This window comes from Mustela erminea, chromosome X, assembly GCF_009829155.1.
Source record: "Mustela erminea isolate mMusErm1 chromosome X, mMusErm1.Pri, whole genome shotgun sequence".
In the NCBI taxonomy this organism is placed as follows: Eukaryota; Metazoa; Chordata; class Mammalia; order Carnivora; family Mustelidae; genus Mustela; species Mustela erminea.
In genome coordinates, this window is record NC_045635.1 from 127,607,713 (window position 1) to 127,749,656 (window position 141,944).

The window sequence follows — 141,944 nt, forward strand, 5'->3', positions numbered from 1 at the left end:
AAACATTACTGTTGGTACAATATCATCCTTCAGGGCACCAACCCCTAACTAAGGCCCATTTGCCTTCTTAGGACTATCTGCAACGCAACAAGACTTCAGGCATTAATGGATGAGTTTCTCCGCACCCCCTACCCACATCACATGCTCCTGAAGGCTTCTCTCCCTTCATCCAACAGCTAGACATGAGTCACCCTCTAAATAATCAGAAACAAAAGCTTCAAATACAAAATACACTATTTTTAATAGACTATCAAGGAGAAAAAAATAGCAGTCTTGGGTGCAAGCACCAGACGGAATGATTTAAATGCATACTTCCCACTTTGAATGTAAAGACACTCAGCACTAAGGAGAGGAAGAAATAAGATTAAGAAACCAAGACACTCAGTTAGAAGGTGCAGAGCCTCCGATCTGTGTGGAATAGTAATTGTCCCAACCCTCTCACACTCGCAATCTTGCCTGACTTTCCCCTATCTCCTGCCAAGTATGCAATCCTCACTCCCTATGGTGCTTGTAAAGTAAACCCTAGAGGATGAACTTGAGACTTTGAGGAATGATGAGGATTAAAGGGAGAGTCAGGCCTTGATTACAGTAGACTATAAAGAACCAGTAAAATCACTCCCTGAGAAAATAGCAATCTTGTTGTTTTTTGTTTTTTGTTTTTTTAAACAGGAAGGAAAGGGAGGGAGGAAAGAAGAAAGGGAGGTAAGGAGGAAGGAGAAAAGGGAGGAAGGAAGAAATGGAAGGAAAATAAATTACTTATAAATTCACAAAGCAAATAATTGACAGGACTTATTGTGGGGGCGGCAGTTGTTGGTGGACAGAAAAGAAGGGGAAACAGAAGAAAGTAAGGTTGATGAATAACTGTCCAGTGACAGAGGCCTTAGACAAGGGGTTAGGAAATTCACATTCTAGTCACTGCTCTGCCACTGACTTACTAAATTACAAGTGCAATCCCTTCTCTGTGTCTCAGTCTCTTCACCTGTGTGTGCCCTGGGGGTAAATGGAGACAGAGCTGCCACCAAGGTTCCTGCTTGCTTTGTCAGACATGGGAGAAAGGTAGACCTGCTAACATAGAACTCGGCTATCAAAGGGGATATGTAACATTTACTCAAATTAGCAATGGATTCAGTAAACACAAATTTCAGCTGTTTATGAAAGGTTTCTAATATTCCCAGCCATCCACTACATTACAAAAATCTCATCATATTGCTCATAACTACGCTTCTACTTGCCCTTTTATAAAAAACAGCTTTATTGAGATATAATTTACATACTATAAAATTCCCCCTTTTAAATTATACAGTTTAGTGGTTTTTAGCACGCTCACAATTATACAACTATCACTACAGTCAACTTCAGAACATTCCCATCAACCCAATAGAAACCCTGTATCCATTAGTATTCACTCCTCATTTCTTCTCCCAATCCCACACCCCCAGCCACAGACACTTAACGAGTCTACTTTCTGTTTCTATTTTGCCTATTACAGACCTTCCAGATAAATGGAATCATACAGTATGTGATCTTTCATGTCTGTATTCTTTCACTTAGCATGTTTTCAAGAGCTTTGTCCATGTTATAGCTTGTATCATCACTTCATTTTGTATGGTCAAGTAATACTCCATTGTATAGATATGCCACATAGTGTTTATCTATTCACCCACTGATGAGTATTTAGGTTGATTCCAACTTCCAGGTATTGTGAATAATGCTACTGAAAGTACGCACATTCAGCTTTTTATGTGAACATTTATTTTCAGTTCCCTTGGTTATATACCCAGGAGTAGAATTGTTGGGTCAAACAATGACTCAATGTTTACCTATTTGAACAACTGCCAAACTGTTTTCCACAGTGGCTGCACCCTTTCATATTCCCATCAGCAGGGCATGAGTGTCCCCATTTCTCCACACCCCTGCCAACAATTGTCATTACCTGCCTTTTCGATTCTAGTCATCCTAGTGGGTGTGAAGCGGTATCTAATTGTAGTTTTGATTTGCATTTTACTAATAATCAACCATCGAGCTTTTCTTCATGTCGCTATTAGTCATCCCTACATATTCTTTGGAGAAATATCTATTTAAATATTTCGCCCATGTTTTATTCTTTTTTTAAAAAATATTTTTATTTATTTCTTTGACAGACAGAGATCACAAGTAGGCAGAGAGGCCGGCAGAGAGAGAGAGGAGGAAGCAGGCTCCCCGCTGAGCAGAGAGCCCGATGTGGGACTCGATCTCAGGACTCTGGGATCATGACCTGAGCTGAAGGCAGAGGCTTTAACCCACTGAGCCACCCAGGCGCCCCTTGCCCATGTTTTAAATGGGAGTGTTTTTCCTTCTATTTTTGAGTTGTAAGATTTCTTTTTTATGTATTTTTCTTTTTCTTTTGTTCTGTTTATTTAGAGAGAGAGAGTGAGAGCACACATAAGTCGGGGAGGGGCAGAAGAAGAGAGAGAAGCAGGCTCTCGACTGAGCGAGGAGTCCAATGCAGGGCTCAATCCCAGGATGCTGGGATCATGATCTGAGCTGAAGGCGGATGCCTAATGGACTCAGCCACCCAGGTCCCCCAAACTCTTTATGTACTCTGGGTACCAGTACCTTATAAAATATATAATTTAAAAATACAATTTTTCAAGATACAAGTTTTTCCACTACCCATTGCCAAAGCAGCAAGTATATTTCCTTACCATTCTATATCTCTGACAGACATATTACTGTTTATCCTTTTATTGATACTGTAGTGAGTTCCTAAGCAGGGGACCTACTATTAAGCCTCCTATTAATCTCCCACTAAACATCCTACTTTGAGCAGGCTCTAGACTTTATCTCCCATCCTATGCACTTTCCATCTTATGTGCTTCTATCAAGATAGAAGCTCCAGGCTTCCAAGATTTTTCCAGAAACCCCAGGGATGAAAGCTGACTTTGAAACTCTCTCACTTCCCAGTTTCCCACTACCATTTCATTTATGGCTTCTGTCAATTCCATACTTGAATGCCAAAAATTGTTGCATTAAGAAGCTTTGATTTACTAGAGTACCTGGATGGCTGAGTTGGCTGACTCTTGATTTTGGCCTGGGATCTCAAGGTCCTGGGATCAAGCTCTGCATTGAGCTCCACACTCAGCAAAGAGTCCGCTTGAGGATTCTCTCTCACTCACCTTCTGCCCCTCCCATCCCTCTCGCTCCCAAAAATAAATAAATATTTCTTTTTTTAAAAAAGAAGCTTTGGTTTACTTACTTGGCACTTTAGTTGTTTTCATGAGGAAAGTTTTCAGAATATTAAGAAAATATATGTTGTACACGATACTCTCAATAGATGCAGAAAAAGCATTTGACAAAGTACAGCATCTGTTCTTGATCAAAACTCTTCAAAGCATAGGGATAGAGGGCACATACGTCAATATCATCAAAGCCATCTATGAAAAACCCACAGTGAATATCATTCTCAATGGGGAAAAACTGAGAGCTTTTCCTCCAAGGTGAGGAATACAGCAGGGATGTCCACTATCACCACTGCTATTCAACATAGTACTAAAAGTCCTAGACTCAGCAATCAGACAACAAAAAATAAATAAATAAATAAATAAAAATAAAGGCATCTGAATCGGCAAAGAAGAAACCAAACTCTCACTCTTTGCAGATAACATGATACTTTATGTGGAAAACCCAAAAGACTTCACCCCAAAACTGTAGAACTCATACAGGAATTCAGTAAAGTGTCAGGATATAAAATCAATGCACAGAAATCAACAGAAAGTTGCATTTCTATACACCAACAATAAGACAGAAGAAAAAGAAATTAAGGAGTCAATCCCCTTTACAATTGCACCTAAAACCATAAGATACCTAGGAATAAACCTAACCAAAGAGGCCAAGAATCTATACTCAGAAAACTATAAAGTAGTCATGAAAGAAATTGAGGAAGACACAAAGAAATGGAAAAATGTTCCATGCTCATGGATTGGAAGAACAAATATTGTGAAAATGTCTATGTTACCTAGAGCAATGTACTCACTTAATGCAATCCCTATCAAAATACCATCGGCTTTTTTCAAAGAAATGGAACAAATAATTCTAAAATTTGTATGGAACAGAAAAGTCCCTGAATAGCCAGAGGAATGTTGAAAAAGAAAACCCAAACTGGTGGCATCACAATTCCAGACTTCAAACTCTATTACAAAGCTATAATCATCAAGACAGTATGGTACTGGCACAAAAACAGACACACAGATCAACGGAACAGAATAGAAATCGCCGAAATGGCCCTTAAACACTATGGTCAACTAATCTTCAACAAATCAGGGAAGAATATCCAATGTGAAAAAAAGACAGTCTCTTCAACAAATGGTGTTGGGAAAATTGGACAGACACAGGCAGAAGAATGAAACTGAGCCATTTCCTTACACCACACACAAAAATAGACTGAAAATGGATGAAAGACTTCAATGTGAGACAGGAATCCATCAAAATCCTTGAGGAGAACACAGACAACAACCTCTTTGACCTCAGCCACAGCAACTTCTTCCTAGAAATATTACTGAAGTTAAGGGAAACAAAGGCAAAAATGAACTATTGGGATTCCATCAAGATCAAAAGCTTTTGCACAGCAAAGGAAACAGTCAACAAAACCAAAAGACAACTGACAGAATGGGAGAAGATATTTGCAAATGACATATCAGATAAAGGGCTAATATCCAACATCTCTAAAGAACTTGTGAAATTTCCCCAAACCAAAAAATCCATTCAAGAAATGGGCAGAAGACATGAACAGACATTTTTGCAAAGAAGACATCCAGATGGCCAACAGACACATGAAAAAGTGCTCCACATCACTCAGCATCAGGGAAATACAAATGAAAACCACAATGAAATATCACCTCACACCAGTCAGAATGGCTAAAATTAACAAGTCAGGAAATGACAGATGGTGGCGAGGATGCGGAGAAAGGGGAACCCTCCTACACTGCTGGTGGGAATGCAAGCTGGTTAAACCACTCTGGAAAACAGCTTGGAGGTTTCTCAAAGTGTTGAAAATAGAACTGCCCTATGACCCAGCAATTGCACTATTGGGTATTTACCCTAAGGATACAAACATAGTGATCCGAAGGGGCACGTGCACCCGAATGTTTATAGCAGCAATGTCCACAATAGCCAAACTATGGAAAGAACCTAGATGTCCATCAACAGATGAATGGATAAAGAAGATGTGGTATATATATATATATATATATATATATATATATATATATATATACACAATGAAATACTATGCAGCCATCAAAAGAAATGAAATCTTACCGTTTGCAACACTGTGGATGGAACTAGAGGGTATTATGCTTAGTGAAATAAGTCAATCAGAGAAAGACAACTATCATGTGATCTCCCTGATATAAGGAAGTGGAGATGCAATGTAGGGGGTTTGGGGGGTAGGAAAAGAATAAAAACAGACACATGAAAAAGTGCTCCACATCACTTGGCATCAGGGAAATACAAATCAAAACCACAATGAGATACCACCTCACACCAGTCAGAATGGCTAAAATTAACAAGTCAGGAAATGACAGATGCTGGCGAGGATGCGGAGAAAGGGGAACCCTCCTACACTGTTGGTGGGGATGCAAGCGGGTGCAACCACTCTGGAAAACAGTATGGAGGTTCCTCAAAATGTTGAAAATAGAACTGCCCTATGACCTAGCAATTGCACTACTGGGTATTTACCCTAAAGATACAAACCTAGTGATCCGAAGGGGCAAGTGCACCTGAATGTTTATAGCAGCAATGTCCACAATAGCCAAACTATGGAAAGAACCTAGATGTCCATCAACAGATGAATGGATAAAGAAGATGTGGTATATATACACAATGGAATACTATGCAGCCATCAAAAGAAATGAAATCTTGCCATTTGCGACAACACGGATGGAACTAGAGCGTATCATGCTTAGCGAAATAAGTCAATCAGAGAAAGACAACTATCATGTGATCTCCCTGATGTAAGGAAGTGGAGATGCAATGTAGGGGGTTTGGGGGGTAGGAAAAGAATAAAAACAGACACATGAAAAAGTGCTCCACATCACTTGGCATCAGGGAAATACAAATCAAAACCAGAGTGAGATACCACCTCACACCAGTCAGAAAAGCCAAAATTAACAAGCCAGGAAACGACAGATGCTGGCGAGGATGTGGAGAAAGGGGAATCCTCCTACACTGTTGCCGGTAATGCAAGCTGGTGCAGCCACTCTGGAAAGCAGTATAGAGGTTCCTTAAAAAGTTGAAAATAGGGGCACCTGGGTGGCTCAGTGGGTTAAAGCCTCTGCCTTTGCCTCAGGTCATGATCCCAGGGTCCCGGGATCGAGCCCACCATCAGGATCTCTGCTCAACAGGGAGCCTGCTCCTCCCACCCCCCGCTTGCCTCTCTGCCTACTTGAGATCTCTGTCTGTCAAATAAATAAATAAAATCTTTTTTAAAAAGTTGAAAATAGAGCTACCTTATGACACAGCGATTGCACTATTGGGTATTTACCCTAAAGATTCAAATGTAGCAATCCAAAGGGACAAGTGCACCCGAATGTTTATAGCAGCAATGTCCACAATAACCAAACTATGGAAAGAGCCTAGATGTCCATCAACAGATGAATGGATAAAGAAGATGTGAGATATATATATATATATATCTCCATCCAAAAAATGAAGTCATGCCATTTGCAACGACATGGATGGAACTGGAGGGTGTTATGCTGAGTGAAATAAGTCAGTCAGAGAAAGGCAATTCTCATATGAACTCACTGACATGAGGAATTTGAGAAACAAGACAAAGGATAATAGGGGAGGGGAGGGAAACATGAAACAAAACCAAACCGCAGAGGGAGACAAACCATAAGAGACTCAATCTCAGGAAACAAGGGAAGGGAGTGGCAGGGTTGAGGCGGCCGGGATGGGGTGGTTGTGTGATGGACATTGGGAAGGTATGTGCTTTGGTGAGTGCTGTGAATTGTGTAAGGCTGGTGAATCACAGACCTGTACCCTCGAAACAAATAATACATTATATGTTAATTTAAAATGTTAATAGAAATTTTTAAAAATGATTTTTTAAAATGGAAGTCTACATTCACCTATTAGGTTTTTTTTTTTTTTTGAAGTAATTATAGGTTCAAGGAAACTGCAAAGATAGTACAGAGAGGTCCTATGTGCCCCTTATCCAGTTTTACCCAGGGGTTCAAAATCAAGAAACTGACACTGATACAATGTATTAGTATTGTTCTGTCAATATATCACAACCATAGATTTCTGCATCCACCACCACAATCAGGATACAGAATTATTCCGTCATTACAAAGACCTCACTAGTGCTATGGGGTCTGATCTCTGAAGCTGCCTCAAATCCTACCCACACTCCTGCCAGCAATAGGAGGTAGGAGAACATCCCTTCACCCAACTCCTGTCTCAGTCTGCTGGGGCCCATGGTCTCCTAGGGTCCTGCCACCTGGCCAGGCGAACCAGTAAAAAAGTTTATAGATTGGATCACCCGGGCCTGTTGGTAGAGTTCGTGGCCACCAGAGTCTTTTTTAGGAATTGAGAAGGCAGAAGGGACACAGGTTTGGTGCTGGACTTTCTCTTTTCTTTGAAACCTGGATCCTTCCTGGTTTGTTGTTGTTGTTGTTGTCATTGTTGTTTATTTTCTGTTTCCCTTAACACAGTATCTGTAACATAGCTGATGTTCAGTAGATTTAGTTGAATAAATGAATGAATGTAACCTCAGTCTCCACTGTCTCTGTGTTACTAAATACAGCAGGTATTTTGCGTCTTTTCCTCATTGGGTAACTCTGCATAATGTAACAACATTGATGCTCAGAAAACAAAATCACCAAATTTGGCAGTGGTGGAGGTAGGAAGCAGATTTCTGGCCATGGAACCTCAGAAGATACATGAGATAAAAGTCCTAGGAAGAGGGAGACTTTGCCTGAGAGTGAAGCCAGTTTAAACAGAGGGAATTTCCCCCACTGCCACTTCCACACTTTTAGAGTCCTGACTGCCTCCTGCAGTCTAGCCAAGGAGGGAACCCCAAAGAGAAGCCCTTGCTGACTGCTTTCCCAACCAACCCTCCATCTGTCCCTACTTTCCCAAGCCCAGTTGGGGCCCCCTCATCCTCATTAAATTTACTAGTTTGTACCTGTTGTTTGGACCCAAAGTCTCAACTTCCAAATCAAAAACCACTAACAAAACCAATATAGGAAAGGGACAGCAGGCCCCAGCCTCTCACCACTGTGCTTCAGCAGTTTCAAGCAAAGGCCACTGGGCTGGAGCCTTGGCTCTTTGAAGTGCCACTAGTGGGGAGGGCTCTCAGAGCCCAGTACTTGCAGACTGCATCACTATGTGCTGGCCAACACAGTTATCAAAAAGATCTTAACTAAAAAGTAAATTAGATCATATTTCTCCCCTGCTTAAATCCTCCAGTGGCTCCCTACTTTCCTCAGAATAAAGTCTCAACTCCTTTCCATGGCCCACAGCGTCCTGCACAACAAGGATGCTAGCCCCTTATCCAGTCTTGCCTCCTGCCACTCTCTCCACTTGGCTGCAATCTCGGGCCTTGTGTCTCCACACTCCTCAAATGGAGATCTTATCTGCTATGCTGGGGCCCCCAATGGACACTGCCTTTGTGCCCTTGAGCCTCTATGGCCTATGAGGGCCACCCTGTGCAGGATTCAGACTTACCGGTACCCACCCCACTGATGACACAATAATGGGATTGCGGAGCAACACCTCCTTTGGCTTTGCTTCCCCAGGTGTTTGGCTAAGAAGCCACTATAGCTGCTTGGGTTTCCAGGAGATGGAAAGTGAGAGGGCTGGGAGGCCTGAGAGCTGAGAGCTATTAGTACCTCCCACAGGGCCCCCCGGAGAGTCCTTGTTACGAATTCCTTGAAACAGGCATCCTTCTCCAACATCCTGCAAAGCAGTTGGATTGGGCCATTCATTTATCCCAAACACTAGCTCGGTCATTCTCTGGTTGCAGGACCATGCATGAAGGTTGTTGATTGCCTGCTAGTCCCCTGCCAGGATCCATGGGCAGCTTTTTCCCACACAAAGCATTTTGAAACCAAGAGGCTGCCTCCTCTTTTCCCTCAGATCTTTTTAATCATCATGGTAAAATACACATAACATAAAATTTCCCATCTTAATCATCTTTGAGTGTGCAGTTGAGTGGCATTAAGTGCATTTGCATTGTTGTGCAGCCATCACCACCATTCATCTTCAAAACTAAAATTTTATTCCATTAAACACTAATTCCCCATCTCCCTCTCCTCCTCCAGCCCCTGGAAACTACCAGTCTATTTTGTGTCTCAATAAATTTGACTCCTGTCCTGCATCGGTCTTCCTGCCCAGCGGGGAGCCAGCTTCTCCCCCCAGCATGTGCTCTCTCACCCTCTCTCTCTCTAAGTCTCTCTCTCTCTCTCTCTCTGACAAATAAATAAAGAAAATCTTTTTTAAAAAAATTCTTTAAAAATAAACAAATGAATAAATTTGACTTCTCATGTAAGTGGAATCATACAGTATTTGTCTTCCTATGACTGATTTATTTCACTTACCATAATGTCCTGACGTCGTAGTATGTCTCAAAATTTCCTTCTTTTTTGAGACTGAATAATATTCCATTGCATATGTATATATCACATTCTGTTTATCCATTCATCCATCAATGAACATTTGCTTTGTTTTCACCTCTTGGCTATTGTGAAGAATGTTAAGAACATGAGTGAACAAATATCTCTTCAAAACCATACTTTCAGGGACACCTGGGTGGCGTGGTGGGTTAAGCGTCCGCCTTCAGCTCAGGTCATGATCTCAGGGTCCTGGGATCGAGCCCCGCATTGGGCTCTTTGCTCGGCAGGGAACCTGCTTCCCTCTCTCTCTGTGACTGTCTCTCTGCCTACTTGTGATCTCTCTCTCTCTCTCTCTCTCTCTCTCTGTCAAATAAATAAATAACATCTTTAAAAAAAAACCTACTTTCAGTTCTTTGGGGTATATACTTGAAGTGTAATTGCTGGATGAATGTGATAGTTCTCCACATTATTGCTGACACTTGTTATTTGTTGTTGGTGGTGGTGGTTTTTAGAGAAGCCATCCTAATAGGTATGAAGTGGTATTCATTGTGGTTTTGATTTGCAATTTCCTAATCATTAGTGATTTTGAGCACCTTTTCATGTGTTTATTGTCATTTCCATATCTGCCTTGGAGAAATGTCTATTCAAGTCTTTTGCCCGTTTTTATTTTTTTTGAAAAAAGATTTTATTTATTTATTTGACAGAGAGAGATCACACGTAGGCAGAGAGGCAGGCAGAGATAGAGAGGAGGAAGCAGCCTCCCTGCTGAGCAGAGAGCCTGATGATGCGGGACTCGATCCCAGGACCCTGAGATCATGACCTGAGCCGAAGGCAGCGGCTTAACCCACTGAGCCACCCAGGCGCCCCCCTTTGCCCATTTTTAACCAAGCTGTTTGTTTTGTTGTTGTTTGGTTATAAAAATTCTTTATGTATTCTGAACATTAACCCTCAATCACACATATGATTTGCAAATACGTTCTCCCCATTGAATGTGTTGCTTTTTCAGTCTGTTCGTTGTGTCTTTTGATGCACAGAAGTTTTTAATTTTGATGTGGTCCAATTTGTCTACTTGTTCTTTTGTTGCCTATGCTTTTAGTGTCATATCCAAGAAATCATTTTCACATACAGTATCATGAAGTTTCTCCACTGTTTTCTTCAAAAAGTTTTATGCTCTAAGCATATATGTTTAGGTCTTTGATCCATTTTGAGTTAATTTTTGCATATGGTATCAGATGACGGTCCAATTTCATTCTTCTTCATATAGATACCCACTTGTTACAAGATCACTTATTGAAATTCCTCAGCTCTTAAAGAAAGAAGCAACAAGGGATAGGGTGACTGAACAAGGCCCTTCCTCTTGAGATACTTTCTCAAAGAACATGGCAAGTTATTCAGCTAGTATTCTTTCATCATTCATTCATTCATTTATTGCCCATTCATTCATAGAGTGTGCAATGTCCAAACACAGAGCCACAACCTACAAAGAACTTAGAAGGAGGAAGAAAGTTCTTTATTTTCACTAACTTCTTTTTTTTATTTATTTTTTATTTTTTTATTAACATATAGTGTATTATTAGCCCCAGGGGTACAGGTCTGTGAATCACCAGGTTTACACACTTCACATCATAATTTTCACTAACTTTTCAGTAAAATTTAGCACTATGGATAATGAATGTAAGCAACCAATGACAGGAAGATAAGCAGTACCTCTAACTTTGTCACCAAGAGAAATCCGTGATATTTTCATATCATGTTACTGTGGAAGCAGGTCTCTTCAAATATCCTTTACACTTGTTACTACTTTTAAATTACAGGAATTATTAGACCTGCCATTCAATCTTATCATTCAATGCATCAATAAAGATACATATATATTTTATAATATTAAGACTATGATTTAAAAGATGTGTTTATAACCGTATTTCAATAAAACTTCTTTCCTTTGTAATCCTACCTGTTTTGTTTCATGCATTCAAAAACATTCTGAGAAGAGCCCCCACAGACTTCCCCAGATGAGCAAGGAGGTTAGGAAACCCTGCCCTGTGTTGGCCACTGGGGACAGAGCAACCCATGACACAGCCTTGGAAAGATCTCAGATGTTGGGATTAGGAGAGCACACAAATGTATAGATGCAAAATAGTATGGTTAGTTCTGTGCCAGGGGCACCAGACGATGTGGAAGCCCAGGAAACTGCACAACTCTACACAGAAAAGTTCCCCAGCCATTTCTCAGAAGTCTATTTGTAGTGGGAGAGACCATCCACTTGTCAGCCTTGAGGAGGTCCTACACACTGTGACCTGTTTGCCCCCCTTCGTGCAGATAATGAAATTCAGAGGAACGAGTCCTGCCTTCCCTGGCAGCAAAACATTAACTCCCCTTCCCCCTCTTCTGCTGACACCGGATATATTCAGCTGTGGAAGCAGAGATGCTCACTGTGCTCTTGGTAGCTATGGAAATCCCAGGGTTTCCCTAGCAACAGCTCTGGTTCGGTCTTGTTGCTAAGGAACGCTGGGATTTCCTAGGCTGCCCCATAAGGAAGACTTCTCTAGACTGAGGGCAGAGATGTGAGAACATCTGTGGATCTTAGTCCTAAGGAATGGATGCTCTCCCTTGATTCTAATCATTTTAGGTCATCCTGGCCCATAGCCAAGTGAATGGGGGATGCACACTGGGTGAGAGGTCTTAAGAGGAGAATAAGGAAAGAGTGCTGTGCAGTAAGCAAACCAATTAGCAAAGTCCAAATGAGCCCAGCAGATTTCAGGAAGTGGAAGATGCTGGGCTTTGGGAAGATTTACAGTCTTCAAGTCCAGCACTTGGCTGTTTGTAAAGGACTTTCCCTAAGATTATCATGCAGCACACACCTGTCTGGTTTCAAGAGAAAGCCCAAGGTTAGAACTAACACCAGCCTCCCTCACGGGTCTGTAACCTTGGCAATCCCACATAGCCCATGCTTAGAAGAGCACTGAATGGTTGATATAATGCTCTGTTGTAACCTTGAAATTCAACTGTTGAACAAGAAACCCTGGATTTTTATCTTGTACTGGGGTCCACAAATTATGTAGCCAGTCATAGTTATAATTTACAAGGCAGAAAATTGACCAATAGGGAGCAGATATAATGAGCCTAAGTTCATGTGTCAGAAAGCACCCGTTAGGGGCCACTGTATTTGCCCTTAGCTGTTTTCAGACACCAGCAGCTGGAGGGACTTAACCCAAAAATGCCTTCAGTATGGGAAGGCATTTCTGATATCCACTTGGCAGGAAAATAGGAATGGCCAGAGTCACGGTCCCCTCAGTTGTTCTGGGGGTTGAATAGAGAACTGGAGAAAACAGAGCTTTGGGGAGCTCCAGTCTAGTAGAGAAGACTGTCAGCATTAAAAAGACACAACTGGAATAAGGGTTGATGTGGTGGCAAGTCTGTGGCAGGGTTCGGGGAGAGGTGGTAGCAGTACTGATTCTGTCCATGTCTTAGAAAGCCCTGAAGAGTACGTCTGCTTCCTATTGCCCTGGATTCTTTGGAGAGTGGACTTGTCCCATCTCTTTGTTTCTTAGGCTCTAATCGTACAGCAACCAGAAAATCCCCACGCAAAATTATACACATATTTAGTGAGACTTCCTGCACACCAGACTCTGGGGTGATACCTGTTCTCTGCTGAGTTGTATCCTCCTAAAATTTCTATGTTGAACTCTCAACAACAGCACCTCAAATGTGACTATATTTAGATACAGGGATTTTAAAGGGGTAATTAAAGTTAAATGAGGTCCTATAGGTACGCTCTAATCAAATCTGGTGTCCTTATAAGAAAAGGAGATTAAGACACAAATATAGAAGGAAGAGCATGTGAGGACACAGAGAGAAGATGACCATCTACAAGCCATGGAGAAAGCCTTCAGAAGGAACCAACCCTGCTGACATTTGGACCTCAGATTTCCAACCTCCAAAACTGGGAGACAATATGTTTCTGTTGTTTAAGCACCCAATCTGTGGTACGTGGTTATGACAGCCCAAGTAGACTAATACAACATCCTTCAGTGCTTCCAGTCCTGTGAGGTAAAGACTGTGAATATTTTATAGAGAAGAGACTCAAAACTCGAAGTTTAAGTATCTTTCTCTGGGTCACACATGCTACCTGGCAGCTATGCCAGGGCTCCAGTATAGTTTAGTACCCCCCACCCACCCACTCACAAGCCTGGATTTACAACTCAGCCAGCCTGGATGAACTGCACCCCAGCTCACCCAATTCTGAACATCTAGAGCATTTTCCAGGGCATACCTGTCCCTCTGTTATATCTGTGGGCTCAAGAACTTCTGGCACAGTTCTCCTGCCCTGGGACCCATGACCAGCATATTTCTGCCTAGGGTTCCAATATCTCAAAGCTTCTCGATGATTGGCACCCATGCCCCAGTCTGAGATGATCAGCCTGGTTGGTTTATTTCAAAAGAAAGACTCTGAAGACATATTGACATTGGTCCTGAGGACCAAACAAAAGAGTAGATACACAAGGCCTTTCATAGATGTCAAGAAACAGTCCCTAAGCCCTTCAGCACTAGGGGGACAACTTTCTTTAGTGTTAAAGTGGCTGCACTAGGAAATCCCAGAGTCTGCTGCCTTCATGTGGAGAGCAATTGAGTTCTCTCTTTGACTTTCTCCTTTCATCCCCAAGGCAGTCAAGTATCTCCCTAAGCAAAGAACTATCTACTCAGAGAAAAGTGTGTCATTCCGCTGGAAAGGAAAAACAACTGCAAGTAGTTAAGGAAATTTTTCTTCTTTTTTATTAAAACAAATTCTGGGGGCGCCTGGGTGGCTCAGTCGGTAAAGCATCTGCTTTCAGCTCAGGTCATGATCCCAGGGTCCTGGGATGGAGTCCCACATTGGGCTCCCTGCTCAGCGGGGAGTCTGCTTCCCCCCTCTGCCTCTGCCTGTTGCTCCCGCTGCTTGTGCTCACATGTGCTCTCTCTTTCTCCCTCTTTCTCTCTCCCTCTCTCTCTCTCTGTCAAATAAATAAATACAATCTTTAAACATTTTTTCTAGGTTAAAAGTGCTTTATCAAGGTATACTTTATATTCGGTAAACTGCACAGATACTAAGTATAAAGCTTGAGTCCTGCATCAGGCTCCTAGCTCAGTGGGGGAGTCTGCTTCTCCTTCTGCCTCTGCCTGTAGCTCCCCCTGCTTGTGCTTACACTATCTCCCTCTGACAAATAAAAAAATACAGTGTTTAATTTTTGTTCTAGGTTAACAGCATTTTGTCAAGGTATAATTTACATCTAGTAAACTGCGCAGATTGTAAGTGTAAATCTTGATGAGAAATATGACAAGGGTACACACCCATGTAAGTATCACCAAGGTCAAAATGGTAGTTGTGATTTTAATAGAAATCCTTACCTCTCTGCTACAATGTCTTTCCACATATGGTATGCCAGCTCTGACCATGCTAGGTATGGGGCCCAAACGATGCAGAGTTGAAGCACAAAGTCAGTGGAGTGGTGATCTCGTTAATCTAGCAAGACCCGGGCTATGATGGAGAGGACAGGGGTTGGGGGAGCACAGATCCAGTCCAGGCCAGTCACGAAAAAAATCTCCTAAAGCATGTGACAAGTAAACTAGATCTTGTAGGCTCAGAATGAGTCTGCTGTGGGGAGAGGAGAAATAAGAGGACATTGTAGACAAAGGGATGTGTGAAGCCTTAGCAGTATCCAAACAGCTTGGGAGAAAGAGTTCAGAGTAAATGGGATGGCTTATAGGGTGCCACTGGGATCAGGAACAAGATATGATTATAGAGAAATGAAAATGAGCTTCTTGTCTGACTTTGAAGCTGTTTCTGAGGCCAGAACAGTCAGTGCCTGTCTAACGTTCATGTCAGGTTTTATTGCTTGTGGTCAAAGACTGTTGCACAATACACGGGGCAAAGAGCAGGGACTGCGTGATTCTCCTAGCAACATCCAGAATAAATTTAAGTCTCTGCCTGAAAAGTGACATTGCAGAGCAAGTTACATAAATGGAATTATCTAATGGTTCACAGCACAAATTGATCAAGTCATCTCAGATCAGTTCAGCACTGATATTTAAAGCAGTCAGTGTTAAAAAGATGTCCACTTATAAAACCTAAATGCATGTTTCAGGTCATCGTCCCACCACGTCATTTTCTTCCCTCCTTAAAAATTTATTTTGCCACCAGAATGTATCTTTTCAAGCTGCCTTAGTCCTTTCTTGAAAAAATAAAAGTATACACACGGATGACCACATTCACAGGTGCATCAGAGACAGCCTGTCACTTTACACCTTTCCTGACATAAACCAAATCACCATATACACTCAAGTCTGATTTGAAACCATTTCTTCTGTTCTAGTAGTCATGTATTTGTTCTTTGCCTCATACCACTCTGTCTTTATTTACTGTGGTTCCTTGCCTTTAAACATTCAAACATTTTCAAGTCTCTCCCACTAAAAAACAAAACAAAGCAAAACAACCCCCCCATGCCACTTCTGCATGAGCACCAGCTACTACCCTTCTCTCTTACTCTTCTACAATAGTCTACTTTCTCACCCACATTGCACCCTTAAGCCACCACAGTCTGATTTCCACAGACATTGCTCTTTCTAAGATCTGTCTCTTGACATACCTTCCCCTTGCTTGGTGACATCCTTGTAGTCACTTTCCTTATTTTCAGTCTTTTTGCTTTGCCTCCCCTCCTCTTCCCATCCCCTAAACACTGAAGCTCCTGGGTCTCTGGTCCTGGGCAAATTTCCCTCAGCATGCTTGATATGCAGTTACCACAGGAGTGCTTTCCACATTTATATTATTTATGACATAGGTGATGCTACATGTTCATCAAACACCATTTCATTTTCCTCCTTTACTTGGAGCTAGAGCACATTTTCCAGAATCCCTTGTGTTCAGTGCAGTCATGTGACTGAGTTCTGACCAAAGGGTATAGGAAAAAGAGATATATGACATTTTCTGATCTGGCCACTCAAACCTCACACATGGTCCTCTGAGATCTCCGTCTTCACTCATCTGCCAACCAGGTGCAAAGAAGCCAGTGGAGGTCTTGTAGTGCCTAGGGTCTGTGGAGCTACTACACAGAAGGAAACTGGGTCCCTAATAGTCTGTGTGGAGTTGAGCCCAACCCCCACTCTAACCCACCCTTACTGATTTTGTAGTACAACCCTAGTGAAAAATAATCCTTTCTTGAGTCAGCCCATTGAGATACAGAGATTGTTTGATATAGCAGTTAACCTCCCCCAAGTAATATACTATTTCTATGCTAATGACAATCAAGCATGTGAATTCCAGGCTTGTACTTCTCATTGCGGATCAAATAATTGACTATGGTACCCAAAATTATAGTATAGAAACTGTTTTTTAAAGTAGATTATTAGCAAGACACAGAAATTCATTCATTTATTCAACACATATTTATTGAGTATCTATGGTACACCAACCCTGTGCTAGGTTCTAAGATTGCATTAAATCTTAATAGATGATTAGGTGATAGTGAATTCTCACATCTCCTTATTATATTCCAATGGTGAGAAACTTGTTCGGCACTTGCTGCTTCACTCAAATACATCATCCATAAAACTGAGGCCACCCCTCTGCACTCTCTAGAAGCCACTCATAAGTGTACAATTCAGTGACATTAAATATAACCAACCTAGCCACCCAGGAGCCCCAGCACATATAAAAACTTACCTTTTCTTTATAACTGAATAATATTCCATTGTGTATATACCACATTGTGTTTATCAATTTGCATATGGACTCTTGTCCAGGAGCCCCAGCACATATAAAAACTTACCTTTTCTTTATAACTGAATAATATTCCATTGTGTATATACCACATTGTGTTTATCAATCTGCACATGGACTCTTGAGTTTCCACCTTTTGACCATGAATAATGTTATTATGAACATGGGTGTGCAAATATCTTTCCAAGTCCCTTCTTTTAATTATTTTGGTAATATATCTAAGAGTGAAATTGTTGGGTTATATGATAGTTCAGTGTTGATCCTGAGAAACCACCAAACGGATTCTCAAAGTGTTGCACCATGTTACATTCCCACCAACAATGTGTCAGGGTTCCCACGCCTCTACATCCTCACCAACACTTATTCTATGGCTTTTTTTTAGTATGGCCACCCTAATATGTGTGAAGTGTTATTTAATAACATCTTAAAAATATAATTCATACATCAATACAATCTTGAAGAGATTCAAACCCAGCAGAAAATAAAAGGAAGAAATCCACTTCACTCTAGCCCCTTCCAAGCACCTTTCTCTTTCCAGAGAAAACCAGTATTAAAAGTCTGGTGTGCCTCCTTCCAGACCTTGTTTTCTGAATTTACATTCTTACGGAGGTACAAAAGTAAGAGTATACATATTGTATACACATAAACTATGTCAGTAAGGTCAGTCTCCATCCTTCTTCCTACTCATTCCATTGTTCTTTCTGTTAGAGAACTTCAACCTGTGAAATCTTGCCCTATAGCTTATCCCCCTGATTATAATTACAATTATAATTTCCAGCAGAACTTTGGTGTCTATTTCATGCAGAATGCATTTCCCAGGAGGCCTCAGACCTGTTCTGGGAATGACCTTTTCCTATGACATATACCAACGGTTCTTTATGCTCCTTTCACTCTCTGAAGTTACCTTCTTTCGTCTGGAGGGGGGAAAAAAGAATTATAAAGATTTTCTCCCCTTGGAAGAGAACAATTGTCTGAGTTTCAAACAGGAAACAGGCAGTGTTTGATAGGAGATTGCCCTCTGCTGGTTATATTAGTTGGGGTTCTCCAGAGAAACAGAATCAATACATTATACTTGTACATATACATATAATTCTATCTATTTTTCTATACATCTATCTATCTGTCTATCTAGAGACATAGATGGATGGATGGATGGATGGATGGATGGATGGATGGATAGTTTCATGGATGGATAGATTATAAAGAATTGGCTCACACGATTATAGAGCTTTTCAGGATAAATCATCAAGTTGGAGGCCCAAGAAAGACAATGATGTAAGTTTCAATCTGAGTGTAAAGGTCTAAGAACCAGAAGAAACAATGGTGCAGTTCCAGTCTGAAGGTCGGCAGGCTCAAGAGCCAAGAAGAGCTGAAGTTTCAGTTTGAGTTCCAAGGCAAGAAAAAGCCAATGTTGCAGTTCGAAGGAGGAAGTCTTTCTCTGTTACTGGGGTAAGGGTCAACCTTTTTGTTAAATTCATACCTTCTACGAATTAGATGAGGCCTACCCACATTAGAAAGCAATTAGAAAGCAATCTTCTTTCCTCAGTCTATAGATTTAAATGTTACTCTCAGCCAAAACACCTCAGAGAAACGCCTAATGTTTGATACCCCATAACTCAGTCAGGTTGATACAGAAACTTAATCATTGCACTGGTCATGTGAACCTCTTTGGGGGTCTAAATCTATACCAGGAAGCTGTGGCGCATTTAAGTAATTATCCTATGGCTTAGGGTTAGACAATCAAAATACCAAGGGAGAAATTAAGATAGAAATGATGTAAGCCAATCCAGAGAGAAAGAGAATAGAATAAACCAACCAGTTTCTGCTTGAAAGTGTTTAAACTCATTGAAATAAGAAGCAAGTTTTCTTAAAGAGAAGAGTGCTAGAGTAGAAAGAACATGAGTTTGAGTCAGAAACTCTGAGTTTGAGTCTTGGCTTTCACGTTTGACCTTCCTGAATCTCAGTTGCTTTATATGTAAAATGGGGTAATAATTATCCATGCCCATCAAGGATCAAGGAGCTTGAGAACTCCTAGGTCTGGGAGTTAATAAGCCACAGTCCCTAGAATGATCTATTAAACCTGACCAGCTAGAAAGGATTGGCTGTGGGGCGAGAAAATAACCAAAACGTGGGAGAAAATAATAATGACATTTTGAGGACCTGGCAAAAAGACAGGAAGCAAAATAGCACAGAGCATAATTTGTGATCCCACTGTTAGAGACTTTAGAAGGGAATGTGGCTGCTGCAAGTTGGGAATTCTAAAAAGGAAAAATCTGACTTCATCGCTTCACATTTCAGAGCAAAATTTGTCCCAGAAATTTCTCAATCTCAAATAATCCAAATTTTTAAAAAATACTACGTCATGGGATGTCTGGGTGACTCAGTGAAGCATCTGCCTTTGGCTCATGTCAGGATCCCAGGGTCTTGGGATCAAGTCCTGAATTGGGCTCCTTACTTAGAAGGGAGCCTGCTTCTCCTGCCTCTGCTCCTCCCCCTGTCTGTGCTCTCTTTCTCTCTCTTTGACAAATAAATAAATAAAATTATTTTTTAAAGTTTTAAGTCAGAGCGCCTGGGTGGCTCAGTGGGTTAAAGCCTCTGCCTTCGGCTCAGGTCATGATCTCAGGGTCCTGGGATGGAGCCCCGCATCGGGTGTTCTGCCTGCCTCTCTGCCTACTTGTGATCTCTGTCTGTCAAATAAAAAAAAAAATCTAAAAATAAAAAGGTGCAGTCAGCCATGTAGCTATGCAGGGAGACCTCTAAATGGGTTCATACTGTGAAAAGATATATACTCCCCATCACCCACACAACATAACCCTTACTTTTGGGGTTTACAAGACCTTGACTTACCCAACCCCTGCCTCCTTCTGCAATTTGCCATTATTTTGCTGCAGCTGCATGAGCCTCCTCATTCGTTTCTTATTCACACTAAGCTTGTTGCTACCTCAGGGACTTTGCACTTGGTATTTTCTCTGCCTGGTAGTCTTTATCCAGATTTCCACATGGCTTCAGGTCTTTGCTAGAAAGTCATCTCCACAGAGAGATCTTCCCTCACCACCCTGTCTAAAAAAGCACCCCCTCAATCATTCACTAGAATATAAATCCTATGAAGCTAGCAACTGTATTTGTTTCACTTCAGGACCTGGGTCAAGGGCTGGGTGCTTCTTAAGTATTGGCTAAATGAATGAATAAATAAATAAATGTAAAAGATAGAAGGAGAGAACACATCTAATAATGCACTCAAAAAAAAAAAAAATGATGTGGATCCCAAAGAAAATCTCAGGGAGGCTAAAGCCGAAAACGTATTGAAGCTTTCAAAAACTGCTGGAAACAGTTAAGTAAAAAGCCTTTTAGTCAGTGCAAGGAAGGAAAAGAGCAACTTTCTGGAAGAAAATAAATCCTCTTTTGTTGGCATATTCCTTCAAGACGATTGATTTCTCAAGCTCAAAAAGGCTGGAGGGAAGAGGGGCGAGATGACAGGAAATACAGGCGAGTGGTGAGGTTATTGTATCCCAGGGACTCCAAGGAATGAATGGTTGTGAGGAAGTCTAGACAGCGGCAGGCGCGGCATTGCAGAGATCCCAGGCCCGTGACAGCAAGGAAAGAAGCTCGCGACAGCAGTCCAGATTTCGGTTGAGGTGGTAGCTTCCGAACTGAAGACGGAAGGAGTGGGTCAGTAGTGTTACTAGGGCACAGCTGTGATCAATGCAGACTGACTACTTCTGCTGCACATGAACATGTGCAACGGTCCAGTGACCTCTAGACGTTGAGCTGAGCGGGTCCTGACACATGGAGCGAAGAGGGAGCCACTTGCTACAAGAGACTTATCACAGCGGCCATGGAGGCCTCAAAAAAAGCTAGTACCAGTGGAGGAAGTGGCTTTGTGAGAGAGTGAGCAGTTCTAGTCAAAGGGACACCTCAGTGTGTAGTGAGATGACTGTGCAGGTGTGGCAGAGCTGTAATCCTTGGTAAAGTGCTGCTCTGAGTGTGTTTTTCCCTCTGAGCGGGCTGCCAAAACTCTTAGTATTTGAAAGTGTGACAAAAACAAGCATTTAAAATCTGACAGAAGGGGCACCCGAGTGGCTTGGTCAGTTAAGCCTCTGCCTTCAGTTCAGGTCATGATCCCAGGATCCTGGGATGGAGCCCTGCATCGGGCTCTCTGCTCATCGGAGAGTCTGCTTCTCCCTCTGCTTTTCCCCCTGCTTGTGTTCCCTCTCGCGCGCTCTCTCTCTGTCAAATAAATAAATAAAATCTTTAATAAATAAAATAATAAAATAAAATAAAATCTGATAAAAGATGAACAGACCCCAAGAGGTGCCCCCAGGGCAGCTAATGTAGGTCTCTGCCTTTTAATGCCCTGTCCGCCTCCTGGCTCCAGCATCAATTCCATGTCTGAAAGACGGATGGAGCTACCTCCTTTCTTTAAACAACTTTCTGAGACAGCTTTTACTTACATCGAGCCTGACTACGGCTGTCAGTTAAAGCAGCTGTTCCTAGCAGTTGGAACAAAGAAAAGTTGGAGCAAAGAAAAGACTATTCCAGCAGAGGGTCCTTTCAAGAAAGTTCACTTTATCCCTGAGTTACGAGGGAGGCCCACGAGGCCCAACCGGAACTGCCTGCTCCTTTTCCGTCCCTCCCCGGAAGCGCCCATTCCCACCAGCTCCCTGGATCTCGCTGCTGCATCGCCATAGGAAGTGACCCAGCTCCCTCGCCATCCTCACCCCTACGCCCCTACACCTCTCGGTCCCGGCATAGCCACATCCCTGCCACCTCCCGAAGACTCCCTGGTCAGTCGTACATCAACCAACTTCAGCTGCCTGTCCTTGCTGAGACCCAGCGCCACATGAAATGCTGTCTCTTGCCCTCCATCCCGCCACACTCCTACACTTCTCTCCACCCTCACGTGGACTAACCTCTGCTCTCCTTCTCCTTAACTCCACAGGAGGGAATTTCTTCCCCCCCCCCCCCCACTCTCATGAGCCAATCGCTGTGCTCTGTCCTCTCCCACCCGCACTCCCCCGCAGCTTCCTCCTCCAGCCCCACAGGAATGGACGTCTGCTCCCCCACCTCCCCATCACCCCCCGCCCCAAGCCTCTGGAGGGCTGGGCTATCTATATAGAAACTAGCCCTTGCTCCCTCTCTCTCCCCCCCCAACCTGAATCACTCTTTCCTGACCTCATGGCCTGGCTGTGGTCCCGCCACTCCCCAACCCCTTCTCACTCTCCGCGATCTTTCCAATTCTTCCCCAGCTGAACTGATCTCTCCCACGCCCCTCTCTCCATACATCTCTCCAGTAGACTCCTGCTCCCTTTCTCCGTTCCCAACGTCCTCCATTCCACCCCAGCTCTGTACACCCTCCCTGTGAACTGCGCAGGCGCAGTAGGCGGACTCTCCCGCCCTGTCCACCCTCCACACCTTACCTAAGTACTCCGACCTTTCCCTACTCTGGCCTCACAGAAACTTCTTCTGACTTCTCTGTCCCCACCCCCTGCCACCTCCCTTACACTTCTTGGTCCAACCCCACCTGAGCTGACTCCGCCCCCTCCCTCCCCATTATCCTACACCTGCTCTACATCATCTGCACCTGCACCGACCTCCCCTACCATTTCTTCCCTATCCCCTCCAGTCCCTTCAACGATCTGGCCCAGCCCTTCATAAGCTGACCCCAGCCCTCTCTCCACCCACATTCCCCTGGCCCCTTGCGGCTCTATCCTCTGCCTCCACACGAAGCAGTCCCAGCCGACCCTCTCCCCATATTCTTGACCCCCATGTGACTCTCTGTTCCAGTCCCACAGCCACTGATCTGTGCTGCTCCCTCTGTCCCAAACCCTTCCACTGAGCAATGGCAAACCTATTTTAAATTGGCTGGCAGGCACCAATATGAGTCCCTTATGCTTGTTTTCAACCTTAAGGATAACAGATTACTTATCACTCTCCCTTCCCCCAATATCCCACACTCTATTTCATTTATGAGAACATTAAGGAGCAGGAGATAAGAATGTTCCCAGGGAGACAGTTAACAGTAAAATGGGAAATAGGGCCCAGTCTTCTCACTCCTTTCCAATATTGTACATCTTTTATCAGATCATGTGCCTCTTATTAGAAAACAGCAATATGGAAAAGGTCAAACCCTCCCGGTAAATGCTGTCAACTCCGCTCTGGGGAACAATAAACAATAAAGCCTCACAGACCTAACCCTAACCCACACCTAACAAAGCCATGTGACAATGACACCAAGGAAATGAGACTGAAAACAAACACTTTTGAAATGCCTTCTTGGCCCTTTGTGTGAGTCTGCCTTGGGTCCTCAGTGACTCTGACTTAAGCACAACCCTTCTCCCCACTACGCAGACAAGGAACCTGCACTTGAGGGAGTTTGTCCCCGATTACCCAGCCAGAGAGTGGTGGAGCCCATGAGAGAACCCAGGTCTGAGGCTACTACTCTGGGCTCCCCCCTACCACACCCCAGTGTTTCTCAGGGAATGATCCCTCTGCAGACATGTCTGGAGGGTTCCCAAGTCCTTCAGGGTGCCAGTGCCCGGGGATGAGGCCCAGAGCCGTACCTCTTTACCTGCTCCCCATGTAAGGGTACCACGTGAAATACAGAAAACCCAAGTCAAGTTAAGTTTCAGATCAACAGTGGATAAATAACAAAAAGTCCAAATGGGATATACTTATACTAAAAAAAATGATCTGAAATTCAAATGGACTTAGGTGTTCTCTTTGCTATCTGTATCAGACAACCCCACCCTGAGATTAGGATGTCCTCAGAGTTTAAAACCTATTCTCTCCCTCTACAGGTTTTTCATTTCCCCTTGACCCTTCCTGTTCCTCACCCAGCCTGGGGCAAAGACTTTAATTTTATCTGCCAGGGCTTCTCTTATAGGCCATGCCATGCAGGGCCCAGAGGAGGCTGGACAAGGTCACTCAGCCCAACCTAACACTGAGGTCTGAGACACTGACCACAGGCTGGCTGAATTCAACTTACTGTCATAGTGACTTGCCTTTCCCCAATTTGTCCAAGTACAAATTACCAATAGGGCTCTCAGCCTTATACTTTGCCCAAACTCTTGTTAAGGCAGCATTTAGCTGTAGATAAATGGAAATTCCGCTTTTAACCCTGACAAATTCCCAAGGCAAGAAACAATTTAATAGTAAAGGTTGGTTTCATTTCCTGCCTGTGGGCTGGGAAGGACTTGGGGACCTACCAGGCTGCCTTCGGCACAGTGGTTTACAAGATGAACTCACAGTCAAGGCCAAAGAACTCATCCCTAGAGAACAGAAGCTTAAATTAAGAAAAGCTTTATTTTTAAGACAAAACAAATAGCACAAATACACATCCAAATGCACGTGAGTAGGTTCACTGGGTTTTATAAAAGAGAAAGCTGCACTCAGCTGTCAGTTATAACTAGAAACATCAAGGAGATGCCCCTTGCTTCTGGTGGCATGGGTACAACATGTGCTTGTCTAAGAAGTCATTCTGTGGTGGCATCAGTGTGGAAATGCATAAACGAGTGAGGTGATTAAAAGGCAGGAGTGCAGGTGGGTGAAAGCTTTAAGACCCTTTTCACCACCCTAATGTGCTCTTGTTCTGCTCTGAGGAATTGAAGCAATCAGCAGATCACCTTACAAAGAACTTAAATGTCAAAGAACACTTTCAGGTACCTAAAAGAGATCCAAGATTGTTACCGAAGTCATACAGGGAGGTGAGTAGGAGAAAATAGTTTATGTTCTCAAAACCCAGGTTTCACACAATATGAGAAGAAGAGACCGATGTCAGTAAAGGCTGGTCTTTTTCATGATGCGCAGGAACTCCTGCTCGTTGACTTCTCCATCTCCGTCTCGATCAGCCTCATCGATCATTTCCTGCAGGATAATGAAGAATCAGCTTAGACTGATTCATTAATGTAACTAAATTATGACTGAGCAGTAGGTCTTTATAACGTTACATGAATAGACGGTTGTGGTCCACCCAGTGCAAATAATGCACTTTTTGTAACAGCTTGGCTACCACCAAACAGTTATTTAAAAATCAAGCAATACTTTGCCACACATGTCATCTAGAAGAGAACCTGAAGATCATCCTGACCAGGGGAATTCCTAAAACCTAAAATAGTAAGTAAGAATGTATCTGTGTGCATTTTTCTGGGAGTGGGGCCCATAGGTTTGTCACACTATCAAAGGAGAAATTAAGTGGTCAACAGAGGGGTGAGGGAACACCACCTTCCCTTCACACTAGGGCTCACATCAGAGAAAATAAAACTCAGGGGCTCCAAGCAGGAATTGAAGTCCAGTCTGATGCCTTACAAACCTGCAACTCCTCATCAGTGAGGTTCTCACCCAACTCCTTGGCCACGCGCTTTAGATTTTTGAATGATATCTTCCCAGTTTCATCATCATCGAAGAGTTTGAAGGCTTTCAGGATTTCTTCTTTGGTATCTTTTTCAGACTTAAAAAGTAAATCAGAAAACACAGGGGCAATTAGTCATGCGACCGCCCCACTACCACCTCACCCCTTCACATGGTCTTGATGATAGCCTTCGTCACAGAAGTCTTAGCTCACCAGAGATCGAACATCATCCCAGGTAGAAGAGCACAAAGTCAGTGATGTTATTATATAAAAAAAAGAAATATAAAGGATTGACTTAAAACATTCCTTCTGTACAAACCAAAGAGAAATAGGAGTAGAGGGTAGCGTTAAAGCTAGGGGAAAATACACCGCTTAAGCTGGTGGAAGGGACCCTCTTGGCAGGGGTAGGGAGATGCAGGGAGGACAGAGAGGGCCATTTAACTTGTTGTGGGACTGCAGAGAGTTCCTGGGATCCCAAGTACTCTAAGAGGAAGAAAGAAAAATCTCCAAGAACTCAAACTCCAGAAATTCCTGAAAAGTAGCTGAAGATAGAGAGAACCCCTCTAATAAGAGCAATCGGGGAACCCACCTTCAATGTGGGAACGACTTTACTAGGTAGTTACAGAATGTTAAGCTTCCTGATCTCTTAAATTAGTATACACACAAAATACAGGTAGGATTAGATGTTTTCAAAGCAACAGAGTTATCACGGGAACAGTCCCGTGACCTGAGACACACATGGAGCTACTTTTCCGCAGGCCAGTCAAGCAGCTGAGCCACACAAGACAGGAGCCAGAAAGGGAATGAAGGAGCAATGGCCCCCGGGGCGCATAAACACACAGCCTGGGCGGGGCGGTGACATGCGGGGGAGTGAAGTGGCTTTTTCAGGTCACGTTGTCTTTCTTGACCCGTTGGATCCTGTAAAATGGTGACATCTGAGGGACTAGACAATGGGTGAAAGTGCTGAATGGCCAATTCCCGGTGCAGGAAAAAAACACAGCTGTTGAGGTAAGCTGTCCTCAGGCTAAAGCTTCGCAGAATAAACGAGAGAGAAGGGAATTTTGACCTTTAAAGTATAGGCATTTCATCTTGTCAGGCAGTGCAATATTGCTGGCGTTTACAGCATTTCCTGCTTGTGCTTGTCACAGTGACATATCAGTTGGAGAAAAATAATCACAAGAGTGACAGCACTCGTACTCTTATGAGTTTACAGAGGGTAAGCTGACTTTTCCTGTGATTCTGCGGCCTTGAAGAAAACCAAGTAGAATGTAAGCATCCTGTCAGTCATCAGTATTATACCTTCTCAGCTGAACCCTCCAGTCTGTATCACATTTTCTTCAGTGAAGACATTTTTATACCTAGATTCAAATTTGTTCACTAGTATGCATGGAAAATATGCTAGCTATCCCAACTAACTTACCATTTTCTGAGTCATCACAGTCAAAAAGTCACTGAAGTTCATTTTTCCCGTCCCTTCCTTATCAATTTCACTTATCATTTTCTTGATTTCTTCTTTCTTGGGTTCAAAGCCCAGAGCCCTCATCGCCACCTACAATGAAAACAGGACCATCTCAATAGACACAGCTAACTCTTGCAGGAGCAAAAATGAGAGCACGGAGAGTATCAAGCCAGCATCTGACACAATCAAGTTGAAATGATTGGGAAATACTACAACATGATGCAGATTGATATTTGATATCTGTGCTCAATTTTATTTTATAACACTTGAGATAAGTAAAGACCGAAAACAGCACAGTACAGCGTCCGCTGATACTTTCTGCAGGGCGAAGAGGGCAAAAGGGGGAGAACAGTGACAGGGAAAGAAGACGAAGAAGTAGAGGAAAGACAAGGCAGCACAGTGGGAATGTAAAGGGCTTGCCTTAAGTTCCTTAACATCGATGGTCCCAGTCCCATCCGCATCAAAGAGGTCAAAAGCTTCCCGGATTTCCTGCTTCTGCTCTTCAGTGAGCTCTGGCTTAGGACTCATCCTTTTTCGCTGGGCAGATGATGCCATGCTTGCCTTCTTAAAGTTAGAGGCCTTTAGATATTTTACAAACATAGAAGCACAATATTATGTGATACAATCCATATTTTACATAAAATAATTACAAAGTGTTTTAACAATATTGACAACAAGCAATTCCAAAGCTTTGCTTAGCAGATAGTGCAATGCTTTACTGGAAAGAATAATGACTCTTTCCATGCACGTCTATCCTTCCCTCTTCTTTCCTGTTGTTTCTAGAAGCAAGGAGACCCTTTGTTCCTTTGGACATCTTTTATTGAAAATCATCTCCAAAGAGATCCAGTCAAGGAGCTGTGGATAACTGTACAGATAATCAGCTACCCTTGAGTTGGGGGACCATAATTCTGGATTTGTCCTTATAACACCCACTCGCAGTATTCCACTTCCTTCTATGTACTCCGACTTTGTGATTACTTTTATATTTCGCCAAACATTACTACGTAGCTGAGGTATATATTGTGCCAATACCGAATAATAAAACTCAATACACTCGACACATCTGTGCTTCCTTCAAGAAGCTTAAACGTCTCCCAATTGTCCCTGTACTTATTTAGAACGCACGTTAACAAACATAATAAACCTCCCCCGGTTCTGTGGGTAAACATCGGTAGCGCAAGGCGGCCAGTAGGTCAGGGTCTGAAGGGTCTGAGCATGCGGGTAACCCGAGTTTTCTTTGACCAAGGGCGGTCACCGAGGGGGCTGGCAGGGGAAGGCCAGGGGAGCCCGAGGGATGGGTGGGCGCAGAGTGGATGAAGGGGAGGCAGCGGACAATCACAGGCCCAGGTGGACGGCCAGCGTCTCTACCCTACCCTTCCGGGACAGAGCTCAGAGGAAGTAGGGTCAGTCCAAAGCCGAGAACGGCGCCGGAGAGCTGCCAGGGCCAGATGAGGCCTGGGAAGAGCTCAGCCTCTGGGCGCGGGGCACCAAAGGGCGGCCCCCACTCACCATTGCCGGTGGACTCCGCGGGCCGTTGTTACGGCAACCGACGTACACACTGATTCGGCGCGGTTCCCACCGTCCCGCGCGCGGGGCGCCGCTCCCCATTGGCGTAGGGCTGTGGTGGGCGGGTCTAAGCGGACAAACGCCAGGCGCGGGGCTCGGGGGCGGCGCGCTCCCTGCGGAGACCCGGCTTCATTGGGCAGGATCATGGTCTGAGCACCGATTGGTTGAGCTGGCACCGAGCTGAGCCAATCCTCTCGGCGGAGGCATCTCGGCAGATCCTCTGCTCATGCGGGCGGGGAGAAAAAGGTGGCCGCCAAGGCCGGAGGTCTTTCGGTGCAAACGCCGAAGTCGCGCAGGGCATCACCTACGGACGGGTAAGGATCGCGACCTCATCCTGGGAGGCCGCCTTTCTAACGGCTGCTGGGCGGGAGAGTAGGGGACTGGGGGGGCCTACCGGACGAGACTTTGTGAATTAGAGACCGAGGGGCCAGAGAAGACTGTGACCTTGCGTGAGACTGTGCTCAAGGGGCAACCGAGACCCAGAGAAGGGAACGGGCATGTCACAGAGCTTTAGACGACCGAGACTTAGAAACCGAATGCAGCCGAGGCTCTTCCTTTGAGAGTGTCCGTTCTAGAGCACCGCCTTGTCCCGCGAACAGATTTTGAGAGAGGATCACTTCTCTCCCCAGTGTAAGGCCAGCCCAGGAAGGTGAGGTGGGGACTTGGGAACGGACTTTGAAGGGAGCGAAAGAGATATGAGCGACCATGACGGAGAGGTCATCAAAATATACTCTTTTTGACACCTAAACACTCGGCCGAGACAATGTTGTGAGCAAAGTCACACAAGACCTTTGGAACTGTAAGGTTTTCTGTTTTTATTTTTTTAATTTATTTTATTGTGGGTGTTTTTTTTTTTTTCCCATCATGATAACTGCACTCTTTACTCCCTATCACCTGTGTAACTCATCCCCTCGCCTGCTTCCCCTCTGGTGACCATCGCTGTTTTCTCTCTAGTTAAGAGCCTGTTTGTTGGTATACCTCTCTTGTTGCTCCCCTCCCATGTTCATTAGTTTTGTTTCTTAAATCCCACATATGACTGAAATCATATGATATTTGTCTTTCTCTTCTATATTTCACTTAGCATAATATTCTCTGGCTACACCCATGTCATTGGAAATGGCAAGATTTCATTCCTTTTATTGGTTGAGTAATATTCCAGTGTGTACATAGACCATGTCTTCTTTATCCATTCATCAGTTATTGCACACTTGGACTATATCCATATCTTGGCTATCATAAATAATGCTATAAACATCAGTGTGCGTGTATCCCTTTGAATTTTTATTTTTGTTCTTTGGGTAAATACCCAGTAGTGCAATTATTGGATCATAGGCTAGTTCTAGTTTTAATTTTTCTTTCAACATTTTATTTATTTGACAGACAGACAAGATGAGAAAGGGAACACAAGCAGAGGAGAGAGAGAGGAAGGGAAGCAGACTCCCTACTGAACAGGGAGGCCAATGCAGGGCTTGATCCCAGGATTCTCCAATCATAACCTGAGTCAAAGGAAGACGCCTAACGACTGAGGCACCCAGGCACCCCTGTAGTTTTAATCTTTTGAGGAATGTCCATACGGTTTTCCACAGTGACTGCACCAGCTTGCATTCCCACCACTAGAGCAAGAGTGTTCCCCTTCCTCCACATCCTCGCCAACACCCGTTTCTTGTGCTGTTGAGTTTAACCATTCTGGAAGCTGAGGTGATCCCTTATTGTAGTTTTGATTTTTCCATTTCCCTGATGACGGGTGATGTTCAGGATATTTTCGTGTGTCCGTTGCACATTTGGATGTCTTCTTTACAGAAATGTCTGTTCTTGTCTTCAGCCCACATTTTAATTAGATTATTTGCAGATTTTTGGAGGTTGGGTTGTATCAGTTCTTTATATATTTGAATATGAACCCTTTATCAGATGTGTCATTTGCAGATATCTTCTCCCATTCAGTAGGTTGCCTTTTAGTTTTGTTGATTATTTCCTTTGCCAGTCAGAGCCTTTTTATTTTGATGTAGTCCCAAGTTTATTTTTGCTTTTATTGCCCTTGCCTCAGGAGACCTACCAGAAAAATTTGCTGTAGGCCGTGTCAAAAAGATTACTGCCTGTGCTCTCTTCAAGGATTTTTAGGGTTTCAGGTCTCACATTTACATCTTTAATCCAAAGTTCAAGTTTATTGTTGTGCATATTATGAGAAAGTGCTCCAGTTTCATTCTGCTGCGTGTGGCTGTCCAGTTTTCCCAACACCATTTGTTGAACAGACTCTCTTTTTCCCACTGGACATTCTTTCCTGCTTTGTCATAGAGCAATCGACCACATAGTTGTGGGTTTATTTCTGGGTATTCGGTTATGTTTTATGGATCTGTGTGGCCTATTTTAATACCAGTAAGTCTTTTGTCGTTCCACACAAATTGTAGAATTGTTCATTCTAGTTCTGTGAGAAATGCTGTTGGTTGTTTGATCGCGATTGCATTAAATGTGTAGATTGCTTTTGGGTGGTATGGACATTTTAATGTTTGTTTTTCCCACCCATCAGAATGGAATGTCTGTCCATTCTTTGCGTCATCTCGAATTTCTTTCATCACTTTCTACAGGTTTCAGAGTACGGATCTTTCACCTTTTTGGACAGTATATGCATATAACCATCTACAGATTTCTTTACTTTTTTTTTTTAAGATTTTATTTATTTATTGGACAGACAGAGATCACAAGTAGGCAGAGAGGCAGGCAGAGAGAGAGAGAGGGAAGCAGGCTCCCCGCTGAGCAGAGAGCGCGATGCGGGACTCGATCCCAGGACCCTGAGATCATGACCTGAGCCGAAGGCGGCAGCTTAACCCACTGAGCCACCCAGGGGTCCTTTTAATGTATTGTTCAATTTGGTTTGCTAAGGTTTTGTTTAGGATTTGTTGCTTCTACATTTGTGAGAGATACTAGGCTGTTCTCTTTTTCTGTGCTGTCTTTATGTGGTTTGGGCATTGGGCTGACACTGACCTCATAGAATGAATTTAGCCGTTTTCCTTCTCCTTGTATCTTTTGGAATAACTTGGAAAGAGGAGGTAGAATCTCTTCCTTATGAAGCTCTCTGCTCTTGCATTTTTGCTTGTTCAGAGTTTTTTGATTGCTGATTGAATTTCATTGCTGGTAATTGGTCTGTTCCAATTTTCTAATTTTTCCTGCTTCATTTTGGTAGGTTATATGTTTCTAGGAATTTACCCGTTTCTTCTGAGTTGTCCAGTTTGTTGGTATACAGGTTTTCATAATATTCTATTATAATTTTTTGTATTTCTCTGATATCGGTTGTCATTTCTCCTCTTTCATTAGTGATTCTGCTTACTTGGGTCCTCTCTGTTATCCATGAGTCTTGCCGGAAGTTTATTAATTTTGTTGATCTTGTCAAAGAACCAGCTCCTGGTTGCATGCATGCTTGGTGAATTACAAGGGAGGTGTGCAAGGGTATGGGCCGAAGCAGGGGAGCTGGAGATCCAGGATCTGCCCTCTGCAGCTAGCCCAATGTAAGAGGGTTCCCAGCCCTTATGTGCTTCCCTTCTGGGCATTGGGGCATTATTTAGGGAGGCAGGGGACAGCACAAGTTTCTCAGGCTGAGAAAGGCATGCAATATATTAGCATCCATTAAGTGAAAGTGTTTGCTGACCCTTTGCCCTTCTTTCCCGGGACTTCTGAGTAAAGTCCACACTCAGCCTTGCATCTGAGCCTCGTGCCCAGTTTTGCCTCTGCTAGTCCTTGGACATGGCGTCTCTCCATACCCTGCTTCCCAGTCAGCGTGTGGGTTGGTAGCCTGGCAGAGCAGAGAAAACCATCACAAGTGCTGCCTTGGCTGTGTAACATCAGCATGACTTTCGCCAAGTCTGCTGACCTCTCTAAGCCTGGGTTTCTCCTTGCTTTTGGGATCTTAATGGCCTAATATATTTAGATGTGAAAGGACTTGACATCTGGCAGCTTTTTGATCGGCTCTTTCCCCTTCCGGGCATGCCCAAGGCCTTAGACTTGGGTCAAATCCCTTCTCCACACTCCGGCCAGAGTGATGCGTCTGATCTTAACACTCACCCTGCTTGCAACTTCCTGGAGCTCCCCCATATCCTCTTGGTGTAACCCCTTAACCTGACACACAGCCCCTTCCTCTTCTCAACCTTGTTCCCAGTCTTGCTTCACACTCGCTGTGACACAACTTGTCACAGTTGCTGGAATATGTTAGCTCTGTGTCGTCATCTTGTCCCTTCCATCCCTGGCCATGGAATGTCTTTCAGGACACCCAAGCCCTGTTTGACTCACTCGTCCAGGGCCTTGAGAACGTGGCCTAGGGATCACCGTGGGCCAGCCGTGGGTTAGGTTACCAGCCTCCTTGCTCCGGGGGTACCTTCATCAGAGCTCAGAAGCGCTTCCACGGTTTTCTGTTGAGTCTGTCTCCCATACTACATCGTGGGCTTCCTGGTGCTGTGTCCTGTGCAGGTCCTGCTTGGCGGTGGCCAGCATTCAGTGAGTGAGCCAGACTTATTTAAGGAACTTACCAAGGAGAGAAGATACACCAGGTGGAGGGATCAACATAAGAGAAAGCTTGCAAGCGTGCTGATGGTTTTCTCAGGGGCCACCTCAAATTCAAAGCCAAGGCCTTTCTGTGTCCTAAAAAATAGACAAGCAGGGAGACGAATGACAGAAACAACCAGATACCTCAGATCTATGAAAGGACAAGATTGCACTAATTGAGTCCTTTAAGGAAGAACATTTTGCCTTGATTCCTGTTTGCAGTTTTCTTGTGCACACGGGCATTTTCTATCCACAGACTAGAGTGGTTATCTTGCGGCTCGCCACATCTTAGCTTCCAGCTCTGACTCCATGGAGGACAGCAGGCAGGGTCCCTCTGAATTGCTCTGTATTTCATCTTTACAGAGAAGCTGCTCTCCCATGTTTTCAAAGGAGAAAACACTTGTCTTTCTGTCTGGTTTGAAGTGGACAGGCTCTCCCTTCCTTTTGCCTCCAAAACAGTTGCTGGGACCTTGCCTCAGCAGGAGGGAGGAGACTGGGCTCACTTGGTCTCTTCCTAGATATTTTTTTTTTAGTTCAAGGCTTTGTCCCAATGTGTATGGCGGGCATACATACTGGTTTTTAATGGGTTCAAAGACATAACTTTGTAAAGGAGACAGACTTGAGGCTTCTGATATGTGAATCTTAACAATCCATGTTGCTCTTTGGGGTCTTATGTTTCCCCATCAGAGCTGTTCGGAGCCCATTTCTAGAGGACAGTGGGTGGCATCAAGTACATTTTATCACCATCCGTGTCCAGAATTCTTCATCTTGTAGAACTGAAACTGTACCTGCCGAACACTTACTCCCCAATTCCCCTCTCCTCCCAGCTCCGGGCACCCACCATTGTACTTTCTATGTATTTAAATTTAACTCCTATAAATACCTCATATAAGTAGAATCGTGTAGTACTTATCCTTTTGTGACTGGCTTATTTCACTCAGCATAATGTCTTCAAAGTTCATCCATGTCATTGAATTTATAGAATGTCCTTCCTTTTTAAGGCTGAGTAGTATTCCATTTTGTGGTTGGGCCAGATTTCCTTTATCTCTTCATCTGTCGAGGAATATTTAGGTTGTTTCCATCTTGGCCATTGTGAATAGTGCTGTAACAAGCAAAGGAGGGCTAGTGTTTATCTCTTCAGATCCTGGTTTCAGTTCTTTTGGATATATACCCAGGAGTAGAATCACTGTATCATATGGTAGTTCTATTTTTAATTTTGAGAGGCTCTTTTGTAACATTTTCCATAGGAGCTATACCATTTTGCATTCCATCCAGCACTGTGCAAGGCTTCCAATTTCTCCACATCCTCACCCACACTTCTCTTTTGACTTTTTTTTTTTAAAAAACTTTTATTTATTTATTTATTTATTTGACAGACAGAGATCACAAGCAGGCAGAGAGGCAGGCCAAGAGAGAGGGGAGGAAGCAGGCTCCTTGCTGAGCAGAGAGCCCAATGCGGGGCTCAATCCCAGGGCCCTGAGATCATGACCTGAGCCAAAGGCAGAGGCTTTAACCCACTGAGCCACTCAGGTGCCCCATCTCTTTTGACTTTTTGATAACAGCCATTGTGAGTGAACAGGAATGAAGTGATACCTCATTATGGTTTTGATTTGCATTTCCCTAATGATTAGTGACACTGAGCATTTTTTCATGTACCTGTTGGCCATTTGTATGCCTTCTTTGACTATTCAAGTCCTTAGCCCATTTTTTAAAAACCCTTATTAGATATATGGTTTGTAGATGTTTCCTCCCATTACGTAGTTGCCAGAATTTGCTTCCTTTTTAAGGCAGAATAATACTGCATTTTGTTTATCTATTTATCCACTGATGGACCCTTGGGTCACTTCTACCTTTTGGCTATTGTGAGCAGCGGTGCCAGTGAACAGGGGTGTACAATTATCTGTTCAAATTCCCGCTTTCAGTTTTGGGGGCTGTATTCCCAGACATTGAATTCCTTGATCCTATGGTGATTCTATGTTTCATTTTTTGAGGAGCCATATGCTGTCTCTCACATTCCCAACAGTAGTGCACAAGAGTTCCAGTTTCTCCACAGCTTCACCAACACTTATCAATTTCTGTTTTCTCGTTTTTTTTTTTTTTTGTTTTGTTTTTTTTTTTATAATTGCCATCCTAATGGGTGTGAGGTGGTATCATTGTGGCTTTGATTTGCATTTCCCTAATCATTAGTGATATGGAACATCGTCTCGGGTCTGCCCATTGGCCATCTGTAAAGTATATCTCTTTTGAAGAAATGTCTATTCGATCAGAGCTGTTCTTGGTGTTCATTTTAATCTGAGTGTATATCAGATGGGGGTTTAGGTTGGGGGGGGGGATCACCAGTGGAATCTGACTCATTTTCTGAGCTAGTCCCTATGCGACAACTAAAGTATCACCAACATTCTGAACTGGCTCATAGTGTTTACAGACTTTAAAGTGATTTGTATATAATTTGAGACAAAGTAGATTTGATTTTGTTTTTGCTTCTACAGGGGGTTGGTTTGCTGAGGATTGAGTGAGCACTGTTTGAACGGTATGGATCATGGCAGCAAAATGCTTTCTTTTATCTCCCAGATCTTTCCCTAGAGATCAAGTGGGAAACAGGCTTAAAGGCTTCTTGCTTTTCTAACAGTACAGAGGATTATGGGATTGGCAGCTGTGCTATTTGAATTTCAGAACTGAAAGAATACTTGTTTTGATTTCCTGTGGCTGCTGTAACAAACAGCCACAAACCCAGTAGCTTAAAACAGCAGAAATTTCTTCTCTCCCAGTTCTGGAGGCCAGAAGTCTGAAATGAAGGTGTCTACAGAGCCATGCTCCCTCTGAAGGCACTAAGGAAGGAAACTTCCTTGCCTTTTCTAGCTTCTGATGGCTCCAGGCGCTCTTTGGCTCACGGCCATGTTACTGCAAAGACCAGCTGCCCTCTTGTTTCCTCACACTTCTTCAGGTATCTGGGAAATAGTGGGTATTGTGAGCAGAGCACTGTAGCAACCCACCGGCCCTCAGGGAAGCTTCTGCATTTTAGAGGGGTGTCTGCCTAGTAGGGAACAGAGGGGGTCTGCTGTGCATCTGGAAAGGTCATGAAAAGTGAAGTTTTGAAATACATTTTCCTGATAACTTCCATTATGATTTCAGAGATATGTTTGCCTAAAATGGTTCCCATGGGACATAGAGGTTCGTAATATCCATTTCAAGGCCATTTCATCCACCCACAAAATCATTTCCTACAAGGGCGCGCGCGCGCGCGTGTTTGTGTGTGTGTGTGTGTATGTGTGTAACTAGCGGCATGGAATTGGACCGGAGCAGTCATGGTCTTCGAGGTCCCAGCGGTGGCTGCCTGGCAGCCATCTTCTCACCAGTGAGTGTTCTCTGAATATGGCTTTTTGCAGGCAGTTCGATTGTGTTCTTTGTGACAGATTTCACCATCTCCGGATGTTAGGAAATCCATGACTTAAGTACATTGACCACTATAAAGAAAACAGGTGTAAGACCAAATACATCTAACCCAGACTGAACACTGCTCTTGGTTTACACGTCAGTATTGTGGGTGAATGGAGAGAGGAGCATATCCTAAGGGCTATCACAAAAGCTTCTTCTAGAAACCGCTCCTCTGTTTGGCGGTGTGTGTCTTTGTCAGCCGATAGACTTCACTGTCTCCCGGTTGTGAGGTGCTCGGTGCTCACCATGCTGGGGCCACTTCCTGTGGGTTTTTGATGGTCACAGACACTGGGTCCTTCCACACCTTGTCAGGGTGGCTTTCCTCTCACCAAGAGGAAGAGCTCTGTCTCCTGTTACACTCTAGCCCTCCCAGCAGCCCCTGCCCTAGCGTCATGGGGATGAGCATGTCGTCCATTTAGGGGAAACTCAGCAGCAGCAAGGAGACAGGTTGTATGTAGTTTGTAGCAGGGCTGGCACCAGAACCCGGGACTCCTAAGGTCTGTGCATTTTGCCACCGTACTACCACGGCGTAATGGTCAGTACAGACGAACAGGACGATTGGAGCACATGAGTGCCGTGGGAAAAGTTACAGTGCCACAGGTGTTCCTTTTGTTGTAAATGATGAATGAAGTCATTTAACTCACTTTTCACTCTGCCTCTAATCCAGGTGTATGGTGAGTTATGGGCCCAGTTACACCCTTGCATCAGAGGGAAGCCCATCCAGGAGTGGGAAGCAGAGGGCTTCCTTTAACAGCAACAGCAGTGGTTCAGCTCTTTGTGAAAACTCGACGGGAATGGCATCCACAAAAACACGAACACCTAAAAGATATTTCAGTCTTGTAACATGAATGTCTCTAAATGTGTCTTTATGAATAGAAAACTTCCATCACAAGCATAACCATATTCGGAGCTGAAATGGACCAAGCATTTGATGAGCCAATGAGAGACCACATCACACGGACACATTGGACAGAAGACATTCCCAATGTAAGTACGACATGATAAAGACTAGCCAAAACCACGTAAGGGGAAGGTCAAGCACACATACACTACCAGCAAACCACTGATACTAGCTGTGGGTCAAAAATTGTATTTGGTACGTTTATTTAATCAATCAGTGTTGACTTTTTATATAAGATACATACGTATTTATTTAAGGTACCAGTTACTTACTGCTGTGTAACAATGTCAGAACTTAGTGGTTTCCACATCCATTTCTTTGTTCGTGATGCTGTGATTTGAGCAAGTGTCAGAAAAGACTTGAAGGAATTGTTGGGCCCCCATGGAGGTTCTTTGTCTAGATCTGCAGATGTTGGCTTTGACTCTTTGACTCACTTTTAATGAATGCTAACACTTCAGAAATGAAATCACACTGAGGTAAAATGTGTTTGTATCAAATGTTAATAAATTATAGATGCCCAGAAGGTGCCCTGGACCACCAGGTCATCCTGGTCTTCACACGTAGCTCAGAATAAAGCCTCTAACATGCCTCTGTTAGTTGAAGGTTAATGTGAGAGTCTAATTGCCAAAGAAATGTAGATTTCAATGGTTGTATCAATGGCATTCTTTGTCACTGGCTGACTTGATAAGAAGTAGATGTTATAAATTTGAACTATTAAAATAAAAAGAATACTTTTATCTTACCTTACAATATATTCTATGTAAGACTTCTGAAAAGAGGCCCACTGCTAGCGACGGAGGAAAAACAGAACAGGTTAAAGAAACCCAGGGGCCTAAACCATTCTCTTAGCTCAAGATCATAGTACAATTGAAATCATTCAGATGGCTTTCTTTTCTATTCTTAAAACTCTTTGCAAGATGTTGAGTTTGTAATTTCTCTGAGTAACCCATTCTTGTGTCTCACTACCTGATTTCAGTTTGGAGTGGTTAGAACACATTCCTTCTTGTCCTGTGTGCCCACTTCCTCTGCATCATCGTTCGTGGCGGTAAAAAGCAAGTAGTTATCTCACACGATCTCTAACCATGTAGTATTACGGGTGTGATTGGAGACATTGCCCCATTGCATACCTGACTTCTCTGAGATAAATGCCAGTTAAGTCCCCATCATTACAAAAGTCTCTCCCCTCCCTCCACATGCACATGCTCTCTCCTTCTCTCCCAGATAAATAAATCTTTTTTTAAAAAAAGGATTGTCCACATTTAAAATCATGAAATGAAATTACACTGGACATAATAGAAAGATTATTTGATTTTTTAAAAATTAGACCATCAGACTGAAACAACTGTAACTAGAGATGCCAGATAATATAACCAAAATAATCTGAAATCCTTTGGGATACTATCAAAACGTGTCTAGTGTGAACACCTTTGGATTCAGGCAAACTTTTAGTAAACCGTGAAAAATCAGTTTGGGGAGCAGGGAGGCTTGGAGTTATCTAAAAAAACTGCATTTTCCTGTACAGATAACTTGAGGAAAGGAGGAGGGGTAGCCCACATGAGGATCAAATGGAATTGCATAGTTAGTTTGTGTCCTGCAGAAAGTCAAAATTTGAGTCAGAGTGCAGATTATTTACCATGGTATGATGACATGTATATGGGAGTAATCAGAACAAAACCTCGACAGAAATGGGTTCAGGAGATCATTTGGTTGGGGGGGGGCATGGCAAGGCTGGTTATGTCGGTAGATGATGCAGGCCTGAACCAATGATGCCAAAGCTCCAGAGCCATCTCCAGGTGGCCCAAGGGACTCCAGTAAAGACATAAATAGAGGGGTTGGTTGATTGTTTTCTAATCAGGAGCAGAATTTCTTTTTTTTTAAACACCTTAATTTTATTTTTTTCATGTTCCAAGATTCCTTGTTTATGCACCTCACCCAGTGCTCCATGCAGTCCGTGCCCTCCCTCATACCCTCCACTAGGCTCACCCATCCCCCCACCCCCTCCCCTCTAAAACCCAGAATTTGTTTCTCAGAGTCCACAGTCTGTCATGGTTCCTCCCCCCCTCCGATTTCCCCCAACTCCCTTCTCCTCTCCATCTCCCCATGTCCTCCATGCTGTTTGTTATGCTCCACAAATAAGGGAAACCATATGATAATTGACTCTCTCTGCTTGACTTATTTCACTCAGCATAATCTCTTCCAGTCCTGTCCATGTTGATGCAAATGTTGGGGATTCATCCTTTCTGATGGCTGAGTAATATTCCATTGTATATATGGACCACATCTTTAATGTCTTCCGTTTCCACACTCCCAGCTCTGATGAGCTTAGGGGGAGAGAATGGGGATTTGTCATCTTCAGGAAGCCCAGATATGGTTTCCAAAAGACCCCCAAGCTGTGCCTTCAGAGACACTTGGAGCCGGCTCAGTCAGCATGCGGCAGACGCGGTTTTCCACCGCCTCCCCGGTGTCAGAGTATTGAAGTGCCCGCATCTGGGGCTCTGTCCTTCCATTATCCCCAGTTAGCAGAATTGGAATGTAACTAAGAAAGGGCACAAGTTGCAAAAGCTGAAATGTAAACCCCACGGCTCTTCCTGATACCTCAACTTGCTCAGGGCTCAGAGAAGGGAAAACAAAGTCCTGGGCCTGGCTGATTAACAGTTTGCCGATCCTCCCTGCAACCCCTCAGGAGGTCCTACCAGACAGCAACAGTCTTGGATATACTAAGGCAGGGAGTGGGTATGCGTCAAGCCTGAAGTCACGCAGCCCAGCCCTGGACTGGTTAGGGAGGGTAAGGGGCTTTGTCCCGTGAGCATAGAGACCTTGCTTTCTTCTCTCTGATGGTTTAAGTGGACATTGTCCATTGAGTGGGTGACATGTTGTTCTGTTTTGTTTCTGTTTCTTATGCCTTAGAAGTGCCCAGGGATCAATTATTAGAAGCAAGAAGCTATAGCTTGGAGGTTTTTTGTATTGTCCAGTTTTGATCATTGGTAATTTCATTCTTTCCGGAGATGCCTCCTGCTCCTTTCGTTAAGTGTGCGGCGTGCGTGTATGAGATCATCCAGGCCAGCCACATCTGTCTTGCTCTCGTTTGCTCTCTCTCTTTCCTTCTTAACTGACCCCAGGAGATGAGGGTCCCACTGGCAGTGGAGCTCCAGAAGTGCAAACAGCGGGACGCGCTTTGTAGCTTCCGGTGCTCCTGTACCGCCGACCACCCCTTTCTTTCTGCAGGCCGCTAAGTGCACAGTTATCGGAGGTTCTGGATTCCTGGGGCAGCACATGGTGGAGCAGTTGCTGGCAAGAGGCTACACTGTCAATGTGTTTGATATGCGGCAGGGGTTCGACAATCCCCGGGTGCAGTTCTTCCTGGGAGACCTCTGCAGCCAACAGGTAATGCACCCCCCAGCCTTGTCAGGGTTCCACAGGCCCCCAGAAGGAAACTACAGGCTTGCCCGACTCACAGGCAGCCACATTGTTTAAAAAAACAAACAAACATGTTTTTGAAAAATTTTGATGTTACAGGAAAGAACCTAACCCACGTTGGGTCAGTACAACTCTACTCTGCCGTGGTACTGGGAAAGCAGCCAAGCTCCGCACATAAATGAGTGGGTGTGGCCATGGGCCAGGACACCTTCCTTTGCAAACAAAGTTGTCCACCAGCTATAGCGTGCCTCCTGCTGTTCCAGAGTATTCCGTTGGCCTTGGGACAACATGGGTCAGGGCATGGACCCCCATGCAGTTGTAAATCTGTGTACAACTTTTGACTCCCCAAAAGCTTGGGGAGTCCCCAATAATCTCTTGGCCAGAAGCCTTGCTGATAACATAAACAGTGAATTAGCACACATTTTGTGTGTTGTATGTGTTATATACTGTATTCTGACAATAAGGTAAGCTACAGAAACGAAAATGTTATGAAGAAAAACATGAGGAGGGACGCCTGGGTGGCTCAGTGGGTTAAGCAGCTGCCTTTGGCTCAGGTCATGATCCCAGTGTCCTGGGATCGAGTCCTGCATCGGGCTCCTCGCTCGGCAGGGAGCCTGCTTCTCCCTCTGCCTCTGCCTGCCACTCTGTCTGCCTGTGCTCTCTCGCTCCCCCTCTCTCTCTGATAAATAAATAAAATCTTACAAAAAAAAAATTAAAAAAAAAAAAAGAAAAACATGAGGAAGGGAATTGAAACAAAAATTTGAAAAAGAAAACCATAAGGAAGAGAAAATACATTCATGGTACTGTACTGTATTTATGTAAAAGCTACATATAAGGGGACCCGTGCAGTTCAGACCCATACTGTTCACGGGTCCCCTGTAATGCCCAGAAGTGCAATTGCTGGGTTTCAGGAGTTTTTTTTATTGAGATTTGCTTCACATTCTGTAAATTTAACATTGAACATTTTTAAAATACACAACACAGAGTTGTGTGACAGTCGCTTCTGTCTCATCCCAGAACATTGTTGTCCCCCGGGAAGCAAACCCCAGGCCCGTTAGCAATCGTTCCGCTTTCCCTCTACTAGGCCCCCGCCGCCGGCAGGCGCTCATCTCCCGCGTCTCGGGAGGTGCCTACCTAAGTGGAGTGATGCAATATCTGTCCTTTTGTGACTGGCTTCTTTCACGGAGCATCACGTTTGCAAGCTTTATCTGTGTCATAAGGGTATTAACATTTTGAATTTTATTAGATGTTGCCCTATTGCTCAGCAAAGCTGCTATGCCAATTTTCCATTCACACCAGCAGCATGGTAGGTAGGATCGCCATTACTGTACGTCTTTGCCAACATTTGATGTAGTTAGACTTTCTGGTGTCACCATTCTGAAAGGTGTGGCATGGTACCTAGGTGAGGCTTACAGGCATGTGCCCTGCCTGTTCAGGATGCCAGGCTCTGGCTCTTTGTTGATGGTCTGTGAGGTTGCCTGTCAGTGACCTTTGTCCATTTGTGTTTGGCTTACTTTGTTTTTCTTGTGGCTCTGTAATTCCTTTCTCTCTGGAATGCTGTGTCACAGATAGCTTCCCTTAGCCCATCAGTGATCTTTTTTTCTTGGCTTTGGCATCCTTTGATATGGTTTTGTTACTTTGAATTTTAAGATAGGGCTTCCCCTCCAGGCTGTTTCCCTCCCACACTGCCCACGCCTCTGAGCCTGGAGATGGGGTAGAAGTCTTCCTTGTCTGTCATTGCCACTTCCTCACTGCCCTGAGGTCCCTCTGGCTGTGTGAGGGCTGCCGGCAGACTGTACATACCCCAGTGTCCTTCCCTGTGACGGTCCTCGACGGGCACCTGCTCCCTTTCCCAACTTTGCCAGGTGGCTCCTTCTCATTTCTTAGTGATTTTAGTTCCTGGCCGAGGTCAGCCCTGTCGTAACCGCCGATGAGCTCAGTGTTCACACACATGACCCTGCCGGTACCCTCGCCTCACCTCGCCTTGGCCTGCCCTCATTCACTCTTCGTGGCCTCCAGGCCACCCCAGAGCCTGTTGTCACCAGTGAGTGTGTCCGCTCCACGATCTCACTGGCAGGCCCCCCACTCTGAGCAGCAGCTACTGTCTGTCTTGTTCGGGCCCTCAATACCTGCACCAGTTCGGGAAGCACACCCCGGCATCGGGCTCCTTGCCGCTGCCCCTCGCCCCTCACCCCGTCTGTGTCCTCACTGCCTTGAAGTCCATGACTGACTCGCTGTCTTGCGTAGCACTTAGCCGCCTTGCCTCTTTCTTGTCTCTCTCGTCAGTCAGGACGCTCCAGAGAAACAGCCGTACGGTGCGTGTGTATGTGCACAGAGAGGAAGGGGCTGCGGTGGGGGGTGGGAGTGAATGAGATTTAGTGAAAGAAATTGGCTCGTGTGATTGTGGGGCTGGCAAGACAAATTTGCAGGGCAAGCCAGCAGGCAGGAGACTCGGGCGCGACGTGCTGCTCCAGTCCTGAGGCAGACTTTCTTCTTACAGAAACCTCAGGGTTTGCTCTTAAGGCCTTTGAGTGATTAGGGGAAGCCCACCCAGAGCACGGAGGATACTCTCCGGTCCTTAGAGTCAGCTGACGACGGTGTCCGCCCCAGCTGTGAGAGGCCTTTGCAACAGGACCGAGACCAGTGTTGGGTGGGAGAACTTCCTCGGTGTAACCCCGGCCGCGTTGAAATCCGATTTTAACCCTAACCCAGCCGCGTTGAAATCCGATTCTCCCTCCTCCCTGGGAGCCTCTGGGCCGCTGAACAGGGATGGAGAAGAGAATACAAGGTTTCTGGGGCACCTGGGTGTCTCAGCGGGATGAGGGCGCACGAGGCCGGCTGAAGACCAAGCAGAAGCTGGCGCCTTGCACCCCCTCTCCGTCCGCTCCTCCCTCTCTCTCTGCTGCCTCTCTGTCTACTGCTGATCTCTGTCTGTCAAATAAGTAAATAAAATCTTTAAAAACAAAATACAAGGTTTCTGCCTCTTTCTACTGACCACGGCCTTTAGCCTGCCCCCGTGGGGACTCTGGTCTTCTTCTTCTCCCGCATCAGCAATGGGTCCTTCTCCACCCCGTCGTAGCCAACAACACACAGACACGTTGCAGAATCACCCGTCTTAAGAAGGCAAAATGCCCTGATGTGCGCTCCCACTTCTCTCCGCCGCACAGGTTTGCCGCTTGCGACTGCTCCCCTCCACTGTCTGTTGCAAGCACTCCCGTGAGCTGGTCACCAGCAACCCCTGTCACAGCCGCCAAGGACCTGGAGGCAACCAAATCCAGTGGCCAAGCCTAGGACACCCCACTTGCCCATTTCTCCTCCTGCCGTTCTGCCTCCTTAGCTCTGTAATCTCTGAATGTAGCAGCCTCCAGGGCTCACTGCTTGCCCCTCTTTCCTTCTCTGAGCACACTCGGTGTCCGAGCGCAGCCCTGCGTCCCCTGCTCACAGACAAAGTACGGTGTCGGGGCTGACAAGCTCCAGCTTGAAATCTGCAGCCTGTAGCTCTGCTGGACTCATGTCCATCCGGCTGCCTGCTGCACATCTCTGTGTGGATACATAAGAGACATTTGTACTTGCCGTGTTCACAGTTCACAGTTCAGCTCCTGGTTCCCTGCTGCGAGTCCCCGCCCCCACTACAGCGAACCTACTAAAGTCCTGTGCGTCTCAGTAAATGGCCCACTCTGTCCTTCCAGTTGCTTTGGCCAAAAACATTAGATTCACCCTTGATTCCTTTCTCTTGTACCCTCCATCCCATTCATCAGCAGATTGTGTCCACTGAACTCTCAGAATAGATCCCCAGTCCAGCGACTTCTCACTCCTTCCTTTGTTAGGCCCCAGCCACCACCTTGTTAATGCGTGAGTCCAGTCGTGATGCCCCTCTGTTCAGAAGCCTCCAGTGGTCCGGTTCTGTTTAGCGCAAACGTATAGGCCCTTATCATCACCTTCGAGGCCCTGCATGATCTGCCTCACTCCCTCTCTGGCCTCACCCTGTCCTATACTCACTCAGTGCTCTAGGCACACTGGCATCTTTCCTACTCCTCAAACTCACCAACTGCGTTTCTGCCTCAGGACCTTCGTACTCACTGCTCTTTCCACCAGGAGCGCTCTTTGTGAACCACAGAGCTTGCTCCCTAAATTTGTTTAAGTCTCTCCAGATCACCTTTATTCTACCTTAGCTTTCTGTATGACACTTGGTACTACCTGATGTACCCTGTGTCTGATGTACCCTGGTTTCTCTGCCCACCGCCCCCACAGAAGATAAGCTCCATGAAGGCAGGGATATATTGTCTCTTCGGATCACTGCTGGGTCCCCTCAAAGGACATGAAGCTCCATAACAAACTTCAGCTTCCCTCCGAACTGCTCCTGTGATGGTGTTGCTAGTATTTGTTCACAGATTTGTTGTAAACACAAACTCAAAGTGAGACCCGCTACCATGGTGTGTTACTCTCAGGCACCTGCAGAGACAAGGAGAGAGTCGCTCTTAACCAGGGCCAGAGTTTGCCAGACCAGCTTGGTGAAGACAGACATGGGCAAGGCCGAGACCGCAATGATGGATCATGAAGTCCAAACTCAGGAGGCCATGAAGAGGGTGAAGGACATTCAGAAATGGGTGTGAAAGTTACCACTTGGGTTTTGTGCCATATTCTTGAGTTCATTCATCAGTACTTCTTACTCCCCATTTCTTTCTCCCAGGTTCCTTCTTCTTTTTCCTGAAGCATTTCCTTTAGCATCTCTCACTGAATATCTGGGCACTGAGCTGAATCCTCGTGTGCCTGAGAATGTCTTTATTTCACCCTCTCTCATAAATGCTGATTTGCTGGGAGGGGGGCGGAATTTTAGGTTCATAATTATTCCTCCCAGTGCTCCATCTGATCATCATTCCTTTGAGGTTCAGCTGGGTTTTCCTCTCGTGCCTTTTAGGATTTTCTTTTTTATCCCATGTGTTTTGTAGAGAATATGTCTAGGTCTAAGTTTTAGTTTTATATTTAAAACCTACTCAACAGCTAGTGGGCCTTAAAAATCTGAGGACTCATGCCTTTCCTCATTTCTGGAAAATTCTTCAAATATTGACTATACCTCCATTCTCTCTGTTGTTTCTTTCTGGAAGCCTTACCGGACATACAGTAGAGTCTTCATTATAAGCACCATGTCTGTTAGTTTCTCCCTCATATGTTCTTTCACTTTCTGTCTTTGTAATATTTTATAGGTTTCCTGTTTCGTGTCCACTCATGGACAGTCTTGCTTCACATATATCCCCACGCCTCCCTCAGATTATTTTGAAGCCAACCCCAGGCACCATTATCATTTTTTCTATAAATATTTCAGTATTTGTCTCTAAAAGATAAGGAGCCTTTTTAAAGATTTACTTATTAATTTGAGGAGGAAAGAGCATGAGTGGGGGAGAGGCAGAGGGAGAGGGAGAGAATCTCAGGCAGACTCCACACTGAGCATGGAGCCCAAGGAGCTTGATCTTCCGACCCCAAGATGAGACCTGAGCCAAAACCAAGAGTCTGACGCTTAACTGACTGTACCCATGTGCCCCCCCACTTTTGCAAGACTTAAAGGAACCCTTTCTTTGCATTTTTAAAATATTTATTTATTCATGAGAGACGGGGGGCAGAGGCAGAGGGAGAAGCAGACTCCCCATAGAACAGGGACCCCAATGCGGGACTCGATCCCAGGACCCTGGGATCGTGACCTGAGCTGAAGGCAGTCGCTTAACCGACTGAGCCACCCAAGTGCTCCTTAAAGGAGCCTTTTTAAAAACACAATTCCATGACTACACCTAAAACACTCTGACAATTCCTTTATCTCCAGCCTGTGTTCAAATATCCCTGAATGTCTAATAAGAATTTTTATGTAGATTTTTTTTCCAAATAAGGAGCCAAAAAGGTGAAAACATTGAAGTTGATTGACCTAGTTAAGTCTCTTCTATAAGTTCCCCTTCCCATTTTGTTTGTCGAATAACCGATGTTTAGTTAAAACTGTGCTTATTGTCCCACAACATTTCCCAGGGACTAGATTTCGCAGATTGCATCCCCATGGTTTTGTTTCCCTCTGTCCCCTAGTGTTCCCTCCAAACTGGAAGACCTAGGACTGCACTGTTCAGTAAAGCAGACTTCGAATAGAAAAAGGGAATACAGATAACTCATAAATGATTTTTCTATCGATTACATGTCGAAGGGATAATATTTTGGATAATCTTATATTAAAATATGTTATAATTATTTTCATCTGTTTCTTTCTACTTTTGATGTGGGTCCTACTAAATTTAAAGTCACAGCTGTTCCTTGTATTACTATATTTCTAGTGGACTAAAAGCTGGATATGACTCTGGTTCCATTTTTTCTTCTGGAGCACCAATAGCAATCAGCATATCTAATGCTCAGATTTTCATTGCTAGACAAAATTGCCCATAAAAGAAAACAGGGCTCCCATTCAGGACTCTGAGCGGGGGTGGTCCAAGTGAGCCTGAAACGTTTTCTTAAGACAGAATTAGAAAGTGCTCAGGGACACCTGGGTGGCCCAGTCCACTAAGTGTCTGACTCTTGATCTCAGCTCAGGTCTTGATCTCAGGGCTGTGATTTCAAGCCCTACATTGAGCTCCATTCTGAACATGGAGCCTACTTTTTTTAAAATGTGTTCAAAAACTAATGGGAACATATCAAAAGAATGCAAGAACCAACTTCAAGAACCCCTACTGGCCAAATTTGGGATGTTTTAAGCCTCGCAAAAGACAATAGTAGTGGATTGTAATGCACTGAATAAAATAAGAATCCATGTGTCCGTGGAAATGCTAAAAAGAAAAGTTATATAGAGAAAGGGGAACAGCTACATTACAGAGGAATGTCAACTAATAAAAGTAAAAATTGGGATTTTACCATTTTGCAACCAGTATGTTAATAATCGTTCCAGGCAAGAATCATCACTGAATGTTCCAGATTCAAAGAGACAGAAGAGATAGGAGGACTAAATGTAATATGATCTGTGACTGGATCCTGGATCGAAATATAAAAATGCCTTTAAAGGACATTATTGGGACAATGGGGGAAATTTGTATATAGACTGATTATTGGAAAAGAGTGTCCTATCCTGTAACCTTTCTTGTATGTGATCATTATTTAGCAGTATTTAGGAAAATGTCTTTGTTGTTAGAAGATACATAGTGAAGAGCTTAGAGGCAAAGTGGTACATTGCCTGCAACTCACTCTCTAATGGTTTCAAAAAAAAATCATATGTCCATTATCTACACAAAGACAATTATGGAAAAATATTAATAATCATTGAATCTAGGCACATAATTCATGATTGTCTTTCTTTTAGTAATGTTAATGTACTGATGGTCATTCTTAGATCTTACTACCAAATGAACGTTTCAGAATATGGTGACATGCTATCTTTCTTTATTGATTCAGTTCTTTGCTTGGCCTTCCCTTTACTCATTAGTTTATAGAACGAATTCTTATTCTTACTGGTGATCAAATTGTCCCTTCTTGGGACAGTGAGAGCCTCTTCAAGTTGACTCTTGAGTTCGACAGGACCCCAGGGGTCTTGGCTAGTTTCCTTACTTTCTGATTTGACAAGGTGTTCCTGGCTTTTCTTGTCTATTTCCTGACCCAGATCTGCAATCAGCCCTTGCTCCCAGGAGTTTTGGTTCCTTTTAGCAGTAAATCAAATGGACGTGTTTTCATTCCCTTTCAGCTTGCTGTTCTATATCTATTTTCACAGAAAGGGATACTCCCTGTATTGGCTATTTGCACTGTCTTTCATGGTATGGAACTTTTTCACGTGATTCATAATTTGTATCTATTTTCCCAAGACTTTTACCCCCAGGTGTCCTGTATTGTCACACACCCCCACCCCCATGGTGCACAGAGGTACAGATATTACCTTCTTCTGGATCCCACAGGTTTCTAAAGCCCTAACCCAGTTTTTACTGGGGACCAGTCAATGGAGAGAGGCCACTGAAGGGACAACATGGTTTCCATCCTAGGTACTTTGTTTGACTCTTTTACAATGAGATGTATTTTCATGTTAATTACAATGAGATGTATTTTCATGTTAATTACAGAATTATAAAAGGGCAAGACACCTACATGCCACAGATTGGACAGTGGGAATGTGAGGAGGCTGTTTACTTGTCTAATGTGGGAGTGATTTTTTTTTGTCTTTGTTTGCTTTTCCAGGATCTGTACCCAGCTCTGAAAGGTGTAAGCACAGTTTTCCACTGTGCATCACCCCCACCATCCAGTAACAACAAGGAACTCTTTTATAGAGTGAATTACATTGGCACCAAGAATGTCATTGAAACTTGCAAAGCGGCTGGGGTTCAGGTAAGGGGAAAGCGGAGTGAGTGCCGTCAGGAGCATGTCATGGCCCTTCCTAAGTGTGGGAGCCAGGATTCTTCTCGTTCTCTCCCTGGGCCTAGCCAGGCTTGCTTCCTAAAGTGTTATGCAGATTCTAGAAACTGAGTCCTATTTGCTGCTGGGCCAACATGAGCTGCATGTCAGTAGACCATTTGAGGACCCTAAGGCTTATTAGTCTTTGGTTAAAGAGCCATAAAAGTGTCGATATTGCTTTTATTTTTTATTGTGGTTAAATAAATGTCATACAATTTACCATTTTAACCATTTTTTAAAAGATTTTATTTATTTCCTTATTTGACAGAAGGAGTGGGAGAGCGTAGGCAGAGGGAGGGAACCAACTGAGCCCCCCAGGCGCCCCTTAACCATTTTTTAATTTACAGCTCAGTGGCATCAAGTGCATTCATATTGCTGTGCAAACATCCCCATCACCCTCCTGAACTTTCATCTTCTCACACTGAATCTCCATCCCCATTAAGCCTCAGCTCCCCACCCCCTCTTCTCCAAGCCCTTGGTACCTACCATCCTACATTCTGTTTCCATGAATCTAGAGATGTCAAAGAAGTGGACTCATACATGATATCTGTACCTTTCTGTCTAACTTATTTCACTCAGTATGATGTGTTCTAGGTTCATCCATGTCGTACCGTGTCTCTGAATATTTCATTGCGTGGATAGACCACATTTTGTTTAGCCACTCATCCACCAGTAGACGCTTGGGTTGTTTCCACTTTTGAGAAAGTATCGTGCATCGTGCTGCCAGGAGCGTGGCTGTGCCAGTACCTGCTCCCGTCTCTGCTTGCAGTTCTTTTGGGTAGAGACCCGGACGGACGTGGAGTTCCTGGGTCACACAGTCATTCTGTGTTTAACCTTTCAAGGAACTGCCATACTGTTTCCCAGACTCTGCCTCTATTTTCAAACTATTTACTTTTCACCAATAGAAACCTGTTATAACTCAGACCTGAGGAGCTATAAATTTCTACCTCGTGCTTTGTTACAAATGCGGGTTCTCAGGCTCACCCTGATGGGGCCCCCGGCGTCATCAGCTGGTCCAGCAAGAACATCTGAGGGAGAAGCTCTTCGGGGCTCAGTGCCCTGGAAAGGAAGGATCAGGGTCAAAACCACCCCTTATGCTTTGCAAATGGCAAGAAACTTTGCCCTGCAGTTGTCCCCTGATTTGCTCCTTGATAGGTAACCGGGAGCTACTAATGTCACTTAAGAGGTGAGGAAATAGCCCTTTGCTAGTAAATGAAAGAGGTGGGACTCGGCTCAGACCCTCTGATGGCAAATCCGGGCCTCCTTAGTCTACACCATGCTTGTGTAACTAGAGCTTTGCAATTTCCTGGCTGCTGTTTTTTAAACGGAATAACCTTGTTATCCAGAAAAGATTCAGGAATGACATAGCACCCATATGGTCATCACAGCATTTCAGTAACGTCACCAGTGGGATTGAAGTTCCATGTGTGTCCATTCTCGAGGCCTTTGCTGTCCTTGCCCACCCCTGGGGAACCAATGTTCTGAACCCGGATTTATCGTTGCCGTTTTGCTCCAGGTGCAGCCACAATATAAGTTATCAGTTTCTATAAAATTAAAAACTTTATAGAGATGATATCTTGACTCTTATCTTCCTGCAACTTGCTCTCTTCCCCCAATGTTACGTTTTTGAGACTTAACCATCTCATGCTCCCTCTCTCTCTCGAATGAAAAGAAAAAGGAAAAAAAAATGGCTTTCATGTTGTATTTAAGAAACATTTGATAAGACTGAAATCAAAAGATTATTCGATTTGGGTTTTTTTCCCCATAGGTTTAAAGTGTTACTTTGCACATTTAATCTTTAATCCACCAGGAATTTGCGTTTCTGTATGGTCTGAGGTACCGATTGAATTTTTGTTGTTCGGCACCATTTATCCCGTGATCCATCCTTTCCTCCCGCCCAGCGCCCCGTCCTGCACGCCGCAGGCGTCGGTGCCTCGCGTGGGTCTGTTGCAGCACCCTCTCCCGCCCGGTCGGCCTCCGCCGGAGCCCGGGCCGCCGCGCTCTGCCCTCACAAGCAAGCCGTAGGATGAATCTCCGTAACTGCTAGGACAAGCCACCCCCAGCCGTGTTCTTCAGAATCTGCCCGGCTGTTCTTAGCTCTCTGCTTGTCCATCTAAATTGTAGAATCAGCCTGTCAAGTTCCTCTTGGAATCATTACTGTAACTGCATCAAATTTAAAGGCAGTTTGGGAGAGCACGGATACCTTGCCAATACTGCGTCTCCGTATCCACAGACACATCATCTCTTTCTTGCGAATGCCTTTTAATACTTTTACCCTTTACTTTAGAAGGGTTTTACACATCCTCTGTCAAGTTTATCCCTCTGAACCTAATTTTTGGTTATTGAAGTAATATCTTTCATATTACATTTTTAATTGCTAACGCACAGAAACACAGTTGGTTTTTGTATATTGATTTTGTACTCCCCAGTACCACTGAACTCTAACTGTAAAGTTTTCTATATGTTCATAATGTTTTCTACGTAGACATTTCCAACATCTGTGAATGGTGATAGTTTTGTCTCTTCTTTTCAAATTATTCCTTGTTTGTCTTAACCCACCGTGCCTGCTAGGACTTCAGTACAGTGTCGAATAAAAGTGGTAAAGCTATGATTCGAGCTAATGGTGTTCAGTATTGGGCGCTGCCGTTAACCAGAGGGCAATATGTATAAATGAGACTACTAAAAATAATAATGGCAGAGGAGAACAACTTTGGGGTTTGGGGGGGTTTTTTAAAAGATTTTATTTATTTGACGACGAGAGAGATCACAAGTAGGCAGAGCAGCAGGTGGAGGGGGGGAAAGCAGGCTCCCCGCTGAGCAGAGAGCCCGATGCCGGGCTGGATCCCAGGACCCTGAGACCATGACCTGAAGCCAAAGGCAGAGGCTTAACCCTCTGAGCCACCCAGGTGCCCTCAAGTGGGCACGTGTTCATGTGCTGACATGCCAGGGTTGGCCTTAGAATCACAAAGCATCTCTTTCAGACAGACGTGAGCCACGTGACCCTTGGAGTTTGTGGGCTATCCTTCTCCCTCGGGGAGTCATTCCCGTACTGAGATACCACAAATAATGGAAGTCTGTACCATCTCTCAGTAGTGATAGCAGACAAAAAAGGTGAAATCCACTGTTTTAGAGTGTAATAGAATGTGTGTCAAATCCACATAGCTACAGAAAAAGGTGAGCTTTGAATTATTTTAAGAAGGCCCGAAAAGCAATAAATCATTTCTTCGGTTACAAACTGGGCCATTTAATTTTCTTTCATGTACGACCATCAGCTTCTTTAAATAGTGATCATTTCTTACTTGTATTTTTTAAATCTTCCTTTCTCTTCTGCCAGAAACTCATTTTAACCAGCAGTGCCAGTGTCATTTTTGAGGGTGTCAACATCAAGAATGGAACTGAAGACCTCCCTTACGCTGTGAGACCCATTGACTATTACACGGAGACAAAAATCTTACAGGAGAGAGTATGTACCCGAGAACTGGTTGAGTGACAAGCAAGTTCCATGAACATCTGGATGGTTTAGATTTTTAAGAAAAGTATTTATGCCGTTAGTGTTCTCAAGCCTGCATACCTAACTTGGGAAGTGAACTTTGGGGCTGAAATTCAACTTTAAAAACAATGCCAATAGTTTATTGTGACCAGACAGGGGTCTGAGTATTGTACAGGAAGTACCTCGTTTAAGCTTCACAAGGAGCCCGTAAGGGGGTCACTGTCGGCAGTAGCAGGCTATGCCGGAGGACAGCTGATGCACAGGGATTCACTTGCATCTTGAGGCCGTGTCGCTGGGAGGGACCCGGACCCACACAGTCTCTAGGCCATGCAAGGTCAGCAGTTGCCGTAGAAGTCAGCGGCAATTTATGATGACCCCGAGCACACAGGCAGAACTTGGGCTTAACACGCAAGTGTTTTCATTTGAACACACCTTCCTAGGGGCACTCTTGCCCCCCTCCCTTATTTAAATTAAGCCATGAAAGGATCTTGCTTTATTTTAAGGAAAAGTACTGGGGAAAGTACAGGTTCCCACCCGGCAGGCCCACTTTGCCGGGGAGCACCTGGTTCTCACAGCAGTCTGCATTGAGTAATGGGCACCAGGGCTGCAGGGCCCCTGAGAGCAGCTAGCCCCAGCACTAGCGTCCAAGGAGAATATTACTGTAAGGACAGACTCACTTGAAGGCCATGGATGCTCGTGGGCCACAGACAACTTGCCTTAGCTGGGGAAGCTGCGAGTGCCTCTCCCAGGTGTTTGCAGCATGTCCCATGTTGAGCTGGAGCTTAGTGCTTGTTGGCGTGAATTCCTCTGAGCCGCCCGAGAGCCAGTTGCTTCCCATCTGTTTGCTGTCACTCCAGGTCAGGAAGTTCCAGGAGAACTCGTCTGTGCGCAGGCACAAGGGCCTCCCCAATCCAGGGGCAGAAGCCTGGCCTTTTGTAAGTCCGAGTGCCGTCTCCAGGTTCTGCCAGCCTGCTCCTGGGAGCACAGGGAGCTTTCCAGAGCTCCCACCTGCGAGGACTTAACCCGGAAGCACCGAGGCTGTTGCCGGGCCCCGTGTACTCTCATCCAGGCACGAGACTCCCACCTCCTGTGCTCAGGAGCTGCAAGGGACAGCCCTGGCTCTCAGCCCATCGGTGTCTCACTTGCATTGAGTTTGGGTGCCTGATGGTAAACTCAGTCAAGTAGCTTAACGTCACTGGAACCAAAATGTGCACAGGAATTTTGCCACCATAGAGTAGAAATCCTAGGTGAGGCCTTACAGTAAGTGTCCTTATCAAGCACATACTTCCCGAGTCAAGTGACATACGTCTTGTCATACGTGCACAGTCCCATCTAGGTAGGAACTGTCATGGTCACCATTTTGACCAATAACATAACAAATCATTCAGGATGTTTTGTTACTTTTGAGGCAAAACCTCTTTGTACTTTCACCCCTTAAGTTCTGGTTTGTCCACTGAGCCTCACAGGACACATCTTAAAGACTTGACCTGTTTCTCCCAGACCATTTACCTTCTCAGCCCCTTCTTCGTGGCCCACTTGGGTTCATCAGAGTCCCTTCCTAGGGGGTGGTACTCAGAACTGACCAGAACAGCTCAGGACTGGTGGGAACGAGCACATGGAACTTAAGGCAAGAAGGGCAGAGGCTCTGAAGCCTCCGATCTTTTCCACAGACTGCGGCCAAGGCTCGTCTTCTCCTGACTGCATTTGTGCATTTTAGTTTTTGAACCCAAACCCAGGCCTTTCTCTTTGATGATGTTGTTGTTGTTGTTGTTTTAAGTAGGCTCTATGACCGATGTGGGGCTTGAACTCAAAACCCTGAGATCGACAGTCATATGCTGTACTGGCTGAGCCAGCCAAGGGCCCCTGATCATACTGGTTTTGACCCAGCTGTGTCTCCCGTCGGTGGGTGGCATAGAGAAGTAGCCCCAAGTTATACCAGAGCAGAAGTTAGCCTCTGTGTCCCCTGACATGTCCCTTCTGCTCCTTTACAGGAAGTCCTGGGTGCCAATGATCCCGAGGGGAATTTCTTAACCATGGCCATTCGCCCTCATGGCATTTTTGGCCCAAGGGACCCCCAGTTGGTGCCCATCCTCATCGAGGCAGCCAGGAAGGGCAAGATGAAGTTCATGATCGGGTAAGTTGGTCTTCTCCCCGACCCCTGACAAAGATCAGTCTTGTTTGGTTAGCTCTTCTCTAATGCTGCCTTCTCTGCTGCCCTCTGTGTGGGTTTCCTGGGGCTGCCCTGAACAAATGACCACAAACCGAGGGGCTTAAAACAACAGAGATTAATGCTTTCTCAGTTCTGGAGGCAAGAAGTCTGAAATGAAGGTGTTGGCAGCGTTGGTACCTTCTGGAAACGGAGGGAAATCTGTTCCAGGCCTTCCTCCCAGTTTCTGGCAGGGGCAGCAGTCTTTGCTGTTCCTTAGCTTGTAGACAAGTCACTCTAATCTCTGCCTCCGCCCGCACATGAGCCATCTTTCCTGTGTGTCTGTATCCAAATTTGCCTCTTACAAAGATACCAGCCAGGGTGTACTCTACCTCAGTATGACTTCACCTTAACTTGGTCACATCTTCAGACGGTCTTTCTGAAACCATATTTCCAAATAAGGTCACATCCAGAAGTTCTAGGGAGACACGAATTTGGGTAGGACACTGTTCAACTTAGTACCTCATCACGTAGCCTGAGAAAATATGTGTGTCCCTTTTTGAAAATTGAGGAAATAGGCCCGGGGAGTGGGGAGAGCCTGGCACGGGGTCAAGGGCCAGCCTTTCACCTCCGCTCGGATCTAGGTGTTCACTTTCCTTCTCCAGGAGAGTGCGGGCCGCGAGGCCTCTGTGGGTGTGACAGCACGTGGCTGTCCCCAGTCCATCTTTGCTTCCCTTCTTGTTTGCCGCCTTGCCTCCCTGCCTATAGCTTTGCCCCCCTGCTGCCCTGTCTTCTTGCTTTGCGGGATTAGAAAAAGATGGTAGGATAGTGTGAGGCCAAAGCCAGCCCTTGGCCCTGAGTGTCCAGGGGGAGCTGAAGATGATTTACAGCTCAGCTAGAAGTCCAGAGCAGGGAGTGCCAGGGTGGGCAGGCAGGGGACCGGGCTTTCAGACTTGTCGCTCGGCCCTTACATCTCCCTCTGAGGGCCCCAGGAATCCTGGTCCCTTAACCATGCCCCGTCTGCCCACAGAAACGGGGAGAATTTGGTGGACTTCACCTTTGTGGAGAACGTGGTACATGGACACATCCTGGCCGCAGAGCATCTCTCCCGAGATGCAGCTGGGAGTGGGAAGGTAAGGCACCTGCTCCTCCCGCCCCAAGCACGGTTGCCTGTCTTCGGACTGTGTGTCCCTGCGATTGGGTTCATTGGCTGATCGCCTTCATGCTTCTGCATCCTGGCCGATCCGCTTTAGGACCGCCTCGGTCCCAGGCTGATGCCCCGTGGGCGGGAGTGTGGTGAATTCCAGGGCCTCATCCCTCAGGACAGCCCACATCCAGAGCCGGTGAGCCAGGACTGACCGAGCGTTCGGGGCCTAGTTCTCCAGGCCACGTGACCTGGATGCCTACTGTGGACGTGACCGCTCCAGCAGGGTCCCATGTACATTTGGCGGGGTGCTTGCTGCTCCCCTTCCTTCCTTGTCATTCTGGAAATCTCACGTTTTCTCCCCCACTGCCCACCCTTGCTCATGCCTCTCGCCCCTCCGGGGGGGTGGATGTATCTCAGTCTCCTGGCGTCTGGCACCTGGAGCACAGGACAGACATGTCGGGAAGAGGCTCTCATGAGGAGAGGGGACAGCACAGTAGGGCCCCTCACCCTCTCCTCCCACTCACGGGGCCGCCCCTTCCTTGTTTCTCACTGCTACCTTTGGACCCCCCTCTTTAGGTCTCACTTTTCTCCTGGGCCTCTGCTGTTTTCCTACTCCTGTGACACTTAGGGTGGCGGGGGGCGCTGAGTGTATGGCTTTATGTTTCAGACCAAATACAGCACAGTTGAGAAATGGTGTGTGACCTCTTGTTGCATTTCAAGAAAAGGAGTTTCACCACGATTAACACGATTATTAAATTAAATTAACAAACATACCTTCCTGAGTGCAATCTAAGCTTCACCTAAAAATCCTGCCCTACAGAGAAAACTCACCTTTCCTGTCTACACCTTGTGTCTGCCCATAGCTCCCAATCAGAAAAGCCTCTCTGCCGCTGGCTGACGTTCGCAGATAGAGATGCTGGGTGGGCCGGTGGGGAGAGGCCACTAGCTTCCCAAAATACTGGTCCCAGGCTGAGTCATCAGCTTACGCCTGCGCTCCGAGTTCCGAGTGTGGTCTGCCCACCTCCCCAGCTAGGGAGCATTTCCTAACTTCTGGTTCTCTCTCCAGGCATTTCACATCACCAATGACGAACCCATCCCTTTCTGGACATTCCTGTCCCGCATCCTGACAGGCCTCAACTACGAGGCCCCCAAGTACCACATCCCCTACTGGGTGGCCTACTACCTGGCCCTCTTGCTGGCCCTCCTGGTGATGGTGATGCGTCCCGTCATCCGGCTCCAGCCCACTTTCACACCCATGCGTGTCGCACTGGCCGGCACATTCCACTACTACAGCTGTGAGAGAGCCAAACGGCTCATGGGCTACCGGCCACTGGTTAGCATGGATGACGCCATAGAAAGGACCGTGCAGAGTTTTCGTTACCTGCGGAAGGTCGACTGATGCAGCCTGGAGACTGGGCCCGTCTCAGTGCATTCCCCAGCCGCCAACTCCTCTGTGGACCCGCAAACTAACATCCTTCAAGGGTGGAGGAAACAGCTGGCATTTCCCCCGTTGTCAGATTGGACTGGAATTTCTTAAAGCAGGCAGCTTCATATTCTGCTGTTTGGTGTTCTCTCCCTGTCGCCCCCCCCCAACACACCCGCCAGGTTACTTAGCATTCCAGCGTCCTTCTACAGTAATCGAAGCTGTAGGGGGAAAACAATCCATTTGCTAATCGATGTTGGGAAACTAGATTTACTTCCGTGCAACGCAGTACTAGAGTAGAAGCCACAGAAGAAAAGCAGGAGTTTCCAACACATGGTGAAACTTTTAGAGAGATGCAGAATGTAAAGCAAACACTTTTTAAAAGCTTAAATAATTGTCACCCCTCACCCCATCAGGCCCTAGCGGGAAATGACCGCTGGTTGGCCACCTCCTCCTCTGCTTCCGTGTTCTCTGCCCAGTACAGCTGGTGTGCCTGCCTCCATTGTTCTGTCATAAAACACTCTTTCGTGGACACGTCTCTCCTTTTTTTTTTTTTTTTGAAAGATTTTATCCACTTATTTGCCAGCAGGTGCAAGAGAGAGGGAGAGCTCACGAAGGGCTAGTGGCAGGCAAAGGAGGAAGCAGACTCTCCGCTGAGCAGGGAGCCCGATGTGGGGCTCGATCCCCAGACCTCAGGATCATGTCCTGAGCCAAAGGCAGACGTTTAACCGATTGAGTCACGCAGGTGCCCCCACACATCTCTTTATCAGCAGAGACCTATTGTCCCTTTTAGTTGCAAGGCAGTGTGCCCTAGTGGCTTGCCGTTTCTGCTGTGTAGCTCTTCTAACATGGGGCATGGGGCTGGGTGGCAGTGAGCCACTGGCGTTTGGGCAGAAAGTCCATGAGATGATGCAGAAAGGACAATTTCTCTGCAGCTCATGCTCATAGGCCCCTTCAGGCCAGTTTCCAAGAGGCAAAGCACACAAGATGCGGTGGTCTCTATTTTCTGGTGACGTTCTGCTTACAGAACCTGGTTTCACGGGGGGTGGGAGGTTGGGGGAACCAGGTGGAGGGTATTAGAGAGGGCACGGATTGCATGGAGCACTGGGTGTGGTGCAAAAACAATGAATACTGTTACACTGAAAAGAAATTAATAAATAAATAAAAGAACCCGGTTTCTTCCCAGACTGATGGAAATGTTCTCTTCTCGGCCGGGGAAACCGGAAGACAGTGAAGATGCGGTCTGTGCCGTGCGGTGTGTGAGAGCAGTATCACCCCCGCCTGGCGGCTACTGTGCTAAGCTGACGGGGCAGGGGCGCACAACTAGAAAAGGCAGACAAGGTCTTTGCCCTTAAGGTACTTAGAATTGAGGAGCCCAAGGTATGTTCACAGGCCCCTGTAACACCAGACAGAAAATGAGACACTTGGGACAAGGTGGTCTAAGCTACGGCCTCCAGGCAAAACCGTCAGAGATGCTTGCAACGAGGAGCTGACAGCACTGAATCGGACTGAGTCAGTAGGTGGCACTTCAGGCTGAAAGGTCAGGTTCAGAGTCAGAGGCTTATTACAGTTTCTTCCTCGGATCCAGAGAAGCACAGGAGTGACCAGCCGGGCTTGGGGAAGGGGGGCGTGGAGCAGTGGAAGTTTGGCTTGGCTGAACGGATACGCAGGACGGAGGGCTGCCAAGCCAAGAGGACTAAACTGTCTCCTGTAGGCATGGGAGAGCACTGCCGCTTTACGCAGCAGAGGGCAAAAATCAAGAAACGTATTGTGGCCACCCTGTGCGGGAGCTTGGGCGATCAGATAGGAAGTGACAAAGGTCTGGGTGATGATGGTGCGGCCAGGAAGTAGAAGGACTCCGCGCTCACTGCTTGATTCCCTCCGAGGAGGCCAGGCCATGGGACTGCTACGCTCTGCTCTCAGAGCTACGAGGAGCACAGGCTCGGGCCTAAAAGAGCGAAGCCGGCAGACCAAAGTGCCCTCAGCGTTGTCCTTCTAGCCGCCTTCGGGAAATGCTAGCAGCTGCCTCTACTTAAGATGGATGGGCCAGTCCATTCACACCTACCTCGGGGAACCTTTTGTCTGCTCACTTGTTCCATTCAGCCAGTCCTTTTTTTTTTTTTTTTTAAGATTTTATTATTATTTTTTTTTTTTAAGATTTTATTATTTTTTTTTTACTTATTTATTTATTTGACAGACAGAGATCACAAGTAGGCAGAGAGGCAGGCAGAGAGAGAGGAGGGGAAGCAGGCTCCCCGCTGAGCAGAGAGCCCAATGGGGGCTCGATCCCAGGACCCTGAGATCATGACCCGAGCCGAAGGCAGATGCTTAACCCACTGAGCCCCCCCAGGCGTTCCTCAGCCAGTCCTACACGTCTGTAGGGCACTGCCTGGGCTGCCGTGGGGAAGAAACGGGCACAGCCTGGAGCCGATACTGCAGTGGAAACACCCTCCCAACCCCAGACAGCTTTTATGGCCGCTCCTCGCTCTGCCCTGCGTTCCTGACTCACACCTGTGTCACCCCCATCTGTTTGGAGAAAGTCTGACTGCCCAGACCTATTGGCGGAGGCTCCGTGGGCCGGCTGCTCTGTGCACAGGGCCCACCCATGGTTCCAAACCCCCGAAGCCGACTCCCTCCAGGTCACCAAGTCCAGCTAGAACCTTGCCGCAGCCGCCGCAAGTCTGAACTCATCCCACTCACCAGCCTGAGTCCCCAGGCCACTCCAACCTGTCCCTTGTCTAATGGCTGATGACTTTGCTGCACACTTCCCTAAAATGACATCCTGGAGAAGTGACCTAGGCCTGCACCTCCCTCCCCCCCGCCAACCGCCTCCGCGTCACATCCACCTGTAGAATCAGGCTGGAGGGAAGCCAGTTGTCCGCCGGCTTGAGGACAGCTGAAAGTCCACGTCCAGCTCGGCGTGTTCATTGGGGAGGTCTCTTATTTCAGTCCCTTCCCTCCCCATTGATACTGACCTAGTTCGGCTCCTGGCCCTATCTGCACCGGGGTCAGGTGTACTGGAACAGCCAAGCTGATCTGTCTGCCTCCCCTGATCCAGCCTTTGTGGATCTCCAGGTTGTCCTTCCCAAAAGAGACCCTCCTCTGTCCCTCCTCTGTCAAAAACGCTTCAGTGCGTTCCAACTGTTTCGAACACCTTCTGCAGCCATTTTGTCACAGCCTGTTCTAAGCCCGCCTTTCCAGCTGCTTCCACTGGTTTCACACCTGCGCCAGCCAAACTACTCATGACTTGTCGGACATCCCCTTACTCGGGTTGCCCTGGCTGCCTGCCATGTCCTCTCCTTGTTACGTCCCCAAACACAGAGTGGCCAGATCCCTTTCCCCACAAAAATCGACCCCAATCGTCCCGATTGGAAATCATCTACTTGTTCTGGGATCCCAGGCTATTGCTCTCAGTGTTTGCTTTGCTTAGAGTGTTCCCTCCGTGTACTTTCTCCCACCCCCGCCAGGCCCGGAGCTCCTTGAGGGCAGAGTCAACCAGTGTCCCCACAGAGTGGGTGCTCAAGAAATGTGGGTAACCACCTGCCTCTACTGAAATCCCAGCATAACAGCAGCAACAGAAGGGAAGAGCCAGTGGGACTGGTTAGAGCAAAGGTTCCAGGCCTGGCGTTCATATGTAGAATCAGGAGGCCTGTGAACCCCAGGAACTGGACACAGCCTTGGGGCATCTGTGTGTGTCTTCTGTCGGAAGAGGCACGGAGCTCGAATTAGCTTTTCAAAGATGACTGTGGCCTCATAAATTCAAGTCAGTGGGGTGAGTGCCAACAGCTGTAGAGAAGCCTGCTTTTGAGGAAGGGTCCAAGAGAGACAGGCTGAGGGGGACGTGGCCAGAGTCGGGATCCCAGGCTTCGTTAGCATCTTCTGAAGCATGTGGTCATGGACCAAGGGGTGGCTGCAGCCAGCTGTTCTGTCTGGGGGTCCACCTGACGCCAGCAGGCCGGCCTCGAGGCTCCTCACGGCTTCTCAGCTCCATTCTCCTCTGCACAGCTCGCCTCAGCGTATCGACTGCCGGGCCTGAAGCCTCCTTGTCTTTCACATGTCACATCTCCAACATCGTTTACTCCTCATGGCTTCATCCCCATAGTCTCCCTCTTCGGGCTTCCCTCAGAGCCCGCCCTGCATCGCCACCAGTCCCTGGCTTAGCTGTCCGGGTCTCCAACAAGCCACTGCATTCCTCAAGGACCAGGGGCTTTTGATGTGTTTCTCTGCCCAGTAAGAGGGGCCAGACTGAAAGGGCATTAAGAGAAGAAAACTACTAACACAATGACCAGCTGGGGGAACTCAAGAGAGAAGTCGTGACCAAGGGAATTATCCCTCAGGCCAGTGCACCCCACATGACACATCTAGATTTATGAAGCTGACAGAGCAAAGGGGCCCATCTGGGGAGGAAGGGACACAGGCTCTAAATAGACACTTTGCAACACGAAGGGCTGAACGGGCACAAAGAAGAGTTGGGAATGGACAAAACCGAGGCGTGTTCAGAGACACTAGAAGCCTTCCATCAGCAGCATGCCCCCCTTTCCCCAGCACCGCCTAGTTGCCAATTACGGAAGACCCTGAATGATAGTGGACCCAAATTAGAGCCTTCCCTCGGTCAGGTCTTTCACCCACTCAGCCCCCAGGATGTGTGTTCACATTAGATCCTTCAGCCCAGAAAACTTTCTTGAGTGAACTGGGTAGGAGAGAAAAGGGGGGAAGAGGGCGGATGCCTTTCAGCCTTTCCCTGTCCTGCAACTCTTATGAGATGTCTTCTCTAGAAGTGCTGGGAGACACACACACACACACGCCACTGCCTTTAATTCTCTGTGGAGACAATTAATTCAGAAAATATTAACTGAGCACCTGCTAAGTCCAAAGCGATACAGAAGTGACCCACAGAGAAAAGTAATAACCCAAGTGTTCTTTGCCTTGGGAGCAAATGTCCACAAACTGAACTTGGGGTCAAATCCTATTTGCCTGTGCTTTGGTCAATAAAATGTTACTGGCACAAGCCCACCCACTGGTTTACATCCTGTCTATGGCCACATCCATGGTGCAATGGCAGACATGACCAGCTGCAAATGGAGATCGTGTAACCCACAAAGCCGAAAATAGTTACTACCTTCCCCCTTACAGAAAAAGCTTGCCAACTCTGCTTAAGAGTGACTGATAGGCCAACAGGTACATGAAAAGACGCTCAACATCACTCATCATCAGAGAAATGGACATCAAAACCATAATAATATACCACCGCACCCCCATGAGGATGGCTACTTTCAAAAAATAAATGAATAAATAAAACAGGGTGAATCCAATTTGGCCTGCTTGAGAAGATAAGGAATGGCATTCCGGCTTCCAGGCCAAGGGAACCACCATGGTCTGTGACAAGAAATGGTGGGAGATGAGGTTGCAGGGGTCAAGGAGCTTGGATTTCATTGCCTTCTGAAGAGTGATATGGTGGCATTTGTGTTTGGGTGGTGGAAAGAGTTCAAGGCTCGTGGCCCCTTCCTCCATCTTCAGAGCGCATCACCCCAATCCCCACTTCCATCAGGACATCTCCTCCTCAAGAGGTGGACATTTTGGGAAGCAATTATTTAGTCTGCCACAGTGGCTAATAAGGTACACGAGATGTAGAAAAGCACGGCTCTGGGCTTTTCAGCAGAGTAGGAGTTTCCTGGTCCTCTTTCCTGCCTAGCAGAACCTGTCAAGTATGAGGTTCTATCCAAACCCAAGGGCAAGATAGTGAGATGACTAGCTAAGGCATTGGCCAGATAGAGTTCTGTCCGAAGTCTTTGTGGAAGGTATTGGGGCCTGGTTACAAGGCAGGCCTCCAGCTGGAAAGGGGCCAGAGGACAGGCAAGTCCCAACAGGCTCAACAATCATGAATCTAGGGAGGAGCATCCCCTCACCAAGCCGGCAGGGAGAGGCAGGCCCCCGGGTAAAGTGCCAATGCTCCAGCCTATCTCTGACAGGCCCAGGGCTTCAAGCAAACTGCTGCATCCCTACAGCCCTGCCTGCCAAATACTATTCAGATAATTCACTGGGCTAGTTTGGCACCAGCTGATGATTACAAAACCTGTACAGAGGTCACTAATAGGAGGTGCCGGCTTAGAAGGGGCTGAGAAATGTGGGTGGATGTGTAGGGCGGATTTAGAAAGGTCTGAGAATCCAGTGGCCCTGGCGAGCAAATGTTAGGTCCCAGCACCGCCTCCAGGCCTGGACTGGGTCTCATTTCCTGGTAGGAGAGGAAGTAGGATTTAGACATGCCTCTTTGTGCTGTATTTGGGGCTGGGATTAATGTTTAGGGAAGTGGAGCTCAGAAACTAAGGTAAGGCCACCCAAAGATCGTCTAACCATAGTCGGTCAATCAAACAGGCTCCCAATGTGGGCCCAGGTGGTGCGGAGACCAAGCCTGGGAGATTAGACTCTGGGAGAGAGGCAGAGACTAGGTGCCAGGCCTCAAGTCCCTGTAGGCTGTGCAGGAGGGGGCACACCATGCTACTGCAGAACCAAGTGTCCTCAGGTCCTTATCCTGTTAACAGTTGATTGATTGCTGTCTTCTCTGAAGTCAGTTCTGGCCAGACCACTGAATGCTAAGAAGCCGCTTTCATTGTGGAGGGGCCCAAGATAACCTTTAACATTTACAGCCCCTCTGGGCCGGGGGCTTCACGGGTAGTCTGTTCAGGAGCTTTAAAGGGACTCCCATGGACTAAGAAGGCCATTGCTAATGGCAGCGTGTGAGGGTCTCTCCTTGGAATGCCTCCTGCCGTCTTTTCCTGGCTGAGTCCTACAACGCTCTACTGGGTGGGCGGCCAGACCAGGTGAAGCTCCTGCTCTGCTCTCTCCCAGGCTCTCACTGGGGCTTGCCTAGGGCTTCTTCCACCGATGGTACTCGCGCAAGATTCCTGGCTCTTATACCTGCCTCCCTCCACACTAAGGAGTCCTCCAAGACAGTGCCTGCTTGGGACCTCCCTGGGACCCCTGCAGTGCCAGCACAGGCTCTGGCATCCTGGACCCTACCTGTCCCCACCCCAGCTGGAGTCTCCACAGAGCCAGAGGGAACCCAGCAACAATGAGAAAACAGCAATGACCCATTTTCAAATTGGGTCACATTCACAGGCCCTGGGAATTAGGACATCGACACAACTTTTGGGGGGACATAATGCAACCCATAACAGTGCCCATCTGATCTCTAGTGGCCAATGAGTGCTTCGTAACTTTGAGTTTCCCTCTGATCTTTTTCAGTGACGGAGTGAATCAAAGTCTTCTGTAAAGTGCTGGACAGAAGACTCTAGTGGTGCTACTGTTGTTTTCCAATTGAATTTTATCATTTACATTAATATGGAGTCGTTCAGGTGGGCCCTAAGGCGATATGATGGTGCCCTTATGAGAAGAGGAAATAGGGACGCAGACACAGGGAAGACAGGTATGCGAACGAGAGAGAGAGAGAGAGAGAGAGAGAGAGAGAGACTGCAGTGATGTGACCACGAGCCGGGGCAACACTGAAGGCTGAAATCTGGAAGACGTAGGAAGGATCTCCCCCTGGAGGAAGCACAGCCCTGCCGGCGCCTTGATTTCAGACTTCTGGCCTCCAGAGCTGTGAGAGGATAAATGTTTCTTGTCTCAACCGGCACCAGTGTGTGGCATTTGATTGTGGCAGCCCCAGAACACTCCGACAGACACATTTGTGCTAAAGGCACAAACGTCCTCTAGCTCCTCAGAGCAAGACAGAAGCAGAAGCCTTGTCCATCTTCCCATTCTAATGACGGCGCTCCTTGAGCTGCTTCTCTGAGCTTGCCGCGCTCACCCCAATCGTGAATAAACAGAGCTCCTCAGCTTCAAAGCCCTTTGGACATGCTAATTAACTCTCAGTTAATTGGATGAAGTAAGGTGAAGCTCTAGTGACATCATTTCCATTCTGTGCCCAGATCTGGCCACAGGCAGTCTGGTGACTGCTGGGCTGTGAGCCTCGTCTTGTGTTAACATGTTATGCCTGTCCCACAGAACACTGATTAGGGAGGGTCCTCTACCCTCCTCAGCTCCATGGGCTTCAGAAAAGGACTGTGTGACACAAAGGGGTTCTGCAACTTTGTGTGTGTGTGTGTGTGTGTGTCCGTGTCTATATCTGAACTGCACACCCCGGTACTGTCCCACATAACTGAAATGCTCTTAATGGGAGTTCTAAACAAAAGCCTGCAAAAATTTGGATATATCTTCAGATTTTCCACAAAATAACCCTGTGGGGCTCTTTCTTTGACCCCCGGGGCCTCTGTATCCCCTTCCTTCTAGAACCAAGGAGAATAACCCCCTTACCCTTTATATTCAGGACCCCAGCAGATGAGCAGTACTTGAGCTGGGCAAGTAGCTGCTTGCAAGGCCTGGAGACAAGAACCCATTCCAAGTCAGAGTGGGGAGAGTTTCAGACCAAGGCCTGCAAGGCATGGTGGGAAGGGGCAGGGCTGGGCTGTCCACACCACACCAGGGTCCGCCATGAATAGTGGGTGCGCTGTGGTGTACAGTACCAGGGGACACAGGTTGGAGTCCTGCCCTCAGCTACGCCACTGATTAACCGGGGTGATATCAACAGCTTCATCCCAGGTCTCCCTGCCTCTATGTGGGCTCCCCTTTGTCCTCTGCCCAGCAGCCAGGGGCTCCATGAGCCAGGCAGTCTGCTCTCGCCGTCTCTCACTGAACGCCAGGCAAAGGCTGCTCATTGCCCTCCCCGTGTTGGTGTCGCAGCAGGGACTTGCTATCAGTGGTACTTATAACAAATACAGACAGGCCATTCCTGGCTAATTCTCTTCGACTCCTTCAGATTATGGCGGGTGGGGGGAACCCCCCAAGTCTGGTGCTTTTATGTTTTTAAACTTCGTAGTAAAGCAAAATAGACACTACAAAGAATATGCGTGCCATACATAAGTGCCCGCTTGAACGCAGCTCACACAGAGAGCATGTCCATGGCAAAGCACCCGGATCAAGAAACTTCCATGTCTGGCTTCTGTCCCTGCACACTGGAGACCCCATGACTTGCTATTATAAGTAGTGCTGCTATGGATATTCCTTGTGTGTGCCTTTTGTCGGACGTGTTTATGAAATTGTGTGGAGTAGTTTGCTCAGGCTACCATGACAAAGTGCTACCGTCGACTGTGTGGCTTAAACAACGGAAATTTAGTTTCTCATGGTTCTGGAGACTACAAGGCCAAGACGAAGATGTCAGCACTTCCAATTTCTTCTGTGGACTCACATGGTCTTCCCTCCATGCATGTCTGTGTCCTAATCTCCTCTCCTTTGTAAAGACCCTAGCTCCAACTATAGTCACACTGAGAGATACAGAGCAAGGGAGAAGACTTCACTACACAAACACTTGGTATTCTCTGTCTTTTAAATGTTAGCTCTTGCGCCTTTAATGCGCATTTTCCTAAGAACTACTAAACCCGAGCACCCATTCAGATCTTGTGCCTGCTTTCCTTTCAGCTTGCCTACCCTTAGTGTTGGTTTATAGTCGTTGTTTATCTGTTTGTTTGTTCTATGCTGGATGAGTATTGTGTTGGATTTCTGTACTGTGAAAATTTCCTTTAATATTTGGGGTGGCCTTGCATTTCAACAGTATGTTTTCAAGACCAGAAGTTCTTTGTTTTCCTGTAGTTCAGTTTATCAAATTTTTATTTTATATTTATCACTTTCTGTGTCATGTCAAAGAAATCTTTGACCACTCTAAGTTCACAGAGATAGTTTCCTGTTTTTCTTTCTTTCTTTAGAAGCATCTTTCTACTAACATATATAATATTTTCCGAAATATTCATCCTATCATACTGTTTCCTCAGTCTGCTCTGCTGAATGTCTCATTTTCTAATTTCAATTTGGTTACCGTATAGCATATTATTAGTTGCAGGGTAGAATTTAGTGATTCATCAGTTGCATACAACATCCAGTACTCATCACATCACGTGCCCTCCTTAATGCCCATCACCCAATTACTGCATCTCCCTACCAACCTCCTGTTTTTCTTTTAAAAGCTTTGTTGTTTTGGATGCCTGGGTGCCTCAGTTGATTGAGGTTGAGCATCTGACTCTTGATCTCAGCTCAGGTTCAAGTCCCACACTGGGCGCCACACTGGGCATGGAGCCTACTTTAAACATTCAAATAAAATAAAAGCTTTGTGGTTTCACCTTTCACATTTAGATCTGCAATCTGCCTGTAACAAAGTTTTTGTGTGATATATGGCAGGATCCATGGACATTTTTTTCCATATGAGTACCCAGTGAAGTGATGTCGTGTCCTTGTAAGGGTGTCATCTAGATGATGTTAATTTTGATTACACAGTCAAAAAGATAGCCAAGTTCTCCCCTGCATAGTTACATTCCCCCCATGCAAATAATTTTCACAGACCTTGCCCCTTTCATTGGTGATTTTTGCAGTGATGATTACAAAATGACAAGAAAAGTGTTTTTAATATCATGTTATACATAATGTTTATTGGAAAGTCCATCCTTTCCCTGTGGTGCTAGCATTTCATTAGGTCCTCCAACACTTGGTAAGTTTTCTATTTTCACAATAAAAAAGCAGGTCTCAGCCTTAAAGCAGTCATAAAACTACAATATTTTAGATAATGTGTTGTATTATTCTCTTTTTAGTGTAATGTCTCTTTTTATGGCTACCTTCAATTTATGACAAATGATTAGTTTTCTATTTGCAATAGCAACATAAGCTTTGCCTTTTATGTAAAATATGAGTTTTAAAGAGAGTAAATTTAAATAAGACATTTTAAGTAAATAATTATATATATGGTACTTAGATACGGCAAAAATTGGTGAAGATAGCATGCAAGTAATTAATGGGTGGGGAACACTGACCCCCTAGGAACATGCCCTAGTTCCACAGAGAGACATTAGCTCCACAGTTCAGCTGTCAGTCACTTTCCCAGGCTTATCTGTGACACAGCTCCTCATCAGACACATACTATAAAAGAACTACATTTACTATGTTTCAGGAAATGAATGAAAAACTCAAAAGATATCTACAGGGAAGACGATTGAAATCATATGATTTCCCAGGCTTACCTGTGACCCTCTGACAACAATGTGAATAAGGTACACGGTGAAAATAAAAACATAGCTGGAAAATCTTGGCATGTTTGGAAATTAAACAAAATACTTCTAAATAAGTATAGGTTGAAAAATCATAATGGAAAGTTGAAATATTTTAAATATTTTAATACAGAAAATACTACATATAAAAATTGTTTTGTGGGGAGGTGTATTAGTCAGGGTTCAACCAAAGAAACAGAATCAGTAATAGCTATATAAAGAGATTTAGTATCAGGATTGGTTTACATTATGGTGGGGGTTTACTAGGAATGGCAGCTTCAGCTCCTGCTAGATAGTTCCAGGTCTGCTTTTAAGGCCTTTCAGTGTTATTAAATCAGGCCCACTGAGATTATCCAGTGTAATCTCCCTTAAAGTCAATTGATTATGGCTTTAATCACATCAATAAAATGCCTCCACAACACCTAGAAGAGTGATTGAGTAACTTGGGAAAGTAGCCTAGTCAAGATGGCGTGTAAAATCAACCAGTTCTGGGACAGAGGACTTTCAATTGCTGATTCAATTTTTTAAAGTTTGTAAGACTACTTGGACCTTTCTAAGTTGCATTTTTTTCTATGAATTTGTATTTTGTTTCAAACTTCTAGTTTATCCTGCAATTTTGCAAATCAAGTCTTGCAGGGTCAACTCATATTAATGTAAATGATAATATTCGGTTTGAGAGTAATAACACACCAACAGTCAAACTTTCTAATGAAATGTATTTCAAATAGCATACCTCAATTACCTTCCTATCTTTGGTATTCTTGACACCTTCATGCCCCAGGACCCAAGGCTGACAAACCTGGTTGACGAACTTTCCCAGCCCTACAACTGCTCCAGCCCCACCCCTGCATTACTCTCCTGAAACTCCCTACCCCACCCTGGTGCCTTACTCAGGAGCCACAGTCCTTAATCTTTGGAGTACACTTGAACCTCTGGGGACATTTGCTAAAAATGTGAATAGTCAAACCTCATCTCAAAGAATTTGGGACTCTGGGAATAGAGCCTGGACATGAGCATGTTCCAAAGGTTTTCCCTGCCACTCCTGCCCTGCACCTTCAGAAAGGTCTCTCTCAAGACAACCTTTGACCTTCAGTCTGACGGAGGAAGTAGAATCTGTCGAATATAAAGTCTCTTAGGTGCGCCTGGGTGGCTCAGTGGGTGAAGGCTCTGCCCTTGTATGGCTTTCAGAGCCAGATAGCTGAGTCTCCTGGAGAAAGTTAGTGAGACCCAGCAGAGGTGTTTTTCTGAAGGGCTCTGGCTACCTTGGATTGCTCTCCAGGCTCACTCACTCCTGAGCGGAGAGGCCTTGGACAAATGACCTCATCGCTCTGAGCATCAGTGTCATCATCTGGACCATGTATAGTTCTCTCTCTCCTTGCAAGCAGCCAGGTGGTCAAGGCTGGGATGCCCAAATGCAAGTTATCTGATCTTTCTAGAAATATCCTGCTAAAAGCCAATTACATGGTTTCTTTCCATTGTGGCTTTCCACACTCCAGCATAAGCTTAAGTTGCATTGGCCTCTCTTCTAGTTAAGGCCTGCACAATTCCAATAATTTACTTTTGACCAAAGGAAGAAAGTCTCCTTACAAAATGGCTGAAAAAAAGGCCCTCGAGAGGATTTTCCCAGGACCTCTAGTAACAGCCCACCTTCTCCACTTGGCTGTCACATGGGCCCTTCAATCTCACTATCTCCCAAGCCATTTTCATTATGTATGTGCCCTTCAGAACAACAGTCCTGAAGACTAAATTCCTACCCCATTCCCTTCCTCAATTATTTCACATGAACAAATCTAATTCCCAGATAAAAGATTAGTCCAAATAACTGAAGCAAGTCGACACCCTCTCTCTTTCTCCTTTGTAGCCCGAACTTCCTCCAGGTTAAGCCCATTCCTTATTCTTTTTTTTTTTTTTTCGTGATTTTATTCATTTATTTGACAGAGAGAGATCACAAGCAGGCAGAGAGGCAGGCAGAGAGAGAAGGGGAAGCAGGGTCCCAGCTGAGCAGAGAGCCCAACTCAGGGCTGGATCCCAGGACCCTGGGATCATGACCTGAGCTGAAGGCAAAGGCTTTAACCCACTGAGCCACCCAGGTGCCCCAGCCCATTCCTTATTCTAACAACCAACAAACATCCTCTTTGTGCATAGGCCTAACAGTTGAACCCCTCTAAACCAAGAAAGAAGAGGGCTAGTGGGGGACTCCCTTGTCAAACCTGGGAGTGGCAGACAGGGAAAGGGGAGATGAAAGTATATCACAACCATACAGGAAATTTTCTGCTGGTGCAAAGAATCCGCATCAAAGTGGCCACAGATGACCTAATAGAAGACAGATGAATGGGAGTCCACATTTGCTTAGCTTTATGCGGAGTCCCGACCACACAGGGAGGCACCCTGATCCCTCTCCTCCTTCTCAAGCTTGTGGAGAACCTGATCTGATGGTGGCATTTCCCTGATAAGAGATTCCCGCCTTACTTCCCCCTCTCCCTCTCTCTTTTCTCTCTTTTTGCTAACACTGACAGAGCAGCCTGTGTCCCCTGTGGGCACAGCCAGGAACTAAGACCTGTGACCTGCAGGACATCTCAGCCACCCCAGGAAGATATGATTTTACCTTCTACCTCTGGTTCCCCCTTCCTTGAGACCAGAGGCTCTAAATAGGTGTAGTCCTGCCACTTCCAGGCTCCCCTCCAGTCTCTTCTTCCTAACGCCACCTCTTTCCCTTTTCTCCCAAACTTCCCTCTGTCCTCTCCCGACTGGCTCCCACCACATCCTAGCTCTAGTCTTGCCCCAGGACTCAGGGCTTTTTAAGCCTCTTAAGCACTTTTGTATCCCCTTCCTGACAGAGCCACCCGGGACCAGGGCATGGCCCAAACCTGGCAGTCAGAAAATATGTGTGGCCGTGTGAAACCTGAATTCATTTCTTCTCATTCATTCACAAACAGAAGGGCAAGGCATGGAGCTCAGGGAGGACCTTCTGGGATAACTTTATACAATCCTTTACTATTTTGGTATTTTATAGTAAATATGTATGAGTTTAAAGAGAACTTTTTTTATTTTTTTTAAGATTTATTTATTTATTTATTTATTTGACAGAGAGAGAGAGAGAGAGAGAGAGATCACAAGTAGGCAGAGAGACAGGCAGAGAGAGAGGAGGAGGAAGCAGGTTCCCTGCTGAGCAGAGAGCCCAATGCGGGGCTCCACCCCAGGACCCTGAGACCATGACCTGAGCCAAAGGCAGAGGCTTAACCTGCTGAGCCACCCAGGACCCCTTAAAAGAACTTTAAAAAGCACAATCTAACCTGTTTTAAAAATAAACCAAGTGCTTACTGAGCTTCTACTTATGAACAAATATTATCCTCATACAAATGTTAAGAGTGGCCAAATGTAATCATGGAAAGACAGCTGAAGGCTGGTAGAGGTCGGGGGAGGGGGCACCATGAAGTCCCACCACTGGATTTCAGTTTTTGTTCTGTATGGCTGTTTTATTAAAGAGAAAGTATATATATATTCAAGAGTGTCACCTTCTCCAAGCCACTCCCTGGAGAGGAGCCCACTTTTCCAAGGAGGCTATCTCAGTCTAGAACCCAGCGGTTTGAGCCAAGCCCCTGTGTTACCCACTTTGTGGGCATACTGGGCCATAGCAGATTGGGCAGTGATGTTGGGAGGTATCCAGCTATGACTTTCTACCAAGAGTTTCGGAACTTGGGTGTTTGCAGAATGGAATCTTTGTTTTCTTTCTTTCTTTCTTTCTTTCTTTCTTTCTTTCTTTCTTTCTTTCTTTCTTTCCCCTTCTCCTTACACTTCTTTTAATGCAGGCTCCACTCCCAGCATGGAGCCCAACATGGGACTTGAACCCACAACCCCTGAAATCAAGATATAAGCTAAGATCAAGAGTCGGACGCCTAACCAAGTGAGCCACCCAGGCACCCCTTTGTTTTCTTTCTATATCGGAGATGATCCTGGTCCAGTGCCCCAGCAGGTACTGAGTGTATAGTAGGCCTCGTGCCTGTTACAAAGAGGCAGGAGAGGAATGGGAGCTGGTCTTTGCCTTCTGGAGCTTGTGGGCTATGGGAGGGACAGAGGAAAACCACATTAGGACCACATGATACATCCCAGGGAGGGACTGAACTACATGGGTTGACATGGTAGTCACCCAGAGCTCAGAGGGGATGACATGAGGAGGAAGCATGCCCTTCTGGGAGCTTTCGGGAAACCCATTGCAGATCCAGTCCCTTTGCGAAGTCTTGTTTGTTTTAGGTCAAATTAATTCTTTCTCAGTTCAGGATGATTTCTGTTTCTGCCACACAAGTGTGCTGTAGATGAATTCATGTTCACCATCTCTACATCTTTCTGATTTTATAGAATTTATTTCTTCCTACCTCTGATCTTTACAGACTTAAAAGTGCTTGGTTAGAGACACAGATTTTCATTATTGGAGTTTGCCCACTTCTGACAGTCAGTTCCTTGGCTATGTTAATGGTTTCTCTCTGGGCCCTCTAGGGGGTTGGCCTCTCCTTCCAGCACAGAGGGTGGGGGAGCCCACAGCCACAGGCTTTATGGGGGTGACACATTTCTTTTGGCTCAAGGCAGCATCCAGAAGCAGGAGGAACTCCTTCTTGGGCAGTCCAATGACTGGCCCTGGCTCCACAGCTTGAAAGCTCCCTGGCCAGAGGAGGTCTGGCACAACTTAAGTGGGTTCCTTGTGAAGTGTCTGGAGGCTCAGCAGAGCTAGGTGGGCTGGGCTGGGCTGGGCTGGGCTGGGCTGGCAGCAGCAGGGTCTGGCAGGGCTGGCTTGGGTGTTAAGAATAGCTCTCTTTTCTTTTTTGTTTTTATTAGTTTTTTTTATTATGAAAGTAATACACTGTCATAAAAATCAAAGAGTACTGAATGGAATAAAAGTACCTTCCCACTCGGCCCACACAAACCCATTGCCTAGAAGTACCCATTTTGATCAGTATCATGTGAAACCTCCAGATACTTTCTGTCATATACAAACAGAAATATAAGAATGTATTTTTTCAAAATAACTCTTTTAAAGAAAAAGGAGATATGTACACTTAAAAAGAACCAACACTACAGAAAATTTAGAAAACAAAGAAAGAAAGTAAAGGTACCCCCAAATTCATCTCCTAAAGATAACAAGTATTAACATTCTCCAAAGTGTTTCTCAATTCCTTTGAACAATTTTACAGAAATGAAATCACACTATACATGCTGTCATGTACCTTATGTAAACTGCTTTCCCCCTCTTGTTTAACAGTATGTTATAGGCATTTTCCATGTCCATAACTAGACACCTATAATCATCATCTTGATCAGTCACATAATATCCTGTTGTAAATTTTGAAAGTACCTATTGATGGAAACCTAGGTTGTTACTGGTTTTTTTTAATATCATAAACAATGTTACAACAAGTATACTTCTACTCTGTCCACCCCCCCCCAATATCCCATGCAATACTAGTAATACAATGCAAAACCACAAAAACTAACACTTTGTGTCTACTACTTTGGTGATACTGATATCTCTGACAACATCAAGTGTTGACAAGGTTGTGGAACACTAGGCATTCTCACACACTGCTGATAGGAATAAAAACCAGTGTTCTGTTGTCAGGTAGAAGGTGTGTGTATCCTATGACCCAGCATTTCCATTCCTGGGTATAATATACCCTAGAGCCATAGATTTCCAAATGTAATTTCCCCCAATGAGTAGCATCAGCATCACCTGAGGTCTTGTTAGAAATGCAGATGGATGGGACGCCTGGGTGGCTCAGTGGGTTAAGCCGCTGCCTTGGCTCAGGTCATGATCCCAGGGTCCTGGGATCAGGTCCCACATCAGGGTCCTTGCTCGGCAGGGAGCCTGCTTCTCTCTCTGTCTCTGCCTGCTTGTGTGCTCTCTCTCTCTCTTTCTCTCTGGCAAATAAATAAATAAATAAAATCTATTTTTTAAATATTTTATTTATTTATTTATTTGACACAGAGAGAGAGAGAGAGATCACAAGTAGGCAGAGAGGCAAGCAGAGAGAGAAGGGGAAGCAGTCTCCCTGCTGAGCAGGGAGCCCGAAGCGGGGCTGGATCTCAGGACCCTGAGACCATGGCCCGAGCTGAAGGCTGAGGCTTTAACCCACTGAGCCACCCAGGTGCTCCTAAATAAAATCTTTTTTTAAAAATGTAGATGGAGGGGCACCTGGGTGGCTCGCAGGTTAAAACCTCTGCCTTCGGCTCAGGTCATGGTTCCAGGGTCCTGGGATCGAGCCCTGCATCAGGCTCTCTGCTCAGCGGGACGCCAGCTTCCTCCTCTCTCTCTCCCTGCCTCTCTGCATACTTGTGATCTCTCTCTCTTTCTCTCTCTCTCTCTCTCTGTCAAATAAATAAATAAAATATTTTTTAAAAATGCAGATGAATTCCAAACCAAATCAGGAACTCTGGGGGTGAGGTCAAGCACTCTGGGTTTTGACAAGCCATCCGAATGATTCTGATGTCCCCCAAAGTTCAAGAACAGCTCATATAGAAAATGTTTTGCCTGTGTGATCAGATGCACATAAGAATGTTCAGAGCAGTGTTGTTCTTATCAGCAAAACACCTAGAAACCAAATGGTGGGAATGGGAAGAAGTGGCCAGATTTCTGGATCTATTGAGGAGGTGGGGCTGAGGGATTCCCTAATGGATTGGATGGGAAGAGTGAGACAAAGTGAGGAGTCAAAGACCACACCAAGGTGTTCGGCCCAAGCCACCATGCCTAATAGATAAATTTAAGAGGGGATATTGCTTAGGTCTTGTGATATAGGAACCTGGAATTCAGAGGAGAAGCCCAAGTTGGAGATGTAAATATGGGAGTTATCAGCCTTCCGATGGTATTTAAAGACATGAGAGCTCTGGGTCCCTCCAAAGTTAAGTTTGACAAGGTAGCGACGATGAGAAGAGGTCAAAGGAAACTTAAAAGGAGCCAGTGAAGTTGAAGGGAAACCAGAAGAGTAAGGTGTCCTAGAATCGAAGAGAAAGTGTTTCCAGAAGGAGTGTTTCTTATGTCAAATGCTGCTGACATGTCTGGTAAAATGAGAACTGAAAACCATTGAATCCGACAACATGCAATCAAGGGAGAGTAGCTAAAGAGAAAAGTGTGATCAAGAAAAAACTTTTTTATGGTGGGAAAAATTGCAGCATATTTGCACGCTGATCAGAATGATCCAGCCAAGAGGAAATAACTGATGACTCAAGAGAAAGAGTGAAATGTTAGTGGGATGTTCCTGAGTAGGTGGGAGGAGATGGGATTAAGGGCACAAGCATAGAAGTTGGCCTCTCATCCCAAGCCAGGACAGGTCATCCTGAGTACGAGGACTGAAGGCAGAAGGCCAGAAGGCATAGATTTGATGCTGGCTAGTGGGTAGATGTTTATCAGCAACATATTTTATATAATTTACATATACATACGTACAGATTTGTACATATGTTCAGAGCAGTATTATACATATGTATGTATGTATATATGCTATTATATATACCAGATAATAAAAGGGATTTTTGAAGGGTAGTATTGCTGAGTCAAAGGGAGTCTTCATTGTTCATTTTGTTATATATTTCTAGATGGCCATTCCAAAAAGATTCCAACAATGAATGCTCTCATCCTTAGGGCCTCTGGGGCCTGAGAGGGACCATTTTCCATTTTCCCCACTTTCACTTTTCCATATCTGAGGGAGGGATTGGAAGGAAGGCATTTCCTTCATATGTTAATGAACTTCTTTTGTGAATTGTTTGCTCCCTCCTTTGCCCCCTGTTTTAGTTTAGCAAGCTTAAGCCTTTCCCTGTCATATGTGGTGCAAATAGCAAATAACTCTTCCTCATTTGTCATTTGCCTAATGACAGTTCTAGTGAGTTTTGCCATACAGAGGTTTTCAATTTCTCTCTCTTTTCTTTTATGATTTCTGGTTTTCATGACATACTTAGAAAGGCCATCCACACCCCAGGATTCCTTCTAGTACTTTTATGGTTTCAATTTTTTTACATTAAATTTCTGAGCCATCTGGAGTTTATTTCAGTGTGGCGTGCAAGATAGGAAATCCAGCTTGTTTTTCCACATGGCCAGTTATTCCAACATCATCTATGGAATGATACACTTTTAATCCGCTGATATGAAATCTCACCCTCCCTGACCATCCACTGCACTTGCAATTAACCTTTATCCTTTCCTACATTCATTTAGCAAATACTTCTTATGTGCCCAAGCATGAGACGTGTCTCCTACCACAACCAGGAAGAAGAAAGGAAAGAGACAGAAGACAGTGACTTTACAGACTAGTGAGTGCTGGGGCAGAAGGGCAGTCAGGGAAGAGACACTTAACTGGTCTTGGAGTGGCAGAAGGAAGGAGAATTCCCAGTTTCCACCTGGGACAGCTGGTGAATGGAGTTACCTTATCACTCAGATTGAGAGCATACAGGGACATGGCTCTGGACGACTTGTGGCGAATAGATGCCCCAGGGCAAGGGTGGAGGCTGAGAGACATGGAGCAGGTGAGTGAGAACGCTGGCTTAGCTTAACGTGGTGGTGGCGGGAAAAGTGGGCAGACAGACGCAGGGTCTGGGTATATTTTCAAGGTCGAGCTGCAATCAAGACTTACTGATTGATTGGACGTGGAGATGAGGGAAGGAAGAAAAATCAAGTTAACCACCTAGTCCTTTGACCTGCACATCTGGGAGATGCAACTGAAGAAGAGGAGGAAGACTTGGAGAAGAGAGATTTTGAGGGCATGGAGATCTGTTTGAACACGTTCCGTTTGGGAGATGCCTGGCTGGTTCAGTCCGTTGAGCATCTGCCTTTGGCTCAGGTCATGATCCCAGGGTCCTGGGATCAAGCCCCACATTGGGCTCCCTGCTCAGCAGGGAGCCTGCTTCTCCCTCTGCCTCTGCCCCTCTCCCTGCCTGTGAGCATACATGCACTCTCTCTGTGTCAAATAAATAAATAAATCTTTGAACATGTTTAGTCTGAGTCAACCTTTAGACATTGAAAAAGGTTTCCTCTTAGAGTCTTTGGTTGGATCTAAAAATTAGACTGACACAGATTAACAAGAGGGAACCATACACATTTATTTAATAAAAGTTTTATGTGACATGGGAGCCTTCCTAAGGAAGCAAAAACCCGAAGAAATGGTTAAACCTGTTTTCATAGTAGGTTTGGTGAAGAGTGGAAAGTTGTGAAAAGATATGATAGGATAAAGACTTGGAGCTAAGTGCAGTAAACTGCAAGGGAATTTAGCAGGACCTGTTTTTTCAGATACTTCTTGACATCCCCTACCCTTTGGACGTTGTTTTCCTCAGGGTATATAGGGAGGGCACATGGGGAGGGCACTCTCACATGAGGGTCTTACGATCTGCTTCAGGGAGTAAGGGTGGCAAGAGGGAGAAGGGGAAGGTCGGAAAGCTTTCTGCTTATGCCGTCTTCCCAAACTCTTTCCTCTTAAAATATTCAATATACCAGGGTGCCATGCTTTGGAGTAACATGTCCTAAACCCCACCCACAGCCATATGGTGATTTCATTGAGCATCTTTCCATGTAAGAAGCTCTATTTTTAGTACTTTCCATGTAACCTTTACAACCCCAGGAGGCAGGTGCTGGCTTTCTCACCTCTATTGTACAGGTTAGAAATAGAAACCAGAGAGGGCAAATAATTTGCCCAGGTCACACTGCTATTCATTGGCACAGCCAGGATTTGTACCTAGACAGTCTAGATCCAGAGGCTGTGCTCCTAACCTTCAATACCTCCAGATAAGTAGAGTGTCAGGGAGGCCAAAGGCAGCATGTTTTTTTCCAGAATGAAGGCGCGATCAACCATGATTAAAAGGTTAATAATCAAGGGCAGAGATGTGAGCACTGGGTTTGGAAACATGGAGATCATTTGTAGCCTTGACAGCATTTTAAGAGAGTGTTAGGGTTGAAATCTTAAATGGAAATGGGTTTATGAGGCAGTGGGAGAAGTAGAGATAGTGAGCCTAGACACCTCTTTCACCGAGTTTTGCTCAGCAAAGAAGCAGAGAAAAGGGACACGGACTGGAGATGGGAGTAGGTTTAAGGAAGATTCTTTTATTTTTTAATGTTGATGGGAATGCTCCAAATGATACAAAAGAGATAAGGGATAATTACAAAGAGGGCTGTCCTTGTGAATGTGAGATGGGAAAGATCCAGAAACTTATAACGATATTATTTTGCATAGTTGTGTGACCTTGCCAGCACTATGATTGCCTTGGGGAAGGCATGAAGAAAGCAGATGTTTACATTTGTCCAGATTTGATGCCATGTCAAGTAGAGGTGACTGAGGGACAGTACAATAAAGGATATTCAGATGTTGACAAGAGAGTTGTCAAAGTGATGGGCCATTGTCTCTAAGCTGTATAGGGAGAGAAGTAAGCAGAGGAAAAGGTAATGGATGGGGGGAAAGTAGAGGAGCAAGCAGGTGGGAAGTTCCCTGTGATCTGGAAAGATAGTCGCTATCTTTCCTCAAAAGTCTATGAACAAGCCTGTTAGAAAGAGAGGAGGTAGGGGTCAGAAAGTGGAAGCTTCCAGAGGTGACAGGATACAGGCTGTGCCTGCTGGAAGAGGAGGGTGAGTGGAACTGACAAGATCTTCAAAGATGTCAAAGTCAAAGAACCAGGAGGCCTGAAAGGTGGTGATGAATGGTCCACAGGCACAGGCGCTGAAGTTACACACTTAACTACTCCACCTCCCGGTCACTTTCTCACATCCACGTGATCTCAGTGGAAAAGCAGGATGAGCCAGGTAGGAAGACTTGCCTGAATGTTGGATGGTGTGTTAGCCAGTTGGCCTGACCTGTGAAGGAGAATTTTTCATGCCAGGGCAGACTAGTTTGTCTAGAGGTAGATGGGGTGTGGGAGAAGGAAGAGCATCTATAGGGTGGGGATGCAGGGAGACTTGTTTCAGTTAAGGAGGAAGTGGAGAAGTTCCTTCTAAGGAGAAGTGGAGCAGCTAGAGTGGCACCATCCAAGACAGAAAGTTCGGTCTGTACAGGAGCGGCTAGCCGCATGTGCTTACGGAGTGCTTGAGATATGGCAATCGTGACTGAGGAACTGGATTTTCAATTTCATTCCATTGTGATCAATTACATCTAAATAGCCTCATACAGTCAGTGGCCACTCTAATGGCTAGTGAAGCTCTAGAGAAATGTGCTGCTTAAGGAGCTGCAGGCCACAAAGTCACCACTGGGCAGGTTGGGAAGGAAGGGATGCCAGGGAGCCTAGAGCCATTTGGTCAAGGTACAGGTACAGGTTACTGGGGCCAAGTGGAATGAACAGGACACAGATATGCCCCACATCCTGGCTTTCCTGATCCCTTGTGATGAGAGCCAGACCCTTCTTGCTATGCTGAGATGTGAGTTTCCACCCACGAGGGCTTTGGCCAGCCGCTCCTTGACCCTGCTCAGGCAGTCTCTGAACTCTTCCATCCAATGTCTCAAAGGCTATTTCTCTTGAGGAGATCAAGGCAGCTAAGCACTCAGGGAGGTTTCCAGAAAGGACTAATAGGAAAGCATACATCCTGAAAGAGGGGAGTCACAGTAACCTGGCTTTCCTGTGTAAAAGAGTTTCAAGAATCCCCTGCATTTCCCCTTCCCAGGTAGGCATTTCCCAAGTGCGAGGGAATGCTTAACCAAAAAGAACAAATCAGAAACTCTTGGAGCTGGACAGACCCACAGGTTGCTGGGGGCTCAGCTCTACCGGCCGGTGGTTTAACCTGGCCAAGCTTAGCAGGGTCCCTGAGTGAGAGTTCTGATCCCTGCCACACAGACCTAGCTGTTCCGAGGTCAGTTTTCCCTTGCAGCCTGCATCTCCACGCACCGCCCCCCCCCCCCACCAGGTCTTCCAGCCCAGAACACCAGTCATGTCAGAGGCTCTCCACACACCCCAACACCAAGTCTGGCCTTCCTGTTTTTTGAGCAGGTGGTAGCTTCCACGCCATTTTTCTTCTCACAGTGCAGTGGAGATCAGTCTTTCAAGTGGGTCCTGAGAGTCTGGGCTGCTTCTGGGGCATTAGCAGGGCCTCTAAGGGGCAGGGCTTGGGGCTGGCTTGGGGGAGGGGCTCTCAGCAGGGCCAGACAGCCTCCAAATTCCCCTGTCGCTGGGACCCTCAGCATGGCCCCTTGCCCAGAGTAGCTGAGCTTGGGGATAAAGGGGCACTGGGCAGGGAGCCCACTGTCTCCTCCTCATCCCTGGAGCCTCCTTGCCGGCCAACTGTACTAAAACTCCGGAAAACCATGGCGGGGAGGTTTTCCAATTAGAACATTCTTTTTCCGATCTGTGGATGATTCTTAAAGCAGCAAAAAGCCATTCTTCAGGGCATGCGAGGATTATCTGCCAGCGAGGCCTTGGCTCAGCCTGTGCACTCGTGCTCTGGGGGCCTGGCCTGGGACTGCTTCAGAGCCAGAGACGAGAAGCAGTCTGAGTTCTGGGGTATCAGGTCACATAGGCCAAAACTGATGGCAGAGTGTTTCTTGGACTTAGTCAAAAGCACTGGACAGTCCAGCCTATAGGGGTGGGAGATGTCAAGTTGGCCCTGACCTGCGTGGCCTGACCTCCCTGCTCCCAGTAGGGCCACTGCCCACAGAGCAAGAAATCCCAAGGCATGGATTCCTCCCCTTGGAACTGAACTGGTCTGCCTTTCCCATCAGACTCGGAGCTGCTCCAAGACAGGACTGGGTCTGACTGGTCTCTAAGTGGGTGGAGGGTGTGGCAGTGTGGTGGGGAACGGGAGGCCCAAAGGGGACACTTGGTGAGTGAGAGTATGCATCTGTGCCAGGGAAGGGGACCAGCCCTGTAGCTGGGAATACAGGCTGAGGGCAGGGCGGGGAATACAGGCTGAGGGCAGGGCGGGGGCTCCTCAAAGGCAAGACTGGGCAGGCGGGGTCTCACAGACAGATTGGATCAGCTCCCAGGAACCTGGAGAGCTGGTTACAGATTCAGAGGTCTGGCCCTGCAGGTTCAGAGCTCCGTAGGGGCCACTATGAGTGCAGCCATGCCTGGGGACCCCTGGCCCCAGGCGACCCACCCTGCTTGGAGCTGGCGGAGTCACCTAGCAAGTGGAAACTGGTTGAAGAGCTTAGGAAGATGAGGCAGCAGGGTGAGCCCTGGAAGGAGGGAGGGAAGAAGGGAATTAGGGTGCAAACAGGAGCCCGGGCCTCCCCACACGTGAACCTGAGTGACAGGGGCTCCATCCAGAGTAACTGGGGACCTGGCTTTAGTCCTAGATTGGTTTCAGACCGCCTGTGTGGCCTCAGCTAGATGCCATCCCTGTCTGGGCAGGGTCTGGGTCAGGGTTTCGTCTCCAGTCCCCTCCAATATGAGGACGCTGTGCTGGGGCTTTGGGGCCTGACAGCTTTCAGAGCCCCACCCACTAGCCCCCTTCCTGAGCCTGGGAACTTTTTGGCTACGCTGGCTTGCCCGAGTTTTTTCCCGGCCCTGGAGCCTCCCTAGCGCTTAGGAGCACTGCTGGCCAGTGGCTTCCACACAGCCACTTATCCCCCTACTCACCTTCAACCTAGTCTCCTAGAAGAATCTGTCTTCTTGCCTGCTCATGGGCTGTGACCGGCCCCCCACCCTGCTTCGGAGAGGGTGTCACGTGTCCTCTCCTGCCTCTGTCTTGCAAGCCCAGCAGAGGTAGAGCCCAGTCTGGAGGCAGCCAACAGCCACAGGGTCTTGGCCCTCAAGTTGTAGGCCAAGATGAAGTTCATAAAGAAGCCAATATTGGGACTAGGAGTAGGTAGGAGGTCACTACAAATAACACATCTTGTACAGTGTTGTGAAAGTACTTGGTGTGTCTGGATCCCGGTCTGTGAGGACAAGGAGTCAAAGAAGAGGCTGATGAGGTTGGCCCGGCCTTGAAGCCTGGCTGAGGTGGCTGGGGGTGGCCCTGGCAGGAGTTGGGGGGTTTCTGTTGGGGCAGTGAACAGGTGGGCAAGGCAGGGCAGGGTAGGGCAAGGCAGTTACCATTCGAGTCAAACCCGTTTGTAGGCGAGATCAGCTGAAGGGCCTGGCAGCCCGGGAGGGAGGGAGGAGTTGAGGAAAGGCTGGTCTCTTAGGCTGGTGCTGTTGTGGCATATCTGGCCTGGGTAAGGGCTGAGTCACCTGGGACATGGGAAGAGCTCAAGGCCCCAGGGCAGCCCAACCCAGGACAGCCCTCATTGAGTGGCCACTGCTGTCTTTGGACCCCCCTTGTGCTGGTGCTCCTAGCTGAGCCACCCACACTTAAGGCTCTGGACCAAACTTGCCCTTTCCCACTGGTGGCCTTGGGAGGCAAGGGCCACCCTCTCCTTCACCCTTAGATCTATCCCATCGCTCTGCCCGCCACATTCCACATCTTTAAGCTAGGGGTTTTTGAAAGGGAAGGGGGCCCAGGAAGAGGATGTGACACACCTTAGGTCATACAGTGGGTATATTTAGGAGTTACGATGCTAAACAAAATCCATGGCCACCAGCAGCCCAAGGTGGGGGATGGGAAGGCGTTCGATGCTGGTCACCAGACTGGAAGCAGAAAAATGCTGACTGGCAAGAGACAGATGAACCAAAGTGACTTTATATATAATTCCCCCGTCACCATCCCCACACACGTCGTCACACGGACACAGGGTCATCTCCTCCCCACCTGACAAAACCCAGGAAGAGAAAATGAGAATACTTCCAGAGTTTCAATCACCCTTCAATCCCCGCCTTCTGCAATTCGTCTCCGACCCCTGTGCTTGTCTCTGTGCCCCAGTGACGGCTCAGATGACTAGGACTTGCAATCGATTCAAAAGGCAGAAGGAGGGGAGTGTGGCTGGATCTGCACCACATCTCCTTGGGCTCCCTTACAGTTTGGCTTTTATCCTGAGAGCAACAGGAAGCCATCGAGAGTTGCAGGCGTCTGGACTAGGTGGTGGCAGTGGGTGTGCACGGGAGTCTATGCACTGGAGGCCATTTGGGACCTAGCCTTGAGCCCGTCATCCTGATAGGCCCACATTGGCCAACTGTCGCATCGGAGGCATTGCTTGCACCCATAGGTAGGGTTGGGGCTTCTTCTGATGCTTCCACCTTCCTAGCCCCTAGCCCCGAGCCCTGTACTTAGCAAGTATTCCCTAAGCATGAGTCAATGTCATTCGGTGTCATGAATGAATGGCACTTATGAAACTGCACTGGCCCTAGGGGTCTGGATGTGTCCCCTGTGAGGTGGCCCTGCTTGCTGACTGGGTGCTCCAAGCATGGCCTTCCAGGGGGCGAACTTCCCTGGTGCCTCCGGTGAGCCCGGCCCCCTCACTCTTCTCCTCTGGGACTTCCTGTATGACCTCAGCCTCGGGGCCCCCGACCCCCCCTCCCCGACCCTGTCTGGGATTTTCATCTGTAAAATGGATCTAGGAACAGTAGTTCTCAACAGCATTAACCCACAGCATCTGTGGAAGTCGTTCGCCCTAGTGGGGGCCGGATCCCGTCGGGTGCGGGCGGGGGCCTAATAGGCCGCCGGGGCCCTTCGTGTGGCGGAGACCTCCCGGCCTAGGACCGCAAGCCCGAAGGAATTTGTCTGGAAGTTCTCCACCGTGGCAGAGCCTTCTGGAGCTTGCTCTGGGCTCGGCGAGGGGAGCCCCGGACTTGATTTCTCCAGCAGCCCCGCGGGGCGGGGCTGGGAAGGGGCGGGCCGGCCGAGGACACTGGCGGGAGAATGTGCGGAATGTGCCAGGCGCATCTACCTACCCCAAGACAGGGCAGGGGAAGGGGGCCGGCCGAGGGGAGGGGCGAGGGGCGAGGCACTGGGCGCCGGTGCAAACCTGTTTGTTCTCCTGCGGGTGGAGCCCAGTCCGCGCCTCCTCGCTGCCCTGCGCGCTCTTCGCTGCGCCCGCCGCCCGCTGCCCCGCACCAGCCGCCCCGGCCCGGCCCGGCCCGGCCCGGCTGGGCGCTGTCCACCTGAGGGAGCCCGCGCCTCCTGCCCGCCCGACCCTCTGCCCGCCCCGCGAGCTGGGCACCTGTGCCAGGTAGGGCTGTCGAGTCGCCATTGGCGCGGCCCGTGGAGAGGCAGCGGGGGGGGGGGCGCGGGGGGGGCGCGCCTGGTCCATGGCCAGCCAGGTGGCAGGAAAGGCTCAGGGCCTCAGTTTCCCCTTCCATAATCCTCAACCGCTCCACGCAGTCCTCCTGGGCTTCCACCAGGGAGGCAAGGCACTTGGTTTACTGGTTTTTCACTGTAAGCAAAGATACTAACCTAGAGAGGCAAAGAAGTCATTTCTGGAAAAGAGGGATTGATTGTTAGTGAATGGCCTGGGGCCAGGGTGCTCTGAGAGTTGATCTGCAGGCAAAAGAATCAGGACATTTCAGATCAGCTAGTTTACAGGTCCATTTCGTAGGTAAGAGCACTGAGAGCCGGAGGCTGGGGGGTTGCTTGTCATGAGGATGCGTTCGCCACGGGGCAACCTCCTGGAAGGCTACCAGAAAGGTAGCTGTCCCAGACAGAAGGCGCCGAATCAAGTGTCACCGGGTGTTATCAACAGGCTCTGTGGCCGAATTGTTTGGAGGGGAGCAGGGGAGCCAAGAGCCTTGTCCTCTTTGGAAAGGCAGAATGATACCTGCCACTTCTGAGCTGGGGGCACCTGGGCAGCTCGGTCAGTGCAAGGAAGTGTCCTTCTCCCACCCAGGCCTCCTGGGGGCTCAGATGAGTTCAGTGTGACTGGGGACTGGGCTCTGGAACATCTGAAGTGTGGTAGGAATTGTATTCTCCCTGAGCCGTTTGTCCTTAGCTTTGACATTGTGGAAGGCTGTGCGTCTTAGGATCACACTCTGTGAACCCTGAGGGAGCCCCCTCCCACCCCCTCCCGCATCTGGACCCACTCTAGCTTCAGTCTCATGGCCCTTTAGATTTCTGGTCACGGTACCTGGCTGGGGACAGGAAGCAGGGTCCCATGCGCTGATTGGTTAGGCTGGGCAGCGGGGAAGGGCTCTGGGTTCCTGCTCCCTCCTCACCAGCTCACCTAATGCTGCAGGGCAAGTCTGGGCGGAAGGGGGAGCAGGGGACGGTCCTTTCCAAGGCCCCCACTGCCCCATCTGAAAAATCAGGGGCAGCCCAGGGGCCGGCTCAGACGCCCTGCTTGCCACTTAGAAGCATCTAGCCAGGACACAGATGCACAGACCAGAGGCCAGCTTGCTGGCTGGCCTTGGTGCCTGCGCTGTTTGTCTCATGACCCCTGGGCCATCCCAGATGGGAAGGAGCAGATCCACCTCACTTGCCCTCCCCCCTCCGTCCACCAGTTATGGGCTCCGGCCCTTGTGCCTTCCTGGCCAGGACTTCAGATGCTCTGGCCTGCCTGGGGGCTCTACACGCAGCCGTGGAAAACTGGTGGAAGGTCCCCAGAGCAGCACTCAGCGTACATTTCAAACCTTTGGCTATTCACAACTCAGTGACGCAGGTGGCCCATGACCATACTGGGTGCTGCAGCTCTGAGTGGTATAAACACAAGGGGCTCTGAGAGCCAGAGGAGCTACTCTGACTCGGAGGGTCAGGGAAGGCTTCTTGGAGAAGGAGGGCTTGGAAGCAAGGTGAGGCGATCAGCAGCTGCCAGGTCAAGGTCTCCATATCCTTTGAGGCTGCATGAGTCTAGCCTCTCTCTTATTCCTGAAAAACCAAAGGCAGTTCTTCCCAAGCCCCTATATGTTCTACCCAGAGCCGGGCAGTGGCGGCCTGGAGAGGAATCAGATGCCGGCCTTGCCCCAAGGAGTGAGTCCGGCTTGGAAGATGGACAGCAACTCAGTAGGGAGCTACCGCCGGCATCGAAAGTGTCTGCCTCACTTCCTCCTCAGTTAGAGTCCAGATCTCAGACCGTCCCCCACCTGAGGGCAGTGAGCTCAGGGGTGGCCCGTGTTTCACCTCAGCCTCCCTCAGCACGCCTGGCACCCCTTGTGTTTCTGCCTGGCGCCCCAGTATCCTCCCAACATGTAGTAGCCCTGGTCCCTGAACCGTCCTGTCTCATGCCAAGAAAAGTCCCAAATCTGGCTCAGTGTCCTCTGGAAGCTGGAAGCCTGCCTCTTTCCTTCCACACTTGGCCTCCCCTGGGGACTGATCCCTTCGGTCTGGATCTTGCTTCGAGCCACAGCCCATGCATAGCGCCGGCCTGCTTTCTGCTTGCTGAGCCCCGAGGCTGCCCTCACAGCCCGGCCCTCCTGGGATGGGCTGGGACCCTGGCTGGAGAAGAGGAGAGCTGTTTCCCAGGGCTTCAGAGCTCTGAAGAGCAGCCTCGTGGTGGCCCAGACTTTTGGACATCATCAGGGCCTCCGCATTCATTTCCACTGGCTGCAGGCACCTGGCTGGCAGGACAAGGGCACCGCACCTGGGGGAAGTAGGCATCGTGGCTTCTGAGAGTCATTGAGCTGGCGGGAGCTCAGGAAGCGGAGCAAGGAGATGAATGGAACATACTAGTGTGTGCTGGAACGGCCTAGTGGTGAGAGAGCAGCTCAGAGGCCAGTCTGGGTTCGAACCCCAGTTCAACCACTGCCCGGTTGGACAAACCTGAGCAGATCACACAACCTCTGGGGAGGCCTCGGTTTTGCCACTGCTGCAGAAGGGAGCCAAGACCACAGTGTCCCCTGGGGGGAGGTTGGGCCAGGCTGGGAGGCATGTGGGCTCCCCACCTAAAGAAAAAGGGTTTAAAAAATCACTGCTAGTCTGTCCCAATGATGCGTATAGTGTCTACCACAGTTAAATTATTTGTCGTGAACTCTTCTGAGGATTTTCTTTAGGGACACTTGTGTGACAGTAACATTCGTTGAGGAGTGGCCATGGAGAGGTCAGAAAGTGGGCAGGGCTAGTGTCAGGTCTTTTTTCCGAAAGGGAAACTGAGGCATGGAAGGGAACTCGCTAGAGACTCATTGGGTGTTTGCTGATTACTTGCCTGTGCTGGGTGCTGGGGCACAGCAGTGACTGAGAACTGAGAAGGTGGAGGGGTAGGAAAGCAGGAGGGACAGGTCTGGGCAGAGAAGGATCTGAAAAACGGAAAGTTAAGAGGCCCATTGTCAAACTCTTAACGTGGGGAGGCAGGAACATACAGCTTAAGCACATGTCCCAGGAGTTTTGGATTCTAGAGGGACCCAGAGGTCACTTTCTGGAGCACCATCTAGGTTTTTCCCATGGGATGCTCACTTCCCACTTCAAGAGAGAGCCAAGAAGTGGAGCCTTTGGTGGTGATGGTAGAGGTGGCTCTGGGGCCCTGTGGCCATGTCCCGGGTCAGAGAGGAGACGTGGCCTCTGGGGCCAGTGGTGGGCAGGTCCCGTGCTGCCACAGATTGTCACTGATGGTCCTGGCCTTGGACCCCTTCATCTGGTTCCTGTGATCATTGGCTCAGCGCATGCACTACTTTTTAAAGACTACGTCAGTTTTCCAGAGAGCTTGATGTTACAAGGGGTTCTAATCACGAGAATGGGTGAAAAGGCTTACATCAGGCTGTGCCCGGTTTAGACCAAAAAAACAAAGACCCAGGATTTGTCTCACTACTTCTGCCTGCTGAGTTCCTACTCGTTCTTTCATTCTTTTGGGAAGGCCTGAGCCATGGGCACTTCCTTGGGGACATGCAGCATTCTGGCAATGCCCTAGAAGGGCAGCTGTAGGTTCCTGGCTGGCTGGCTGTCTGTCTGCCTAGCACCCAGCCTGGCTGCCAACTTTCCATAAATGGTTGTTGAATAAATGAAAATGTGGCCTTGGGCAAATGCTTTCTCCTCTCCGAGTCTCCATGTTCTTATCAAAAATGGGGACATTGATAATGGGAGGGTGGAGTTCAGGACGCTGGGTGCGGGCGGGACAGGCGGGGGGAGAAAGCAGCTGCGGAGGGTCGGAGCTCTGCTGGGTGAGGGGGCAGCTGGGGACGCTCTTCCTCTTGAGCTTTACTCACCTGTAAGGAGGACGAAAGGAATTCTTTAGGGGCAAGTGGGGGGGACTCCCTTGTCACCAAGCCTGCTCTGGCAAAGGCTGACTAGGTGGCAGCAGTGACGGTACAGGGAGCGGGGAGTTGGTTGAGCTGGGGCTGGGCTCCATCGCCGCGGAGTCCCTTTCGGCCCCTGTGGCTGTGTGCAGACAAGGATAGCATCTCTGCCCCCGGTGATAGGCTTCAGACCGGCTTGGCTCCCAGGCTACGAGGGTACAGGGAGTGGAGGACGGAGGCTGCTCAGGTCCCGAAGGAGGACTCGCACCGTTTTGCTGGGCCCCTTCCCACGCTGCGGCAGGGGACGTGGAGCCAGGGGTTCTGTTTGGAGCGAGACCTCATGGGCTCCGCTATCCCCGCCATTTTGGCCCTGCCCAGGCCCCCTGGCCTCCACAGCACATGTCCGAGGGCCCTACCCAGAAGCCCTTGCTGGCCCTTGAGGCGAAGCCACCTCCGAAATGGCTCTGTCACCCCCAGCAGTCACTTGTATCCAGCCTGTAGACAGCTAGAAAATGGGCACAGGAGAGCCAGGAGAAATCCCAGGCCTGCAAGAGGAACAGGCAGCCATGGGCTCCCTTCGCCCCTTTGGGGCTAGAATTCTTCATTGTCTCTGGAGAGGGCTGGCTTCCCTCAGACCCTCAGACAGCTGCCTCCCAGGGCGCTCCAGCACTGACGCCGAGAAGTCTAGATTCTGGGATGTTGGGGGTGGGCTGCGGGAAGGTGAAATTCCAGACTTTCATGTAGAAGTCATTTACCTGTAAAGCACATTTACAAATACTTCCCCCCCACACACATTCTTTTTCCACATTACGTCTTTGCCTCCGTGATCCAAGTCTCCTCCGGCTGGTGCGCTTCCTTCCTCCTGCCCTATTAGCCTCCATGCAGGAGTCCCCGGGTACTCTGCTCAGCAGCAGGCTGGGGGTAGGGGAGCTCGGACACAACCCAGCCACGCAGCCACCGCTCTGGCAGGCCTCCGAAGGGCCCCCTACTCCTGGAGGGCTGCTGGGAATCCTTGGAGCGGCAGCACAGGGCCCGCCCCTGCTGGAGGAAAGCAAGCTGTCTGTGTACTGTCGTCTGGCCAGACGCCGAGACTGGGAATCAGGATGTCCTCCATCGTGAGACCTGGCCACAGGAGGCTGCTTCATAAAATATTTGATCATTCCAGCCATTGGCTGCCCGAGTGTTGGCCTGGGTCTAAACGTAGACATTAGGCCAAGTACCTTCAGAAAGGATTGGCTGAGGGTCACACCCAGTATGGGGGGGTCACACTCCCTGACTTTTGGCATCCCTGGCCCCCTCACGCTCCATGCTACATCCAGCCTGTGGGCTCACTCCACTCATCTCTTTTTCCGGGCCTTTCTCTCACCCAGTGATGGGGAGCCAAGGTTCCATGGGAGAAAGGAGTCTCCTTCCTGCCAGGCCAGCTGTCTTCTGGGAGACTGCCTAACAGTGCCCAGTGGAATGATCAGAACTGGCATCAGAACTGGTGATGAACTTGATCTTACCCGTCTTAGGAACAAGTTGCTGAGCCACAGGGGACTTTTCATCATTTTACCTCTTCCCTCATGACCGGATGGGAGCACTTACATTTTTGCTGAAGTGATTATGGGCTGTCCCTCTATTAGGGCTCCCTGCTTTGGAGCCCCATGAAAGTTCTCAGAGAGAATTTTACTCAAACGTGGCCTGAAGTTGGCCTTGATACCTTCGTGTAGATGTCACTTGCCACATCTGTATTTGATCACTCGCTTGACTATGTGGGCAACCCTCTTGTCCTAACCCACTGCTTCCTCAGTCAAGCCCTGAGTTACAGTTAAAGGGTCAACCCAGAGTTGAGCTGTGGGCTCGGGTTCCAAAAGACAGAGCTGCATGTGACTCCTGCTGGCCAGGGATGGGGCCCACAGAAAGTTGGTACGCATAGGGAAAACAGCCGGGCTCCCTCTCAGCCCTCTGGGTACAGATTGTCAAAACTCACCTCTGGGGAAGAAGTCCTGCCCCTTGCTCTTCTGTCTGTGGTGTGCCCGCTCATGCTTGCTCATCATGGCCAGTACCTGGCACACACACATTCAGACAAGCCCCAACACCTGTGTCCTTTGGCTGTGGCTCCTTCACGTGTGAAGCTAAGGGGTTTTGTTCCTCTTCCCTTCCAGTTTGCCTAGGAGGTCTCTGCCCGGTGTCCAGCACTCCCCCAGTCCCCAGCCAGCCACTTGTTCAGCTTTCTGTCTTCTTTCACACAAGCCCTTGGCACAAAGATCCCAGGCCACAGTCCCCAGGGCTGGGGTGGGCCGGTGGGACCAAGGGCCGGGCTGCATACATTCGCAGGCCCAGCAGCCTTGCCCCCTTGTTAGTGTTCGCCCAATTGTCTGGAAGAAGCCAGCCTGTCCCACTGTACGGGGGGCAGAGGTGGAACAGGACATGTCAGTCTTGGGGCAGCCTGGCAAGGCTCCAGGGAGGGTGACACTTGGGGGCCAGAGACAGCCACCAGGGCACATGCTGTGCTGTCTGACTGAGGTGGGCTCTGTTTCTCTACACTTTCTTCCTCTCCTATGGTTCCCTTTCCTTCCAGGCTAGTGCGAAATGCAGACATTTTTAGTGCAGCGCGGCGCAGACTGGGACCAGGCTGTGTTCCTCAGCCAAGGAGCTGTGGCACCTGAGGGCTCCTCTGGGAGATGCTGCCTGGGCTGGGGCTTGAGGCCATTTGGCAAGGAGGTAGCCGCAAAGACACCAAAGCCTGCTTGAGAAAAGAGGCGTGTACGACATGGAAAATCAAGCAGGGTGGCAATTCCAGAACATTTTCTCTAAATTAGTCTTCTCATCTTGGAGGCAGAGCACGCCCTGTCCTTGTGGGGTGATGGGATGCCCCTCCTCCTGCTGCTTCTCTCGCCATCTCTGTCTCCTGTGCATCAGCCAAGCATTGGCGTCACTTTCTTCCAACTCCTTGGCTCCCTCCCTCCTGCTGATCTGCCCGCATCAGCTCCTGCTTGCATCAGCTCCACCTCCACTCCCTGACCACACCAGGCTTGCTGTGGCCTGGGGAGAGCAAGCTCCTTGCACTCTTTCGTTGGCTTTTTGCTTCTCTCTATCTAATCAGGGCCAGAGGCCCCTTCCTGGGAGGTTGCTGGAAAGCTTTTGAGAGGCTTCAGCAGTAGGGAGGAAGGTACATCTGGAGGCCATCTCTGTCAGGAAGGGCCTGTCCCCATCTTCTTGCTAAGGAGGCCCCCCCTGGTGGTCCCAGTAAGCATCTGCAGGCAGTGGGGGCGTAGAGAGAAGGTTGCGAAGGGCCATCTGGTGTCTGAGGTGGCCTGGACTGCTCAGGGGATGTGGACCTGGTCCTGAGCTGCCTTGGGACAGGCTGGTGTGGTCTGACTGGGGCACCTTGCTTGGAGTTGGCACAAGGAGTTGCTCTATGAGGGAAAGCAAGGGTGAAAAGTGGCAGATAAGCCACTGTTCCTAAGCAGGGCAAGATGGCAGGTCCTACTGTACCGGGAGACTTCTCCATATCAAGGTCGAAACAGGAGCTGTAGTACTAGAAGTGTACACAGCCTGGCTGTCCTGACTAGAAATGCACTCACACGGGCCATTTAGGAGATGACAACACCCACTAGCATTGTAACGCCCAAACTATGGGATGGAAAAGAGCTGGCACCACATTCTAGGCAACGACACATGCTCTGGCTTAGATGTATCCTACCAGTATGAGACCCAGTGAGTAGATCCATGTGCTTGGTGGCTTGGCACCACTTTACAGATGAGGAAATGGAGGCCCAGACAGTAGGACGATGCCACAGCCATGTGAAGCCACCTAGGGATGAGGAGCAAAGATGTGAGCTGTCAGGCCAGGTGGCCCTTCTGGATGGCAGGTCTCATATGCCAGGGGGGCCTAGGAGGGTTTGAAAGAAGCCCAAGTACCCAGAAGAAGAGGAAAACTGGAAGTGGGTGTGGGGACCTGCCTGTTCTCCCCCATGTGAGCTATGGGCCAAGAGGACCCAGGATCCTAGAGGAGGTCATGTGTGTGCCTGCAGGTGACAAGGCTCGGCTCAGAGCAGCACAGAGGGTCCCTATAGGCCCAGGGCACACCGCCCCTACCCAGGATGTCTACCCCGAGGGAGGGAGAGAACTCCCCGCTGCATCCGTGACTCTCCTCACTTCCCGATCCTTCCTCAGCACTGCTCACGTGGCATCAGCTTTTGAGTTCCATCATTGGCTATCCAAGCAGTCCCGGCTCCCATGTCACTTGCTTAAACCACTGTTTGTTTAGTCTTTATCACACAGGCAATGCACATTCATTATAGGAAAAGTAGAATACACAGAAGAGCAAAGTATTTTCGTATATATCCATTCAGGTGTTTCTTTCCCTGTGCACTGTAATGGACTTTCTTTAAAGATCTTATTTATTTATTTATTTATTTATTTATTTAGAGTGTGGGGAGAGGAAGAGGGAGAGGGAGAGACAGAATCTCAAGCAGACTCCACTCTGAGCCTGGCGCCCGATGTAGGGTTCAGTCTCACAACCCTAAGATCATGACCTGAGCTGAAACCGAGAATCGGACGCTTAATCGACTGAGCCACGCAGTCGCTCCCTACATGTCTTTTTTTTTTTTTTTAAGCTTCTTTCACTTACTGATATAAGGAAACATGAAGGCATGTTAAATATCATTATATGTGAGTATCATTTGTAATGACTACCTAGTATTTGCTTGAATGATGAATGGATCAGAATATATTTAAACATGACTGTTGCGAATTTGTATTATTGCCTGATTTTCACTATTTTACTCAACGCTGGGATGCCACCCCTCTAGTATACTTTATTCTGCTTACTCATTTGCGTCCTTAGGAGAGATTGTTGTGATGGAGAGCTGAAGGACCAGTGGTCTTACCCTGCTAAGGTATTCAATACATATAGAGATTTATCCTATGAAAAGATGTGTCCATTGACCCATGCACCAACAGTGCATGAGAGATGCCTGTCTGTAGTGAGGGTTTTTCTGACTGTCCATTGATTGGGGATGAAGGGGATGGTAGGTCTGGGAGGAGTGTTGGGTTAGTCAGAAGAATGGCTCCTGCCAGCTTCCAGTGCTGGTATTCAGTGCAGGGTGTGTGTTGGCGTGTGAGGTGGGGTGCCTCGGCTCTGCCCTTGCTGAGGCTGGTAGAGGGAGCAGGTCTAGTCTGGGAACAGATGAAAGGGGTCCAGGGCTGTGTGGGGAGGGGGAAGGTGGGAGTGGTGAGGTGGAGGGAAAAACCAGCTCTGTGGCTGGGACATGAATTCAAACCTCATGTGTCCATCCGTCCATTTTAAAGGCTCCTTGGTCCAAGGAGCTGCCTTCTTCAATCCCATGGGAAGACTCATTTCCTCCCTCTTTCAGTTTTATTGTCCTATCAAAGAAGGACATTTGACTTCTGAGATGCAACACCAGCCCCGCTCTTTGCATGGTGAAGTGGGAGCAATAAGCCTTGAGTCTTCTGATTGGGGTCTTAGCTGTAAAGATGGGACCCGAAGCAACTCCACTCCGCTTTGCTGTGGACTCTTACACATGTCTCTGTCCCTTTGGCCAGTGAGTTTCTGTGGGCCCTCTGTCTCTGTCATCCTGCATGTGTGTACATGTGTCCTAATTTTGGAGGTGCCTTGTTTGTTCTGATTTGGGCAGAAAACTTCTAGGCAATGTGGGCCACAGGTTTGTCAAGGGGAAACTGATAACTTCCTGAAGGACCCTAAAGACTCAGCAGTAGGAGGCCCTGAGCTGGGGCCCAGAGAAGGTGAGGGACTTGCTCAAGGTCTCACAGTCAGTCAGAGGCACCAGCACACTGAGGGGCTGAGATCCCAGGTGGCAACTCTGTCTGTGTGTCCTGCCCAGTAGGGTTACTCCACGGGCTGCTGGGATGGGAGAGTTGGACCTCTGAGGTCCAAGGATCACCTCTGGAATGAGTTCTGCTCAGCAGAACTCTGACGTGGCAGCTTTGGTCAGGGGCTGGGCAGTGGGGCTGCCATTCACTGTGATGAGGTGCCATTCCTGGCACGCAGCAGGCTTGGGCCTCCTGGACTGCTCATCCAGTGTGGTTTATGGGAAAGCCAGCTCTTGCTGATGTGGCAAATTTGGTTTGCTCTTGGCCCTTGCCTTACCTATTTTAGTGCGCCCCTGACCTCTAAGGAAACACGTTGAGGGCTTGCCAGCTGGCAGCAGGGTCCGGCCTCTCTGGGCCTGGCCCTGGTGAGGCCCAGAGGGTGGCAGACTCCTAAGAGGAGAGAGTCCCGGCTTCAGGGCTCTTCTGGCAGAGCCACAGCCCCTCCTTCTCATCATGCCCGCTTGCAACTGTGCAACTGTGGCAGGTCCAACTGTGCCAACTGTGCCAACTGTGGCAGGCTGGGGCAGGGATTAAAGTCACCCTATGGGCCTTCCCTCTCCCTGAAGCACAGCGCTAGTCCCTGCCTGGAGAGGCAGCTTCCTCACCCCAGCCCGTTCTGGGGCAAAGACCTTCATGGTGCTGTGAAGGCCTCAGAGAGCGACCACCGTGGTCCAGCCCTCACTGGCCACATGAGGGAAGCGACGGCGAAAGGGCAGAGAAGAGGCAAGGAGGGAAGCAGGGCACGAATACAGAGAGGAAGAGAGAGAAAGCAGCACACTCTCAGGTTGGGCTTGTGCTGGTTGAAGACCACTGAGAGTCCTCTCGCCCCGCAAGGACAGGCTGAGAGTCCCTGCTGCTTGGCTCCTGTCCAACTGCCCTTAGATCTTTGCTGTGCCAGGTGGTGCCAGGCATTTGCAGAAGCATTCTGCGTTCATAGCAGTACTGAAGGGTAGACTTTTTTACAAATGAGGGCACTGAGGCAGACTGGAGAGAGGAAGCAGCTCCGGGCAGACAGTGGCAGATCCAATGTGTGCTCACTCCCTGACCTCTGCCCACCACCCAGAACTCCGTCAGCTCTTGCTTCCCAGGGCCAAAAGGAGTCTGGACGGCCCTGGTGTGTCAGGGACCGCATGATGAAGTGACAGACTGTGTGCTTGCCTTTGCTCCCAGGAGCCCAGTGGAATCCGCTGAGACGGGATCTGCAGAGCAAGCACCATGAGTATCTCAGCTCTCGGAGGCGGCGCTAAAGGTGAGAGCAGCAGACTGGGGGAACTGGGAGGGAGGCCTCACGGTTCTGGGGCTGGGCTCCTCTTCTGAGGCTGCCTGGCCTCGCCTCTTCCAGGGAAGCCCCTACCACCTGGCGAGGAGGAACGCAACAATGTCCTCAAGCAGATGAAGGTTCGAACCACGCTCAAGGGGGACAAGAGCTGGATCACCAAGCAGGACGACTCGGAGGGCAACGCGGAGGGCCGCACCCTGTAAGCCGGCAAACGTGGGCTGGGCTGGGGCCTGTCAGCTCCCGGGGCTGCTGAGGGACTCCGACCACACAGACCCCGGCCTGGCCCTGTGGCCACAGGCCAGCTGGGGAGGGCGGAGCATGGGAAAGCAATCCCGCTGAGGCCAGACCTGAGCGAAGTCACAGGGCGGGAAAGCCCTGGCTGCTGCGTGCGCGTGTCCATGCAGGCCTGCGGCAGGCGGAGGCAGGCCAGGGCCGGCGAAGGTGAGACGCGAATGGTGGGCCAGGTTACTGACGTAACAGGCAGCCTCTGGGATGGTCGGGCGCCCCTTTTTCACAACTCCTGTTTCCTCAGAGAGCTGCCCTCTGGTCGGAGTCGTGCCACATCCTTTTCATCAGCTGGGGAAGGCCCGAAGGCCAGGTAAGAGGGGGCGCCCAGATGGCTGGTGGGGGGGACCTCATGCTGCAGTCTTCAGGGGAGAAGGAGGAGCCCAAGCTCGGAAGAGATGTCAGAGTCATTTCAACTCCACAGGAAGGACAGGCTTTTCTGCTCTCTTTCCTTTTGGGAGAGGGAATGCAGGAGTCACTGGGTTCAGGTGCCTGGCCTTACTGTGTGACCTTGAAGCTGGCTGCCTCATGGGCCTCCGTGGTTCCGGCTGTCTACTGGACACTGAGAAGCCCCCGTAGGCGGTGAGACAACATCTCTCGGGGGATCAGGCAGCTGAGAGTCACACATGACTCTCTCCCATCTGGAGCCCGGATTGCTGAGGACACTGAGTCCCAGGGCTGCCCCTGATAACTGTGGACTTGCCCATCACCCCTGTTCGCTGAGTCGGTAACCACAGAGGACACAGCTCTCCCTTCAGGGAACTGACCTCTTAGCAGGGAACACAGGCATGACCCAAGGAGACAGAAGACTATAAAAGAGAATTATGAATTGTGACCACTGCCATCGGCAAGGTTGGTGAAGGCCTGAGGACGGTTCGAAGACGGTCTACTCACTGGGGCACTTGCTCACTTTGGGGGGTGCAGGTCTCGCCCAGGGCTTCTGTTTGGAGGTCTATTTGGAAAGCATATCCTGGGACTATGATTCAGGGCCTAGAGCAGGGGTACCTGAAAGTCTATTAAACTTTGGCTCTCATTCTCTCCAAGGCGTGGGTATTTCAACCAAAAATGTACGTGTGGCTACATGGGGGACAAATGACCTTTCTTTCTCAGGTCCCACCCCAAGTGTCCTTGCAACTTTGTCACTTCCAGGAGGCTGTCCCTACTGAGGACAGGGTCTGTGCCGCCCTTCCCCCCTGCTTGCATGGGGTTCCCCTAGACCCACTGCCCCACCCCTGCTCCAGCACTAAACTCCTCTGCCGAATCCTTGTCCTCTGTCCCCGCCTCTCAGTTGCTCCCACGGAGGAGGCACCCAGCACGTGCGCTGTTTGTTTTCCAGTCGCGCCCTCCAACCCCAGACTAGCATCCAGACTGTGATGTGGGCGTCTCAGGGGCTGGAGGAGGGAAGCCCCAAGGAGCAGGAAGGGAGGGGCATCTGGCTTCAGTTCTACCCCTGGGGCCCTCACGAGCCTCCCCAAAGGAGGCTGCGCAGAGATGTCAGGTCAAGGACCGTGGCCTCTGGCCATGGAGCCTCCAGTTCTGACAATAGAGGGTGAGCGGGCTCTGTCAGCACTCCCGAATGACCTCTTTCTCATGGGATTGTTGGGCCCTGGCAAGCCAGGGAAAAGTTGGACTTTGGAGGGGAGCCCTCTTCAGGAAACGCTCAGCCATGAAATACACCTTCACTTGGTGTGAGTCAGGACCGTTCTGGGCCAGTCCTGGAAGAATCAGCCATAAGTACCTTTCCCGCGGGAGCATGAGAAATGGGCAGAGCGGAACAGGCACCCTGGCATGGGTGAACGGGTGGCTGCCCCTCGTGCTGTCCTCACTCTGACCACACTGGGACACCCAGTGGCCAATCCACTCTGCTTTCTCTGGGTGCAGGAGAAAGTAGGGCATCTTTGCTTCACCTCATACCTTCCTTTCCCTTGGCAGGCCTCCAAGCACAAGGGCTCCCACTGGCTATATCATCCGGTAGGTGACCACAGGACCCTGCCCACTTCCCCATGCCTGCCCGCACTACTCCCTGGCTTCTCACAGGGACTCACTGGACTTCTTCTGGCCTTTCTTTTAGGGGAGTGTTCACCAGGCCCATAGACAGCTCGTGCCAGCCCCAGCAGCACTACCCCAAGGCCAACGGAGCTCCAAAAAGGTGTGTGTCCATGGGGTGAGGGCGTATGCCAAGCACATGGCACAGAGATGATTCTTCCTCTCAGTAAGAGGGGGCGGGCAGGAGGGCTGGTAGGTGGCAGTTCTCTACCTCCATGGGTCAGGGCCCTGGGTAGCAGTGCTGGGACAGAAAGGCTCCAGGTGGATGTATGGTCCAGTCTGACACTTGGGTTCCCCAGCAGCCATGCCTCTGGGAGATCCTGGGCCACCACCTGACTGGTCCAAGTCGCCGGGGCAGAGACACAGGGAGGAGGCTGAGAGGGCTTCCCAGCCTTGACTTGCTGGCTGACTGCACTGAGCTGTGTACTTTCGTCTGCCTTCTTCCTGGCAGGCTGAGGTGACGCGTCGTCAAAGCACCCCAGTGTCAAGGTGAACCTGGACTCCATCAGAGAGGCAGGGCTAAGGGGCTTGGGCCTACCTATGGCAGGAGGGCTGCCCTGCTCAGGGTGGTGAGAGAAAAGAGGAAAGGCCCCTAACCACATGTCTCCTGGGCCATGTGGGCAGATTTGGAAGCAAGACAGGACTTGGGAGTGGGCACATGGAAACTTCTTTCCTCTCCAGTGCAACCGGTCTGCTCAGAGCCACTCCTGCTGGACCTCCCCGCCCGTCCTCCTCTGGCTATAAGATGACCACTGAGGATTACAAGAAGCTGTAAGTATGTAACTGCAGACCTAGCTCGGCTCCCTCCAAGGACCAGCCCAAACACCAAACACCGGGTCTGCTGAGGGCAGCTGGTTGCTCGCGTCTGCGCATGGCCCCTGACATCAGTGCCGGCTGCCACTGTGACCTGGAGCTTACCAACAGAGTGACAAACCCCAGAAAGCTGGACAGCTGTACACATTGCACTTCCGATCGGAGGCAAAGCAAGGATTGTAAAGAAGCTTATTGAAGGGACCAGTGGGTCTGCGGAAGGGGTCATGGCTCATGGCTGTGGCCGCTGCTGGTTGGCTCTGTATTCTGGACATGCCTCTGCTCCCCTCTGGGGTTCAGGCTAGGCTGGACTGGGGCCTGATGACCCCAAGCATGCTCATGGTCCTGGGAGCCTATCAGTTATTGGCATTTTGTGCAGAAATCTGAGTGGCTTCTTGGATATAAATCTTCTGGGCTCCCCTTCTGGCCCCTGTCAAAGAAGCCCCCCACAATGTGCCCAGGGAGGGGGGATTGTGGACAAATTTCTCTAAGAAATTTCTCCAGAAATCTCTGGAGAAGGAGATGTGAGAGTTGAGAGGCTTCAGCTGGGTCTTGAGGGATGGTTAGGGCTGGCCCGAGGAGAGAGGAGAGCATGGGCAGAGGTGGGGGAGGAGGGGCCACAACCGACCGTCACCTCCGCCCCTCCCCTCCCCTCCCCCAGGGCGCCCTACAACGTTCGGCGTAGCTCAGCCTCGGGGGCCGCTGAAGAGGAGGAGATACCCTTCTCATCTGATGAGCAGAAACGGAGGTAACGGTGCCCACCCGACATCCCACGGGCAGGGCAGAGGCCCAAGTTTGCGTGGACCAGTGACATAGGAATTGCGCCAGCTGAGGCGACGAAATGCACAGCATGTACGGGATCATACTGGAGAAGTGGCTGACCAGCAGCAGGTGTCATTTACTGAGTCCCAGAACCACCGACTCAGGGCTGGGCCAGCTCAGAAAACCCTCTTAGGAACCTTTTATGGAGCAGAACGTAGGAGATGAGGGTGTGTGAGGTGAGGCAGTGCCTCCGCTGCGGGCAGACAGGCTGGAGGGAGGAAGGTGCTTTGGGAGTTTGTATCAATTTGTTAGAAAGGGTCCTGCGCAAATCGGACCAAAATAGGCCCTGCCCCTGGGAGGTCTCTACAGTCACGAAAGCTCCCTGTGCCTCAGTTTCCTCATCTGTAAATTCTGGGGGCAGGTGCTAATTTGGCTATGCTGGCACAGTGAGTCTAACCCTAACCCTGTGCCACCCCAGGTCGGAGGCTGCAAGCAGTGTGGTGAGGAAGACGGCTCCCCGCGAGCACTCCTATGTTCTGTCAGCAGCCAAGAAGAGCACCAGGTTAGTCACACAGCGGGAGACACGGCGGGGCCTGGCTCGGGGCCGGCCCAGGTACCGGCCGGCTTCCCTCCCCTTAGGGCTCCAGGGTTCCTTTGGCTAGGGAGGGGTTGGTTGAGAGAACCCTCCCATCCAGACCTTCTGGGATTCTCGATGTACTTTCTGGAAAATGGAGAGGGCCGGCTCCTGCCAGCAGGACTAGTGACAGAGGAGACCAGGTCCCTGTAAAGCAGAGTGGTCATGATGTCACCTGTCCACGGGCTCTGTCCAACACGTTGCCTTTTCTGCTTGCTTTTCAGCAGCCCCCAGGAGATGCAGGCCCCGCTCATTGCGAAGAGGTAAATGTCAGCTGGGGAAGACTTGGAAGCTTCTGGCTGGCTGCCAGCAGGGGTGGAGTATGAGCTCTGTGGAAGGCAGGCCTAGAGTGGGAAGTTGTGAGGGGCTGGTGGCTTCTGTCGAAAGGCCCGGTGAGCAACTAGGTGGCTGCGGTGGGGGGGGGTTCAACTTCACTTGGGGGCTTCAACGGCCAGTTCTCTGTAAGCAGGATCTGGCCAGCAGAATGTAGCTTGTGGCTGGAAACTTCCATTTGCTAACAGGGCTAGGGCCCTGACCCCTAACAGAGTCATAGAGTTTCCAAGGGCCTCTGAAGTTTTGAAGCAAAAGTAGCTACTTGTTCCCATCCCTCCGGCCCTGCCAGGGATAGGCTGGACAATGCCGTGGCAGGAGGGCTTATTGGGCTGGGGCCCAGAGGTTTGTCACTGGGAGCCTCTGCCTGGCCAGGCCCTTGGAAGTGACAGCGATGCTGGAGATGGGGCCTACAGGGTGAACAGGGCTCACAGGGAATGATCGGGATGTTATGTCACAGGCTTCTTTCCCAGCTTCTGGTGACCACAGGCAACCCTTGACATTCCTTGGCTTGTAGACATATCACGCCAGTCTCCGCCTCTATCTTATGGACCTTTTCTCTCTGTGTCTGTGTCCACATTTCCCTCTTCTTATAAGGACACTGGTCATTGGATGTAGGGCTCACCCTACTCCAGTGTGACCTGATCTTAACCTGATTACATCTTCAGAGACCCTATTTCCAAATAAGGTCACGTTCACAGGTTCAAGGCAGACATGAATTTTGGAGGCACACTCTTCAGCTGAGCACACCACAGGGGACAAGCAGTGCATCTGTTTCTCTTCTTGTCCCCAGGGTTGAGGTGGTAGATGAGGACAGGCCTTCTGAGAAGAGCCAAGACCCACCTGCTCTAGCAAGTTTCCCTCCTGGCTCAAGCAGGTAATGAACCACTCATCTCTGCCTGGGCCTGGGGGCTTGCCGGCTTGCCTTGCCCGTGTCACTGTGGGACTTCTGCTGGGTCGCCACCTTGCAGGGCCTCAGGGTCAGTGTCCCCATGTGCCCAGTGACAAGATGGGCACAGAAATCAGTAAGAGCCTGTGTGGTTGGATGCTCTAGGGCTGAACGGAGCACAACAGCCTGATGTCCAGGGACAGCATGTCACTCTTGTCTGTTCAATGCTTATCTGTGTTAACTTAACCTAATGGCAGCCACAACATCTTAGAAAAAAGTACTAGCTTTAGGGTTTGACAGGGTCTACCATCAGGGTCTTAGCCCTGTCATTCTTGGGCTTGTTTAGACCTCTATTGTAAGTTGTCCAAGTTCAACCTGCCAACCGTGCCCACCGCCTCCTCTGGAGAAGGAGGCTCCACAGTCCCCAGCCCCGCTCACAGCTGCCTTCTCTGACAGCCCCGCTGGAGGTGGAGCTGAGTGCATGCTGAGTCTGCCCAGCCCTGCAGGGAGCTGGGAGCCCAGGTGGGTGCTGTGTGCTGGCTCTGGCCTGTGAGCCAGTCATATGGGAGGGTCTGGGACTGGAACGCCAGGGCAAGAGCAGGCTGAGCACTGGGGATGTCACTACAGAGGGGGCCCTGATTTGCTCTGATTTCTGAGCCCTGAGCATCTGCGCACATGATGGTGCTCGCTTGTCCACAAACAGAGAGCAAGCAATACTTCCTTGTACTTTGCAGTGAACTGAGCCTAGTCCACTTGCCGGCAAGCCCCTACCCCTCCCCAGTTCAAGTCCCACAGCCATCTGTGTGTGTCCACCTGCCGTAGACAGACCGTGGGGGCGAGCGGCACTGAGGTCACCGCCTTCACTCCCTTCCTCTCCGGATACTCCTTTGCTTTTCTGTTTTTTGGTGTTTTTTTTTTTTTTTAAAGATTTTATGTATTTATTTGACAGAGAGATGGTGAGACAGGTACACAAGCAGGGGGAGTGGGAGAGGGAGAGAGAGGAGGAAGCAGGTTCTCCACTGAGCAGGGAGCCCAGTGCGGGGCTGGATCCCAGGACCCTAGGATCATGACATGAGTTGAAGGCAGACGCTTAATGACCGAGCCACCCAGGCGCCCCGATACTCCCTTGTTTGTGTGAACTCTCATCCGTAAGAACTTTTAAACAAGGGGAAGATTTGAGAGCTCTTCACAAGGCAGCATTGATGGGACTTGGGGGCTGTCTTGGTTTGCTAGGGCTGCCAGAACAAAGTAGCACAGATTGTGGGGGACTTAAAGAACAGAAATATCTTGTCTCCCGGTTCTGGAGGCTGGAAGTCCAAAATCAAGGCATAAGCAGGGTTGGTTCTTTCTGAGGCCTGGGAGGGAAGCCTGTCCTTGGTCTGTAGATAGCCACCTCTGCCTGTGTGTCTTCACGGGCTCCTCCCTGTGTGCGTCTGTGTTCTGATCTCCTCTCCTCATAAGGACATCGATCATTTTAGATCAGGGGCCTGTCCTACTCCCGAAGAACCTCATCTTAACAAATACCATCTGCAATGACCCTATTTCCAGATAAGGCTCCAACCTAAGGCACTAGAGGTTAGAACTTCAACATATAAATTTGGGAGTGGGCATAATTCATCCCCAAACAGTGTACATCTCTGATTTCTCCTTATTTGTGTTTTGTGTAAAAGAAAAAAAAAAAAAGCAATGAATGGTTTCATTGACACCAGTAGCAAAGTCCCCCAAACTGGTGGCTTGAACAACAGAAATATTCTGTGTCACAGTTCTGGAGGCCAGAAGTCCAAGATCAAACTTGCCTGTGAGGCCCCAGGGGGAGGAAGGAGGCAACAGGGGCTGGTCAGGGAGGCTCCGTGTGATGCTCCGCTCAGATTCTGCAGTCGCAAAATGTCTGCAATCCCCGACAGCTTCCAGGTGAGCTGCTGGCTGGTCCTGGGTTGTCTTCCTTTCCGACCCTGCTGTGTCAGGAAGGTCCTGCACTGGTCGGGTCAGGCAGCTGCCGTCAGCTTCGCTCTGCCTGGTTATTTAAAAATTCCAGGCCTGGATGTGGCCTTGAAGGAACCACGCCCTGTGGGGAGCAGTGACTTAATCAAATCCTGGGTTCTGTAACACTTCAGAACAAACTGGCTTATGGCAGAGTGGGGCAGGAGAACATCACAGCCTTGTCCCCAGCTATGGCCCTGCCGAGGCTGCCGCAGTAAGCTCCTAGGAGGGAAGGCCTTGTTTTAGGTGCCAAAGCCTTCAGGGACTTCAGGGAGGGCTGAAACTTTGGGACCTGCAGGCTGTGTCCTTGGGGCTGTCCAGCTGTCACTTTCTTTCCATCAGATACCAGACCTGCCTGGCATCCCAAAGGCCTCTCAGCTCCAAGTTCATCTGAACTCCTTGTCTCTAGTCACCCCGTCTACCTCCCCCTGCTCAACCATGGAAGGGGTCTTCCTTCTGTGCACCCTGGGGCTTGATTTCTTGAGTTCATCTTGTCTGGAGGGCCTGGGTGCCCTGGACGCGGCGAGCGGCCACCCGCTGCTGTGCCCGCTGTGCCATGCACAGTTCGAGCGCCCCTGCCTGTCTCCATTATTCCAGAGAAAGTGGCCCATCACAGCACTAGTCAAGATTCCTTGGCTTTCTGCCTCACCCGATCATGGCAGGGCCTGCAGGCTGTGCCCCAGCGTGCTGCCCAGCAGACAAACTGGAGAACAGTAACAGCACAGCTTCCGGCACAAGGCTTTGTACTTTAACCCCCTGTGCCTCAGCGTCCCCCTGATTTTCCTCAGCACACTGGGGAAAATCCTGCCAGTGCACAGTTGTCTACTCATAGATCATTGTTCCCCAAGAACTCTGAGCACCTGCAGTTAAGTGTTCCATACGACAGTGAGTAGTGATACCAACCTCGTGAGGCTGCCCCAAGTTCTAAATGCCACAAGCAGCTGGGGCCCCGCTAGATGAGTGCCCGTGACCTCCAGCGGTTCTCAGCCTAGCTGAGGACCTAAGACTGAACTAGAGCGATCTCTGGCTGAAGCTCTGGTAGGTGGGTGGGGCTGAGGCTACTGTAACCAATTACCGTGAACTTGGTGGATTAAACAACAGAAACTTATCCTCTCACAGCTCCGGAGGCCAGGGGTCCTAAATCAAGGTGTCAGTATGGCTGTATGTTTCCTGCAAAGGCTCAGGAGGAGAATCTGTTCCAGACCTTTCTCTTAGCCTCCGGTATTGCTGGCAATCCTTGTTGGTTCTTAATTTGTACGTGTCCATTCTCACATGGCTGTATTCCTTACAAATGTCCCAGTCGTATCGGATTAGGACTCACTCTTTTCCAGCATGATCTTACCTTAACTTAATTACATCTGCAGTGGCCCAATTTCCAAATAAAGGCACACTCTCAGATACCGGAGAGGACTTCAGCACATCTTTTAGGAGCAACAATACAACCCATAACAGCCTCCCTGGCACCGGCTTGGACAGGCTTGGGTCATACTTTGTTCCTCTTTCCTCTCTGACATGACAATACCGGTGAACAAGTATGTTTTTATTTGCCTATGATGTTCTCAAGTGGGGTGTGTCCCAGCCACGTGCTTTATGCTGTCATCATTGCTATCATGGGAGGACAAAGAGATCGGAGCTGCCCTTGTGCACCAGGTACCCTGTCCCTGGAAGCCCTTCCATTTCCCTCATGTCATCTCCAGTGTGCTAGGTGTCAGCCAAGTCCCAGGAGGGACATAAACAAGCAGCCCACTGACCCAGTCCTCTTAAGGCCTCCTTGTTTAGGTTGGAGCTAGACGTCAGAATCAACTCTAAGGTGACTTTCAAAGGAGAGCAGCCAAGTCACCCTAGTTTACCCGAAGTGAAGACCATCTGCCTCCCAGCCCTCTCCCTAGCAGCCTCTGCCTCTTCCTCCCCCACCTCTAGCTCACAGGCACCTGGTCACTTGCTTTCAGGCCCCAAGTCCCTGATATCCTACACCCACCAGCTCACACTCCAAATTCGGTCTGTAGGTTTCCAGAGAATCTGGTTGGGGATCAGTCCCCATCAGTCCATGTATACAGAATTCCCACTGGCCTCACAAATAGCCATTTTGGACTTTCCAGAGGGACCACATCCAGGTCTCACGTCCGCAAGTGGATAGCAGCATCATGGCAGCAGCTACAGACAGAGCATTGGAGCTGGGTGGTCGCACTGCCGCCCAGAAGGCCCTTTGCTGTGCCTCAGGGGGTCTGGGCTTGTGGGTGGGAGATTGGTAAACGGGTGTTTGTTTCACTCTCTTCCTCTGGGGCCTGGAGGTCAGTGGCCCACACTCAGCTGTAGCACCAAGAAAACTTAAGGCCAAAGAGGAGACAAAGAGGAGAAAAAAGGCAATGGGTCTGGGTGTCCCACGGCATTAGCCAGGAAGTTCCTGAGGGAGAATGCCCTTGGACCCCTGGCACAGTTGGGAAACAGGAAGGCTTGTCTTACCAGCAACTTCCTGGTTCTCTTCCTTGGCTGCAGTACAAGAGGCGAGGAGATTGTCCGCCTGCAGATCTTGACCCCTGGAGCAGGACTCCGCCTGATGGCCCCAGACCTGGAGGGAATGAGGTATGGGGGCCCTGCTGGGCTCCTTCCGTGGCATTTTAGAGGTGGGGTCAGTAGGGAAGGGATACAAATGGTCAGGGCAAGGGGCTGGTTGGTGAGAGACATGGTCAACCTGGGTCTCCTACCCCCATCTCATTCTTTCCACCCCAGGGGTGACTGCCCCCTGGCCAGAAATGTTAACCATCTGATGTACACGGTGCTGGGGAAGGTGAGTGACAGGGGACCGCAACCAGCAGGGATCACAGAGGGCCTAGTCCTTGCCCTGAGATAGGAGGGAGAGACTCATGCAGGCAGGATGGTGTGCGGGGGCGGGGGCGGCAGGGTTTGCTAGGGGCTGGGACCCAGGGAAGATCGGGTGGGGGCAAGGGGAGATCTGAGCAGGGAGGTGCCAGTTCTCTCTGAAGGGACAAGTGACAGGTGGGATTTGTCTTCTATTCATTTAGCTATTCAGTCCGCTACCGTTTACTGAGTTCCTGATGCACACCTGACCCCTGAGTCCCTGCCTCATGAAGCCCAGAGTCTGGGGAGGGAGGCCAGAGTGTTTGCCCACTAGAGCAGTAGGAGCTCCAAGCAGGGGCCCGTCACCAGCTAGAGGTGGGGATGTTTAAGGGAAGGCTCCCTTGGAGAAGTGGCATCCAAGATGAGGCCTGATGGATCTCTAGTTCCCTTTACTCTCTGACCCTCCTCCACATCCCCACGCCAGTCAGGCACTGAGTCCTACCCATCTTACTTTAAGGATGTTTCCTCTTCTTATTCTTCTATTGCCCCATCCCTAGACTCTCCACATCTCTACCTGGGTGAGATTTCTAAAAGGCAGAAGTAGTTATGCCAGCACACTGGGGAAAATCCTGCCAGTGCACAGTTGTCCACTCATAGATCATTGTTCCCCAAGAACTCTGAGCACCTGCAGTTAAGTGTTCCATACATTCCCTTTGGACCAGAACAGAAATGCAGGAGTGTTTGTTACTGGAATGATTTCTTTAATAAGGCGATATCGAAAGCTGCTTCATTGATTTCCCTAAGGTGACCAATCTCTGAGAAACAAGGGCAGAATGACCCCAAGGGATGTAGGAGGAAGTCAGGCTGCCTCCAGTGAACATCCCTGGTGTGTCTCCTGTCTTCAGAGCCCACAAGGCTTCTGGTACTTTGTCTGGGAACGGCGAAGCTACAACAACCCATTGATCTCCCACTTGTCAATGGGATAATCAAACTGGGGGAATTCGCCAAGCCCTACCTTGCCCCAGCAGCCTAGCAGGTATCCCCATGCAGGATGTAAACGCAGTCACTGTGTCCATTTAATAGATGTGGAAATTGAGACCCTGAATGGTCAAGTAGCGTGCTCAAGGTAACGTGGCCAAGAACAGGCAGATTCAGGACTCCCACCGAGGCTGCTTGACTCCTGCTCTATGCCTTTCCATGGTGGAGCATGGGCACGGAAAGGAATGCTGAGAAGACCAGAGTTACAGGGCAGAAGAGGAGAAAAGGTGAAGGAGACTGGGAAGGTATGGCAAGGGAGGTAGGAGACGGTGTCAAAGAGTTATGACAGACAGATGGAGGAAGGAAGCCAGAGGTGTCCCACTAGGTCAGAGAGAACAGAGGGAGGTTGAATTAGGAGCTTAGGAGCAGAACTCTGCTTACAGTCTAGAACTCTGCAACCAAAGTTCTGGACTAATTTGAACCATTTGGGTTCAAATCCTAGCTCTTCCCCTTGTTACCTGGGGAACTTGGGGCACATTGCTTGGGCTCTCTGTGCCCTCATTCGCTCATCTAGAAAGTAGACATGGACAAATACAGTGTGCATATCCTGGGGTTTACCTGGAGGATTAATGCATGCAGAATCATGAGAATGGAGTCCGACCTTCAGTCAACAGTCACTATTACTAATGAGAATTTGAGAATTGGCCAGTCCCACAATATCAAATTTTTTTTAAAAGATTTTATTTATTTGACAGAAAGAGAGATGACAAGTAGGCAGAGAGGCAGGCAGAGAAGTGGGGAGGGGAGCAGGCTCCCCGCTGAGCAGAGAGCCCGATGTGGGCCTCGATCCCAGGACCCTGAGATCATGACCTGAGCCAAAGGCAGAGGCTTAACCCACTGAGCCACCCAGGCGCCCCATAATATCAAATTTTGAGTTCCTTGGAGACAGTCGGCATTTAGGGATGAGCTAACTGCCTTCATCTGAGTGTGGGTGGCTACTGGGTGGTTGACTTATGTTTCTTTCCTCCATAGTTCTTCCCCAGGCTCCAAAGACAAAGAGGCCCCCAGCCCTAGAGAGGCCAAGAGAGACTTGGTTGGTGAGGAGGCCTGCAAGAGCCCCACTCTAGACCCTGAAAGGTAATTTGGTGTAGGGACGTAGAGCCCATGTAGCCTTTGGTCTAAGGTCAATGGGTAGAGCTAGGACCAGGACTGTCCAGTTCCCCACTGTGTCCCCAGTGTCTGAGGCAGTGCAGGTCCTCAGTGAATATTTGTTGAAAGAATAAATGAAGGAATGCATGAGGCCTGGAGAGGGGCAGGCCCCTCCCTCAGGGAGCCAGTTGCAGAGCTGGACAAATCTCTAGGCCAGACCACCCCCTCCCCAGCTCTTGGCCTATCTTCACTGTGGCTTTGTCCCCACTGAAAGCAGTCCTGCTGATGGCCAGGGCAAACAAGGCTGCCAAGTGATCAGTTTAAGGTAGTCAAGTGACCGAAGAGTACATGGGCCTCAACAGAACATCTAGCATGGACTTCCAGGATGACCTGTGGCTAAAGGGAGACACGGTAGAGGCTGGCAAAGATGGGAGGCAGAGCTAGTTGGGGACGGTGAGTCCAGAAGGAGTGGTTGTGCCCAGCCATCCTGTGACCATCTCATTGAGTTGTCCTCTAAGACAGACCAGGGAAGCCTGGGTGTGGTGAGCAGTGGCTGAGAGTTAGACATTTCTTCAATGAGATGCTAGTAGCCAGCAATGGATAAGAGCCACAACCTTGCCTGCCTGCCACCATTTTCTCAATGTGGAGTTCTGGACCCCCAGTGGAGACTCAGCCATGGAAACAAGGGAAGGGAATCCGGATGTCTTGGGGATCTTGTTTCTGCCCTGGGCTCTGTGGTTTATTAGTGACCCCAAATGTCCTGCCCCTTGTTCTGTTATTCATCGATCCCTCCATTGTGCCAGCCTCCTCCTGAGTTGTCACTTTGTTCTGTTTTTGCTTTTGTTTTTGTTTTTTGGCTTCACTCTTGCTCCCAGTCCATCAGGTTTGGAAGCAGAAATACTTGCTAATGTCAGGTTGGCTCTAGTTAGAGCAGCACAGGGTGGCAGCCGAGAGCCGGGGTTTCTAGTCCTTGAGGCTTGCTCTCAAGACATCTTAGTTATATTAGATCAAAACCTAATCAGAGGGGCGCCTGGGTGGCTCAGACGGTTAAGCCTCTGCCTTCGGCGCAGGTCGTGATCTCAGGGTCCTGGGATCGAGCCCCGCATCGGGCTCTCTGCTTGGTGAGAGCCTGCTTCCTCCTCTCTCTCTCTGCCTGCCTCTCTGCCTACTTGTGATTTCTGTCTGTCAAATAAATAAATAAAATCTTTAAAAAAAAAAAAAAACAAACCTAGTCAGAGTCAGCAAATGGTTCTCTTCCCAAAACAGGTCAAGTGCACAGTCAAGTGATGGCAGTGTGGGATCCAGAGCCATGGGCTTCCTACCTGAAGTCTTGACTGGAGCAGACATTGGCTCTGAGAGAGGAAGGTAAGCTGCCTGGGGGAGACAGATGATTCTCTCATGTCTTTGGTGACAAGCCAGGGTCAAGCTGCCAGAACTGCTTGGGTTGCTGGGGACTGAGCACCGTTATTTCCCATAGTCCTTTATAGCATGCTTCTCCAGTTGCTGCCACCATATCCTTTGTCCCTGGGCTTTCCACTTAAGGGAATTGCCCATGCTTGAGTTTTGTTCTGTCTACCTTCTGCCATTGGCTCTCAAGATCCTCCAGAGAAGATACAAGGGCTCCCTTGCAGCTGGAGGCCCAGCTCCTTCTTGGGCAGGCCTCAGGAGGTAGGATGAACGTGTGGGGAATGAATGAAGGGACAAACTAAACAAAATAATGGCCAAATGATGGTCATTTGTTTCTTCTTGGCTGAGCTCTGAGGGCTAAAGCTGAAGAAGGTCCTTCACCGCTGCTTTCTCCATTCCCTTCCAGAAGCTCCATATCTCCTTTTCCTGCCCTACCAGCCTTTCCTGGCCAGTTATGCTTTGTGGTTCAGTGAGAGGAAAAGCAGTAGCCCCTCTGAGAAGACAAGCATGTCTGCCTGGGCTCAAATTCCTAGACCTGGGTGGAGTCAGGAGCTGCTTTCTCAGGTGATTCAGGAAATGGCAAGGTCCCACCTGTCCCCAAGTGATTTCAAGCCAAGCATGAGTCATCCTTGGAGACAAAGGATGGGAATGCTGATGTTGGCCCAGTTTGTTCAATTCCAAGTTGTGCTAGCTCCCTTATGGTTCAGAGCAAATGAACAAAGAGGAATGACAAAGCCAGGATCTGCCCTACCACTGTGCTTCAGCAGTTGCAAGGAAAGATTGCTGTGCTGGGGCCTTTGCTCTTTGAGGTGCCACTAGTGGGGAGGGCTCTCTGAGAGCCCAGTACTTACAGACTGCATCACTGTGTGCTGGCCAGCATGGTTGTGTTATTAAATGAATTTGCTCGTTGTTGTTGTAGACTTCTGCTTCATGTTTGACTATTCATCTAGATCGCCCTTCTTACTTACACACCTTTATAAAATGAAATCTTTGCATTCTTCTTTCATTTTCCTTAAAGTGAAGCCAAATATCAAGTTACCTTACAAAATATCTGAAGAATCGTCTAGACTTTTATGCCTTTTAACCTTTCAAGATTCAAGAGTTTTTTATGTTGTTTTACCTATCCTTATTTTGACTATGATTTTTAAGAAACTTCCTGTTATTATATTTCCAAGGAAAATGTTGTTTCTTTTTTTTAAGATTCTATTTTTAAGTGATCTCTACACCCAGTGTGGGGCTTGAACTTACAACCATGAGATAAGAGTTGTATGTTCTACCAACTAAGCCAGCCAGGCACTCCAGAAAATGTTCTTTCTTTCTTTTCATTTAAAGATTTCATTTATTTATTTGTCGGGGGGGGGGGGTGTGCATGCATACAAGCAAGGGAAGTGGCAGGCAGAGGGAGAAACAGGCTCCCTGATGAGTGAGGAGCCTGATGTGGGATTCGATCCCAGGACCCTGGGATCATGACCTGAGCTGAAGGCAGATGCTTAACCCACTGAGCCACCCAGGCATCCCAGAAAATGTTATTTCTTATGAAGAAAAGAACCACTCCTTTTCCATTCACTTTTCTCCCCCATTCACTTTTATGAATAATTGAATTTAGTAATTATGGTTGTAAGTACAACCGCGATAAACGGATTTGAGAACAAACATGAGTGTAGACTTGCATAGGTGTGAAGTGAGCTGTGACTGCTCAGCATGCTGTGAGCATCGATCTGCCTGATTTATAGAGGCAAAGAATGCAACCTACCTCTGGGAAGACTGGGCAATTTAGCAACCCACTCACTCAGTCTGTAACAAGCTGATGGATACAGATGGACTGCAAAGGGATGCTGCTTCTATAAGTGGCCCCAGGCCCCAGTAATAATAACAGAAGCAATTTAGCACATGATATGGATTAGGCATTATTCTAAGTACTTGGCATATATTAATTCATGTATTATTCTTGGAAAACTTATGAGGCAGACACAGTTATTATCCCCATTTCACTGATGACCAAACTGAGGTCCAGAGGAGTCCAGTGATATGCCTAAGATCACACAGCTGGGAGGTAGCAAAGTGCTGATTTGCCTTCAGGGAGCATATACTGCCCCAGTGTCAGGCAGCTGTGGTCTCTAAGTGAGTATTATGCCCTGAGCATCTATTTGAACAGCCCTTCAGCTCTCATCATCTGTTGGAGATGGAAGCCATTGTTTGGACAGGGAATAGACATACAGACACAAAGTCCTGAACCCAGACCAAGTTTGGACTACTTCATAGACTCTGCTTAGCTGCTGGCTTCCCCCCATTTCCTGAATGATCAGGATGTATGTGTGTAGTGCCAACTCTCAGCCTTGTAAGCCTAGTACCTACTCACAGGGATCCAAGCTGAGGTAGCAGAAGGGATGGCACTGGGAGACAGAGCTAAGGAAGAGACCATCCTGTAGGGACTGAAGCTCAACCCAGCAAGCAGAAGTCAGGAGGAGGAATCCCAGGGACAGTCAACCAGTACTAGGAGGCTCAGAACTCAGCAAATGGAAGTGGTTGAGGAGGGCATATGGGTCCAGGGGTGCTAAGGGGCAATGGGAAGGGGTTGTGCATCCCTACACAGCAGGCTTTTGCCCTATTTCATCTATCAGTCCACCAGTAGGAGTGGCTAGTTCGCTGTGGGTGTGTGGAACATTCACTAAGGAGCAATCTTCCTGTACTCCCACACAGCCCCAGGAGATGTAGGTCAGGCAAGGATACTGGAACCCCAAACGAAGAGCTGATCAGGAGCAGTGCTTGATCTTGAACTCAGGTGCTAAGGGTTAGAGAGATGCCGTACTTTAGTGCCAGATATTGCTCCCCCTTTCCTGTGAGAAGACAGCTGGGAAGGGACTCCATTCTCCTTTGGTCTGAGGCCTCAGTAGGCATGTGTGCTTTCTCCCCCAGTTCCAGTACTACCCTGGCCTCTGCTGGACCAGCTGATCAGAAGAGTGACAGTCCAGCCGACCTGGAGGACAGAGAGGCACACCTGAAGGGGTAAGGCATCAGGCAACAGTACTGAGCTTCTTAGGTAGAGAGAGCAAGTCAGGTATGTGTCAGCCTTTGGTCTGGAGGGTGAGGCCAGCAAGGCCAGTGAGCATGTGGCAGGAGCTGAAGCCCCAGCTAGAGCCCTCTGGCCTCTGCGTCTGGGGCCACAAAGCTTTTCACTACATCTTGTTGCCTTCAGCCAGGAAGTCTTCCATAATCAGGAAGTCACCCACTCTTTCAATCAACAGTCACTGAAATGGAACCTACCCTGTGCTGGAGGCTGGAGAAAACAGATATGGCTGAAGGGAGGCAAAGCCTGGCCCACACTGCAACTATACATTATGTGGAAGCAGGGAAATGGTGGACAGCTTCATGGGTTAGGTGGCTTTTGGGCCAAATATTGAAAGGTGAATAGAGGTCCTTCAAGCAAAGGAAACAGGATATGCAAAGGATTCCAAACAGCCGGCTATTTCCTGGGCACTATATGTAGTTGAGTGTGGCTAGTACTGAGGGTCCTTGTCAGGGACTGGTGGAATAGAAGGGGCTGATTGGCATTTAATACCAGATATTGTTAATGATCACAACAACCATTTAACTTTGGGTCACCTACTGTGTGCACAGTCCTCAACTCACTGTGTCTTATACAGTGCTCCCCACAATCCTGTGAGGTTTGCACGTAATTAGAAGGAAGAACAAAGGTCTGGATCCTAGGTATCTGTGCCCCCTGGAAAGAACAGTGCTCTGAAAGAAATAGCCAGGGTGCTGATACAGAGTGGTGGCAGTGAAGAAGTTTATTACTTACATGGGGTAACTTGGGCAAGTTCCTGTAAAGAGGAAAAGGAACCAATTCTAGGAATATCAAGGAGAAAAGAGTTGCAGATAAAGAACTGCAGACAAACCTTGCAGTGGAATACACTAGAGTGGCTGGAGCCTAGGTAATGACAGGGACCATAGATAGAGCAGAGATTTGCTAAGCTATCAGGCATGAAGCCCTATTATGTGGTTTTTTGGGTTCAAATTGTGTTGACAGTTAACACAGTGAACACAGTAACTGACACCTATAGTGTGTTCTGCTGGATGATTTACAATCTTTCCAGCAACTCCACAAAATGAATAACCTAGGAAAACTGAGGCAGAGAAAGGTTAAGTAACTTGTCCAAGGGCTTACAAGTGGCAAAGCAGAGTTCCAGTGCAAGAGCTTCTAAAAACAACACTTCAGAAATAACTTCAAGAAGTTATTTTATGAAATCTGTTGTGTGAAACAGATTTTCAAGGTACAGAACTAGTAAGTGTTAGGTAGTTAAAGTGTAAAGCACCCTGTCTGCGTCATCTCATCCAATTTTCCCCAAACTTGGGGCAGGATCTCTCTTTTTATTATGCAATATGACAACAGGAAAATTCTGGCTGCACTTGAGAATCACCAGGAAAGTTTAAAAAAACAAAACAAAACTTCCTGAGCCCCATGCAGAGGTTTAGATTTAATTGGTTTTTAAAAGATTTTATGTATTTATTTGAGAGGGAATGAGAGGGGAGATGATCAGAGGGAGAAGCAGACTCTCCGCTGGGCACGGAGCCCCAGGCTGCACTCAGTCTCAGGACTCCAGGATCGTGAACTGAGCTGAAGACAGTTGCTTAACCAACTGAGGTATCTAGGCGCCCCTAGCTTTAATTGTTGTGTGGTGGCTTCCAGCACCCAAATCTTAAAAATCCCACAGTTAATTTTCATGTCCAGTCTGGGCCGAAAATCATTGCCGGCTTCGCGCGTGCCCTTCTGATTGGCGCGTGCCCACCATAGTGGAGGGTGACACCGTCATGTGTGCGCCTGCGCGGCGGGGCAAGCGCGCCGCATTTGTGTGCGCCTGCGCGCACCGCCATTTCCTGCATGGGGTGCTCGGGTCGCAGTGCCTATCGGGAAATGCGACCATCCCGAAAGCGAAATGGCTGTCCAAGGCTGCGTAGGCCCCGGTGCAGCTTGTCCTTCTGCCGTGCTGGTTCCGGGCGCTAGATGGCGCGCGAGGATCAGAAATGGGCCGGGTGCTCCGTCGGGGCCGCCCCGGGCTCCCGCCGTCGTGGCGCCGCGGGCCTGGAGGAAGCCGGCGGCGTCACCGGCCTTGGGGTTGCCGCAGGCCCCTCGGACCCCGTGTGGGCCATGGCCGCACTCCAGGCAGAGGCGGCAGAAAGCGGGCGGGCTGCGTGCCCGCAAGGAACCGAAAGGGGCTCCTGTGGCCCCAGCCTGTTTGCCGGGGTGCCTTGGTTGTCTCCGGCCATTGATCTTCAGAGCTGTCTGGAGGCAGGCTCTGTGGACACACGGGAGGGCAGCCAATCCTCCATCCATGAGGGACCCCCTGGGCGGGTCTGTCTGTAGGGCTCTGGGGTTCTGGCAGCTTAATTTCTAAGAATTGTGTGGGGAAGATTGTTGGGGTTGGGCAAGGTGATCCTGCAGAAGCTCTATCACTTAGTCGCTATGTGGCCTTGGGTGTGTTTCTCCAAGCTCGTTCTGCTCACTGCGGGACAGACCGGTAAGTGGACAGGCAAGATGTTAGCGTAAGGAAAGTGACTTTATCCAGAAAGCCAGCAAACCAAGGAGACGGAGGACTGTTATCTAAGGAACTGACTCTCTTGGCATGAAATTTGAGCTTCTAAAAAAAAGTCAAAAGAAAGTTAGCTGAAGGGCAAGGAGGGGTGGAATTAAAAGGTGACTAGCATCCGTAGGCATCCCAGTGCAAGGGGCTGTGCAAGGTTGTGTAATTTCTTTGTATTTGGTCAGTTTATCTTTGTTCACAGGAATCTGGTCATGTTGTTCCTGTAAATCTTTAACATAGTCATTCTGATCATGCCTACTTATCTCCTTGGTGAGGTAAGTTTTGGGTAAAGAGTGGTTTTTGAAAAACATAGCTGTGGCATGCCTACATGCATAGGTCTAAGTTATAGGTCATAGTAGCAGGGAAAATGGGAAGCAATATGGAGTCAAACATGCAAAGTTTGTTCCTATTACACTCTGTGAATTTCCTTACCTATAGAATAGTGGTAGTAGCTACCTCTCGGGGCTGTCCTGACGGTTAAGTGAGTTTGTTTGTGTAAAGTATGTAGGACATTCACTGGCACAAAGTACTATGTCAAACTTCCCTTTTATAAACACTTTGAATTAAATAAAGCAGCCCCAAAGGAATACCCCCCTATTACTAGAACTATTTAAAAAATACTGGGAACGCTGCTGTTGTTCCCTATACAGTTTTATTGACCTGATTACTTTTAATAAGACACAGAGTAGTTCATCCCCTGCCCACCAAACTTCTGGTATTTTTACATCTAAAACATAGACTTTTCCTCTTTGTTATGTTGCAAGCCTGGGATTTCCACATTTATGTTCTTTCTGTACAAGGAATAGGTAAACCTTAAGCACATGTATTCGCTGTGAACAACCATTATCTACCAGCAGAGGACTATTTTGGAGGTAGTGTAAGAGTGGAAGGGGGTGTTATCATCCATGTGGACAGTGCGATTGTGTGCAATAGACAGAAGCTCTATTAGGCTACTGAATCTTCAATCTAGTTATAGCTAGAAGTATTATTTTCCCTATCTCTAAACTCTTGACTTCCAGGCAGTTTATTAGGGGCATAGGGGACATGCCTCCTGTGACTGTTTTACTAAGATTTCGTTTTTATAGGCCAGATGGATTGCAGCTCCTATAATTGTAGTGACTTTGCACTGACCCTGAGGCAAAGAAACCATATTCATCCACTTGTCTTTGTGTTGTAGTGGACCCCCAAATTACTCTTTGCAAACAATCTTGGACGTAATTCACAAATTGATGATGTCAATCTCTGTTACCATAATTTTATGAAGGACAGGAGATGGGACAGGATTCTGATTGACTCCAAAGCTAGTTCAGGGCTTACAGAGGCAGGAAACAAGCTCTCTAGGCCTCTAGGTTTGTCTTTCACTGAAGCATGTATGTTGCAAGTAGGGGTGTGGTGGGTGCGTCAGGGTATCCTGCTGGCTAAGGGACTGGCATTATCTGAGAAGACTACTTTTGACATCTAGTTGGACTGGAACAGACAATCAGGTTAGAAGCAGCACAGAAAGGGACAACATCTACTTGCCTGCAGATTTTCCTGGGCAGCTGATAATGGTATTTTGGCTCATGTCACTTGAGGCTGAAGAATCACATTGCTCCCTTTGTTATTTCAGCTTGAAGGCATGGAGCATAGCTATTATGGGGTTAACTTCTATGAATGAAGAGTCTCAGGGTTAGAGGTAACTGGTAGTGTTATCTTCTTGACCCTGGGTAGCCCTGCCAGTAATTGCAGGCATGCTGCTGATGTTGTGAGGCTTGAGTTCAGATTAAGCCAGGGCCCAAGTAATGATGAACTAGATTTTTATTTTCTAGAACGCTGGGCTTATGTGCTCAATAACCCGACTCAGTGTCCTTGGTCTACTGAGCATATATCTTTGAGGCCTCCAGGTAACAGTACCATCACACATAGAGGTCATGAAGAAGGCATGCAGAAGGCACCAGGAGAAAGAACAGTGTCCCTGGAAGGATCTCAGATGGGAATGGTGTTGGTAAGGGTGTTCGAGTGTAGGTGTGACATGAGGCCAGGGAGGAAGAAAGATCTCCCAAAGAGCTCAAAGTGCGGGATAGCCAAGAAGCCACTTTCTCCTTGCCAGATCCAGGGGATGCAAAAGCATCAGAGGTTCAGGCTTTGTCTACTGTGAGTGGAGACTGCTTTTGTCAGTGGCAGGGGGAGAAGTAGTGCTGGGGTCGTTCCAAACAGGACACAGACTGTGTGGTGGGGGCCATTTGGGGCTCTTCTCTCCCCCATCTTCTGGAAGAAGAGCCCACTGTGGCCACTGGAGGTACCATCAACAAGCATTGGATAAAGGAGGACTGGTCCCACAGCACTTGCTCCATAAGGATATTTATTCTTCCTCAGCACCTTGGCTGGTTCTGAAGAGAAGAATGTGGCTGCCAAGGTGGGAGAGACCTGGCAGGAGAAGCCCACAGCCCTGAGAGGTGGCCAGGGAGACCCAGCTGCACCCTTCCAGCGGCCTGCATCCCCCAGGACCCCAGAGCCACAGAGCAGCCCCAGAAGACCTGAGCAGCTTGTGGAACTGGACAGCCAGGCCAGCAGGTAAGGGTTATGCTGTGCTGGGCCCCTGCCTGCCTGAGCTGAAACTTTGTCAGGGGCCATGATCCGGGTAGGACCCACTTTTAAAAAAAAGATTGATTTATTTATTTTAGAGAGACAAACACACACTGAGAAAGAGAGAGGAGTAGAGGGAGAGAATCCTGAAGCAGACTCCCCGCTGCATGTGGAGCTTGATGCAAGGCTTGATGCAATGATCCATGAGATCATGACCTGGGCTGAAACTAAGAGTTGGGCACTTAACCAAGTGAGCTACCCAGACACCCTAGATGGGATCCACACTTAGCCCATATTCATGCCAATGCCTGGCACACACTCAACCAGGTGCTCAAAATCCTGCCCCATGAGTGGAGTTGGGATGGTGACTCCCTAGGTGTGAAGCAGTGTTGAGGGGCTTCCTGTGGTGCAAATAGCTGGGATACGGACTGTGCTAGAAGCAGGTGTGTGTACCCAGAGGTAAGAAGCCCTGGCTAATTTCCGACATGTGGAGCAGGAAGACATCCCAGCATGGGGGTCCCAAGTAGGGTGAGGATTATTTGTATTTATAAAATGACACCATTAGGGAATGAGAGAGAAAGATAGATTGAGATTGAATAATGACACATTTTCTAGGCAACCTCATTCACTCTATCCTCCAGTATAATCTTCACTCAGCTCCAGACCTGTTTACTCAGCCTATTGGACATCATTATCCAGATCCTCTACAAGCACTTTACATTCATTCAGCATAACTCAAATGACTTTATCATATCTCTGCATGGCACCTCCCCGCAACTTCCTTGCTATCTCTCAGTTTGGAACCATTACTATCCATCCAGTTGGCCAATCCCAAATTTTTTTTTAAAGATTTATTTATTTATTTGACAGACAGAGATCACAAGTAGGCAGAGAGGCAGGCAGAGAGAGAGAGAGGAGGAAGCAGGCTCCCTGCTGAGCAGAGAACCCGATGTGGGGCTCAATCCCAGGACTCTGGGATCATGACCTGAGCCGAAAGCAGAGGCTTTAACCCAGTGAGCCACCCAGGCGCCCCGACCAATCCCAAAATTTTGGGAGAGCCTTGGTTCCCACTTCCCTTCTTCTGTACCTTTTATAAGACAACAAGACTTATGGCCTTATCATCCCTCCCTTGGCTGAGCAGTTTCCTAACTGGTTTCCTGTATTACCTTACTTTATATCCCTTGGCTGATTGTCCACATGGCAGCTGGAGGGAATCTTCCTACAAGTCATGTCTGGTCTGTTCATGATGAATATAACATATTAATATTATTAATGTCAGTTTTGTTTTTGTTTAATGAATATGGAGTTTCCCTGGTCTCTCGTTTATCCTATTAGCCTCCCTTCCTCTTCCTCTTCCTCTTCTCTTGGGGAAGAATGGCTTATTGGTTGCCAAATTAGGAATAGGAACTACATAAACCCAGTTGGTCCAGTAACTCTCCTTGTATTTGGAAGCAGATAGCTTCGGATGTACAGCCAAGAAGGTTCCCCTTGAATTCTTTGCTTCTGTCTACAAGCCCCCAGGGCCAATTGTCCAGCCAGGCCTTGGCTGGGTGTGGTTCAAGGATGCAAGGGGAGCCTTCCTTTTGGCTCTACATGTAAAGCCATTTGCTTCATTGGCTGACATTTATCTCCGTTTTCCATTCTTCTTTTATCTAAAAAAATTATTTATTAATTTATTATTAATTATTAGCCCCTAAAACCCTGAGTCTTTACAGTGAAAATGGTAAAAATGAGAGAGAAAGACAGATGGGTCAGAATTCTAAATAGTAATATTGAAAGGTCTTACAGCAGAAGAGGACATGAAGAGGGGTACTGAGAAGGAAAGTTTTGGATAAATAAAAGAACCTGAAAAGAGTACCATCATAGAAACTTAGCCAGGCTGAGCTGACTTTCCAGTATACTGCGGACCCTTAAATAAGTGCACGGATTTGGTAAAATGGGAGTTTATGGCTGCCTTAGGCAGGGGGCAGATTGGGAGAGCAGAGACTTATGATGGAAGAGGAAGAAGTGGGCAGTGAGGTGGTGCGCTTGGCGTTTAGAAAATGTTGGCCAGGAGGTGTTGGAGATTGGATGGGTGAGCAGACAAATACAGCTACAGGATGATGGTAAGGGCTTTCTAAAGTGTATGCTTATGTGCCCATGTGAGGAAATACACTCTGGGTAAAGAGAGTTTGATATTTGAAGAGTGAGCTGACCCAAAGGTGAAGGATCACTGAATTTATGGTAAGGGCTTAGGGTGGTAGGTCCTAAAGACTTGGGAAGGGAGGAGATGTCTGTCTTAGAGATGGAAGGGAAGGATGGGTGCAAATGCTGGTTGGAGGGCAGTGGAAGGAATATGCAGAGTCATGTGGGCTTCTCGATTCTTTCTGTGAGTTAATGAGCCACACCTTCTATAATTACACCAAATTTTACTCTTAGTGACTCCTAGCCCATGTACTAAGCACTGGGGATGCTGACAAACAAGATTTGGTCCCTAATCTCAAGGAGGTATGGATAAGGTATAATGGCAGCATAGTAGGAGTATGTGACTTGGTTGGCCTCATTTAACTAGGGAAGGCTTCACAGAGGTGACAGTTAATATTCCTCTTGAAGAAGTTCACGAGAAGGAGAGGGAGGACTCCAGGGGAAACGGGAATCTCCTGTGCTAAAGGGCGTGCTGCAGGAGCACCCTGTGCTTTGACATGGCTGTAGTTCATGCTGCTTGTAAGATATGCCTCTGGGAACTTGAAAAGGTAAACAGTTCTCTACACTTATTTGAACCTTTCCCTAAATGATAAGAGATAAGGCTAACCACCTGGATAACCAGTACAAATAAGATACTTTATGCTGAATCTCTGCTTGCCTCCTGGGAGCTGGGAATTTCGGGACATTCCAGGCAGAAAGTGCCTATGTGACCAGTCTCCAGTAATAATCCTGGGCTATAATGAAAACACTGCCTTTTCCTTTCACTGATTTTGCTTGGTATCCTTCTATGGTTATAAATCTTAGCCTTGAGGATGACTATACGCTGAGTCTTGGGAGTCCTCCCAGTGAATCACTGACCCTGGGGGCGGTCTTAGGGACACCAACACTCCGTATCAATCTCATAAAGGACAAAAGCCACATGTTCACAGAATGCCTTAACAAGAACTTGGACTTTCTCCAGAGGGCAAAGAGAAGTCAGGAAAGCTTTTTTAAAAGATCGTTTTAAAATTCATGCAACATAAAAATTAGTATTTTAACCATTTTGAAGTACGCAGTTCAGTAGCATTAAGTACATTCATGTTGTTATGCAACCAATCTCCAGAACTTTCTGTCTTGCAAAACTGAAACATTTTCCCCACGAAATAACTCCCCAGCCCATTCTGCCCAGCCCCTGGCAGCCACCAGTCTACTTCTTATCTCTATAAATTTGACTACTCTAGGCTCCTCATAGAAGTAGAATTATGCCGTATTTGTCCTTTTGTAACCAGCATCTTTTAGTTAACCTAATGTGTTCAAGGTCCATCCATGTTGTGGCATATGTCAGTATATCCTTCCTTTTTGAGGCTGATTAATATTGCGTTGCATATTGTTCATCCATTCATTTGTCAGCGGACAGTTGGGCTGCTTCTGTCTTTTTGTCATTGTGAATAAGACTGCAATAAACATAAGTGAACATATATCTCTTTGAGATCCTGCTTTCAGTCCTTTTGGGTATATACCTAGAGATGGAATTGCTGGATCATGTAGTAATTATATGTTTATGTTTTTTGAGAAACCACCATGCTGTCTTCCACAGTGGCTGTTTTCTACCATTTTACATTCCAACATACAGAGCCAAAAAATTTTTAAGCAAGGGAGTGATATGGTCAGAGTTGTGATTTAGAGTTATCTCTATGTTGGCAGTGTGAAGAATGAACTGGAAGTGGGAAGAGTAGAGGCAGGGAAAAGAGCTACAAAGTGGTTCCAGTCCACCAAGTAAGAGACGAAGGGCTCCCACTAGGGTGGTAGTTATGGATATGGACGGAACTGTTAAATAACTATAATGAACCTAGAATTGGGCAACTGATAAGACTTGGGGGAACAGTGAGGGAAGGGGGAGCGTTAAGTCAGAAAGCCATATTTGTGGCTCCATGGGCATGGTGGGGTGTGTGAGTCCTTCTGGCCCAGGGTGTGGCCGGGTTATCTCCAAGCTACTGCTTCATTGCCTGGAGCCAATAGAGCCAATGCCCCATCCATGGAGATACCAAGCCAAGGAAGCACACTTAAACAAATTGACAGACAAGGGCACCTGAGGCAAGGTTCTGGCTTTGAGATGGAAGCTCTGCCTGGGCCGGTCTGCATATGTTGCGCTGGCAACACTCTTCTATTTCTAAGATGTGCATCAAAACCCTGAAAATGTCCTTCCTTCTTTTCCTCCTAGTAGTCCACATCCTGGAGTGTGCTGGGTAGACAGTTTTCTTTCTAGAACCAGCTGGGTTTTCTATTTCCAGTCTTTGGTTCTGGCCACTCATAGCATCTCAGTAGACTAGGCTCATCAGGAAGGGAGGCATTTGGAATTTGTGAGCCAGGGGATTAAGGACCAATTCTGCTAATAGTCCAAAGTAGTAAGCAGTCTCTCAGCCCCAGTCTGGCCGTACACCAGGAGGAAAGCCAGTCAACGCAAACCTACTAGTGGATAAGGTTTAACTCACCTGGGATTCCAGGAAGTGTAGAGAGAGGTCGACTGAGAACTGCAGTGATGTAGGCAATGATAACAGCAGAATTGTAAGGGAGAGTGGACAGAGGATTGGAAAAATCCTTTTATTTTAGAATGTCTGAATTAACCAGTTAAACTCTTCCAGAGCCCAGACAAAATAGGGATTTCTCCTGGGTGAACACTATTTCAGATGGGGAGAATTGGTGTGACCCAGCAGAAGAGGATCAGAGGACACTCGATGCTAAGGGTAAAACCTTAGGCCGTGGGAGATTGAGTTCTTCCAGCAGTTTAGCAGACTTTATTTTTTTTAAAGATTCCATTTTTAAGTAATCTCTACACTTGACATAGGGCTCAAACTTACAACCACAAGATCAAGGGTCTCACGTTCCACTGACTGAGCCAGCCAGGAACCCCAGCAAGCTTTAATTTTTATAGTTCATGAGTGCTGTCATTTCAGAAAACCAACAATGATAACGACACTGTAACTGGGGATAGAGGAAGAACATATTGGATTTCTTTCTTTTGCTTTTAAAGATTTTATTTATTTGTCAGAGAGCAAGAAAGCGCCCACAAGTAGGGGGAACAGCAGGCAGAGGGAGAAGCAGACTGAGCTACATAGTCAGCTCAAGAAAATCTTATTTTAACAGAGAGAAAGCCAAATTTTAGTTTTATAGCATACAACATTTGATACTAGCTCTTTTTGAAAATATTATAAATAATCTCATTAAACTTTAATAAATTTTAACCACAACAAATAAAATTTCTTTTCTATAAATCTTTTATAATTTAAAAAATATCCATTTACCTTTCATCTTGCAAAATTTTTGGAACCGCACAAAACTTATATTTACAAAAATATATTATTTATATATATTTATGCTTACAAAAATATATTATAACAAAATATATATTTATATTTATATAACAAAAATAGATTTGAATTCCTTGCATACAGAGTTGTTCTCTTTGGGCACCTGGGTGGCTCAGTGGGTTAAAGCCTCTGCCTTTGGCTCAAGTCATGATCTCAGGGTCCTGGGATCAAGCCCCACATCGGGCTCTCTGCTCAGCAGGAAGCCTGCTTCCCCCTCTCTCTCGGCCTGCCTCTCTGCCTACTTGTGATCTCTCTCTCTGTCAAATAAATAAATAAAATCTTAAAAAAAACCCCAAAGTTGTTCTCCTTTGCTGTTATTATTTTTAGTAGTCTCATTTATACATATTGATTATAATTTTTAAGTATTAATAATGTAATTTCTGTTTTACAAAGAAAAGTAGGAGGTAGATCATTTTGAACTATTTGTCATATACCAGCATTTTACAGTAGACTAGTAAAGCTTATGAATATATATCTCATAAAATTTTTCAGTTATATACTTTTTATAATATAATTTTTCAATGTGGAAAAATGAAGACTTTATCAAGAAATCTATCTACAGCCTCTCTGTATTAAAAAAAAAAGCAGCAAAAAGTATATAAACTTAAACTTAGGCTTAGTAACTAATGTTGTACTATTTTTTCTTACTTTGAAATTATCTAGGTATTTACGGAATACCTGTTAATATAAATTAGCATGAATGTAAGGTTTTAAATTTCCAAGAAGATCTTGGAAACTGTCTTTAAGCTGACATATTATAAAACATAGTTACTGTTGAAATAGAGTTTATCAGAATAATGACAGTCTGATTAAAAGCAAATGTGTTTTTTTGTAATCTTAAACATCTAATAGATGTAATACCAGCTTACTGGGCTAGTCAATCCATTAAGTTTAGGAAGATTATACTCAAGTAGAATAAAAATGTGTCCTTGTATCATATGTAAGGTTGATAACTCACAAGACATAGCTGTTCTTACTAAACTAGGAATGTTAAACTAGTTTTGCTTGCCAAAGATTCAGCTAAATGTCTTATACTTGAATTTTTAAAACATTTGGGTTAGTTTTTGTAAGAACACGGATTTTTTACATTCAAAATTTAGAATTTATTTTATGAAAGTCTTAGGAATATTTAATTTGCATAAGTGCTTATTTATCTCTTTGTCATTTGGAATAGAGGATAAGGGACTTTAGAAGTTAATTTGGTATACTTTCCAGAGATAGGAACATATTACACATATATAACATACATATATACATAAACATACAGACAGAAAGAGAGATCTCATGACTTTAATTCTAAATTTTCAGCCATGAATCAGTTATAAACACCCAGCCACAAAACTCACTGGTTTTATAAGTGGTGGCCCTCATCTTTGCCCCACTTTATTTTTTTTATGACAGTTGTGTTTATGGCAGATGGGACAAATTGAGGTTACCTGCTCAACATGAAGGGTAACAGTTCCTACTAATGTATGTAAAGGAAGCTTTTAAGAAATTTTTTTGTCCTGGGGCACCTGGTGGCTCAGTGGGTTAAAGCCTCTGCCTTCGGCTTGGGTCATGATCTCAAGGTCCTGGGATGGAGCCCCGCATTGGGCTCTGCTCAGCAGGGAGCCTGCTTCCCCTTTTCTCTCTGCCTGCTTCTGTCTACTTGTGATCTCTCTCTCTGTCAAATAAATAAAAATAATATCTTTTTTTTTTTAAAAAAAAAAAAAGGAAGTTTTTTTGTCCTAATAGTAATCTTATAGAGACTGTAGATTAAGTTTGGAGGGGCGGACCAAGGAGAAACTGCCTTTGTGGTGTCTCAAGGTTCATTTGCCTGGATAAAATATCTAGAGCATTCAAATTACGTTTTTCAGCTTCAGATGTTTGCTTTTGGGATACCCGAGATCCTGGAGAGTCCCCAGTGGGTGCCCGGACCTAAAGGAGCACATAGTGGTGCTGGGCACAGATAATTTGGGATATTGGGAAACAGTTGTAACTTCAGGGGGGTAGTTGACAAGGGAAAAGGAATGAAGAAGTCACAAGAGTGAGTGTGCACAGCTCTGCCATGTTTGGCTGTTGTGGAGGAGGGAACTGAGGTTGAGAAGGGTCTTTTTAAAAAAGATTTTATTTCTTTATTTGACAGACACACAGAGAACACAAGGAGGGGGTGTGACAGGCAGAGGGAGAGGGAGAAGCAGGCGACCCACTGGGCAAGAAGCCCAACGTGGGTCTGGATCCCAGGACCCTGGGATCGTGACCTGATGACCTGAGCTGAAGGAACACCCTTAACCAACTGAGGCCCCCAGGCACCCTTTGATTGCCATTTATGAGCTGCAAAGGGACCTTCACCCCAGATTGTTCATCTGTAACAAGGGGATGAAAATGCGATGGACTCATAATAATAGCTGTGATTACTTAGCAATAAAGGACAAGTTACTACCAACTGTGAAAATAAAGCTGGCACAACAATATGAATGTGCCTACTTGTGCATGTGCTGTGCTCCTGCACATTTCAGCGTGTGTGCATCCACATGTGTCGCCATTTTCTGCAGCCGAGAGCTCCGACCGGGGTGTCCCCTGGGAGATGTGACCATCAACAGGGAAAATGGCTGCCCTCGGCAAGATAGATCTCGGCATGCTTTAAGCTGCTGTCTTGCCCACGCCATCCAGCAGATGGCACGCGAGGATCACAAATGGGGCTGAGTCACACATTTCTGGTCTGGCTAGGAGTCTTTGGGTGTTGGTGACCTATTGTGGGGTCACCGGCCTGTTTGAAAATTAGCGAGCAAAATGATACTGTTTCCCTTTTGTCACCCTCACCCAGCCCACCAGGGGAGCCTAGGGAAGAAGCTCCTTCTGAGAGAGCTGGGCCTATGTGGGGCTGCCTGTGTTCTTAATTCTTCTGAGCACCAGGGCCTGGCGAGAAGACCAGATGGCTTGAGGCTTTAGGCAGGACAGACGAACTGGGATGGGGAGGGCTTGGAGAAAAGAAAGTGGCAGTGGGAGAAGGGGGACAGGAATGCCCCTGTTTGTTTCAAAACCTCTTTGAAGTCAACATGTGTTCTCACAGACTCTGTCAAGTGGGAGCGAATCAGTAGTCCTGGGGTTCTCCCAAAGACAAGAAAGATTGGTCTGTGTGGTGGGGGCCATTTGGGGCTCTTCTCTTCCCCATCTTCTGGAAGAAGAGCCCACTGTGGCCACTGGAGGTACCATCAACAAGCATTGGATAAAGGAGGACTGGTCCCACAGCACTTGCTCCATAAAGATATTTATTCTTCCTCAGCACCTTGGCTGGTTCTGAAGAGAAGAATGTGGCTGCCAAGGTGGGAGAGACCTGGCAGGAGAAGCCCACAGCCCTGAGAGGTGGCCAGGGAGACCCAGCTGCACCGTCCCAGCGGCCTGCATCCCCCAGGACCCCAGAGCCACAGAGCAGCCCCAGAAGACCCGAGCAGCTTGTGGAACTGGACAGCCAGGCCAGCAGGTAAGGGTTATGCTGTGCTGGGCCCCTGCTATAGCCCAGGGGTTTTTTTGTTTTGTTTTGTTTTGTTTTGTTTTGTTTTTTGATGTGCCACCATGCAGAACAAACTCTAACATGTTTGGCAAATCTGTTACTCTCTGCAGGTGTGAGTGGCTAAGAGGTAGTGGGAAGGTGACCAGCAACGAATGCCCCAGGGATAGGTCTTATTGGGCTTCAATCTGGAGCTATTGCGTCCTATCTGTTAGACCAAGCCTGGAACAGAGAAAGTGCACAGAGTACCATGCTTTCTGGCAGCCATTCAGAGCATGAAAATCTGGGTCAGGAGAGGATATGGAGTGCCTCTGCCATTAATGGAGATGGGAGATCTCTGAGGAAGATGTGTTGTTCTGTGAATGGGAGCTCCCAGGAGATAAAAGATGTGAGGTGAACTCTTCCTCTGCCATCACTGACAGCCAGCGCGGCTTGCATGGCAACATTTGGGTGCTCCCTTTCCTCTCTGGAGATCTTTCCACAAGGTGGCCATGAGTTTGGAAATAACCAAGAGCTATGGGCCTAGAGACTGTATGAGTATCTCCTGTGAGCCAGTTGTAGGTAGCATCCACACACACACTGAACAAGAAGGCAAAGACAGGCCCTGCCCATTCACCCTCAGGGAATACATGGTGCACCAACGAATAAACACAATGGCAGTAACACCATAATGATAACCATCATGGCTTTGCAGGCACCGTTCTTGTGCACGTGATTCTCAGGCCAACCATACAGTGGAGGTAGAATTATTATCTCAGATCTAAAGAACACAAACAGAAGTAGAGGAAGGTTGACTAGCTTGCCAACAGTCATTCAGCCAGGCAGTGGCTTAACAGGGATTAGAAAGCAGAGTCCAGAGCCTTTACTACTTAGCACTGTGCTGTATCTGTTGCCTCTCCGTTTGTGATAAGCCCAGAAAAGAAAGAAACTGGGTCCTCTAATGGAGATAGGCCAGGACAGGGGGTATTGTAGCTAGGATGGTTGGGGAGAGCTTTTCTGCTAAGGGGAGAGTGCAGTCGGGACCTGAAGCCTAGGGAGGAGCCAGACTGGAAGGGGCCTGGGAAGACACAAGTGGGCAGCACGTACAGAGACCAAGATGGGAGAGGGCGTTGAGGAGAAGAGACTGAAAGGGCTCTGTGGTTGGAGGGAGGACGTGAGCTGAGGATGGAGAGCGGGACCAGGCGGGCAGGACTAGCCTCGTAGACCAGAAGGAGGAGACCATGAGAGGCAGATGGGATGTTACCTGACCTGGTGGAAGTCCGTCACTGCTTACACTGCAGTCATAGAAGGATCCCCAGGGGATGTTTTCTTACCTTGCCTGCTCGGTTCTACTGCCCCTTCAACTCTTGTGCTGGGTGTGGACCACAGGACGCCAGACACTTGCTAGTTGTGCCTTCCTCTCGAAGTCTTTTTCTCTAACTCTCTGGCTTTCTATTTTATCCCCTATCTGTCTTTCCAGGTTCCCATGGGGCCTCTCCTCCCAGATAACCCACCTCCTCCAGTTTCTGTGGTTCATTCCTATACCATGAGGTGACCTAGGAATAGGCACAGGGTGACTGGGCACAGGAAGCAGGGTGAGAGAGCAACTAGTCCAGAAGGGCGTCCCAGAGGAGAAGAAGGTGGTGGTATGTGCAAAGGTACGAGACAGATCAGTCAGTATGTCTAGAGATTCAGGTATATATGACAAAGTTTGCAAAGATGAGACTGCGGAGCTAGGCAAATGCAAGAATATGCTTGTTACCCGCCCGCAACCCTTAAACTAGTTGTGTTCTTGGACACTGGATTCTCTAGCAAGGGAGTGGCTCCAGTGGCCCCAGAGCCCAGGCCAGAGTTTGGTCTGAGCAGCAACATGTTGGAAAGAAGCCAAATTCAGCCCAGGACAGTGTGTGCCCATAGAGCTGTCCTAAGGCCACTGAAGAGTGGGTGTATGTAAAGGGGATGGCATACAGTGGCGAGGGGGGACAGTGGCAGTGCCCGCCAGAATACCCTGACCTACAGAGGGCAGAATGAGAGCAGGTAAAGACCTGGTCAGAAAAAAACCTTGTGAGTTAGCTAGGAGGTCAGATCTCAGGCCAACAGCTGTGTGTACAGCCAAGTGAGGGAAAGTCAGGCAAACCATCACACCTGTCAATTTCTTGCCTCTGCCCACGGCAGATGCCTTCTAGAGTGAGGGGCATCCAAGTCTGTTCTTTAGTGCTGCCTAATTGTATATATTCCTCTCTCCCTTGGTGTTCTATTCTCCAAAGAGTTCTCTGGAGTATGAGGGGGTAGAGCTTGATACTACGAACGGGCTGTCCCATCCAGCAGTGAGGTGAGCTGGACTGTCAAGGCCCTGGTAGTCCTCATACTCTCTTCAAACCAAGTGAGTTACAGGTCAAGGCCTTTGGCTGTACTGGGGAAGGATACTCTAAAATTAAAGTCTTGCCACTGACTCTCAATGTTACCTGGTCACTTCGCCTGGGTTTTCTTATCTGTAAAGTAAGGGGTTCCCCCACTATCTCAGGAACCTTATAAAACACAAGCTCAGTGATTTGCACGGGTTGTTTAAACACATTAGCATATTTTTAAACTCCTTGAAGTGGCAGTCTCAGGGGGAGGCCCCTCAAACCCTGTTTGATGCTGGAAGATGGCAGCTCTCGATGTTTACACACTCACCCCTCCATTTCCTTCCTTCAGGATAAGAAACCCCTCAGACTGTATGGTCACTGTTACCGTCACTGCCTCTCCTGAGCAGCCTCATGTTTATGTCCCAGCCTCTCCAAGTGAATTGGACTCCAGTTCTTCCAGGTAAGAAGCGACAACCTGCAAAGTGTTCTCTGGGCTATATCCTCCCTAGAGCTAAAGAACTTGGGTTTTATCCCATTATTGCAGGGAGACTGAGGAGATGGGGGGGGCAGCGAAATCCGAGGTCCTTGTGACAACATCAAGCCAGCTTGATGAAGGCCAAATTCAGGGCCATGGTGAGCCCAACATGAGGCAGATGTCCAGTGTTGCCAGGGACCTATCTAGGACTGAGAAGGGAGAGATTAGATTGTTGGTGGAGATTCACACACCATGGCAAAGACCAACCGTCTATGTCTGCAGCTTTGAGGCTCTCCTGCGCCAGAAAAAAGGGAAAGAAAATGCAGTCAGAAGGATGGAAAGTTCACTGTACTGGAGTCTGGGGATGTGGGGGACAAGCCTCCCATAGCGTAGGGATCCGCATGAAGAAGGAAAGCATATTGACATTGATTCCAGGAGCTTTTTTCTAGGGTTCTCAAATCTTCACATAGAAAGCTGAACCCACAGGCTTCAGTTTCAGCCCAGTCCACGGTGGGCTCAGCTACTGTTTGCCATTTTCCTTGCCTGGTGGTGGCTAGAGCCCATCAGCACTTCCATCCCCAGGATTGACCATAAGTGTCTTCCCTACCTTCAAACCAGGTGGGAACCCTCCCAGCCCTGGACCCCTCCTTTGGGCCAGGCCCTGTCCCCTGGCATCTCTCAGTATACCTCTTTCTGTTCTACTGTGCTCCTTCTACAGCAAAGGGATTCTCTTTGTGAAGGAATACATGAATGCTAGTGAGGTATCCTCCGGGAAGCCAGTGTCTTCATGCTTCAGCAGGTAAGAGCGAGTCCCAAATCCTTCCATTGTCCTGAATCCTCAGTACCTCTTCTGGGGCTTGGCCCAGGGTTGTTTCTGTGTAATCATTTGTTGAGTGGGTGAATGCTGTAATCGCCCACAGTCATGATTTATGAATTTCAAGCTGTTTTACCTGAATCAGTGCCTTTGTGTCCCCCCTCTATTGTTAATTCATCCTATACCCCACTTCCAGTGCCATCTCTTTCCATCTGGCTTTGTTTCTTGGCAGACAAGCTTTCTGTAGTAAAGTTCTGAAAGCATTGCTCTTTACAGAGTTGGTGAGGCCCTTAGGGACTTTTTACCTAGTTAATTCCATTGTATTTCAGGGCTCCTCTCTCAAGCTCCCATGCTTTTTCCAGCATGCCAGGACGCCTCACATTTGACATGCTTGACTGCAGGTCCTGCTATATGCACAACTTTTCACTCATCATCTGAAAGATATCTTCATGCCACCTTCAGTTAAAAAGTAATCCGCACTGAGACAGCATTCCTCTGGGAATGTCTTTTTTTTTTTTTTTATGACACATCATCTCCCTGCTACGATGAAGATTTTAGTAACAGAGAGGAACATCATGGCCCCATTTCAGGATTGGGGCTCTGGGGATTCTGAACCAGCTTTCACTGGTATTGTGGAATAATGACCATAGGTGTCAAGTTCAAGCCCCAGCTTGACCCCATTGGTTGGGTCATTTTTTTTTTTTTAAAGATTTTATTCATTTATTTGACAGACAGAGATCACAAGCAGGCAGAGAGGCAGGCAGAGAGAGGAGGAAGCAGGCTCCCTGCTGAGCAGAGAGCCTGATGCGGGGCTCGATCCCAGGACTCTGAGATCATGACCTGAGCCGAAGGCAGCGGCTTAACCCACTGAGCCACCCAGGTGCCGGTTGGGTCATTTTTGATGCTCAGTCTTCCTGAACCTTAGTTTCTTCATCTGTAACTCCTTAGGGTGGTTTTTGTCAAGAACTTTTTTGAAATACAACTCCTATCTCATAAAATTCACTCTTTAAGTATATAATTCAGTGGTGTTTGGTACATTCACCATGTTTGCAACCATAAACACCATCCAATTCCAGAACATTTTCACCACTGCAAAAGGAAACCCCATACCCATTAGCAACCCCCCATACCACCATCCACAGCTCCTGGCCACCATGGATCTGTTTTCTGTCTCTACGGCCTTTTTAAAATTTTTTTCAGGGAGCTCTCCTTGCCATCTAGCATTTGCATCTGTGAGTGTCACTTGACTGTACTCTTGGTTTTTCTTTTCCCATTGGCACCACTCTGTTATATTTAATTCTTACACAGTCTGACAATTAAATTTATTTTAAAATTGAATTTTACATTCAGTTAAAATGTTGTATCTTATGAAAAAAACAGTAGAGTTTCTTTATTGGAAGATTGTATAGTCTAGTGTGATTTCCCTTTTTGCTTTACCTTCCAGGAAGCTTAGAGATAAACTTAATGCTAAAAACAAAAACAAAACAGAACCTGGGATGAAATTCTAGCTCATGGCTTACTCCAGGTCATTTAACCTCTGCACAGCCCTTTTTCTGGCTGCCTCTTAAGGCCACCACATGGGTCCTGTGAGAAAGGCAGTATCACTAAAGTGTGTCCTATGGCTTGTAGCTAGTCACACTTTCCTGGCAATAGGGCTTTAAAAAAAAAAACCAAAAACCATGTGTGTTTATTATCAAAAGTCACATTATTGAAAAATGAAGAAACAAAAAGGAAAAAAAAACCTTCTCCTCAATCCCCCCTGTAACTCAAGCATAGGTAGTATGTTAGAATGTTTCCTTCTTTTATTTGTTCCCATTCCTAATGCCTGGTTTCTGCTGTGAGTGGACTCCTGGTGACTGTCACGTTATAAAGTAGTCGCGTATGTGGGAAGAAAAGCCCCGATCCCATCCAGCTGGTCAATGAATTGCAGCCATTCCTCTTGTCACCTTCTTCAGCGTGACAGGTGTCCTTTGCCCCCCACTGGAAAGGCTCTTCTCCAAGAGAATTATGCCTCCCTGGCATGAAGTTCAAAGCTTCCGCTGCCACTCAGCATAACAGATGATGGCAGGTCACGTAGAGTCATGTCTCAGCTTGTGGCCGCAAGGTTAATAATATCAGCAAAGCGTTTCCTCTCATGACCGGCTCCCGTCTTCTGCCCTCCTCTTCCCCGTGACACTCTCTGCAGTATTAGAAGCACTGGAGACTCATGTGACGTGGAGAAGAAACCTGCATGTGACAGCTCTCTGTACTCGGAAAGGTAAGTCTGCTATCTGACCAGGGAGCTCTCAGGTCTCTAGAGAAGAAACAGCTGAGGGACATTTCCACACTAAGTCCATTTGCTTTTGTCTTCTGCTTGGCTGCTTCTGGTCCACTTGCAGATCTCTCACACCACTCCTTGGATGGTGCTTCCCTTACTGGGATGTCACATTCGTGGCATTCTTGGTGACCTTTAAACCCAGCTAAGACCAGAAGGCAAACTCAAAGGGTACTGAAGGCAGATGGTGGTGTCTGAAAGGCCAGGGAGCTCATGTCAGCAGGAAAGGCCCTTGGGATTAGAACATAAATGATCACTTAAGAAACATGCACATATGACCAGAAATTTAAAAAAGCTAAACTATAAAAGGGAGTGCTGGGTGGAAAATTAAGAAAACTGGGTTGCTATCATCAAGAAGCCAGACAGAACCATTCATTTGAATTGAATGAAGCTGCAGAAAGTGTCCCATTGACGGGTTTCAAAAGCTGTCACTGGATAACAGTGGTCACAGGATGGTCTTAATGATAAAGAAGTCCTATTTTAAAATTCTTGAAACAGAAGAGAAAGGACTCTTAGAGATGCAGTTCACTCAGGTCACAGTGGAGGAAACAAGACTGGAAAGAATAAGTAATGTGCCATATGTTACACAGTGAGTTAGTGGCAGAGCCAGGACAAAACCCCAGGTCCGTGACTACTCCTAGGTCAGAGACGTTTCTACTGTATTATCTGCCTGTGAGCTGAAACTGGTAATGTCAAAATTCATGGCGGGAACAGGGCCTTGAGGAAAGAAGGAGTCCTTAACAACACTGTCAAGAGACTGAGCCCTGGTCCAGGAGCATAAAGAGGGACCAAAACTGAGATGCTCACAGTAATTCTGGGCCCTTGAAGGGAGGAGCCTATGTGGCTTCAGGTCGGTAGCACCACCCCTAGTTCCCATCAAAAGCATACTCAAATCTCTAAAAGAAAGCATTCCCAGTTTACACCTGAAGGATCAGGGCAGGCAGGTACTTTGATCAGGTTCTCTCTGGGAAGAAAGGCGGGGGTGACTCTCAAGGACAAAGGCAGGGATCCTCAAAGTGGGGAGACATGCGACCTAGAGGTTAGTATCTAGAACTTCAACATGAGCTCCCAGCGGGCTCTGCAGCCATACTGTCTTTGTGATGGTCCCTGGAGTGTCATGGGGCAGGGTAGGTTCAAGAGTATAGGATCTGAGAAGCAGGGTTTACTGGTCACAGGCATGAAGAGAAGGGCCATCAAGGCGGGGCCAGGTACGGCATACAAAGGCATGTCTCCTATAGAGGAAGACATGGGTCTTCCTGTTCTAGAGGGGGTTAGTGCCCCCAGGATGCTAAGCAAGGGGTCAGGGAGAGGCAAGCTGCCTGGAGTAGGAATCATACCAGGAAGTCTTCTGGTCGTCATATGATTGCAAGTAGGGCAAAGATACATGACCACCTTCTGGAAATATCATTAGGGTCTATTGTGGGCCGAGATCCAGTCCAGCCCAGGGATATGCAACCAACTGCACACTACAGACAAAGAGGGCAGGCTGAGTATCTGGGCATCTAGTCACATCAGTAATCTGCCTGCCAGCCTGACTGCCAAGGTCTTGTTTTTTCATCTCACAGAATAAGTGGAAGGATCTGTACTTACTGCAACCAGGAGATCAGAGACTGTCCAAAGATTACCCTAGAGCATCTTGGCATCTGCTGCCATGACTATTGCTTTAAGGTAAGGAAGAAGGGTGGTACTGCTAGCATGGTCCAGAGTTATGGAGCCTTCTGGATCAAAGAGTGTAAAGAAGGCTTGTTCTCTCTGTGGTTGTGCTCCTCGTCAGAGGTGTGGCAGGACTCGGAGCTGAACGAGCAGAAGGCTCAGTGCAGGGTAGCCTTGGAGATCACTGGAGACCCAGACACCTGGAGACTCATGATTCCTCTTCTTCAAGACCCGACTACAAGAAGGCCTACTGCAGATAGCTGGCCACTCTTGTTCTGTAGGTGGCCACTAGAGTGGCAGGTGTAAGAGTCATGAGGACGGCAGAGCTATACCCCTATGATAGCCTTCCGTTTTATTAGATTTTCAGATCACCTTCTTTGGACCTTAAACGTCACAACTAAATTCCCACAGCCCTCCTATAACAGCAATGACTTCCTTGGTGTATGACCCCAGTTTGACTACCTCACTATATCCGCACGCTAACCTGCCACTGTGCCTATTTTGTATATGAAGAAAGAGACACTCAGCAACTTCCCCAAGCTCATCCAGCTAATAAAGAGTGGATTTAGGGCTCAAACTCAGGCCCATTTCTGAACCCTGGGCTCCTGGCTCCTAGCTCCTGTGTGACCCCATTCCCATTGCTTCATTCACATGTTGACGTCCGGCTCGTTTTCTCTTCCAGTGTGGGATTTGCAGTAAACCAATGGGGGAGCTCCTGGATCAGATCTTCATCCACCGTGACACCGTCCATTGCGGGAAATGCTATGAGAAGCTCTTCTAGGTGGGTGCCAAGGAGCCAGAAAATTTATTAGGGGGAAGAAATGTGCCCTGGTCTCTCCTCGAGTCTCAACCCAGAATATTCTTATCTCTCTCTCTTTTTTTTTTTTTTTAAAAGATTTTTTTATTTATTTATTTGTCAGAGAGAGAGTGAGCGAGAGCGAGCACAGGCAGACAGAGTGGCAGGCAGAGTCAGAGGGAGAAGCAGGCTCCCTGCGGAGGGCAAGGAGCCCGATGTGGGACTCGATCCCAGGACGCCGGGATCATGACCTGAGCCGAAGGCAGCTGCTTAACCAACTGAGCCACCCAGGCGTCCCTATTCTTATCTCTCTTAACCTTTATGTTTAGGGAAGCCCTATGAGACTTTGAAGCTTTAGGTGGCACAGATAAATACCCTCCCCACATATACTTCTAAGTTGCAGGGGTCATGGTCTCTTCCTCTCAAGAAGCACCTTCCATGAACCACCTCAGGTGAGCCCTCCAGCTATCTTGGGATGCTGGCCAGGCCTGTGTTGTTAACCTCATTTGAGGGCAAGCCGATAAAGACCTAAAAAGGAGAAGGGCCTGGGGAAACACCTAGCTACTGGATGACAGAATCAGGACCTCACCCAGGACTTTGAATTCAAATCCAGGGATCTCTGCTACCTTCCCTTGGGCTGCCTCCACTCTTGCTTGTACAACATCAGATCAGGACTCAAAATCCAAGGTGTTCAATAAAACAAGATACAGGTGGGGGGCCAGCAGCAGGTAAAGGCCAGGATAGTGCATGTGTGGGCAGGGATGGTGCCATCCTGTGGCTGGCCTAACCAGGAAGGGCTGCTTGGGCAGCCTCCAGACTGCATTTTCAACACAGCCTGAAGACAGGTTTGCATGCAAAAGCCAGCAGAATTGACCTCAGTGTCTGAGCTGCATGGGGCCTGGAGCCCGTAGGATGCTGCCTGTCCAGATCCTGGCAACCCCTTCTCCTTAGCACCTCCTCAGCTAGAATATCTACCTTGAAGGCAATGGGAGTGGGTAGCAGTCAGGCTCTCTACCAGCTACAGGCCTGTTCTGCCTTCTCTCTAGGCCTGTTCTGCATTAACCTGGACTGTTACTCCTAATGCCTACAAACATCAACCACCTGAAGAACCACCCAAAGACTGGTTATTGGATTGGATGTGTATTTCCAATCTCATGGCTTCTACTATTTTCTTTTAGCTCTTCCAAGCTGAGAAGAAGCTGATGAGTCCTGGACAAGTTTGGCTGTTCCCAGTTGCCCCAAGTTGCTGGCTCCTCTTCCCTCACTTTCTCCCTCCCCATTTGATTTCTTCGTGCTTTTGCCCCTCTCTCAAGTTGAACTGCTTACATCCAGTAGAGTGTCTTAATGATGCTATGATAATTACTTATGTGTGTAGCTTTTTATAACTTAGAAAGCACTTTATGTCCATGGTCTTATTTCAGGCCCAAGAAAAAAAGGATTGAACAAGAATTTAATCTTAGCTTTCCTAAGACAGGTTGGCCTCCTGATGAGTTAAGGTGGCCTGGTACAGTAGGTCGGAGCATGGGTTTCAGTGTGTCCTGACTTTTGGGACAGAGGAGAGCAAACCCACGTTCTTCGTCACAGCTCTAAGTGTATCTTTGGGACTCGAAAGCAGGAGATCCCTTGAAGCTTCTGAGGGGCCAGGTTGAAGATCTTTGATGATGTCTGGTGGGTAAATTGCAGACGTTGAATGCTAGGGATTGGCATGTATTTATATATATATATATATATATATATATATATATATATATATATATATATATATGGTTTTTTTAACTTTCCATACACATTTAAAAGTAGCTAGTTGCTTTTGAGTGAATTATACAGCAGATTTTAATTATCTTCTCCTTCCTACTTTTCACTATAAATTGAGGGTTTTTTCTTTTCCTATAGGCAAGTGGACATGTATTAGACAACCTACACAGTTAAGTTTAAATTCCATAGGGTGTGATTCTTAGGAAGCCACTGGCCAAAGAAACATCTGTGTCTGAATCTTCATAATTGATTAATACCTTTGCCCTCGATTCCCAATAGTTACAGGGAAATCTTCTAACGTAGGTTTTAGGGTGTATAGACTCCAGCCAGATGAAGAACAGAGGAAAGTGGTTAACATTTCTCAAGGCCTCACTGCATACCAGGCATTGTCACAAAGGGATGGCATTGATTCTCATACTAATCCTATGCAGAGGGTATTCTTGTTCCCAATTTACAGATGAAGATATTGAGGCTCAGAAGGTGGTCATTGCACTGTTTGGATCCATTGCTGTCTCTCTCCAGAACCCATGTTCTCTTCAGTAACAGTGAGCACAATACCAAGCACTGATTTAGTAGTGACTGTGTATTGGGCACTATGTGTATCTCATTTTGCCAGGTAGCACTGCCCTCCACAGGCCTCCCCTGAGGCATACTCTTCTTACAAAGACAGAAAAGTATTAAATCATGCTTCTCCGGGCATCCTAGGTCTCCCCACAAAGTACCACAAATGCCAAACGGCCCGCCCTCCCTCTCTTCCCCTTTCCATGAAAACAACTCTGAACTAAGTCAGATTTCTCTACTGGATAGAGATTTGACTCACAGACCTTCCCAAAGAAGAGCTTGTCAATGCAGGGAAACCCCAGTAAGCTAACTGATCTGAGCCCAGGGCCTTCAGTAACTTATTTTTCACTACAGACTATCCCGAGATAGCAACAGCTACTGGGTCCCAGGTGCCTGGAACGCAGAAACATGTTGGTTGTCTAAACAGATTGCAGGCCCATCCATGACTCTTAAGTTTCTCTGCCCTTGGGACCAACATCCCTGTGTAAGGTCCTTGAGAGAAGGAACAACCTGCGAGTTTTTCGGATGAACAAATGAAGGTCTCTTCTCTTGGTTTGATTAGAAAATGTCTCCACCTCTCTCCAGTTTGTGAGTCCTGTGCACACTGGGTGGTGGATTTGTCTTCCCACCAGATGATCAGAGGGGAATGCCCCATTGATTTGCATAGCTGTGCATTAGATTTGCACTGGAGGGGAAACGTTGTACAATATGTCATGTACCAACACGAAATGTGAGCTGGTGTTCCTCAAGTGTAGGACTTGGCTCTTAGGAGGCACTGATACATAGGTGCTGAGTGAATGAGTAAAAGAGAAAGAAAGGCTGCTCCATATTGTGGGACATACCAACCCTGAGTCAGTTGATGGAGTACAGGATAAAGAGGTCCAAAATAGGCTGCCTTCTCCACCTTTAAGATACACTTAGCCTTTAAAGGGGTTTTAGAGTCAATATGCAAGAAATTGAAAGAAAGCTTGTAAAATCAACATTGATTTTCTATTCAGAACAGCCTCTTTCATGTCTAAAAAGGCACAGAATTCTACAGATTTAAGAGATGTGGTTGCATTATATTTTTGCTTCTTTTTAATTGTCTAGTGTTTTAATCATATTTGCTTAACCCAGATTAATGTACACAATTAAAATAAATGTTGAGATATTACAAGTGTCAATGTTGTCGATGTTAAGGTTTCCTTTCTTTGAGTTACTTTGGACTAACTTGGTATATTTGCCGGTGTAATTTGTTTTCTCCTATTACCTGAAGCCATTCTTCTTTTTTTCTTTAAAGCTTTTATTTGTTTGTTTGTTTGTTTGTTTGTTTATGAGAGAAAGAGTGATCAAGAGAGAGCACAAGCTGGTGAGGAGGAGGCAGAAGGAAAAGCCCATTCTGCCTGTGGACAGGACCAGTTTCAGAAAATGCATTCTTGGGCGCCTGGGTGGCTCAGTTGGTTGAGCGACTGCCTTCGGCTCATGTCATGACCCTGGAGTCCCGAGATCGAGTCCCACATCGGGCTCCCTGCTCAGCAGGGAGTCTGCTTCTCCCTCTGCCACTCCCTTCTCATGCTCTCTGTCTCTCAAGTAAATAAATAAAATCTTTTCTAAAAAAAGAAAATGCATTCTTCAGTTGAGTTAGAATCTGTTTCCCTTTAACTATTGTCCACTGGTAATCATCCCTCTCCTATATGCCAACCCCTAACTTAGATGACAATGCTTATTAGGTTCTCCCTTCATCAAGTCTTCTCCTATTTCAACACCCCTGACCCCACCAACTCTTCTTTGACAGTAATTCTAAATATATGCATCTCTCAAACACCTCTCAAAGGTGCCCACACACACACACATCCAAATCCATTGGTCCAGATTTGTTCCAATAGTCAAGATTTTCATCTTGCTCACTAAGGCCAGTGCTATAGAATCCTGCTGAATTGTCATTCTATCTGTCAAGTGATCCATGCTTCTGAGTTTTGTATCCAAAAATACAATTTGCATGCTATCTATCTATGCCTTGATCCAGCCAAGGGACCACCCCCCCCAAAAAAAGGCGATCAAAATGTCAGTCTGGGAGTGCCTGGGTGGCTCAGTCGGGTTAAGTGTCTGCCTTCACCTCAGGTCATGATCTCGGGGTCCTGGGATTGAGCCCTGTGTCAGGCTCAATGCTCAGTGGGGAGCCTGCTTCTCCCTCTGCCTACTGCTCCCCCTGCTTGTGTGCACGCTCTCTGTCTCTCTCTGTCAAATACATAAAACTTTTTTTTTTTCTTAAAGTCTATCCAAAGATAGCAGACATGACAGAGGATTCCTTCCACTGCTGAGCAGGGACCTTGGAACCAATGTTCACTAGCTATTGAACGAGTGTCCCTGGAGCTAGTATGTCACCCCAACCTCAGGCACTGTCTTAGCTACAGGAATACAACTGGGAAAGGAAAAAGAGGTTTTACTACTTCAAAAGACAAGGACTACAGCAGTAGCTCCTAACCAGATATTTCTAGGACTCTCTTGGTGACAGTATAAAACACGAATACCTTAAAGAGAAATACAGTAGTGTTATTTTAAAAAATCACTTAGCATATCAGGTTTCTAACAAGCAGGTTGATCTCAGTACTTGGTCTCCTCCCCCATAGATCTACACTTGTGAGGGCCCCAAAGCCATTCATAGTCATGTGCCCTTCTGCTTATGAATGTCTTCTCCCTGTGAGTCTCCATGGAATGCATTACTTTTGTGATGCTTCTTTGTACAATATCGTCTTTCTGTGAAGGTCCCAAGGAAGGAAGGCTTTCACCAGGGGAATCAACACTGGTTTCATTGAATAGAAAGTTATACTGCCACCTGGCAATTTGGGGCTCCTCATTCTACCGAACAAACAAAGAAGAGGGTTACTGGGTGGTTGATTGCTCCTGATTATCAAGGGGAAACAGGATTGCTGCTACACAGTGGGGGCAGGAAGGACCAGGTCTGCAACCTAGGAGACTGATCCTCTGAGAGTATAAGTTAATGGAAAACTATAGTGACTCATGCAGGGAGGACCACTAAGGGTCAATAATGAAGATTTGTATCTTCCTACCAGGTAAACAACCACAACCACCTGAATGAGGTCATAGGGAACTTGAAGCACTGGTGGAAGAAGGACACTATAATTATAATTATAATTGTTAATAATTGTTAATCTTCATTTAAATTGTGTGGATGATGCTTAATCTTATAATGTAGTCTATGGATCACAGCATATAAAAGTGTAATTGTAACAGAACTAGAAAAGGAACAGACGTCCCCCAGAAAATGAGAATGCCCAGTGGGATTTTTGACACCCGTTCTTGGAGGAGGTGAAGTCATAGTTACCTATATGAAGCATAGTGTTGCTATTGATCATTTAAGAGAAAAATATGGATAGAAGAGTATTATGGGTGGTGGGTGGACAAAGAGGTGAGCCATGTTAGACTGACTGTTAGCAACTAGGCAGAATGCTTTCCTCTTTGTACATTCCTTCCTCAATATAAGGGAAATCCTAAGAAATATGCATCCTAGAATACATCATCAGCATGTTTCTGGGCTCAGTCCTCCAGATACTCAAGTACTCTGAGAGATACTTTTACCAAATTTGGAAGGCAGAAGAGAAGAAGCCCTTGTTCTCTGGCAGCACCAATGGACACTGGGGTGTCAAAAATAGGGTGCACATGTTTTTTCCCAGTGGCTTCTGGGAAACTTGCTGAAGATCATCCATGACATTCCTTTGGTATGCTGCAATCATTAATTTTTTTCCTCTTGTGTGCCAGTGGCAGCCTCCTTGATCTTTGCATCTTCAGCCTTATATTGATTGTGTAAACACCTGATTCCCTGTTTTCAAGCCTTTCTGCTTGAGAAAGACTGGCACTGCTTTCCTGATGAGCTTCCCTGTTAACACTATCTTTACCCAGCCTTCTTCTACATGAATGGCCTCTGCAACATGCTCTCTGCCTGTGAATGTTTTCTACCACGCCATCTGTTCTGTGAAAGACCCATTCTCCAGGCCCTCCTCATTATGCACTGTTTTTGAACACTTTCAGCACAGTGCTGTCTTCCAGGGAGTAACTTGTGTGCCAGGCCTGTTATCTAATATTATCTAATACCATCTGTAGGATTCTGTTCCCTCTGAATATCTTCCAAAAATTGGGCCCTGCCAATGGATGCTGTCTGTGATCCCAGGTACTCCTTTTGTCTGCTGCATTCTTTGTAATGTGATCAGCACAATCTCTTCCCCTGGGTGCCTTCTGTACCTACTTTCTCCTTGGAAATGTGTATGTTTCTCTCTCAAGTTTTTT

General features: G+C 47.7%; 3 protein-coding genes across 8 annotated transcripts; 2 read left to right on the top strand and 1 right to left on the bottom strand.

Moving 5' to 3' along the window:
- Nucleotides 1–24,632: 24,632 nt before the first annotated feature.
- On the bottom strand, nt 24,633–28,787 carry CETN2 (centrin 2). Its single transcript, XM_032330589.1, has 5 exons — nt 28,665–28,787; nt 27,576–27,734; nt 27,117–27,245; nt 25,658–25,795; nt 24,633–25,212 (listed from the first exon to the last, which is right to left on the bottom strand). Exons 1-5 carry the CDS (start codon nt 28,761–28,763, stop codon nt 25,123–25,125), a joined length of 615 nt encoding a protein of 204 aa, XP_032186480.1. The 5' UTR covers nt 28,764–28,787; the 3' UTR covers nt 24,633–25,122.
- A 123-nt stretch (nt 28,788–28,910) lies between these two features.
- Nucleotides 28,911–57,837, top strand: NSDHL (NAD(P) dependent steroid dehydrogenase-like). 3 transcript variants are annotated; one of them, XM_032330586.1, is made up of 8 exons: nt 28,912–29,035; nt 37,563–37,673; nt 40,813–40,971; nt 49,189–49,335; nt 52,736–52,864; nt 54,883–55,025; nt 56,068–56,170; nt 57,251–57,837. In XM_032330586.1, the coding sequence occupies exons 2-8, from the start codon at nt 37,602–37,604 to the stop codon at nt 57,581–57,583; spliced, it is 1,086 nt and encodes a 361-aa protein (XP_032186477.1). In that variant the 5' UTR covers nt 28,912–29,035; nt 37,563–37,601; the 3' UTR covers nt 57,584–57,837. The 3 variants fall into 3 exon arrangements, with proteins under 3 accessions (XP_032186479.1, XP_032186477.1, XP_032186478.1); XM_032330587.1 differs by lacking the exon at nt 28,912–29,035 and adding an exon at nt 31,317–31,333 and having other exon boundaries at nt 37,562–37,673; XM_032330588.1 differs by lacking the exon at nt 40,813–40,971 and having other exon boundaries at nt 28,911–29,035.
- Nucleotides 57,838–84,488: 26,651 nt separating this feature from the next.
- Nucleotides 84,489–137,049, top strand: ZNF185 (zinc finger protein 185 with LIM domain). Of its 4 annotated transcripts, XM_032330955.1 has the most exons (23): nt 84,491–84,686; nt 95,623–95,701; nt 95,795–95,930; nt 96,264–96,329; nt 97,949–97,987; nt 98,088–98,165; nt 98,744–98,833; nt 99,534–99,620; nt 100,113–100,196; nt 100,493–100,531; nt 101,392–101,475; nt 105,964–106,050; nt 108,277–108,381; nt 109,660–109,758; nt 112,717–112,806; nt 117,735–117,932; nt 126,741–126,938; nt 129,642–129,752; nt 130,486–130,566; nt 132,767–132,838; nt 134,461–134,563; nt 135,231–135,329; nt 136,523–137,049. In XM_032330955.1, exons 2-22 carry the CDS (start codon nt 95,668–95,670, stop codon nt 135,327–135,329), a joined length of 1,980 nt encoding a protein of 659 aa, XP_032186846.1. In that variant the 5' UTR covers nt 84,491–84,686; nt 95,623–95,667; the 3' UTR covers nt 136,523–137,049. The 4 variants fall into 4 exon arrangements, with proteins under 4 accessions (XP_032186849.1, XP_032186846.1, XP_032186848.1 ...); XM_032330958.1 differs by lacking the exon at nt 126,741–126,938 and having other exon boundaries at nt 84,489–84,686; XM_032330957.1 differs by lacking the exon at nt 108,277–108,381 and having other exon boundaries at nt 84,492–84,686.
- Nucleotides 137,050–141,944: the final 4,895 nt, after the last annotated feature.

Excerpts from the sequence above, each read along its gene's own strand:
- ZNF185 (XM_032330955.1), top strand. The coding sequence starts at position 95,668 with ATGAGTATCTCAGCTCTCGGAGGCGGCGCTAAAG. Across the intron at positions 99,621-100,112 it reads TCTGATGAGCAGAAACGGAG|GTCGGAGGCTGCAAGCAGTG; the intron begins GTAACGGTGCCC and ends GTGCCACCCCAG. Across the intron at positions 129,753-130,485 it reads TTGGACTCCAGTTCTTCCAG|CAAAGGGATTCTCTTTGTGA; the intron begins GTAAGAAGCGAC and ends CTCCTTCTACAG.
- CETN2 (XM_032330589.1), bottom strand. The coding sequence starts at position 28,763 with ATGGGGAGCGGCGCCCCGCGCGCGGGACGGTGGGAACCGCGCCGAATC. Across the intron at positions 27,246-27,575 it reads TCGATGTTAAGGAACTTAAG|GTGGCGATGAGGGCTCTGGG; the intron begins GCAAGCCCTTTA and ends TTTTCATTGTAG. Across the intron at positions 25,213-25,657 it reads TCACTGATGAGGAGTTGCAG|GAAATGATCGATGAGGCTGA; the intron begins GTTTGTAAGGCA and ends ATTATCCTGCAG.
- NSDHL (XM_032330586.1), top strand. The coding sequence starts at position 37,602 with ATGGACCAAGCATTTGATGAGCCAATGAGAGACCACATCACACGGACA. Across the intron at positions 37,674-40,812 it reads GGACAGAAGACATTCCCAAT|GCCGCTAAGTGCACAGTTAT; the intron begins GTAAGTACGACA and ends TTCTTTCTGCAG. Across the intron at positions 56,171-57,250 it reads ATGCAGCTGGGAGTGGGAAG|GCATTTCACATCACCAATGA; the intron begins GTAAGGCACCTG and ends TTCTCTCTCCAG.